This window comes from Onychostoma macrolepis, chromosome 11 (assembly GCF_012432095.1).
Source record: "Onychostoma macrolepis isolate SWU-2019 chromosome 11, ASM1243209v1, whole genome shotgun sequence".
NCBI lineage: Eukaryota > Metazoa > Chordata > Actinopteri > Cypriniformes > Cyprinidae > Onychostoma > Onychostoma macrolepis.
Window position 1 is genome coordinate 16436496 of NC_081165.1, and position 143411 is coordinate 16579906.

A 143411-nucleotide genomic window follows, 5' to 3' on the forward strand; every position below is an offset into this window, starting at 1 on the left:
GAATAGAAAGATCCAAATATCGGCATTTATCTAAAATAAAAAGCTTTTATGACATTATACACTATACCATTCAAAAGCTTGGAGTCAGTATCTTTTTTTTTTTTTTTTTTTGGTAAAGAAATGATAGAAATTAATACTTTTATTTAGCAAGGATGCTTTAAATTGATCAAAAGTGATAAAGACATTTATAATGTCACAATTTCTATTTCAGATACATGCTGTTCTTCTGAACTTTCTATTCATCAAAGAAACCTGAAAAAATTCTACTCAGCTGTTTTCAACATAATAATAATAATAATAAATGTTTTTTGAGCAGCAAATCAGAATATTAGAATGATTTCCAAAGGATCATGTGACTGGAGTAATAATGCAAAAAAAATTCATCACAGGAATAAATGACATTTTAAAATATATTCAAATAGAAAAGTTATTTTAAATAGTAAAAATGTTTCTAAATTTTACTGTTTTTTTTCTTTCTTTTCTGTACTTTGGATCAAATAAATGCAGTCTTGGTGAGCAGAAGAGACTTCTTTAAAAAAAAACAAAAAAAACCCATTAAAAATCTTACTGTTCTAAAATGTTTGACCGGTTGTGTATGTATGTATATGTGTATGTGTGTGTGTGTGTGTGTGTGTGTGTATATATATATATATATAATATGGGATTATGCGTGTTTTTTAAAATCAGGATTAAACTGCAACACTTGGTCGTATAGGTACGTATAGGTATTCCCTGCTCTGTCTCTGTATCCAACAAGTGACTTAAGAAATTTTGTCTTGAAGACCCTTGCTGTACAATAACCACTGATGACACAAAACTAAATGAGCTGACATACCGAGATGTTTTAAAGCTGTTGGACTAGCTATGAGGTCATAAGCGTGGGTACCAGAACTGATTAAATAAGTGGGTCACACAGAGTGGAATATTCCAACTGCAAAAGATACTTGGAAAAAAAGTTGAAAATGTTGCAGACTTTAGTGCCAGAACTTTATGAATGGGCATATCTATGCCTCCATTAGCCAATAAGCTTTTCCCATCAGGTCTTTAAACTCTGTGTGACCCCCATTCACATGAGCGGTTGTGAAGTGTTTCACACTGTAGTGTGATCAAATCCTTGTGACGTGAATAAACATCTATAATCGCAACCTTTCAGTTCGGCATAAACAGAGAAGCCCAGCACCAGATGCAACAAATTTAGGGTTGAGGCTCGCAAATGCAAACATCTGGTCTTTTACCATACATATGAAACCAGCCATTTTCTATGTAAGCAACCCCAATGACCATAAGGAAACACTTGGTCCGTAACTTAAGAGTAGAGTCAGTGTCCCCAAATAACAACGGTTTGACCCACGAGTTAATTTAAAAAGCTAGTATTTAGTGGATCGTACATTTTCACTTATCAAAAAAGCCCATAGCATCATATTTATATTTTCAACGCAATGATGATACTTCACTGTCTGTCTCCAGATCTAATAATACACACATTCTGCATACCATTTTCAATATAATCATACATGAAATTAAAACTTGTAATCCCATTCTGCCCCCGCAAAAAATTGGAGAAAAAAAAAAAAAAAAAAAAACCTTGTGCAAGGATTGCGTTCAGCTGGCGCTGGGAGTTTCCCCAAATACAATTACTCTGTTTACATGCAGTAGTATAAAGACGGAAATTGCTTTTGAAAGTGTTTTCCAAGGACACGGTTTTGTACTCATGTGCACAAAATTATTTAGATGAAACTGAGCACCACTCCAAGCATCGCCAAGTAAGATAGGCCGTTTTAAGACAAACTTTAGCAAATGCTCTCTTAATCCAGCTGAACACAGAGGCTTCTATGACAGCCCTCATTGTCAGAAGCCACAAAGGCTGAGCTCCCTCCTTAACTCTGAAGTGCAGGAGTGCTTTGAGCGCAAGGCAAATAAACAAATGTGTCCTATAATCTTCCATAATATTTGACATTCCCTCCACCACCTACTGTATACCAACTATAGGCCTTAAAAGAGAACGAATATGAATCGTCACAGTACCACACACCGATGGTGGTCAACTGTCTTTAATTATCCATCATTTTGGTGATGCCGATTCACATGCACTTTTTTAAATTGGCCCCGCTCTCCACTAAGTTGGTTTATTATTTAGCGGACAGACGCTCAACTCTCTCAGGCCAGACGGTTAATAAGAGGAGATTGGCTTTCTGCTGAGTGTGTAACAGATATCTAAATCATTAGGGCTCTCTTTCTGCCATGTGCCACCCCTTGGTTCTCTGCCCTCTGAACCCTGAAGGTCAAACGGCTGCGAGCTCTGTGACCCCCAGCATTTCCTTCGAATATTAACAGGCTTGTTATGTCGTCAAACGGGCCTGATATAGACCATGGCCTCATTTGAAAAAGCCCAATCAGTGCAAACAGCTCCAGAGTTCAGCGCTCTGGCCTCAGAACGGCAGAGGCTTTCACGTGTCTCGTTGAGAGGCATAATGATAACACAGAGAGGAAGTGTGGGGCATTTTAGGGAGAAATTATGTGGTCACATGCCCGCCGGCTGTAATGCCTCAGTTAAATTCGGTGAAGTTGCACTTTCAGGCTATGGGAGAATGAATCGAGTTCGTTTATGTTACAGAAATGAATGTGGCACGGTCGTATTAAAGCTTTTCCAAGCTGATGTGAGGCAGACCACTACAACTGACAGGGATTATTCTTTGCTCAATTTTGGTCAGTTTAAAGTGGAGTGTTTAAAAGGGAGCATTTCAGCCTGCTTACCACAAGTATGCAGCATATCTAAATAATTATCAGAGCTCTGACAGGCAGATGAGTTTTGAAGTTCTTACAAGAAGACAGGCATCTGTTTTTAGAGGAATTTGATTCTGACTTTTATCTATCAGTGGTATTTTACTGCGATGCTGGATGACAACAACAAAAGCCTCAAAAGTTATTCATTTGAAATAGAAATGTTGCTAATCCGAACAACCAAGGTCTGTGTGTGTTGCATATCTGACTTTGCAGCTAATAGTGAACCCTTGCCCAGGTCAGATCTCAATTAACACCATAAGGGTGTATGGCAAAAATCACTCGTGTCACATTCTCCACCTTTAAGCATGCCGCACATGCAAGGTGCTCATTCTCCAAACTCTCTTGCCTGACCTTTGGCTTTCTGAAGTGTAAATAATTGTTGAGTTTCGTCTTTAAACAAAATTGGAGAGTTAGCGGAAACAGCAGCTGGTTTAGCCTCTTGTGTCTAGCTCGGGTGCTTTCACAACGTCACACGAAGCTGACATTAGACCTCTTATTCTTTACGGATTTGACATATATTCAATAGAGGCAATATCCTCCAGAGAGACTTCAAATGTATTTGAACTGCTTGATTAGACAGATTTAAGAGAGCATTTTACTTATCATATTTAAATGTTTGTGCAAAAATAAATTAATGGGGGAAAAAAATTAATTAACAGATATTGAAGGTGCTTTTAAAGGTCTGATTCTGTGGTGAGAATAACATGTCACCAGCCATAATTATATGTTTAAATAAACACTTGATAAATTAAGCTGATATTGGGATATGACATCTAAATTTGAATAAAATCAAAATAAAATTGTATATGAATTATAATTTGATCTGTGATCATGTTTATGGCTGAATAAGAAGGTTATCTCGTTTAAAATGATATCTCATCTAATAACAACAATAGCCATGTTTTATTTTGCATTTGTTTCCAGCTGCATTTGATTTTTTGAAATAATGTGTGCCCTATATATACTATTCTGAATTAAAATATTAAAAATAAAACGGTATAGCTGAGGTGATGGAGGACGGAATAAATTAACAAAGAAATTTGATTTGAACAGTTGATGCACAACTGTTTCTATTAGTGTTGCAATCGAATCTTGTAATGAGGTAGATTGTAGGCTAACAACAGCATTCGACTATTTGTAATAAGACAAATATAGAATTATTACAAGTTTTGACAATCTGAAACATAAAACGTAAGAAAACACGGAAACACAACAATTTGTCTTGATTTAATACATCACCTTGAGGGGAAATCCCTTTTTAATAGGCTACTTAACTATGATGACGTCAGCATTATGTATGTATTTATTTATTTCAGTAGCCTAAACTATTCGGCTCTGGTAAACTGGATACAAATCCATTCTGTTTTGCAGTGTAAATATCATTTCAACGCTTACCCCGCATCCTCAGTGACAGGCTGCACTTGACTCGGCTCATCCCGCCCACACGCGCTCTATCTGCCGCTTTAATCAGGAAAACATCCGCGGGCGTTTGTGCAGCGGAAATGGACCGTGACTGCTGATGGCTGGAAGATGGATAAGGGCGCATCGTCTCCAATTGATGCTATCGCGCTCAGCGTGAAGGGCTGAGCCGCTAATTACCGTCTGCGGTGGTCAAAAACTGGATGGCAACAATACCTGTAGGAACACCGCGGAACATCTGCCCTCTAGTGCCCAGTAAATAAGCTGCTGTTACGGCAATTCTGTGGCGGCCAATGCGCTCCCACAAACACTGCGCTCTGAACATTATGGGGACCCGGGGGCTAGTTGTCACTTTTTACTCCAGTAAATATTTCCCAAGGTAGGTTTATTTTTTATATACATTCTTTAGAGTCTTGACTACAAAAAGCTATTGAGCATTTCCACCATCTAAAAAAAAAGATGATTTCTGCTTTAGCAGGACACTTGCACTATTGAACTTTTCAGTAAAACTTTATCAAACAATTTATGAAACAGCTAAAATGTAAAAGGCAACACACACACAAAAAAAGAAAAAGTTTTGGTCAACAGAAGTATAAAATCATACCTTATAAAGTTATGCCTAACTTATAAAGACGTTTACATTTATGAAATTCTGAAAAATAGTTTAAACGTTTTGTTAAAATCTGCATTAAATATATAGTTGATAGTTGATTAAATATAGTATTTAATCAACTATATATCCTGAATGTGTTAAAATGTTGTTGTTTTTAATTGTTTCTAATGTGTTGCTTAAATTGTCTAATTCAATACTCAAAAAGAAAAAAAAAGTAAATATTTTGGGGAAAAATGCTTTATTTAATAAAACCCAAACAGAATGCAGAATTAGGAGTTCTGAAAGAGAGTCTGGGTATGCAGTAATTCACAGTAATTACACTCCACCATTTCATTTGTTAAATCCGTGGAAATGCCATCTGTTTTGCCAAGCGTGGATGAAGCACAATTTTGGGGTCTATGAATAAATAAACACTTCTCCACCAGGCAATAATAATTCATGCATTTTTGTCTTTGAGCAGGGCGTAGATGACACAAGGAATTCATATGCAATGCATTCCCCCTGAATTAAAACTATAAATAGATGGCAGCAATCACACAAAATAAATGAACTGTCAAAGCAAAACTATTTACAAGCAGAGCAGAATCCCTGCAATTAAAAGCAAATTTGTTGCATGTTTGAGTAAGTGGTAGCAGATAGGACACAGAAGCAGTCGGCCGTGACAGGCAGATTCGGAGTGGACTTTCAGCTCTTTTCACATGGTCATGGCTCTTAGGAACATCGGCAGAGAACAAAACAGCCACTCCACTTGAATTCTTTACCATTTTACACCAGTAAGTGAGTTGACAGACATCTGCAGAGGCCATTACGCCCGACAATTATGATGTCAGGGACCATTTGCTATGCTGTTATATAGACGAGTCACTTTCAAAATATACTATTTTGTAGCCCACTGTAATCACTAAATCATTGTGTCTTATATAAATACCCACATTGTTTAACTGTATTGCATTGTTTATGGAAATGCTATGACACTGGAAATATCAAATGTCTCATAATGAAGGAAATGTAAATCGTTTCAAAATGAAATATCTTAGGCTAGGATTATAGTTTTGTTAATGGACATTTACCTTTATCGTATTCAATTTTCCATAAGGCCTATTTGAGTTTACTACAAAAAAAAGTATTTAGTATTTTTGTCTACAAACATCTAAATATTCCTAAATTTACTTGAGAATCAAAATGACGTACGATATGAAGTCTTGTTTCCTGAAAAATGTGTCAAAATTTGTTTATGCTTAAAACAACAACAACAAAACATCTTTATAATAGGTTTTCTTAACCCGTTAGATATTTATTCTCATTTTAAGGATAAACTCATTTCATTTTGATACTTTTTTCCCTTTTTAGAAAAAAGACGACTTTTTACTTCTCAAGAAAATATATCTTGATTTAAAAATGATTGATATGGCAGAAAGGGAAATCATTTTTGCAGTGTTTTTATTGTCTTCTGTTGAAACGTCTTTATGAGTTTATATAAATTCGGAAACCGAAAAAGCAGTCAATGAACAAGTGAAACTTACTTAAAATGAAGCAACAGGTATCTGCCTATCTCTCCATTTCTCACCCGACCTCTTTTGCTCTCTTCCTTTGGGTGACCCAGTGGGACAATAAGGCAATGACAGATAAGGAATGATTTGCTAGAAGCAAAACCTTTAAAATAAACAAACCATTAGACTGTGTTCTGAGGGGAACTAGTGCGGCAAGCCGCCTGAGTGATTCTAATTCAGGTGAATTACAGACAGATTTCCCTGGCAACTCGCAGCTGTGATAATAGCGACCAGTCTAGAGCCTGCACAGTGTCCAGACTAGTATCCAGAACCACGGTACGCTCACACAGCCCAGTGTTCTGGCTCATAACACAACACCTCGCAGAGCACACAAGCTTTAGTGTGCGTGTATACATGTTTGTGTGTGCGAGTGGGTGGGGTGTCAGGAAGACAAAGAGGGAAAACTTAGTGCCATGTTTTTCTACCTGGAAAGCATGTTTATGTTCTGTTTCTTTGGTTTCAAAGTGTGTGTTCCAGACTGTAGAGGAAACCAGAATCATTCAAATTAAAGCGCTTTGAATGAATAGTGTTTTTCCTGAATCTGGCACAAACCATTTAAGTTCTAGCTTTTGCCGTGACAGTAGGCCTGCTGGTCTTTTTGAAAGCCCAATGATGTGTCAAACTATTTGAGTTTAAGTTGTGCATTTATGACAAAACACTGATATCTCTGATAAGGTCTAGCCCACTCATTCATATGAAAAATCATCTGGCTCAGGTTTCAGCAAAGTTTCTCTTTTTGTGGCATTTAAACCATGTCTGTTAGCTTTGTGGCTATTAATATTACAAAGTTGACAAAACAGGGTCAACTGTAGAATACTTTAGCAGATATAAAAAAAAAGAAAAGAAAAAAGACCAATCTTGCACTCAGGGTCTTTTACAATTTTTTTTTTTATACAAATCTTTTTTACAGTCCTTTTACCAGCAAATCATGAGCTTTGTCTGTATGTGAATATGTACTGTTTTGAAGAAAAACTTCTCAGCTGTTAATAAAGTAGCTATGTTTTAAAAAATATGCATGTATATGGTATGATATTAGTATTGTCATGTGACCTATGAAGTCAGCCATATCACTAATGTCCACCATTTACGAAAATTTGAATTTCAAGATTGCTGGAAGCAGTACTTTTCGCCTACTGCTTATCTTTTTGTCAATTTACAGTTATAGAATGATACAGATACATTATATTATTAATATTATTATCAAACAATTAATCGCGATTAATCACATCCAAAATAAAAGTTTTTGTTTACATTTTATATATATATATATGTGTGTGTGTGTGTGTGTGTGTTCTGTGTATATTATGTAGCCTATATATAAAGATACACACATACAGCATATAATTTGAAAATATATACATGTATTTACGTGTATATATTTATATTCATATAAATTATATCATATATAAACGTAACATAACTTTCTTAAATATGTACATGCATGTGTGTGCATTTACATATACATAATAAATATACACAGTACACACACACATATTACGTAAACAAAAACTTTTGTTTTGGATGCGATTAATCGCGATTAATCATTTGACAGCACTCTTATTATTATATTAAACATATTTAAACATTTTTTTCCCCCACTTACACGCCACCAACTCGGATATTCGACCGGAGCTCAAAGAAAAGAAAGATTTTAACTTGCGTTCAACACAGGCCACATGAAAATGTCAACAGCATTAGTTATTTAACAGTAAAGAAGTTAAGTTCCTCATCAAATCGCTACAGCAACTAATAGTAACGTAAAATGCGTAATTGCAGCGCCACTAGTGGCACCAAACGAAACTGCGCTCCGTTGTGCGCGAACAACAACTCTGGCTCAGCGAAAGTTGGGAAGAACTGTAAAAATGTTGTTTCCAAACAGTCTGAGCAGAGCAATGACACGGTCTCGAGCGCTTGATTGCACTCGGTGATCCGCTTCAGCCGCAGGTTTCTTCTCAGCGGGATGTCATTACGCTAAAGCTCTCACACGCGGAGCCCCACACACGGACGCACGTGCGCCGGGCTGAGGGGGGTGGATGACTGGCCACACCGAGCTCTGCTTCTGATCAAGAGCTGGCCGGCTGGGCGAGTGTGTAAGGAAATACTCTGGTGGGACCATCAGAGCGCATTAGACTGACCGAGAGCAGCCTGGGGAAAACGCAGCTGCCTGGAGAACACACTGCAGCAGTATTTCATCAACCTTAAATGTTCGCCTTTAATCCCACCGCGAGCCTCACCGAGAACGAGCGGCAAGTAGCATTTGCGTTTACAGATTTTCTGTTAATTGCTGTCTAGGACGACTGCAGTCAAATTCACTTACACGGGACAGTTGTCACTGGCTAATAACATCAGTCCCATTTTTATACTGGAAACACGCATGAAAAAAAAAAAACCGAGTCAGGCCATTTTGGCTTCTAACATCTCATTACTTAACTTAAATTGCCAAACCTAACAATCTGACATCCTCTGGTAAGATTGAGTTTGTGTGTATGCGGAATGCTGATGTACCTCACAAACTAAGCCTTGACTGTTTGTAAACAGTCTGTCCTTTCTCAAAAGTGCCTATGATAATTGCTCTAGGAAGTGCAATTGCAGCAGAACTACCCAATTTGGCATTGAGCTTCTAGCTGTATGCTTGAGTGACCCTAATTGCTGTGGGACTGTGCATTTATTATTTCTTTATCTGTAGTCACACCCTCCCCCAATGCCGCCAACAACTGCAGGCAAACACTAAATCACATGTTATGGTTGTTTTTTGACATGATTAACCTGTAGACATGTACAGGTTGAACCATTTTTGCAAGATGCTGTTTGGGTGTGTTTCTAAAAAAAAAAAAGATCAAAATTAAATAGTGCAGGACGTTTCATATTGGCAAATGTCAGTTTTTAGCATTGCTAATAATTTTGTTAGCTTCTGTTAGACTTAAAACACAATAATACAATATTGTATACAATAATAATTATCGATATATTTCAAATCAAATATTCTCTTCAAAACTTTGCTTAAATTTGGTTCACTCAGACTGAATAAGCTTTAATAACCAAAATTCAAATTGAAATACATCTGTTATATTTGTTTAAATCATGATAAAGTAACAATGACTAATTCAGATTACTAAATTCTGTTCAATCATAAAGATATTTGAAATGTAAGTTTATTAATGCGAGTATTAAATAACTTATTAAATTAACTTAAATGATTAACTTTTGCACTATTTCTGAGGGCCATCTTTACCTTCTTCTTCAAAACATTTATATACTTTTAGTTACTCAAATATACTTAAAGTTTGATGTAGAAACAATTTTTACTCAGCAATTGCTAGTAATCTTTACAAATAATAGAAAAGAAAAGTAACACAATTAATTAAACCTATGGTTTTTTTTTAAGGAGAAAGACTAGTATTTTCTTGTAAAATCTTTTTTATTTACAACTTCGAATAACCATTTTACAAAGTGTATAGAGAGGGAAGGAGATTATGTAACAGAAATCTGATCAGTTATCCTGTTTTGATATAATGTCAAAATTAAGAAAAGCATGGTGCCTCGATAGATAGATAGATAGATAGATAGATAGATAGATAAAGGCAATGCAAGTTTATTTATATAGCACATTTCATAAACAATGGTAATTCAAAGTGCTTTACATAAAAATAATCATAAAAAAAAAAAAACCAGTAACATTAAGTGGAATTGGGGAGATGTCTTAAACAGCTACTATTTGATTCGATCTGTAACATGTGCTGGAACATACAATCTAAACAAACTTTCTTTTGTCTTCACATCACATTTGAGCCGTCCCAGAACGTGTTCTCCCTCATTAGCCTTGCCAGAATGGTTTATGTGCACAAACACTGCTTGATGAAAACTCAGTTTCATTTCATTCATGGCTCGTCACAGATTAATTCCCATCAGTGCTTTTCATCTGTAATTCCACTCGATGTGACACGCTAATAGCGTGATTTGTCTGTGAGGTGTTAGTGATGTCCGCCTTAATAGACACGACCCACTCAAACTCAAGGATAGAATAACACGTCTCTCAACAAAGATGTTTTTTGTGTGCACTTCCACCTTTCCATTGACAGCTGCTGTCACCAGTGTGTTATAAAGAACTCCATATGCTTGTGTACTGCCTGTGATGTATTCTTTAACACATTTGAGCACATGAGCAGTCACCTCCACTGTCCCCAGGGAAAGGCAGAGAACGCATTTGTTGGGTGTGATAAATTGAATCTAAAAGTTGGCAGCATGCACTGCTGCAGTCACATCTATTCATGGAATAGATGAAGATCCTTTGTATCCTCAGATTAGCGTGATTATGATAATTACACTAACCGTAATGTGTTAATGTTTTATTGTAGTAATATTTTAACAGGCACAGTGAATGTGTTCTATAGCATAAATATTTTGCTGTCAGTCATCTTGCTCGTAAACAATCAGATGCCGTTTTAATGTTCAGACACTATTTAATTCAGAATGTCTGGAAACAAGATAAAGAGATTTAGTTCACCCACAAAAGATAATGCTGTTATGCCTTGTGCCTTCCCCGCATTCATATCTAGAGAATGGGTTTGTTTTGTTTGTGTCTCCAAAATCAGAAAGGTGTCTCGTTTGGTTGCTACACATGTGAAAACTGATTCTTTTAAAATTTATCTCTGGTACTAACATTAAACTATTGTACTCTTCAAAAGACTTGGTATAGTGCATAAGTATCTTTTTTTGACAGTGCACATTTTATATAGGCTACACAATATTTTGTGATTAAGTTTTTGTCAAATCTAAGAATCCAACCGGCGTCCTTTAATTTTTATTCTAGGTTATTTATTTATTTATTTATTGGCGGTGGTGGTGGCTTTCAGCATTTCAGCAACTCTCTGCATTTTTCATCTTTCATTATATATAGGAAGACCTAATAGATTTGGATCTAGGGTGTTAGCTTAGGCTGTCTTGTCGACCACCCCTTGGGAGAGTTGGAGAGTCTGTTTTTTGGGTGTGATAAATTGGTCACATGCTTGAACCTAAAGGTTGGCAAATTAACAGTTAATTAGTGTTTGATAAATAGCAGATCTGCTCTAGCCCCATTCAGCTGCTGCAGGCCTTCTCTCGACCCAATCTCTCTAAGGCAAGTGTTTATGTGCTGGTAACAAGTGTCGATGCAGACTGTTATGTCTGCATTTTGTCACATGAGGGGATTGCTCTCAGATGTGCTCCTTCCCCCCAGCGTACACCCACACACGCATGTAATACACATCTATGCTCAGGTTTCTGCACACGGCACCTTTTTCTTAAAACCTCAGCCTACTCTGACCCTTCAGGAAGAGCTTCGCTTTGCTCTTTGCAGGCAAATTGATCACATTTGTTGGCACTGATACATGGAACTCATCCTTTACGTTCCTTAAGGAAATGTTTTAACTAGAACATGTACTGAAGATAGTTTCTTGTAATTTTAAGCCATAACAGGATACAGTAACTATTTATTGTAGCCTATAGACTTTCTATACATATAGCACATTATGTATCCATGATGAAGCAAAATCTATTAAATGTACATTTAGCTAAATTCAATCCTCTACCTCCTCCCAAAATTACAGTTTCAGTGACAATACATGGAAAATTAAATGTGCATATTTATAAAAAAAAAAAAAAAAAAAAAATCTGTTGTGAGCAGTAAATATGTTGTTCTGTCATTTTAAGTTTTAGTGTAATCAATGTATTTACTACAAATTAAATTATGCATCATTTTAAGCAGTCATCTCTACTTCAGAAATTACAGATGGGGTTTTATATTGTTTTGGGGCCTTGATTTAGTACCAGTATAACATTATTTCACTAACTGTCCTGTTTTTATAAATGTGGTGGCCTACTTTAGACCATAAGAAATGTATATTCAGTGTATAATCTAAATTCAAAAGGCACTTAGAGCAATCCAGAGTCTATTTGCCAGAACTGTCAATATTAAAGTGTGGACGAGGGTAGATTTTAATCAATTAATTGCATTTTACTTTAAATATATTTTTTTGATTTATTGAAAGATACATATAGTCTGATGACACTAGGCTCACCTTTAATGATCTGATATCACATGACTAGTGTTTGAGGATGTTTTGTATGGATTAACAATATGTACACAAAATGTGAATTTATATTATAGACTTTCACCTGTTTTCAGTTTTATTTTAGAGCATTTTTCTGTTTCTGCCTATGCATTTTGAGTGTAACATTGGCCTAATTTGTTATCAAGTTATACGTTATATGACACAGTATGTGACTGCAATTATTTCAAAGAATTTTGGCTACATTTCTAAATTGTCTGGGCGTGTAAATAAAACAATAGACTTAATATTCCTGTTAACAGAACCTGATTATTATACTCTTGTGTGTGCATGCAATTTTCTCTTGTGTAAACTTTGTTCCAAATGTAATTGTCACTGGCTCATCAAGACCTCTTATATAAATGGACGTTCTTAGTGTTGGTGGTGTCCATCTCTGCAGATGACATGTAAATGAAACTGTACCAGGAGAGGAAGGGTAGTTTGTAAAAACACACTCTGTGACCCCTTAGAGAGTCATTCATGTTTCAACAGTGGAGCGTGGGGCCAGGAGACGGGAGGAAACAGGAGCATGTATGGACATTAATTACTCTATGTGCGGTACTGCTGAAGTAATAATGTGTTGCAGTTTCTAGACTGACAGCCAGAACTCCCTGGCACTTCATCAAGCAACCTGACACTGAATATACAGTCCATTTGATTGGAAAGAGCTGCAGATGCCCTCCTTTAAGGACTAATGAAGTCAGATATAAGCATGTAAATTCATTAACCGCAATTTGTGGTTGTCACGGTCCTGTGCTCTCAAACCAGTTCAAACTTTAGTCTAAACCTAGGACTGTGAGGAGAGGTTAAAGATGAGATACCAGCAATGTGAGAAAATGAACAAGAATATGAAAACTGTCATAAAGGAAAATTGAAACACAAACTTCTCACGCTTGGAATCCGAGTTGGACTTTCCAGCTCCACATGTCCAAATATTGTACTCCTTTTCCATTCAAGAGAAACATAACTTGGTTAATATTATGTGTGCATATATATATATATATATATGCATATATGCACACATATGTATGTATGTGTTGGGAAGGTTATATGTATAGGTATGTGATAGGTTACAGATTACAAGGTACCCTATTTAAAATGTAATACGTAGTGTAACTGTTTCAATGATTTTATTAACTGATTTTGATTTTCAACTGTTAATCATTTTGAAACATTTAAATCAGGCAGGGTGAACAATAGTACTCAACACTGATTACTATCAGACTTTCAAAATCCTTCATTACTTGAATTAAGATTATAATAATTTAATTTCAAAGCACAGCCACTACAAGACTTTAGCACCGCCTTTTACTTTGAGATCATTCAGAGGTTAAATACAGATTTAATATCATAACAAGAAATAGTTTAATAGCTTTGATTCTGTTTTTGAAATAAAATCTTTGCATACACTGTAAACGATTTTTGTAATTTGAACAGTATTTTACTGTAATATGTACAGTAAGATACTGTAAAACGTGTATACAGTATTTTACTGTAAACTGCAAAGGATTATGGGAAATATACGGTCACTACTATAAATTCTAGTAGTGTTAAATAGCCTATAAATTCATAATACCGATCACACCATCTGTCAAAATGAGATTGTTTCTGTATAGCAACAAATATCGGTTTGAGCAGATTTTCTAGGACACACATACGGATTTAGAACGATTATATGAACAGATTGGTTAGCATTTAGCACGGTCTGTGGCAAACTTAGTGTCAGGGCAACAAAATTCAATAAACAAGAAGTTAATATTAAGTCATTTAAATCATAGAGAAAATATTTTCTTTTTGCTCTATTCCGTGAAAACTGTTCTAAACGAAACCATGTTGTGCATCTCTGCACTCAGCAGTGCTTCATTACTGAATGAATTTACCTTTTTTGAACACCTTGAATCAGCGATTTCTTCCTTCCTGAATGAATGAATCGGCTGTTTTGAACGAATTGATTGAATAAATGATGACTCAGTCATTAAGGTAGTGGTTTGCTGCCACCTACTGCTAATTTTAGTATCATTTTTAAAAGTATCATTCTATTTTTTTTTTTTTTTTTTTTTGTCATTTCATATTTCTGTTCTAAATTTTATATTTAAAACATTCATTTCATAATATTATTTATGAAAATTGTAAGTGCAAATTATAATTAATTATACTTGTCTCTTAAAGAAAAGAAAAAAAAAGCCACTTAGCCAATGAAACTTTTCAGCATAGCCTATTTTATTTGAAGTGTATCCTGTGTATCTCTGGGCTAAACCCCAGACATCCACTCACTCTAGCACTGCCACTGGAATCAAACCCATTAGTTTCGTATTCTAGCACTTTGCTCTACTGATTGAGAATACATTGTAAAAAAAAATGTAGCTTTAATAATTTGAATGTGATGGATTATCAACTAATTATGTGCCTTCCTTGTAGGCGCATTCAGATGTAGTATGTAACATTTTTATTAACGTCAAAGTGCATACAGCACCAAGTTTGACAGTTGAGGCAAATTCTGTAAACACTGCTTTGAAAAAAAATGCTTTTTTATTTTTCTTGTGCTTGCAGATACACACAATCAAACTTTGTGGCACCAAATGCACTGAAAGCCACAGATCAGATGGAGTTCTGGAAAGAGGGTGCAAAGAAAAAATATCAGCCTGAATCGGAGTGCTTTTCAACTTTGACTGGCAAAATTACTGAAATTTAACACAACAACACAAACTCATTTTTACTGTATCTTATTTTATTTACTTTATTTTTATTTTTTGTAAGGCCTGTTGTGCTTTTCAGTATGTGTATGTTTTGGCCAGGGACTGTAGTGATGTCCTTTTCTCAGCTTGTGCATCCTAGAGGTCAAGATTTGTAATTTTTACTTTTAAAAAGAAAATGTTCAACAATTAAAGAATATTATCAGAACTAATTCTCATGAGTTATTGTGATTTTTATGGGGTTGAGGGTAAAAATCATGGATTACAGTGCTGTAAGTAAATTGGATTGTTTTTTACAGGTACAAAATGTTTAAACTAAATGAAAATAAACTCTACAGTACTGATACTGTAAATGACAATATGGTAATAATACTGTAAATGAAAATGCAGTAGTCATACTGTAACCATTTTTACAGTAACTTACTGGCATCCAGCTGCCAGTAAGTTACTGTAAAATTTACAGCAATCTCTTTACAGTGTAGCTATGACAGAAAACACTGGCATCTAACAATGCCTTGGATAAAAAAAAATATATTAAAAATAAAGCATATACATAAACAAATAAAACAGTTATTGAATAAGTATGTGTCCTCTCTCTGTTCTAAACTCCTGAAACATTGGTGTCTCATATTTTAGAACAGTCAATGGGAAAGAAATCAATCAAATCTGTTTGTGGGTGTGTGTGAAAATATTCAGATGTAACCTCCCTTATAATCGTTAACATTTTCATAAGTAACTATAATTTAATTACAAACTTTTTCTCAGTAACTTTAACTGATTACAGATTATAACTGTTGAATGAATATTGTTTATTATTGTAATTATTTATTTATTTTTTTCCACAGAGGTATTTCCCAAACCAACCAGACAGCTGTCGGATAATCTAGCTTTATGGTTTTCAGCGAAGTATAATGCCTTATCAAGAAAGTGAGCGACATCGGGACTCCCACACATTGGACTTGGAGAGCCAAAATGACTTTAGACATCCGTAAGGATATGATGTGAAGCTATAAAGAAAAAGTAATAATGTAGTACATATGTAGTCAGACAAACAATCCCTGACAAGTGAATACTTCATTTAATTCCCTGCTACATCCAGCAATCAGTCAGAATCAAAGCAGCTGCTTTGGCTCAGAGTACCAGCGTTGTTCTAATCAACACCATTTACCATGATCTTGGCAGCTCTGCTGAAGGCAGAGACAGCACATGGTGCAACCGAGAAGTTGCGCGGGCCGCGAGTCTTAGACACAGTCATTAGCAATAATGCTTATTATGTTAGTGTTCATGGTTGGTCGCCAGCTATGATAAAAGTTTTATGTATCCTTGAATTAACCAAAGAGCCAAGCTGAGATGCATATTAAAAGAAGCAATTTCACACAAGCAGTGTGCTGTGGTACTGAATATTCAGTACAACAACATGATTAGGCATGAAATATTTACATTAACATTGAGTCACTTGCATTTAAACAAAATTCAGCAAATTAGTTTTAATTTTTTTTCTTAAAATGAAAAATGGTTCCAAAGGAAGCCGAAGCCAAAGCATCAAGCATTGCAGGCCCTTTTTCTGGTTAGTAATAAAAGATATTAAGATTTGTTTTAATAGGCTACAACTATATTTGATCTAACTGAACGTAAAGAGTTTTTCCACAGGATTTGAACTTCTTAATGCTTAAAACAATAAAAATCTGGCAAAAAGATGAATTAAGATGAATTAAAAAAATATTTTTATTTTTACAGTGTGATCTGTTTTTTTTTATTTGTTTTTATTTTTATTTCCTATTCCTTACATGCAGCTGAAAGCAATGAGAGATAACAACAAAATCACACTGCACCGCTCACATAGTCTGGTCTGGACGCAATCGAAGTGATACAAACAGTAAAGCATCCTGGGGCTGTTGTACTAACTAAACATATCAGATTAGAGGACTGAAACGAACACGTGTATAATTCTTATATATTCTTAAAGCCATTCTGAGTGTTTTGGCCTGTACAATACGTTTATATCAGGGCAGGAAAACCCCTCGTTTAATAACTGGCTTAATCTTCTTTTGGCCTTGATCGTTCTCCCAAAAATCTTCTTTTAACAATGCAATTGAGGAAGCGGAGGCACACCAAAAGTGGTTAAATGTGGTTAAATGTGGTCTGGCTTGCCAGTGCACGGGCTGTGATGGACTTCCTCTGCAAAGTATTTCATTTTGGATACAGTCCCTTTCTAAACACAGCGCACCTGGGACAACAGCTTTGGTTCCAGACCCAGTGTTAATCAGCAGCAATGCATGCCTGCCAGCGGCTCGTATATACAATTAATACTGTGCCCTGACTTTTAACAGCCGATACTGCGGCTCTTATGAAAACAGAATACCGCAGAGTGCCACGACTCCAGCGTTTAGCCGAGGCAGAATGACAACATTTTTACGGAAATCTTCCTGATTGCTGAAAGGATCTCAAAGAATTTGCAGCGAAAGTGGCAAAGAAAAATATTTAAGCGGCCCTAATGCATTCTTTCATGAGCTGCGGTGTGTCCATTGCCTCGGCAATAAGACAAAACATACCCTGCGGAATCCGACGGTTGTCTATTTGGGAAGACAAGTCATTTCACATGAAGGTATCCATGACTAGGCCGCCTTAGTGTTTGACATTCCAGTATTGATTCCACTCTGAGGGTGTGGAGGGGATTTCCGCCGTAATCTCCAGTGAAAGAGGTAGGTTGGAACGTCTTATCTAACACCTATTTAGTCTGCCATTTACAACGACACAAGTTGACACATGGTAAATATTCCTTTCTTTTTTTCTTCAAGCATCACTTGAAATCGCTAGATCCACAGCTCAGAGGGCAAATCCACCTCATTTGTATTTTGAAACAGATATTGGCAACAATCTGATAACCCTCTAGACGATTATGACTGTATAGCTCTTCAGGGGCTTTTACATAAACAGGATAATGCAAAATGCTAGTGACTAATAGCCTATCAGAGACATGCACTCCGGCAGCATTCGAGAGAGGTCAGCCGTAGTCATTAAGTTAATGTTCGTCCACAGTTTGGGCTAAACACAGCACCTTTTATGGAATTATCATAATTAGTCTAACCATTAGCCTTAATGGGGAGTAATGGCCAGTTAGATGTTATTTGGTAAAACAACATGCCAGAGGCCGAAGGTGTTTTATTACGTCTCTATATTAAGCGCGTTCTGGAAGGTAGAAAATGTTTCCAGATCGAGGGTGAAGCTGGCTCTGTGCTAATTCAGTTTCCACATCAAGCAAAGGAAGGACCACCCACTAAGAAAGTCCGACTTGGCAAGTCTGTATGCTGTGACTCAGTTGAAGTTTCTGTGAATGTGATTGGACTTTTATGAGAAGTGCAACCTCGCTTGATAATGAAGCCTTTTCCTTTTTGTTGGCATCACGAGCACTCTGATCCCGTTGATTAATTCAGCACGATCCATAGTAGCTCTGATAAAACCTTGTATGAAACCACAACAAAAACCTTTCCACTGAAAATCAGTGTCAACTGTTTATCAAAATAGCATGATGTATTGCCTGGGAAAACCATAACCTCTGGCATTGCTGCGTACTACAATCGTTTCTTTTTTCTTTTTTTCTTTTTTCTTTTTTTAATGTGGGTTGTTTTATTCTGTGTTGTTCATTCCTTCGCTGCCCCTCTAATTGCATGTTTGCATTTCATTCCCTTTGGGTTACCCCATAGAAAAGCTTTTGAACGACGAGGAGAACATGGCATCAGAAGGTAACTCTCATTCCAGCGGATGGGATCGAGCTTGTTAATCAAATGCTTTCCAGATCACACTTGAACTGGAGTAATTACTCTTTCCAAAGGAACCTCTGCACACAAAGGCTTTAGTAAACATGTCCAATAACTACTTTAATTGGCGCACAGGTCAGCTAACAACCAGCTATTTGGTGTTCGAGGTAAAAAAAAAAAAGTGTGAAATATGAATGAAACATCACTGGGTTTTCTGTCTTAAGAGATTTATGATACATTTATCAACTCGTTTTATGCCACAGTTGGTGTTTAAGCTTGGTCATGGGCCATTTGCTCCACACAAGCACCATCTTTCTTTATTTGACTGCACGGTGTCAGCCCTTGGAAGACATTTCCACAGCAAGAGTGCAGTTTCAAAAGCCCTGTCCTCCCCTTAGATAAACTTACTCTGGAGATGATGTATAAGGATCTAATTGCATTTCAGCTACATATTTCCTACCAAAATGACTTTATTGTACAATGTTATTGAGGTTAGGGGGTCACAGATCCATTTCTTAACACAAGAGAACGTAGACAGTTGGCAGAATGTTTCTTTGTTCGTAAATTTCCTTAAAAAGTATGAGCTAGGAGAAATAGTAGTTTAATGGTTAAACATAATTTACGATAGTATTATTAAAATGCAAAAATGATATTGGTATTATTAAAAAATCTTTTATTTTTATCATTATTTTTTTATCTTTTAAAAAACAGATTAAAAGTTACGTGGAAAATGCAACTACTATATCAGATTAACATGCCGTGGTCTGGAACACGTTTAACTGACAAAACAAAATCAAATCAAGGCTTACTGACACACAACACTGATAACATTAGATCAAAAGAAAATAACCAATTATGCCTAGACAGCGACATATTATCTGCTGTGCCGAAAGTACGACAACAACATAATTAGTTTTTTTCTTAGTTCGCTTTTCCTTAACATCTAACATGTTCTGACTTATTTATCTTTTCAAACACGTGAGAAAACTTGAGCTGAGGAGCATGCAGATGTTTAAAGTCAGACATGAAGTCTTTTGTGATTGTCAGAATGCTTAATTTACCGTGACTGAAGTTTCTCCAACCTTTCCATAGCATTTTTAGACCATTTAAGGTCAAGATCTTTTTTTTTTTTCGTAGTATCTTTCTTTGGTAAGATAAGCTACTTCGTTTTTCAAAAGGTGAGGTGCGATGTTTTTATTCTACCTTTTTAACCGCCTCATTAGTCACATTATATACTTTCTAAATAATTACCTCACTCTACAACTTTTTGAAGCTTGTATTTTATCTTTAGCTCAGAGTTTAGACAAGAGCGTGTCAGTGGTGATGGTGATTAAGCATTGTGTCACCTTCATGGTGTTGAGAAAATGTGTTTGAAAAAGGCTTTGTGTAAAATAGTTGCTTTCTGATCAACGAGTTCTGCTCTGTTTCCTGATAAAGCTTTGAAACGCACTTGCGGCCTATCCTTTGTCCCTGCAGGTGCGTGCCATGCGCTGGAAGCACACTCATGAGCTAATTCGAGGCAAAGTAAAGCTCTCATCTGGGATTGGTAAGAGTCTCTCCAAGCACCCCAAAGACTTCCAGCTCATTCTTGATTGCACATGGCAGCCTCTGACCTGCACCGAAGGCACCCGCTGCCATGGAAGATTGATGATTATCGATGCAGAAACCCTTTGCTAATTCGGCGTACAAGGTTAGTATGCTTTCTTCAATGAGCCAGGCAGATAGCTGGCTAACTGTTTTAACCTCATCTGTGAGTAGCGATGCCATCAGTGATTTTCTTGAATAGAGAGAAATACTAGAGGACAAGGAGAGGTTACGGCCTCCGAAGTCACCAAAGGACAAAGAGTCAAGCAAAATTACATTCTCATTGATTCAGATATTTTCCCCATGTGAATAAAGCAAATATACCTCAATAACATTCCCATCAAGTCAGGAAAAAACCCCAGCTTTAGCATACTTTCTAGATGAAATAAATCACCTGTTATGAAATCTGTTCCATGTTATGGAATGAAATAAACAATGACAATGAATTTAGATTAACAATGCTGTGGAAAATTACTGCACAGAGAATGACGGAGGAAATTTGGTCTGCGATATATTTGGCTTTGAATTTTAGTACATAACTTATCGTGGTACCTGCGAGTCCTCATCTCAACACCTTTTTAGAGCTGTTTTCTTGTTCTTTAGGGTGGATAAAGCAAGTGTGAGTGACATTGTACTTGCTGTTGTGGTTATATCCCTCTACAGCAATGCTTAACACGATTTTTTGTATTATTTTCTTTCAACACCCATCAGAGATTATTTCCATTCCCATAGCATCACTAAGCATTATAATTCATTTTATTTATTACCGTGATTCACTTTTGATTAAAACAGGCGAAAAACAGGCTCACCGAGTAGCTTTTAAAAGACACATGAGCTTCTCTAATTACAAGTTTTGACAGTTCAGAGGACAGTCTTTGAGAAACATTCTCTGAGAGAGATCAATGGCAAATTTATCAATAAATTAAATCCAGATGGGATGTTTAACAAGAGTCATTTGCAGTCTTGGTGTGGAGGAAATTAATTAGCATCGAGGCTCAACTAGAATGAAATATCACCCACAGGTCATACGACTCAAATTGACGAAGCTTACGCTGATATTTAGTTTTATTTCCTGACAAAGATCATGAGATTAATCCTGATTATTTCAACCTAGCCCTAGTATTTATGTCATCATTTCTATTTTATATTTTTTTTAAGGTTTGAAATGAATTATTTAGACAGAAAACTATTAAAAACAAACTAGCTCACAAGTGCACTTTACAGTAAAGTTCAATTACTTAACATTAGATATTATGGGTCATAACAGTACTTTTACAGAATGTTAATTTATGCATATACTAATCATTTTTAGCATTCCAAGTGTAAATTGACATGTATTATGAAGAAACATGAAGCAACAACAGTTTTTATATTCACCTAGAATAAGAAATGCATAAAGAATCACTGCCTGTTGTCATGATACTTAATGTGTTATGTGTTACCAATTGAAATGTTTTATTTTTGGCTTAATTGAGCTGTATTCATTCACACCGACCCTCAGGTTTATTTACAGCATGAATTTTCTGTGCTGTTAAATATTTTAAAATGATTCTGGAGTACAGTCATTTTTGCCAGGAGCTCTTGGCAAAACATTCCCTCTCCAAACATCTTACAGCTGCCAGACACAGTGCAGGTTTAAAGTGTAAATTAGTTTCTATGACATTCCGCTAATGCAATTCCTGTAATGTAACTCTTATGAATGTGTAGTCTTCATTGACTAGGCCAGATCCAGCCATACCGAAATGACTGTGTTAGATGAGCGAGCAGCCCTCATTCCGCCGCATTCAGGAATCTGTATTGCAGAGCAGATGTTTAAATCCACTTCTTCTGTCATTTAAAGTGCTCCTGCGGCTTCATTTATTGCAGAGCACTTGTAAACTTTCACATAAAAACCCTCAGTGAATTTCTGTTGAGGACGTTAAGTGTAGTTTGCTATTTATCACTGCTCGGGATGCAGCCAGGCAGATGTGCAGTATAGGCAACGCTGGCAAATCTTTCAAAGAGACGATTTCATTGCTTACAGGTTCTTTTTGGAATACTCGATTCTGATTCTGATTCTGATCAGCGGCCTGATATTTCCTTATGGAATGCAACAGTTCCCACCCATTTTTTCAGTGGCCTTAGTCCCGGAAGTATTTATCATGTTCCTTTTCTTCTTTAGCGAGTTATAAGTCATAAACCAAACCAATCAGCTACAAAGTGAATTACAACATAAATTTTGATTTACAGCAAAACAAAATTTTTAATTGGGCAAAAACACAAAAGTACAAGACTGTGTACTTTATACAGCTTTATTGAGGGAGTGTACTGCATTCCCATGAAGCATTATGAATGATATAATATAAATATACTGATTTAAAGATGTTGACTTTATTTATACAACCACTGTAGTTTGTTTATTGCAATATGCATTTATATACGATTTTTTTATGTAGTTGGAAGACTAGCACCATTATGCCATTAACAGTGCTTCAAACGAGTGGGTGGGTGTTAATTAAGGTGACATTTTGTTTTAATTTGCTTGTTTTGATTCTTTGATTGCTGGATTTCCTTGCAGAATCAGAGGGAATGTAGTTTTTCACCATATACCATTGATTAACAACCTTGTAGTTCACTATAGGTCATTTTTAATGTTATCATTAAAAAAAATCATCAAAAAAACATCTTCGATACAGATGCAGCTTTTATTAGTTATTAATTGTAGTGAAAATCGCCTCAGAAGATTACAGTATAAAAATTACTGTAATGTTGTAGTGTTGGTCTTATTAGTAGAAGGATTGTTTTGTATCTTAAAACAGTTCTTTTTCTTAGTGAAGACAGTATACAGGTAAAAATCCAAAAATATCAGTATTTTAATGTTCACACATTTATATATTTGGTGAGTTTCCTCCACTCCAAGTCTGGGTTTTAGGCTTTAGTAAACTAGAATGATTTCGCGAGTCTAACATACTGTTTCTACGGTGACTGTTGCAGATGAAACAAGCACATCTTTGGTTATGCCTCTGCATTTGCAATCAAATTTGAAATTGGATTGATTTCTCTCAAAGTAAAGATTAATATGTAATAGAGATGGAAACGTGCTCTATATTTGATTCCTAAGTTACACTACAAGCCATAATGAGGAACAGGCAGCATTGGAGCAGGAGTCCTTATTCATGCTTTGGAAAGCGGATGCTCTGGTTTCTCATTGGCAAAAGCCTGTGAAGGCAACATTCTGGCAAAGGCAAGGCTGTTGTGAATCGAAACACGCTTTTGGAACGTTGCGTGGACACTGTAATATTATTGCATCGAGAACTTAATGATTCATGTCAAACGGATTAGCCCTTAAAATCTCAGTTAAACAAAGCCCTGGCACGCTGTGCATTTCAACATTTATCACTCACACGTGAGAGTAATTTTTCACGGTCGATGTCCCAAACAGGCTCTAAACAGCAGATCGTGTTTGTATATTCCAGCAAAATATCGAGCGACCTTGGCTTTCACTTGGCCGGCGGTCACGTTCGGTTAGGTACAGGAAAAAACCTGGAAATGTACTGTAAGTCCAAGCATATTTTGACACTTGAGACACTTACTGGAGCCATTACAAGCCGAGCTGTATAGCAAAGTTTAGTGCCTCATACTTCTTTAATGAAAGAGGTGTAATAACTTTTGCAGGCCGTTTTTTGTTACACACCATACTGGAAACGAATTATATGCTCTCCCACATTTTATGCGACGCTATGCAAATACCTTGTGTACTTGCTGCCTGGGTAACAAATTGCCATATCATGTGTTACAATTACTTCTTCAGCCCAGCAAGCCAATACATCTTTCCAATGAAATGATTTGAAAGCTATGAATTATGGCCATATTTCAGTCTAAAAGAAACAAACCACTAATTGCGATGTGGCCTCTCGGTAATTTTCAAGAAAGAGCCCAGAAAGCACTCCAGCATCGGAGGGGGGGAAATCGCTTACTTCTGCTCCTGCTTTATTTTGGTTTCGAATAACAGACACTACTAATTTGGTGTAGGCTCGACCTTTGGCCCCTTGCCTCTCCCCTCAAGGGAATGCTCCAATCAGCCCACAGCCTCTCCGTTTTTCCCGCCGATCCATCCTTCGCTACCAAACGGACTGGAGACCGCCTTTCCGAAATGTTTCTGCTAATTCCCATTTCCTCTATAATCACAAGCTTTCATGTGAGTGGCTCTGCGAGACGGTGCGTGGGGGAGGTGGTGATTACTCCAGGGTCCCGAGCATTAACCTCACCAGGTGTCACTGGATGGGCTGTTTACTTCTGTGATTAATGAATGAACTAAAAGTCTTCTTACCCCCCCAGCGTCATGCTCCTTTTTAAACAAGGAGCGTGCCACTGAATCAATTGGGAGAGCTCGGACAAGCCTGTGCCGTATCAGGCTACAGAGGTAGACCTGTCGAACCGCTGCACTCTTTCTATTAGTTTGGCAGCTCGTTGGGAGGTGGCGAGGTAGAGGTGCAGTAAAGGTGAACCAGCAAGCGCGCTGTGATAATGTTTTCTTTTGGGCCGGAGACGACACAATAGTGACTTTGCGACTGACGCAACGAGAACGAAAGCTCATTTCCAGCGTTAAAGAAATTTAAACTAGCATCCATCACAGCGCTTGTTGAAATGAAAAGAGTCACAGTCCAACACACAGGAGTTACAGCTGGACTTTTATTAGGCCTAAATTTTGCCGTATTTTTTGAGATATTCGTAAAAATTGGCCCGTGACACAAAAGGTAGACGAAGCCAATCACACAGTTGGATCTGTCGAATATCCTAATTGCACGTGGCATATTGAAAAACTGACTTAAATGGTTTTAAATTTGATGTAATAGAGTGAATTTGAGTAAGCTGGTAATGTTGGATTTACAGTGTGCAAAAAGTGACATACAGAGCCCACAATTAAATGAGCATGACTGTAATGACCTCCCTAGACACCGCAGTTCAAATAATGTTTGTAACCTCGACAAGGACACGTCATTTTCTGTTGGCCTAATGACTGTTTTTACTGCCAAATGGACACAGAGTAAAAAAATAAGCTGGGCACAGTGAATGACCTAATAATTGGAAAATATGTCCTCAGTACCATTTTTCCCAAAGGAAAGTATCCCTTTTTTTAATGCAATGTACAGTTTGTTCTGTGGATTTTTTTGGTCACCAAAAAAAAAAAAAGAATTCAATTATATACCTATATGTACATTACCAGTCAAAAAATTGGACACACTTGACAGAAATTATGTTTCAGGCTGAATATGCACTCTGCCATTCAAACGTTTGGGGTTGGAAAGAGTTATTTTTATTCATACGTTCTTTCTTTTCATTTTTTTTTTAGCAAAGGTGCATTAAATTTAATTAATTAAATTGATCAAAAGTGACAGTAGAACCGTAAAAAAATCTAATAATTTCATTTTTTTTCAGATAGTTCAAATAAATTGTTCTTTTGACCTTTTCTAATGATCAAAAAAATCCCAAAATAAATGTATAGCCTAAAAATAAGTTTAAAAATAAGTTTGTTTTTTGAGCAGCAATTCAGCATATTAGAAAGATTACTGAAGGATCATGTGACACAGAAGAGTAAAGTAATGACTGCTAAAAATTCAGCATTGCCATCACAGGAATAACTTACATTTTCAAATGTAATCAAATGGAAAATAGGTATTTTGAATTGTAGTAATATTTTCACAAAATTGGCATAAGAGACTTTCAAACACATATGGGTAAATAAACTGACCTAGAAAGTGAAGAAAAAACATCCAATAAGTGTCTAGGAATAAAGATTGAGGTTGTCCAGGGTGGCGTCTTTAAAGCTGCTAGAAAGTTTTTTTGTTTTTTTTAGTTGTTTTAGTTGTTGGTACATACTTACCATACTTTCATTTGTGATATTTAATAATTTTGTTGACTTTATTCTAAAATGTGGGAAATAGTAATGATAAAAATGGTAGGTGTAGATGTGTCTAGTAGGTGTTTCTACTTCTGACTGTAAGTGTAAAATGTAATAATGTTTCAGACAGAAGATTTCCATCTGTCTAGCCTTCTAAACACACACAAACTAGCTAAATACTTGTCATGTAGTTAAATGTGGGTATTTCATTACCAATAGTGTGCAAGACAAACAGTAGAGCGCTGAAGTACAATAAGGCATTTATTTTAATCGGAATGATGTACCGTGGTGCATTAAAAGCTTAACTCTTCACCATTTCCTGCACGCACAGTTGTGAAATTATTAGTCTTGCACTCTGCCTGAAAGCACTAAAGACATTTTTGCCATCAGCATTCGTCGGCGGTGTTAATCCGTGTCCTCTGGAGAAGGCCGAGGGGGTGTGTGAAAGCAGGCTGTGTCATCCCTTCATCTCTGACAGAGTGCCTGGAAGGAAAGGTGAGGAAAGGTTGTGTACACAGGTGATTACTTAATCACTGTATCCTCTGTGAGAGAGGGCCAACAAAAGGTCACGTCACTCAAGCAACAAAACTCAATGTACCCTCGTAACCACTCTGCTCAAACAACACTATGCCAGAGACCTCACCTAATGAAGGAGTGGTTACATTTGTTTTGATAGCTTGGCTCATCTCAACTGAGAACACTCCTAAAACATGCCCGTGGTTTGAATATTGCACGAATATAGACTGCGATAGTTGGCATGGTTTGACTGGAGAGTCCCTTTCGATTTGGCTTACTACTTTCATGTTTTTTGCACTTGGTACGTTCCTCTTAGATGGACTTTTGCATGTGACTGATGACCTTCAAAAGTTGCTCTCCATGGCTCTGCAGTCCACCCTCTCTATGAGCCCCTACGAATGACTGTGCGACTAAACAAACATGAAGTGGCTCTTCAGAGCCTTAAGGACTTAAGAGATTCTTAGATTTGACAGACAGAGTGAGAATACAGTGAAATGTTTTTGGACTACATTTGAAGCTGTGTGTTTAATTTTTTTTGCTTTGTTTATGTTGCAGTAGTCGATGTGGTAATCGTTTTAGGCTGTTGACTTGCATAGCCACGTGAATACAGCATTGTGCTAAAGCTAATATTTTTTTAGTTGCCAATGCAATTTTTTTTTTAGTATTCGGCTGGTCATGTGATCTCAACATGGCTGCCCACATGACGCAGATCTCTACATTGTGACTGTGCGACTAATACATGAAGTGGCTCTGCAGAACCATAAGGACTTAAGAGATATTTAGCTTTGACAGGTCCATGCAATGTTATTAGTCCTATTTGAAACAATGCAACATACGTTTTATTATTTTTAAGGGATGCTTTGTTTATGTTGCAGTAGTCAATGTGGTAATAGTTTTAGGTTTCTAACATGCAGCAACATGAATGCAGCATTGTGCTAAAGCTACCGTTTTCAGTTACCCATGCAATTATTTTAATAAATCAACAGTAATAAATGTATTAAAATACATTTAGGACGCATCCGAAATGGGATACTTCTCTACTATATAAAACACTATGTGAATTCATAGTATTCATAAAACAGTAGGCAAAAAGTGTACATCTGACACTTATTTACATTCATACTACATAGAACATATTTTTTAATGGTCAGTAAGTAATTACTTGTATAAAAGATGTACCAATTAACTCTATAGTATAAGGGTGCACCTTAGAAACAGAAAGCACTCTGTAATATTTATTCCATTTCCTGGTTGACCTTAATCTGACACAAGCAGGTTATGACTTAGGTTGTGTAAAAGGAAACTAATCATCAAATTTAGAAACTTGAGGGATTTGGAATGACATTGGCATTTGCCTAACAGCTATCAAAAGCAAGAACAGCTATTAGTGCAGTTTCTAAAATTACTCTCACACGACACTCTTATTTGCCAAGAGGCGTTTAGCCCCATCACTGTGTAATGGAACACATCATTTAGGAAAGTACTGTCATTTGCCGCATGATATCCTGTCAAGTATATGCTTCAATTTAGAAAAGCTCCTGTCCTTTTGGGCAGGAAGCAGATTGTTGCATAATGCCCTTTCCAGATGTCTTGTACTATTGCAACATCCCTGCAATTAAAGTCATCATACAGTTCACAATGCACACATCGCCAGCTTCGGCGAGTAACTAAAAGCAATGCTGAAAGCGTCTTTTTTTCTTTTTTTTTTCAGCAGTGTGAGAGTAGCTCAGTTCTTTTTAAATAGCATAGATTTTCTAGCTACTCTTTCCAATGACTGGTGGTGTAGCATAAATGCTACATTGCTGTTTTTGTTATTGTATTGCATGCACGGATTTGCAACCAGAGCAAACTGAGGTAATAATCAAAAAGACGCTCTCCCAAAATGTTTACTTAAATAGCTCTCTGAATGAACCAATAAATTAAACTTCCCAAACCTATACATGAGAGATTAAGTCAAGATTGGAAAGATTTAAATGTACAAGTTATTTATCAAGTCCTTTTTTTGTAGAAAAATATTTAGTTAAATTACTGTTTATCACAGTGTTTTTAGTTTTTTTTTTCTAATGGTGTAAACCTCACTGTGCCATATTGTTTTGTGCCTGTAATTATTGCTTTGATTTTGTTTTGATTGCAAAAACAATGCATAATCATTAGAGTTTTATGTTTAAAAAATAGTCATCCCTCAAAATATACCTTTTCGATCAGCTAGCTTAAGTGCAATGTTATTCTAATATTATTTATATACGATTATAGTATTTATTAAGATTCTGAACTAGCTTTTATTTTTATATTTTCAGTTTTCATTTAAATTTTACTTTAAGTATAAATTTAGTTTTTTGCTGTTGTCATTTTTTTTTTTAAGTTATTTTTATTTTAGTAGTAGTTTTAGTAGTACACAGACTTTTTTTTTTCATTTTAGCTTTATTTTATTTACCAAAAATATTTTAGTTAACAATAATAATGCTGTTTGACGGTAGTTAAATTACATGATTTCATTAGCTCGTAGTTTGACAAGCTACAGTTTTCCCCCAACATCACCACCACCCCAAAAAGCATTGAAAGTTATAGAAAAGATGGTACCATTACCAAAGTGTTTTCTGTATATCTTCGTTGTTTTTGTGTGCAATGAATTCTGTATTTGTCGATGCAAACCGCTTTTCCAGAACTACAAGTCAAAGCATAGGTCTATCACTCACACATACTCTGGAGCTTATTCAATTACATCACTGTTCACCACAAGCCATTTAGACACTCGTTGACAAACTGGCTTGCATCACCTTTTATTTTGGAGCTCTTAATGGATTATGCTATAACTGTGCCAGTCAGTTTTTCAACAGTCTTTATGAGATGGCTTTTGCTAGTCTCTTTTTCTTCCTTGCTGATGTTAACTCGTTCGCTCGCAGCAGCTGTTTTGAGGATCATCTGTCAAAACAAAAGGGAGCGTTTTGTCAGGGAGATGGAGGGAGGATAGACTGTGTTGTGACTGCCACAGGTGGGGAACCTGACAAGAGGAATAATGAAAAGTCCCAATCTGCATCCCAGGGCCTGTCACTCTGGAATGCCACAAAGAAATTTTCTCAAACAGGAAAGGATAAGATGGAACATGCTTTAGTGCCTCGGTTTACGGGTGAATCGTGGCTGGATGACTGATCTGATGTTAATGAAAGACAAACAAAGCATTTGTTTGTGGCGTAATTGAAACAGTCAGGCTACAAGATGAGAGAATAATAGTGACAGTTGGGAATTGCCGTAATGTGTCAGGTGTTAACAGGTACAGGGAATAAAGAAAGAATGGAAAAAAAATAAATAAATAAATAGGAATGCACTTGAGAGAATTTAATTAGGCTGTTAAAGTCAGGGCAGGAGTTGAGGAAGAGGGCATATGGGTTTTAGAGGCCGAGAGAAAGGAAAGCATCAGACACTGATGCCTTTGAATGGCAACTCTAATATCATTTGCCACTTCAGTTCATGCTGTTCATAATGTTAATCAGCGCTTGCAGTGTGCTACAAAAAGATGACTGAGGCGTAAAGTATGTCTTTTCACACTTGTAGATTATTTACAATAGCTTAAAATTTAGGGCATGATGTAAGTGTGAAAATATGTTGTTTGAAGAGCAAATAGTAAGTTTTTGACATGACGTGGCTAATTTATTTTAGTTATCCAATAAAACTGGTATTATTCAATTCACTTCACATTTATTTGTATAGCACTTTTCAAAGGAGCTGTAACGAAATATAATGTTTACAATTAAGAGTAATTTGTTATTAGAGGTGTCCATATGGAATAAATATACAGTTCTAAGATGTACACAGAAAATGCACCTGGAACACACAAAAAATGTTGTTGTTGTTATTATTATTATTATTATTATTCATGGCCCTGCAAAGCAACTTCATCAGCAAGCAACCCATACTATAATATTTATATAGTATAGCCTAAAACATACTCTTTCCTATTTATTTATTTGTTTAAAAAAAAGTATATTTACATTAATACTGGGTATCTTGAAATACAAATTTAGGACGTGATCTAAGTGTGAGGATATGGAAATACATAGCAGACCTATAGTGAAAAATAAATATACTAAAATTAGAAATACCTACACTGTAAAAAATGACCGTGATTTTAACAGTAAAAAACTGTGAAAATGCTACAGTAAAAACCTGTTAAATGGATTACGGTAAGTTCCTCTAATATATACGGTGAAAAACTGTAGTAGACATTCCAGACAATTTTACGATGAAATACCGTTTTTGGAAATTAAAAAAAAAAAAGTAAAATTTACAGGGAAAACCCGTAAATTGATGTTCCCAGAATTCCCTGCGTTGCATTTCAAATTGAATGATTCTTCTTAGTTTTTTCTTATCGGTTATGTTTATTAGGGTTGTTTGTTACATCTAATGTTGTTAAATTAATGTTTATTGCATATTTCAGTGTGCACCTTCTATATATGTTATTATTTACTTTGGTTTGTCATGTGACTTTCTCATCACCACCTGCATTTGGTGGTTATCAGTGTATTTCAAAGGTACAAAACAGATTTCAGTACTTCTATAGGTTGGTATATTAACATTTTATCAGTTAATGAAATTATGGTATTTAATTGTAAATTTAAGTAAAAACCGTAAAACCTGAAATGTTGCTACCGTATTTTTTACAGTGGAATTCCGGCAACCACAGCTGCCGGTTTTATACCGTAAATTTTATGGAATTTCTTTACACTTTACATTATTTCATGCTAGGTGTACTACAAATACATTTACATATTTATGTGCTTAATAAAAATACCCTGCAATTGTACTTTTTCTATACTAAACTGGTATACATAATGTCTGCTAAATTGGAACAACTCATTTTGTGCTTAATGCACTTTAATTGTGTGGAAGTAATGCAGAAGACCAACTAAAGATATACTGAAGTATATTTGATTGTGCTTAAGTAGAACTATTGCAAGTATACTTTAGGTGCACTTTAAATATCTTGCATTTAAAGACATTATTCAATAGATCATTGAATAATATCCAACGGTCATATATCAACAGTGATATTAAAACACTTTTAAGGCTTAATATTAAGAAATGTGGATTGTGCACAAGTGATACTCCAAATAAAGTTTAATTATGATTTTTATATCAGTAGGTCTTGAGCAATATGCCAGTAAATAGGCTATGTTATAGGTTTAAACTATAGTTAGTATGAAATAAATGTATTTCTATATATAATATTTTTTTACTATATAAGGAAGCAGCAGTCTCAGTCATGGTGCAGCTCATTTAGTTTAAATATCCAATAAAAATTATATACACTGGAAATACATATTAATATATCAGGTAATAATCAGGCAATCCATCTCATGAACACTTAACAATAAACATGAAACACACAACACTATATACATTTATTTATTTAACACACATACTTATTACATTTCAAATTTGCACCTACCATACCTGTACATACTAAATTGTCTATTTTGTATATTGTGTTTGTGCTATTTTGCACATTGTCTATTTTGTATATTTGTATATTATTATTTTTATTATCTGTGTCTTGTCTTGTCACTGTCATTCTGTCGCACTGTGGAGCTTCTGTCACCAAAACAAATTCCTCGTATGTGCAAACATACCTGGCAATAAAGCTAATTCTGTTTCTGATTCTGATGTGTGTGTGTGTATATTAGTTTCAGTTTCAAATTGATTCCAGGAATACATGGCCTCTCGGCCCATAGTTCCACAAAATCATAATGACATAGCAGATAATCTTTTCTTCATTCCATGATATATATATATACAATGCCAAACTCCATGCATACCCCAAATCACAAACACTTGACACATCAATACAAACATCACCAACAACAACAAGATCTCAGAAGTATTTTTTACGCAAATCCTCATACAAGGAGCAATCATACAAAAAATGCTTCTCATATTCTATCACAGAAATATTTTATGTTAACTTGCACCAATGGCAGAGAGAATCTGTAGTTATTGTATTACTTTTTTATAGCAAGATGATGAACATCTAAAAAGGAACAATAATCGTACCAGTTGCATGTATCAAAGACGACTTGCATTGTGATTATATATTTAACTTATTATTTTCCAAAACTGATGTATACCATGCCTCGTGTGCTTTTTCTTTCAGTCGTTGGTTAAGAATAGCTGTAAATGTTCTTATATCACCTACACTTTGAGCCTCCCAGGCACTAGAAAAACCATAAAAGTACAGCAGAACTCTAATACAAGTAACCCATGTTTTTCTACATATACTTCATCTAATTGAAAAAGCATATAACATTTTCTTGGATAACGATAATTAGACATAGACACTAGTTTTATCCAATACATGATACATCTTTTCATATAAGAAGTGGACAATACAAATCTACCCAAATTACCCAAGACAGCGACATTGCTCACACTTGTACTGATACACATGAGTTTTTTACAAAAAGATACCTGAACATTTTCAATACACTCCAATGTATATCCATAATAAAGTATAGGTGCAACCATGCGATCAAACAAATACAGGGATTGATTGCAGTTGATTTTAGGTTTACGAACAAACCTTAGCAAGGAAAGCATTGCTTTCTTGCCTTGGCTTGCTAAAAGTTGTCGGGTTTTCCACCGTGACAATTTTGCTGTTAACCACATACCCAAATATTTGTAACAATTAACCACTTCAATCTGTTCACCAACAAAATACCATTTTTCATCCTTATTATTCCATCATTTTTATATTAATGCATAAATAAAAATATGCATTTGACAGTATACTCTAAAATAATCTATTATATATCTATTAGAACATGGAGAAAAATAAAGAGGATATGTGTTAAACTGTAAACTTAACAAAGAGCTATAGTTCTATGAACAACATTCTCGAAAATATTTTGTACGTCTTCAAGATTACCCTTGATGTACAACTTATGTGGAAAGAAGATTTGTACTGCAGGGACAGTCTACTGTAGAAACAACTTCAGGTCATGTGCCTTACACAAAGGCAAATGATGGTAGCTCATGACTTAACCCTTTTGTGGTTTAAAATTGTGAATACAAATAAGTCATGACTGGTTTCTCATGCTCTGCTTGTTTTTAAAAGGCCTGAGTCACTGATTACTCAGAGGTCAATGAGTAAAGAATGAACTTGTGAATGTTGTCTTCTGAATGCTATCTGTTAAACCATTAGTAAGACTAGACAGTAATTAAAGATGATCTATGCCAGATATTCAAGTGTGGTTTGCTACTTGGCTATTTAAATATAGCGAAATAAAAATAAACACATTTGAATCCACGTATAATGGCTAAAAGATGACTGACGGGGTTTTCCAAATTCTCAGTGATTTTTGTAATGCTGTATCACAGTCAACATCACTTTAATACGTTATGCCTGATTAAACAATGTGTCATTTTCCCCTGTTTTCTTTAGCGCGAGTAGTAAGACTACATGTGTTTGAAATCTTTTTTCATTTTGACTTTGATAAATTTTGACAAATGTGTTACTGAAAGGTACGAAGTTTGACAAATGACACCATAAAAATCCAACTAAAGTACATGATGCAGAACAAAACTTGAATGGCCCTTTAATAGTTTGAGGTGTGATGTTTCACCCAATTTGAATAAACATTAACTCTGAGAACATCCAAAGAAAAATGAGGGCATTTCTCTCCATAAAACAACATCGCTTTGTATTTCAGTGAGATTTTGTAATGACTCTTGTAATGATTCTCTTTGTTTTGTTGACCTGAGACACAATGCCCACGACTTCCCCTCCGCTGTGGGCGCAAAGCCTAAGATATCATCCAAAATGTTCACGCTTCTCTCAACTGAACGTCATAAGTGTATTTTGAGCAGTGTAAGGGACATATTTCATTCCTGTTTTAAAGTCTGAACACTAAACCCAAAACACACTCTCCCATTTTTCCATGCACGCACTAACAGCCCCAAAAGTGACTCCGTAATGAGATGTTGTTTGACATGCATGCAACATTTGTGCAAGCCATTTGGCATGCTGCAGAAAAAGAGCCAGAGTGGGTGAAAGAAAAGAGAGAGGAAAAGAGAAAGGCTGTCATGTGAACTCTGTCTCAAACCAAGCCCATCGCTACACTGCCTGTAATAATAGAGAGGAAATTGAGCATTAAATACAAATCAACGGTTATTAATTTCAGCGTGACAGAAGAAGGGCGCAGAGGTTGAGCCTTTCAGCACTCCAGCGCATGCAATTGCTGTTACTTCACCTCTGTACCTCTGAAAGGAGGGGCTGCGTCAGTGCGGTGTGGGGGACATTGAGGAGGAGGCAAAGTCCCCTCTCTGTGTTTGGGTTTCGTTTAGATTCATGCTCTGGTTCCATTTGATGTAAAGATGATTTATGGTTAAAAGACTGATCAACAGGCAACATACTATTTTATATATATATATATATATATATATATATATATATATATATATATATATATATATATATATATATATATATATATATATATATATAAAATAGTATGTTACACTAAATTACACTTTAACTAAATTACACTTTAAATTGATCAAAAGTGACAGTATAAACATGTTTCATTTTCTATTTTAAATAAATACTATTCTTTTTAACATTCTACTCATCAAATAATCCTTAAAAACATCACAGCTTTAAAGTTTCCACAAAAATATTAAGCAGCACAACTGTTAATAAAAACAATAACAAAAAAATCTTTCAGCATATTAGAACGATATTTTCTTATTTTAAATTGTAGTAAGATTTCACAATATTACTGTTTTTACTGTATTTTTGATCCTATAAATGCAGCCTTGGCAGATAAATGCAGACACTTTCTCATTTCATATGATTTTACGTGCACTTATATCACAATATTTATGTATTTATGTATTTTTGTTTTTTATATTTAAACACATTTATGTTTATTTTTTATGTGTAATGTAATATTTCTTTTATTGGTTTATTTTGGTACTGATGATTAGGCTCAGCTTTTTAAAGGAACTGCCTTCTTAGGGGACAAAAAAAAAAAAAAAACTCAGCCATGTTGTAGGGGGGAGTTGACTTATACACAAAAGTTCTTTTAAGTCAATGATCAATGAGTCTCTAGCTGCAACTGCACATTATCAAGCACTAGGTCCTCAGTATCATGCCACGCTTGGAGAATTTACAGAGAATGATGGGACTGATCAGACAGTGTTGGGAGGCCTTGACCTTTGTCTCCTTCTATAAACCATGGAGGAAGTTGCGCTTGATCCCAGTGTTTTCCAGCACCTGCAAAATGTCAACCTGTTTAGATTTGAAGCAGAGACACTGATAGCACCATCTGGACCTTCACTCATGATATTCAGCCACAGTCCGTGTTCACGGCCAGCACACTTCGAAAATGGATCAGCCAAGACCTCATTTGTTACTTTTTGACTAGCACAAGGTGAAAGACCCACTCAAAAAAGAAGAAAAAGAAAAGAATCAAAGACAGCTAAATTGATTCAAACCTCATCCACCATGTAGTAAAAAGATACTCGCCTGCTGTAAATATAATTTTGGGGACTTTTTTTCCACTTGTCAAAACAAAGATCTGCAATTGCTATCAGGCTTAATCTTCAGTTGATTGTCTTAAACACATTAACATTCTTGACTCCTACTCTCATCTGGGAAAACGCCTCTCAGTAAAAGTGTTTTTTTTTTTTTTTTTGGTCAATTGCATTTCACTATTTCATTTCTAATTCTATGCTCTAAATTTGTTCCTACACTATTAAAAATTAAGGTTCTAAAATGGGCTTTTCGTAGTGATGCCATGGAAGAACCTTTTTGAAAAATCTTTCAGTGAAAGAACCATTTTTCTTAGTGTGAAGGACATTTTAATAATCTGAAGAACCTTTTGTGCAATGGAAATGTTCCATGGATGTTAAAGGCTCTTTGTGGAAAAGCCAATAAAGAACTTTTAGAGCATATAACTGCATGAAGTTAACACCTTTTTGTGGAACATATCACAACCCTTCTGAAAGCACACACATCTGCGGTAGGTCCTCTATGTCTCTTAATGAAATGGTGACAAATTTCTCTGACTTTCCATCGTCTTGGTTTCAGTGCAATATGTCATTAACAGTTTCCATAACTTTGACCCCTGTGAGAAAATACTATGTTAAACAATTCAGCAATTATACTTTTTTAACAGTCATAACTTATGTGCATCTATTTGAAAGCGCTTTTTTCCATCTGTCCTGTCAGCTTCGGTGAATGGCGTTACACCTTTCCACTGGCAGACTGTGACAGAAGCAAATGAAAAAAGGGTGTGAAAAAGCAAGTCAATGGACCCGACTTCACTCTTGAAATTTGGTATGACTGAAACCGCCAAGGGCAAGGTTAGGGGAGAGGCAACCATCTGGCACGCCTGCGTTTGACTGGCACATAGTTAAACAATGATGCAGTTTGACAAATTTGAAGTAGAGCTTATGAAAAGATAACATAAACACAAGAGTCACCCAGAGTAGTGCATCCACCTGTGTGCATCGCAGAGAAGTGTGAGGTAAAGGTTGCAGCTAATGAAGGAATCACTGGCTCGCTCTTGGATTAAGGTCTTTGTAATGTAAATCACTGTCAGATAAAGGGCCCGTGTTTACTCTTAGTGTTAATATTTTGATCAGCATGTTTAAGGGACCCGGCTCCTTAATGCACACTCAGTGGGATGCCTTGGCGCAGACTGCCCTGTCGTCGACCGCGTTAACATGTCATAAATCTCTTGCCAGCTCCAGTGCGGCTCTCTGTGCTGAATCGCAAGACGTGTTCCTCTTAGATTTTCTTGGCAAATCCCGTGTTATTTCGTTTAGATTTTTTTGGCACATTAATACCCAATTAGCCATCACTGAATGAGTCTTAAAAGGATGAATGTAAGAGTATGGACTGGGTGGGCTTTAAAAAATCGCCTTTGCTGTCTCTACAACTTTTTTCCATTTTTGACTTACACTTGAAAGCTTGTTTGGTATTTTCGTTGGAATCGTTCTCATTCATCCTTCCTGCAAAACACGCCGTGCACTGTAAAGTTTCACGGAAAACGTAGGAGTTTAAAATTGAGGTTTCAATAACCGAAAGCGGCTTTTTTTGGCAAATATTCTGTCATTCCCTGATTGGGGTCATTTAAGCCACCCTTAACGGCCGACTAAACCACGTACCTGATGCAAAACAGCTGTTTATGGGTGTAAACTGTGTCTTACTGGCTGTATTTGTCCATTGCAGCGTCATATAAACAGCCTTGATCATTCTAACCGACAGATTGATTGGCTCAGCCGCTTGGCGTTGCTACATTCTGCTTGGTGGAGTAATATTCATCAGTCATGTGTGTGTGTGTGTGTGTGTGTGTGTGTGTGAGAGAGAGAGAGAGAGAGAGAGAGAGAAGGGTTTCGTTAGCCATTAGCATTTTCAATCTGGAATATTTGGCTGCATTGATAATTCCATAAACATTAATACACCTTTGCAAATGACATAAATGAATTTGAATGTTATTTAATTTCACAGAATTAGTCAGCTGTTGGCTTGGCTAACATTAGCAGGATCTCACAGCTGTCTGAATGTGACTCAATAAGAAGGATTGACCACATTATGCTTAGCATATACTGTAAATCTGCTATTACTTTTTGTTAATCAGGCGGTAATAATAAAAATGACTTTTTATTTAAATCACATTAAAGACTAACATTCTTTCTGATGCTTGTAAAATCCAGTTTGGTCAATGATGCAATGTGCTCTTTATATTGTATTTCTGTATAGGCCTATTATTATATTATTTATAATAGAATATTTCTTTCCACATCTACTACAATGAAATGACCTACATTTTATCCACTGATTGCTGTACATATATTACGGAAAAAAAGACTGATTACAGTGTTAAAGATTTTTAATTTTGAACTTAAACTATCCATCATCTTAAAAAAAAAGAGAACAGAGTATGACCAGCAAAAAAAAAAAAAAAAACTTAATACTTTAATTCAGCAAAAAAAAAAAAAAGTGACAGTATATATGAACATATATTATTCAAATGCATCTCTATTCATCAAATAATCCATGAAAAAAATGTATCATAGTTTCCACAAAAATATTAAGCAGCACAGCTGTTTTTAATATTGACAATGGAGAATGTTTCTTGAGCAGCAAATCAGCGTATATTAGAATGATTTTTGAAATCATGTGACGCTGAAGTAATGGCTTCTTAAATCACACAAATACATTTTAAAATACATCAAAACAGAAAGCAGTTATTTTAAATTGTAATAATATTTCACAACATTCATATTTTTACTGTATTTTTAGCAAATAAATGCAGCTTTGGTAAGCATAAGAGACTTTGTTATCCATTTTATTTAATATAAAGTGCAGTCATTTTTTAATTTATCTTTGGGCTTTTGCAACACTATCTCTTCTCATAGGACTTTACTCATGCTATTTGATCTCATATTATGTAATGTTATTTTTTTAAATTGAGACTACAGTTCTCAATTTTGTCAATGATGCAATGTCCCCATTGTATTCTGTACAAATGCAGCCCATGTGGTTGCTAAAAAAATGATTTTCTTTCTTATGTCTACAACAATGGACTTGTAACCCACATTTTTATCCACTGATTGTTGTGTACACATACTGCAGAGAAAGAAAGAAGTGATTACAGTGTTAAAGGCTTTCTATTCCCAACTTAAACTATCCGTCATCTTACCGCATAAACAGTGACAAAGAACAACTGAGTGTGACCGGCTCGCTACTATTTTCCAGACCATTACGATTACGTAGCATTCACTAAATGAAAATGACCGGAAGTCCCGAAGTCATTCAAAGACGTGCGATAACATCTCTGACAAGAAACTGCAGAATGGGGAGAAACAATATTGCATTATTTCAGCCTCTTAATGAATGGCGCTCTGTCGACCGCAACCACAGAGTTACATACTGACCCACAGCGTGTTCTGATCCAGCTGCCCATCGTCCCTGACTGCTTTATTTAGAATGCTAAAAACTAAAATAACACTTTGCTCAATGACCATTTCTTACTGCAAAATGTTTATGTGGTTTGAGGAGCCAGGAACAGAGCAAGCTAAGTAATATATTATGAGATCCAGACCTTTAAAGGCAGGAAAAGACATAAATCATATCTAATATACTCAGGCTATAAATTGATGAAAGTGAAAAGAAGTGTGGCGCAGACCACTCTCTGCTGCGTGCTGAGCAGCCTGGTTTGGAGGCTCTTATGTGGAACTGTATTGTTTTGAGTGTTTGTACAGAGTCCGTCTGTCATTATATGGTTGTGATTGATTGATTTGAAAGCCCTTAATATAGCCTGTAGCAGTTACACTCCACTTAGTCTCAGCTTCAGACCGCATTCCCATGGATGTCCAGTCCAGTCCGTTCACTAACCATATGATGCATACTGCATACAAAAAGTGTTGAGTGAACTTACCAGTTCCTTTCTGTTTGGCTGGGTTCATGCAACTTCCGGAAAGAAGGGCACATTGGTTTTTTTTAATATGCCTGACTGGAAACAAAATGGTTGTATCAAACCATTAGCTTCATGACTATTTTTTCCAGACATATTAAAAAGCTGTATTTTTGAGGAAAAGCTTTTGTTTCATCTTCTTTTTTTTTTTTTTTTTTGTCAGTTTAATAAAATAGAGAGATAGTCATTGACTTATTTTTTATATTATGAGTCTACAATTGTTAAATGAATATAGGCTAAGAAATCTTGTATTCTGCTATTGTACCTGTTTTAAAATTGTTTTCCACTTTACATCATTGAACATTTGGATTTTTTTAGTTTTTTTTTTTTTTTTGTAAGTTTTATAAATTGTAGAATGATATCTAATATCAGCCAATAAATCAGCGACTCACAAATGATACATTATGAAAATTAAGATTCATTTTTTCAAAATTAAAAGCAAAATTTAAACTTGTATAGCTAATAATGATAAAATATAAGATGCAGGGAGGACCAGACTTTGTGTGTCAAGTCAAAAGTCTGGCTATGTGTCTACACTGTAAAAAACAAAAAAACATTATTCATGTCTGTTGATGTCCAAAAAGATTTTGTATGATAAATATTTGTATATAATAGAGCAGTGGTGTGATTGCCCAGCTCTGTAATGCCCAGCTTGCAATTGCAAAGGCAACATCCATTGTTAGTCATCACAGATCAGTTTCCAAATAAGAAATGAGAAAATATATTCAAATGTTTTTAAAAATACTGTGTATGTATATTCTGGTTAGTCTTAGATCAAAGATGGAAGTCATTTTAGCTGATATAATCAAATTTCCATCATAATCAGTCGAATAAACAGTTTTTGAAAGTGAAAAGTTGTGAAACAGCCTCTTTTTCTCCATTTGGTTAGCACTTTTGTAGTATTTACAAAGTCAAAATCTTTCTGTATTTGTATATTGATTTAGAATACATGACACATTATTTGAAAATGGTGTAAGATGCTTCTGAAGCCATGACTGTAAAACAACAGCATTATAGGATCCCCACAAAAGAACCCTGGGTCAGATCCTTCTGCTATATAGCGTGTGCACGTCTTGAACTTGTTACAGAAAATCTAGACAAGTGGGTCCAGAGAAAAGCATATACTCACTGCTTGTCATGTCTTCTCAAAAGTCTTTAAAAGGTGGGATTGACTTTCAAGTTAGATTTTGAGAGGAAAGATTTTTTGTGCAATAATTGCTATATAATGAGCGCTTCGGTCACCTCCTGCCACATTGTGGCCGTGTTTTTTTATTTACTCGTCTGGTCAGAGCCAATAGCTCCGTTAAAGAGATGGAAAAAATAAGTCTTTCCAGCTCCTGCTGGAATTTGATTTCTTCCAACAGCTGTCTTGCTTTATACTACCATGAAGTCAGGGAATCGCCCATCTCAGATCAATCACAGAGGGCTGACATTTCCTGCAAACTGTGCTCATAGGATAAATGGACGGGTTGGGGATGGGAGGATGGGGGGTCACGGCTAAAAAAGGAACATCAAATTGGCAGCCGGACAGCTGGAATGATGTCCTTGTTTATGTGCTCTAATGCCTTCTCCCATTAGTCTGATGTCTTTGAGAAGTCATTTGCTGCACTTTAGGAAAGTCTCAGCACTTACATGGAGAAATATTACTTTTGATAGGGTTTCATTAAGACTGGGAAATGAAGTACTTTTTCCTTAATGAATTTTAGATCTCCCTCTTTTTTCGTTTTCCAGAATGATTCCTCCTCACTCATGCTATGTCAGAACATATTTTCTGTTGACTTGCAGCAGGGAAACTTCTGCGGTGGACGGAATAGGTCAGTGCTGCATAATATGTGACTCGCACAATAACTGATCGAAAGTGGACGAGGCGAAGACAACACGTGTTTTGGTACTGTTTGTACAATGACGCAATAAAGCCTGCTTTTGAGCATTAGGTTGAGTAGCGTGCACATTTCGGTCATTAGGAATTACAAACTATGGCTGTTAAGCTTTGAGACACATATAAATTGTGTTTATTTTAAAGCTGGGCTCCGAGAGAGTGCCCTCTTGCTGGCGTGGTCATGCAAGAACACAGAAACAGTGGAGACCTTATTCACACCTCGCTCGCTGAGCTCGGCAAGTGAGATCTGAACAGCGCTGTCCAGGAGCTCAGAGCGTTCAACCCAATGAATAGGTCATAATGTGCATGTATAGTAATGAGGCATAGAGACCCTTAAACCGTATACACTCTATATTTGAATTTTCCTCACTCGTAAAAATGTCATCACCTCGCCATTCTTCAGAAATGGTGTTTTAGTATGTGCTTTGATAAATGTGCCATAGCAATAGTTATTTATTTAGACATTTTGCAAATGTTTCACAATGAATTTTCAAAGAGTAGGACTTTTGTAATTTAGCATGCAGCCAGTGGGCATGGTGCATTTTGCCATGGAAACAACCAAAAGTTGGAAACACCATAAGTGTCCTTAGCAAACTAGTAAAGCGTGGCTCTAGCAATGCCAAGGTCATAGGATCGATTCCCAGAGAATGCGTGAACTCATTAAATGTAGTAGTTAAAAGAACAGTTTCCTCAAAATACAACTTTTTAATTTTTTTTTTTTATTGTAAGTCCATTATGTGCAACTTAAACAGATCTATGGGAATTAAATCTTTCAACCTCCAGAAGTAAATTAAAGCAAAACATCTACACCACTCTCCGGCAATGCTGCAATCCCGCTTATTTCAAGTTTGTCTTTTTTTTTAAATTCAGCTAAGTGACATACCGTTCCTCTATTGGTCACATGACACAAATTTGGTAGGTTAGAGTTTACCTCACTTGAACTTTGGAATGCATTGAAATTCACATCAGCTTGTGTTTCTTGTTTCTGGAATTGGCTTTCATATGCATGTAAGACAAAGGAACAAAAAGCGTGATGTGACCGTCTTTAAATATGCAGATACAAACGTTGTGCGAGAACCTGGGAGGTTTGATGTTAGTTTGCATTTGAGGTTCATGGCGCCATATTGGAAATGTGTTCACTTAACATTGTTTTTGTTTGATTTAAAATTGAATAAAGGCTTAAATTTTGACATGTTCATCTTACAAAGTGAGAATTTTGCCTTGAAGAGTTGTATTATGCCATAGGGGTTTTTGGATTTTCATTTCATGTAGTTTTATTAAGAAAGTTCAGTAATTCAGCACAGCACAAATTGAGATATTTTTGATGAAATCCAAGAGCTCTCTGACCCTGCAGACAGCAAAACAACTGAAATGTTCCCAGCTCCAGAAATGTAGCAAGGACATTGGTAAAATAATCCATGTGACATTCAACTGTAAATTTACAAAGCTGCCTGCCAGACTACTTTTTGTGCACTTTATTCAACAATTCTCTTCATCATCCCGTCTGCGGTGGCATGCTGCCATTGTGGACAGTATCATGACGCACACGCTTGTTCTCCTCTAAATGTAAACAACGCAAACATTGTTGAATAAAATTTTATTTTGTTTTCTTTGTGCGCAAAAAAAAGCATTCTCGTAGCTTTGTAAAATTACGGTTTGAACCACTGATGTCACATGGATTATTTTAACGATGTCCTTGTTACGTTTTTGGACCTGGGAACATCTCAGTTGTGTCTTACGGGGTTTGGAACGACATGAGGGTGAGTAATTAATGACAGAATTTTGATTTTTGGGTGAACTATCCCTTTAATTAGCATGATAGTAAATATATAGAGCCAACTTACCTCTGTCCTGCGATTAGTTTTTCTGACATCCCTCCTCCACCCCAACTCCTCACTCTTAACTATCCTTATCCCAGCTTGAGGATAGGGGTGTTCTCTGGGTTCAGGCTATATACTATTTGCTCAATCTGAACATTTGTAATCAGAAAATGCTATTTGGATGTAGTTTTTTTTTTTTTTTTTGGGACCCATTGACTTTCATTATTTGGACAATTCATTATTTGTGTGTGTGTTTCAAAGAAGAAACAAAGTAATATCAGTTTGGAATGCCCAGTTTGACTAAATTATGTTTGGTTTAAATAAATGAAAAGATAGTTCAAAGTGTGAAAACACACATTTGATGTAATCACTTAAAATTTGAACAGAGTGACATTAAAGCATGCTGTCAAACATAGTCCAGTGAAAAGAGAGGGGAGGCACGGTGACCGTAGAGGTACTCCATGCTGAATCGAGTTTCAGAGTAATTGGGATCATACGCAGCATGTGCAGTTTTGGCACATAAGTTAGATTAATCAGAGGAGCTTTAATCGTGAAGAATTCTCCTGTGTGTGGCTGGGCAGACGCTCAACTTGTGGGCCCCTAAGTTGAGTTCTGTTTAAGTGCGCACCTTTTGACTCCACAAACACCCATCTCAGAATCTGGGGGTCTTTCACCCCGCACCCACCAATCCCAGCTCGCTTTTTGCATCAGCGCACGAACATGCCACCACAACAGGGTCCACTTAATGATTAAATTGCATCTCACGTGGAAGTTCCAAATCACCAGATTCCTCGTAGCTGACTCTTCCTGCTGATTGTAATTTATGTCGGAAGTCATTGCCGTCCAACTCTCGGCCTTCACGAGGTCCAGACAGGAAAGAGAAGACATGTGGAGCGTTTAGCCGTGTGCTGAACGTCTGGAGTTGGCATCACACAGTCTGTAAACACACAAGCTTTCACAACACATGATTACAGATAATGAAAGTTGCCATGGTCATCACTGCTGGCCTTTCATGCTGTTGCTAGAAGTGCGTGTGCACCTGTTCTTAATCTGCATAATGATTGCAGCAAGACCTGATTATGACATGGGTGAATACTGACGAATGGATAAACTGTTTAACTGAGACATAGGGAGTTGTGGGCCTGCCGATATGCATGCACAGTCAGTCGTTTAAAACAAAAACACTAGTGAAGATAATGCACACAGATGTAGAGTTTGGGATTTTGTGTTTTTAAGCATTTTTAAGCAGATCACACAACGGATATGTTTTCAGCTTTGCGCGATCATTTTAAAATCTTGATCTTGATTGAAGAGACCTGGAGTTTATCAAGTCCAGGCTGAAAGTCTGTTTCTGGGATGAGGTTTTGTTCACTTGAGTGCATTAGGCATTCCTGCCCATGACTTCATCCGCAATGGATTCCCTTCAATCCAGACGACAATGCGTGCATTTATTTTCCACAAGCTCTTGAGCTAAATACTTCTGAGCGAAATTTCAGCACCTGCATTGTAAACCCATCTCTTTTGTTCAGACGAAATCCACGCTAATGACACTGGAAAGACTGCAAATAACATTAAATGTCCCATTAGGACAGAAGAGTTGTATGGGATTGTGCAGGGTTTATTTCCTACAACTTGTACTGTTGTCTTTGTGCACTTAACAGTATTATGTGTCTTGTGGAACAGAAACTTAAACTGTGGTTATGTCTCCTAAAGACCCCGCACCACCGAGTGATCGGTACTCGTGTTTTCATGACATTTTATTCTCTTTAACTGCTACAAATGTGTAAATAAAGCAGTATACATCTGTCTGTATCAGTAGACCATGGCGTCCTCTGAATCATTTCACTAATGATTCTGTCACCAGCATTTGTTTCCTTGTAATCCAGTTAAACTAGTGTCATAAACACCAAAAGGAAATAGTTGTTGGTTATTATATGGTGTGGAAAGACCTGGCAGGTACCCTTAATACAGCAAAGAGGATATTCAGGGGATAGACTGTTCAGTTCAGGGCAGCATGTTTGTTATAAAGCTAATTTGTCATGTGATGATGTTTGGTGACATTTGTTATATATATGTAATTTTGTATTTGGGTTCAGGTAAGGAAGGAAAAGTCACTTTAGGTTTCAGTGTATTTGTAGTTACTCTGGTTTAAAAAAAAAAAATGTTTTATCGTAAGTCCATTATGTGCAACTTTCAGATCTTTCTCTTTTAATTATTTTAATCACAGTTCAATGAGAAAAATGGTACCCTAACAAAGGTGATTTCAAATGAGAGCCTTCCACTCTTCCTCATCACCATCCTCTTCTTTCTCCAAAGGCAGGTCTGTAATGTAGCCATGTATATCTTGGTGACTGCCATTATTAAACTAATATTATAGCAAGTATTTTATTTTACAGAACTGTATGCGTACATTATAGTTTTATAAATGTTGTATGTTTCTTTATGATGTTATACAAATATCAATAGAGCTATATACTACGTTTTTGTTTTATGAATAATTTTGAGATTATTTTTATTTATTTATTTTTTCACCAAAAATATATAAATACAAATAAAATAACAAAGTAAATAAAATTAAATTACATTTTTTTTTTTAAATGATTGAAACCGTGTCATAGTCTACTTTTTAAAATGTATTATTATTTTTTTTTAGGCTCAATAAGGTTTAATAACTTTCATCGTTTCGACAACATAACATTCATTATTTTCATGTTGGTTGACTCGCTGGAGGCAAAATCTTTGGCCTTAATTCAACACATTTGGATCTGACAGCTACAGTCACGAATTGTTTTATACGTGCTGTTGTGGCGAAATCCATCTAAAAAAAAAACTAAAAAAAAAACAACACGTGCGACGTCACGTAAGACTACAGTAAAACCTATTGTAATACACTAAAAAAACCTAATGCTTATTATGGCCTCATTTAGGCTGTTTAATTGGAAAGTACACTTTTAAAAACCTCAATTATAAAACTGGATTCTCAATAATAAGCTATCTCGTATCTCTCTTAAAAGATAACGTGACCACGTTATCTGTAAATGGCCTGTAACATACTTTATGTCGTTTTTTCCATAGATATGGCCTTCACATAAAAGAGTTATTTCACTTTGCACTTAAATATAGTTAAACATGTATGTAATTAGATTTATTGGTGAAATTCCAGGCACAACAAGTGCAAGTGTGTGTGAGCTTGATAATGGCAGGTGAGTCATAGATAAGCTCAAAGATCCCTAAAATAATTTCTTTTTTTCAGTGTTTAAGAAAATATCTGTGTTGTGGAGACTGTTAAGTTTTGTCAATATAAATAGCCTGTATGTCATTTGAATATAGGCTACGGAGTTTTCGGAAAAGGTGGATGGAGACTGTGGGCTGGTTTGCGGCTGCTTTATTCAGAAAAAAAAAGAAAAGAAAAAAAAAAAAAGACCGGGGCCTTGCCACGCGGCTAAATACAGCCTAATTAATGTTTTTACTGTTATTGTACGCAACCACATATGGGCTATTGATGAGTGCCGTTGTTTTATGTGTGTTCTTGAATGATGATCCTGTCCTGGCACTATAACTCCAGCCTCCAGAATTTATACAGAACCAAGAGAGCCTATATTAGGATCAAATTTACCAAGACAATTGAGCACTGCAGCGCATCGTTATTCCTTCATTAATGTATGATTTTGATTAATGGCCTTGTCTGGAGTTCTCATTGGTAAAACGAAACCAAGAACATGTGAAATTAATTGTACCAAATCACTAAGGTACTATCCTCTATATTCCAGGCAGGGTATGATTTCCAACCAGACTAAACTATCAGGCCTATAAAAGAGACTTGGTATTAAAAATGTCTCGTAATTATTTCCTTCACTGTTCGATGATTGTCTGGTGAGTTCTTTGACAGCTATCAGTTATTTGTGTTCTTATTTTTGTATTAAATTAAAAACGGACTTAATGAAAATCCCACAAATGTCCCAGCTCAATATTTTGTGTAGCTACAGCCAAATATATTATGAAACTGATAAACTGGATTAAAGAAAAAAAGATATGACTTGTTCGTGATTCCGTTAAAATGAAATTATATTAAAATACGTGTCCGCTAGAAGAGCGACGTAAGTTTGTAGGATGGTACGTCAGGGTTTACATATTTTAGACTACATTCTCAGAAAAAAAAAACACAAAAGCTGTCACTGGGGCGGTACCTTTTCAAAAGGTACATGTTTGTACCTAAAGGGTCCATTTTGGTACCTTAAAGGTACATATTAGTACTTAAAGTGTACATATTTGAACCTAATAAATACAAAAGTGTAACTTTTGAAAAAAGTACCGCCTCAGTGACAGCTTTTGTACCTTTATTTCTGAGAGTAGACAGTAACAAGATCACTGAAAGCAACACTTAAACATATATTTGTGCTGTAGCCTATACCCATTGTTTATGATAGATAATTCAATGTATCCGGATTATGTTGTTATGGCTATTGAAGGATGATGCTGATGGGTGATATCAATAATTTTGTCCAGAAGGTGCAAAATACGCGTTTAACTGAAGTGCATTATTACTTTATAGCTACAGTAACTTTAGGCCATATCATCAACAAACATTTTACATCTTGTAAATGCTATAAGCCTCACCGGTATTTAAAAATGTTGTTCGTATGAAAATATATGAGTCAAAGATTAGGCTAATAGAACGATTTGAATGTACAACTTCATTATATGCATTAACAGCCTTATGTAAGTCTAATATACTATTCGTTCATTTTCTTTAGGCTATTTATAAAATGTTACTGTTTATTTCAAAATCTAGTATTTTCTTGCATCATGAGGCAAGGGTCCTGGGCGTTAAATATGTTAGGCGACTTAAAGAAAATCCAAATTCCAAAGTTATCAGCAGAAAAAGATCATTTTAGCATTTTGCAAATATTGTGGTGCAAATTGAACGGGCCTACATATTCATCAAACTGCAAATCGCTTACTTCAGACACTTCTTCTTGGCACCATAACCAGTGTCTTTGATTAAAAGGATCTTTCTGTGAAAATAAATAGCCTCACTTCGAAAATATTGTGTTACCACATATTTACTTTTACTGCGTAAACACGCCAAAATAAGTTTAATGCGCGGTGTGATGGCGCTCAGTTAGGCCATAAACAATTCCGCATAAAATTACACAGCTCGCATTCGATGAGCCTCGAGAGATATGCAGCATGAATCTGACACAATATGAAACGAAAACCAGCAACGAGGGATTTTACATTATTTATGGTTGTTGTTATTATTATTAGCCTATTATTATTATTATTATTATTATTATTATTATTATTAGCCTATTTTGGTTGACTTTGCTGCTGTCATTTGTGTCTTGTGATGCCATGTTTTAGAAAAAAAGGTCACATTGCCACAACATAAAACTGTCTTCGAAAAATTTACATTTTAATTTTTTTAGAATATTTTTGAAATACCAATGGAAAGCGTAAAAAAGCACAATATATGCCGATAAAATGTCCATGATACCACAGCCGTCAATGCTGAGAAAAAGACCATTCACTACAAACCACCGTTCTGGTCCCTGGAAAAAGTTCACTATGACTTTTCAAGGCCCGCAAAAGTTGGCGTAATCAAACAAACAGACAAAACATAGGTAGTATAAAATCAGGCCAAGTGGTTAGGTCTGTAAGTGCCAACATAAATGCATCGGTGCACATTGATCCAAAGAGGCCGATTATAGGCCCGTTCGCGTCCAGGAGACAAACATATTCGCACGGATGTTGTCGTTTACTCCTCTTGGTTTGCATCAGAAAGTGAAGAAGCACCGCCGTCGGATAAGTGGTCGGCTTCTCGTGTCCTCTCCTGCTCCGACAGCTGCTCGCTGGTGGGGATGGAGTTCTTTTTTGGACGGCCCTTGGGTTTGGTCGGAGACTCTAGTCCTCCTCCTTGCAACACCTTCGAAGCAGCAACGATACACATCAGTTTAGATTTTCACAGGTATGACAGTTGAATCACAATTTCTATGCCAATTACAACTTACGATTTTTTTCCATTTCATTCTTCTGTTTTGATACCACGTTTTGACTTGAAGCTGACTCAGGCCTAGAGACTCTGCTAGGTCTATTCTGTAAAAAGAGAAAGATGTCGACTGAGCCATTTCTTAGACAACATTGCATGTAAGCTGTTGTTCCATAATTACGTTCATAAGAAAATAATACAGTTAGGGAAAAAGTCAAACATTTACATTGTTTTAAATAGGCTACGTAAAATGACTGAAATTAAAAAGCGTGTTTACCTGTCAGGAGTTGAGAGATACTTCTGTTTCTCAAATCGTTTTTCCAAGCCCATCAGCTGTAGTTCGGTAAACACAGTTCTACTCCTTCTTCCTTTCTTAGTCTTGCTCACTGCATCAGCGCCAGGGTCGAGTTTTCCCCGAAGATGGAGGTCCAGCGGGAGATGATGGGATGAAGGGCCCACCTGCAGACCCGCAGCGCCGGACAGAAGCGCAGAGCCCAACGGCGCCCCGAGCGAGCAGGAGAGAGGAGACACTGGAAACTTCAGGATACTGGTCTGGTCTGCTTTCAGGACTGGAAGTAAAACAATTGTATGTGTGTGCGTTAGTCATGATAATTTGGTCGGAACTACAACTTGCTGATATGGCATTTTCATGTCAGTTAAAAAAAGAGTTTGGATGGATCCATAATGGTTCATTATATAGGCTTATAAAATAATATAACAATTTTCCTGTTCAGTCTAGCTATTAGCTACAATTGAATTATATGCTTTTGAATCCAGAAGGAGTTTTATGTAAGATACAAAAAATCTTGAATAACAAAACAGACTAAAGATTATTTAAATTACATGTTTTGAATAATTTTTTGCTTACATCTTTCCATCCTTAACGGGTGGTGTGGTGTCATTTAAAAATGAACAGTCTTATTTTTCATACTGGAATATTTCAACGTCAACTGAAAGCTGCATTATTTTTCCTCAGTGTAAAAATGTTTTCATTAGGCTACATCTTTATTTCCGAACGTTTAACTTGTCACAAAAATGTCAGTCTTTTCGGCTTGATTTTCGCAGTTTCATCTGAATTTCCTTCACCTTAAATTCAAAGTTAATGTAACAATGCAGTTTGTTACTTTTGCACCACTATTATTTTATTTTACAGTTTAAGGCGGCAAATAAAACACTTTTTTTATTTTCCTGATATTTTTTTTTAATGCACGGGCTGTTAAGAACTCTCTTTCTCAGAGTATAAATAGAATATAAAAAAAGCATGAAATGCATGCAGTAGGGCCTGAACTGAACGTGCATTTGCAATTTTTACAAGCTTGCTCGGTCCAATGCATTGCATAGGCTATAATTCGATCTGAGATATCTGATTTGTTTTGTATTGGCCCGCGGAGACAATGTGGAATCTTTTCCGTGTGAGTATAGGCAAATCGAGAGGTTGTGCAATTTGAATGTCCCTGTATTAAGAGAAGGTTAAGATTAAGGGATTGCCCATGCCGGATCTCAAAATATCGTCTGACTGAAAGGTCACGGCACTTACCTAAGTGGTTGTGGTATGGTCTGGCGGACAAAAGGGCATGTACTCCAAATTTTAGAAGGTCTCCAGTGGGACTCGATACCTTGTGATCCGGATGGTCTGTAAGAATCTCTTCAATCATGAAACTCCTGTACCTGTGAGACCTTTGGTCTGGATAGCCATCCGGGGGGTAGAAGTGCGCCCCAATCTCCAAAGGATGTTGCATTATTATAGTTTAAATGTAGCAGATGTTCTCCGAACCTCCTGGAAGCCTGTAGAAACCTTGAGGTCACATTGAGGATTCAGATGTCCTTGTGAAGCACCGAGGCATAAACGTCCATTCAGATTTTTAGATGCGATCATTAAAAAAAAACATCCTCAAGGTTGTGGAGAACTTTCGAAATATGTAATGAAGTCTCTGACTGATGCTCGATCTTAAAACACGAGTGAAATTGCTTTCTTTTCTGTTGGCGAGTTCCGAAATGTGTGGTCCCGTCCACGCAGCTGGAGTGAGAAGTCTGATCCGCCCAGTAAGGGCAGCCTGTTTCTGTTCTTACCGCACCAACTGAGCTCTGAATCAGGAACATAGACATCTGAGTTTAAGGAGGTCTAGCACAACGCCACACCTCCTCCTGAGCATGCTTGGGCACCCTCTGTAAATAAAGGGAAAACACATAGTCAAAACATTTAACTTGTACAAACGTCTTCGATCATTTGAATAAGTTTAGTTTTAAAACTGCATCAGAGATGCTGTATGGGCGGATATATTGAATTATTCTAAAATACATTTTTAAAAAGCCATTCGTACAAAAATGATTTGAATAGATAGGCTACACTTCTTCTTTAGGCTAACGATGTTTCCATTTCTGAACCAAAAATGTTTTGTAGGTCTTGGTCAACGTGGTTTTTTTTTTTTTGCATTTGATTTCTGCAAGATTTTATAATAGTCTCGAACTTCATTTGTTACTGACCCATTATGTTTAACCGACATTCTTGTCTACAGTCTATCAGCTTATCAAAGAAATATGTTCTATAATTAAATTACATTGGAGACATTTGATTAAATTTAAACTTGCAAAAAATTCACGAAACTCTTGCCATAATAAATCTGAATAAGTCCGAAAAAAAGATGGATGCTTATCAAAGAATAGCACATCACCTTCATCAATTAATAATTTTCTTTTAAAATGTAAACTTAAGAGACTGGGGCCTTTATAAGACGTCCGCAAAAATGTCCTCCAAGAATTGGAGGAGCGTGAAAATATCGTAAATATTTGCGCTGATGCAATATAGGCTATAGGCTACATATAAAATATGTAGGCTAGTTCAAACAGTTTTAGTTTTAAATGGCCTTTTAAATGCATAATACTTGGCACAAAGTTTTCCCATTTTACTTGTGATGTTGTAATAGAAAAATAGAAAACGTTTCTTCACGTGTTTTTTGCCATGTTATAATTCGACGATAAAACAGTGGTGAATCGTTAATAGGTTATTCACCATCGTCAGGAAATTGTTTAGAATTTTAGTTCATAATGTTTTTCTTGAAAATACAGTGAATCCATTTAACGTGGCAATTCAAGTGTTGTAATCAAAATACTGTTTGTAATCTTTCATAATAGCTATAAGGTGCTATTTTTACGCAAGGTCATCAGATCAAAATGCTTACATTTTTTAGTTTTGTTTATTTTATGTATCCATAGCATTCCGATTCATATTGAAAAGTTCATAAATAGGCTAATGCAAAAAATTGTAAAGTGAGACACTTCTGGTCAGAAGTAAAGTCTCTCCTTTAGACATGATTAGCCTATCCTTTACGCCAGAATTGTGCAGCAGCATGCACGCATATTTTCTTTTTCTTTCTATTATCGTCTTTCTTTATCACACTCGATTTCTTTTTCTCTCTTCATGCGAAATTATGTTGTTTCACTTTCATGAAGTGCGTATCTGGATTTTCACTATTATAGGCTAATTATATTGTTACTTTTAGTTGTGTACTATTATATCTTAAATACTGAATTTACATATTTGCAATCACAGAGATAAAGATATTGAAATGGACAGCTCTGTAAAGAAATTTTCTTAAAAAGAAAGAAAGAAAGAAAGAAAGAAAGAAGTCATTATACACATCCAACCCCTTATCCTTCTTCACCTAATAAAATAGTATAGGCAAGGTGGCCTCTGGAGGGAGCGCTTCTGTATTTCAACCACTAGGCGACATCATGTGAATGCTGCATTGCAAAGCATCAGTATATATCAATAAGCAGATGTAATTATCGATTTCTTTTCTCTTTTTTTTATATGCAGTCTTTTACTAGCTGCATGTGTGCATTGCTGTCACTGTTCAGGAAAAAAAAAAGTTTTAAACTGCATTATTAAACAGTGGGGTTATAGCCATTAACCGTGCAGTATTGTGGGAAGTGGGACCACTTCAGCAAAAGGCTTAGTGTGTTAATCTACTGTGCTTAATCATGTGCACCACCAAGCTTCATACAAGACACCCTTGGTCTAGAGCATCATAAACATCCATTATTATATGCTTACAGTGGAGTTCACAACACTGAAAATCTGGGATTCCAAATTTAATTTTCCTTGGGGGAAAAAACTGAACATTCTAGAAAATGTTTAAAACAGGCAACCAATTCGTAAACAAATTTGTGGGATTAACTTTAATTAGATTAGACGCCATATTGAATTTAACGCGGTTTTTACAAAGGCGCATTTTTTTGCAATATTTTTGTCTACTGAAATTTTGTCTATTAAAAGTTTTTATTCGGGAAGACGCTTTGACATCTGAACACTCAGTATGTTGTTGAAAAACAGTACAGTCCACTGAATTCTCTGTAGCTACATCTATCACTCACAGCCTCGTTTTCATTCCTGTCAAAATTTAAATGTGGCCCTGCCCTGACTAAGGTCTATTGACCACGTGAACTCCTTTTACTAAAGGTCAGATGTTCTTGCTTCCATTGAAGCATAAAATGCTATTTGGATAATTGACAAATTATGTGGGATAATATGCTCATTAAATTTTACACAGATGTGGAGTTTACACAGCTCAAGACACCGCTCTGACATTAAAGCACATGATAGCAAATACTAAAACATTTTGAAACTCATGTAATTTTCCATTTCAACATTGTCCTTCAATTTTTATTATCGCATAAAATTGTTATTGAAGCATAAAATGCTATTTGGATAATTGACAAATTATGTGGGATAATATGCTCATAAAATTTTACACAGATGTGGAGTTTACACAGCTCAAGACACCGCTCTGACATTAAAGCATATGATAGCAAATACTAAAACATTTTGAAACTCATGTAATTTTCCATTTCAACATTGTCCTTCAATTGTTATTATCGCAATTTATAATAAAAATATAAAATTAGAACAAATAGAAGCATTTTCATGTGGGCACTATTTTATGAGAGTCGTCTTTATTATACATAAGCTAATGGCAATTCGTGACTACCTTATGAAATATGATTTCATGTTTACCCTTTATTTTAAAGTGTCCTTGTTACAGTGTAATTATACATTTAAGTACTGAGTAATATTTCTTCACTACATGTAGGATTTCTTACTATGTGGTTAGAGGTATATATGGTATATACAAGTAATTATGCATTATTTATTGTTATTATAATAGTAAGTAGGGTACATGCAACATTTGTAACTAGGACACCTTAAAATAAAGTGTTACCGATTTCATTATTTATAATGGCAGTGATATGTATTTATAAGTACTTCAGTTCATTAGTTTACGTAGATCAAGTACACTATTAAGATGAGTCAATAACACTTAGCATGAAACTCGGCCAGGGTCCAAATGTGCTGCTCCTCAAGTGTTTAGCCCCATTTCCTCATGCGCTCACCGCTCTTCATCCGTGCTTTTTAGCTCTCATTTGATCACATGACCACGGATCGGCCAATGACAAGCCTTATCTGTTTCTTCCAACCTGTTACAATGTAACATCCCCTTGAACAGCGAAACTGATACAAATGCAAGCGACAACTGTCTGTTGTTGATCCATGCTTTTGCATTTCGCCATGACCCCAATGGAAACAATGGTCTTTAGCTAACAAAAACCGGATACAGGGACCAAGGTATGTAACAGTCGGACACACGAGCCCTAATGTTAGCCTTTGCTTTTAGCACAGTAGCATTAACGGTTAGCTAGCTGAGAGATGCACCGCAAGAGATTAACCATACAGTCTATTAGTTAATTTAGTGATCTGCTCTTTAAACTCTTTTATTGTGTATTTGCGTCTCGCTTTTGTTTTGAAACGATGCGCACAAGGGCAAACACTGTATCTACAGAGCAACAAAGCTGTTGAAAACAAGCTGAATTGTCCTTCTCGTGAGCTGTAATGTATGTTACTGCCAATAAATTAACGTTAGACATTCATTTCTGGGATCAAAGCATAAAGTTAACACAGATGAAGTACTGAAAATATGATCTTATGGTAAGTCTTTTGAAAGCATGCTGTTAACGCTTAATAACATTGTTATTAAGAGTCAGTGCCCTCTTAATAACAATGTTTTATTTGTATGTGTAGGATGCCTTTATCCTCCAGTGTGCAGAATATTATACTGTGTGTGTATGTGTATGTGTGTGTGTGTAAACATTATTGTCTCATGTGACACATTTTCTTGTTGTGTCTGTCCAGGCTCACTTGGTGTTTAAGTGAATAAAAAAAAAAAATATATATATATATATATATATATATATAACTACAACAACATCTTTAAGCTACATGATATTAGAAATGCAATAAAAGAATGAATGAGAAAGAAGTGGACAAAATTTTACATCCAGGTCAAGCAAGTAAAGGGACGGATCAGGATTGTAACATTGATATTTTTTATGTTTATTTTCTTTTAATTAGAAAAAAGAAAAAGTTATTCATTTTTAAAATAACCAAAACAAATATGCGTTGTCATACACATCAAACAACAATTGTGATAATAATAGTGATAATAATATCTGAATTTATTTCAATGTACTTCACTCCGTAATCAGGGAAGCAGTACATTACAAAACCAAATTTCTCCTCTTGACCTTGGGCTGGAATTCATGATGCAGTTTAGTCTGGATGTCTTATACTGACGTAAATAAACTCCAAGCCAAATGTTTCCCATGATAGATATCTTCATAGATCAGTAGCTACAGAAACATCACGTGTACTTGGTGGTTTCTAAGGAAGAGGGCATGTGAAGGGTCAGACACTGAGCCAGCATCAACAGCAAGATTTCTCTAAATGCTTCAGTGAGTGCTATGATTGGCTGAGGTAACAGTGTATCTGAAAGGCCAAGTAAGCCTAACTAAACACATTCACTAAGACATTTAAGCTGTCATTTACAGTATGCTGAGAGGTTGTGGCTTAACAAGAGACATGCTGAATAAACTAAAGCCTTTAAATCTAAATGATAATTTCATGCTTTATTACATAAACAGTTGTCATTTTATCAACACAGTCATCAGAATAGTAGTTAGTGGTAATGGAAACCAGTCAGTAGTCTGGTTAATAATGAATGCAAAATAATCAATGTGCAAATTTAGCTATAACACTAATCTGATATAAAGTCCTTTTTATAACTCTGTTGGTTTTGAAAATGCTTTGAAAAATCAGTTCAAAGTTTAGATGAAAGTGATCGCCGCCCTTTGATTAAATCCAGTGGGAAGCATTCAAGGATTCACCCAAGCTCAGACTCTGACAGCTTTTGTAAGGGTGACAGCTGGAATATTGTTTGCAAACATGTTCATAATGTTAATTTATTCAAATACTTTACAATGATTTTAAACACCTGAACTGCAGGACTAAAATAGGAATGGATTAAGGAACTAAAATGACCTTAAAATACAAGACTCAAGCACCTAAGTTGCGATCAGGATTAGGAAAAATCCATTCCTAATCAGATGAATAGCACACACTGATTGACTAGTGTCAGGTTGAGTTTTTGGATGGCTCGAGGGGGATTCACTTTGTCTCTGTTGGATCAGTGTGTAAAGAGAAGTGTACGTTACAATGCAAATGAGTCTCATAATGCCACTCTGCTGTCATGTGTCTTCTCACTTTACAATGTGAATTAATCATGGTGTATCAAATGACTGCTAACATCATCCAGAATGTGCCAAAGATCGCAAATAGTCATTACTGAAACTGTTCTGATCCACTTTCGATTATTGTTAAAGATAAATAAATGACTTCACAATCTGAATGTATGGAACCGTTTTGAAATCTGTGTATTTTTATAGAGATATAACGGTTGCGAAAATTTTTGTTGGGCTATAAAAAATATTTGAAGTTGTAAATAATGTTATGTTTTGTAAGAAAATACTATTTCAGTCATTCAACTTCCAAGTTTCATCTTTATTTCAGTGTGATACTTGCTTTTTCTCTGTAATTATTTGTGAAATTTACTAGTGAAAAAATGAGTGAAAATAGTTTCTACACCAGATTTAGAGAGCTCTAGGAGGAATTTTCAATTGAGGTTTATAGAATTTTATTGCCAGTTAAACACAGTATATGAATAAGTACTCAGAACAGGCTGTAGGTCTGTGCCGAGTTCATTGGATGTAACTTCTCTTATTGCTTTCGTACTACATTTAGAAAATCCCAATTTTGTACAGTAGTATTTTACCTTAAGTCAAGTCAAGTCAAGTCACCTTTATTTATATAGCGCTTTTACAATACAGATTGTGTCAAAGCACTTAACAGTATCAAATTGGAGGATAGAGTGTCAGTAATGTATAATGATAAGATTAAACACTTAATTTTCAGTTAAAGGCATTTCATTATTGAATTCAGAGATGTCAAAATATTGACAAGTAGTAATGTGAAAATCCAGAAGTAATAGTTCTGTTTTAGAGCAGATCGTTACAGTCATTGCCACTCCAACCTGTGATTAAAGTAATGGCTATTACAGTCACAATGGTAATGTGAGTAGACAACTGTTGACACTTGATATGCAGTGGAGTGTAGGGTTAACCGACACATTGAAGTTTCCATTGCTTCTCTGCACATACTAGTACAGAGTAGGTTACAAAAAAATCTGTCACTTTAAAAATCCATCTTTTCCTAAGACTGGAAATCTCTCGTTCATTTTTAAGGTTAATTCCTGTAAAAATCCTGATGATTTGAGTTCCTTTCTGCATCGAAAACAAAATCATAAGGGTTTATTTGTTATTGTTCAACATAAGGATTTATCTGTTGTATCCTCTTTTAAATGTGTAAAGTTCTTTATTTATACGTTCTTAATCTAGAACTTGCTCATTATATTTGGCCCTTGCTGTGACACTAGATTCAACATGTGACGCTGCACCACACTTTGTACATTTTCCTCCCAGGAGGGAAAACTCCCTGGCAACCAGACTTACAACTTCCTCTTTTATGTTTACCCTGCCATTGTTTTGTGTCTGAGTCTTTGACACCATGTTTTCTCCCTTCTTTCAGTGTCGGCCATGGCAGCAGGTGTCAGTTTGTTGAGTGACCTGCCCTACTCCACCGGCAGTTCAGCTGACAGCAGAGAGTCCAGCACTGACATGGAGCCAGGTAATAAACTGCTATTTCTGTACCTATGGCTGGGGAATATTTTAAATGGTTAATGCACAGTTTTGAAAATAATTAAGGTGAAATTCTGATATGCAAGGACCGAATGCAGAGAAATAGTTAACAACAGGTTTGTTTATTATGTAAAATCACTGGAGCCCAAGTTATTAGTTATACAAGTAAAATTTGATTTATTTATAGTGTCATTTCTGAATCCCAATTCAGATTTTTTACTGGTTTACTCCGAAACAAACCAAAAAGAATTAAAGATCATGAGGAAAATATTTGCATTGTAATTAACTACAATAACATTTTAGATTTGAAAGATTTTTTTAAAATTCTATTTATTCTATTTTGATATTTTAAAGATGAAAAATAAGAACACTAGAGCTTGTTTAGCCTATTATATCACTATTACATTATAATAGTAATATACTATTATATTATTGTAAAGACATTTATAATGTAATAAAAATGTAATAAGAAATGTTTCTTGAGCACCAAATCAGCATTAGAATGATTTCTGAAGGATCATGTGACACTAAAAAATTCAGCTTTGCCATCACATTTATTTATTTATTTTTGCAGACTTTTGTCTTTGCATTAAGAGTAATAATGGGTAATAATATGGCTACATTAACTAAAATCTTTTGTAATCTTTTTTCCAATCTATTTTAAACGACTCATTCCGTATCAATTAGCCCCACTAAGTAGTACAGAGATAATGCATCTCCTTTTAATTTCCTCTGAATTCAAGTAGGTTAGGTGAGATAGGACACTCTAATGGCCATGATAACAAAAATTTCCTAAGTCTCTTCAGATGTTAAGTTGACTGACGTATGAGGAAACCACTTTTCTTTTGAGTGGTATTCAGTTTTTGTGCTCCGAGTTACATAAAATCTTTGTATTCAGCGCAGCAGATGGAATTAGTTGAAAAGGTGTAATTCAAGTCTTATTATGTTGAAATGCATGCAGGGTTATGCAACCAGAGCTGTCTTTTTCATTTCCATAAAACACATCATCCTGTTTCTCTTCCACCTGCGACAACACACACAAGCTTCTGCACAGCCTCCCACTGACTTTGGACTTGGTCACCATGGAGACCCCCTTCAAGTGCGACTGAAGAACCAGTTGGATTGTATCGGTCTCTCATGCCTCTTTTGTGCAGCATGGTGATTATGTAGCGATGATTCACTGCTTTGGGGTCAGCGTTTGGTTTGTTCAGGCTGTGCTAAATGCAGCATCATCGGTACTTTAGACGGGAGACGGGCTTGCTCTTCCCTGGTAGACGAGATCTTCATGGGTTTTCAAAAGACGCGTCGGCACTCGGCTTCAGAGATCTTGCTGAAGATCCTGAGGAGGAGGCGCAGCTCAGCCATGGAAGTCTTGACTTCTTCTTCGCAAAGGGTCATCGTGGCGCTTAGCATGTCCGAGGCACAGACTAACATCACAGACTGTGGATGTAATGTGTCATGTTTAAGTTGGAGCTATTTAGTCTGAGGACTGAATTCTGAATCCTCATTTTTCTTCATCTGTCTCTACAGTGAATGTCAGAGTACCCACTGCAAAGTACACCAAGGTGGGTGAGACTTTGAGGCATGTCATCCCAGGACATATGCAGTGCTCCATGGCATGTGGTGGTCGAGCGTGCAAATACGAAAACCCCTCTCGCTGGAGCGACAAAGAACAAGCCATTAAAGGACTGTACTCCTCCTGGTAAGCTGTCTTCTTGCTCTCTTGAACATGTCAAATATTTAGCAGAGTCAACATTGTTTCATTGTACTAGTCCTAAACAATTCAAAACTCAGATATATTGTTAATTGAGAGCAAAGAAAATTTTAGACTATTAATTTAATTCTCAAAAAAAATGCTTGTCTTTGATTGTCTGTTCATCACATTTTATTTTAACTGTAGTTTTCATGAAAGTAGCCTTTAATACTGATTTGGCTAACAAATAACATTATTTTTCATCCATTCTCCAAACTTGTCCATCCATGGTCAGTCCATTTTTCATTTTTTATTTTACCATACATATAGCCTGCGATACTGATATGGCAAACAATTTTTTTTTTTCTTTCTTAAAAATTTATTTTATTTTATTTAATATAATTTTATTATTTTTAATTGAATTGAATTTTGTATTTTATTTTATTTTATTTCCATGAACATTGCTTTTGATACTGATGCAGCAATAAATAAATACAATTACTCACTTGCAATTTAACCATTTGTTTTCCTTTTTGTTCTTATTTTGTAATATTTGTATTAATGTTATTGAGTGAGATATCAAATTCATATTCTGTTTACAGGATAACTGATAACCTGTTAGCCATGGCAAGACCTTCAACTGAAATCATTGAAAAATTCAACATCATCGAACAGTTTCATGCGTATGTTGTACTCAGTAGCAAGCTACAAATAACTGATTCCCAAGATGCACCATGGACGGCTTTGCTGATGCTTAATCTTGCTTCCTTCTAGGTGTGGCTTAAAGACAATAATCAACTTGCAGCGTCCAGCGGAACATGCCAGCTGCGGCAGCACTCTGGAGTCAGAGAGCGGTTTCACCTATCGCCCAGAGGTTTTCATGGAGGCAGGGAGTGAGTAGATCACACATGCACACAAACATACACCTCTTCCTCTCTCAGTAGTCAGGGGAATCAGGCTGGAATAAATCCTTACTAAATCTTTACCGTTATTGCATTAAATTGTCAGTGTGTTAGACAAGCTAAAGAACCTTTTATACAATATTTGCTTTCTATACTTGAAGTGGTTGACCTTGCAGGAGTTGTTCAGCTTCCATTCAGGTTTGAGGCTTAGGGGGATTGGCAGCCCTTAACAAGATCTCCTGAGAGTGGTGCTGTGCTTATAGACAGCCCCTTCTGGGAAACTATGTAAAGCACAATTTCCAAAGAGCGCAGCATGTCAAAACATGCACGAAACGTCTTTGAAATTAAGAAAGCCTCAGCACTGATGAAAGATCCTCTGTGTGTTATATAATTCATATTCCAGAAAGAACAGAGTATGGTTTCACATAAAAAATAGACAACATATAGAAGTGTTTCTTCAGTTATTGGCCCTGTGGACTTTGGTGTATTTCCACCACATCACAAATTATGTTTTGTGTTTAGCATTCTGGGATTAAAATGATAATGGTGGAAATTACATCATTATATCTCCTTAAATATTTGACAGAATTACAGCGTGATTGGAAATGGTACAAAATAAAAATATTGTTTACAAGTTATAACATAGTTGTCTTTTTGAAAAAAAGCAAGTGCACTAAAAAAATCTAAATTGTCCAGTGTAGTAATAAGTAGCGCAAATATATAATTTATATAATTTTCACACAAATGTCGAAATGGATAATTTCACTCTTTGATCATCATTGTTTTAATATTATGTAATAAGACATGTTTGTCATTAATATTAATCATTTAAGATTGAAAATCTGGGTTTTGGATAAGCGTAAGACAATAAATCCAAAAATAAAGCAATTTGAGGCCAAAAAAGAAATTGGTTTGCAACCTTTGGGACATAACCGTGCTAAAAGGAAATAGCTAACAAAAAATATATGTTGTTTGAACTGAATTTTCTGAATTGCACTTTTTAGTGGCTTCTTTGTTTCATCTTAAGAGACATACATTTTACTTTTTCCAGTTTATTTTTACAATTTTGGCTGGAAGGACTATGGCGTGGCATCCTTGACTACTATCCTTGACATGGTGAAGGTGATGTCCTTTGCCATGCAAGAGGGAAAAATGGCTGTCCACTGCCATGCTGGACTTGGCAGAACAGGTCAGTATCTTGATCCTTTTGGAAAAAAAAAGTATGCTAATTTAACTGCAATAGATTTGCTTCAATCCTTATACATTATACAATCCTTATACAAATTATTAACTACCCTTAATGCACATTTGTCTTCTCTTAGGTGTCTTAATAGCATGCTTCTTAGTATTCACGTCCCGGATGAGTGCAGATCAGGCTATTTTATTTGTTAGAGCTAAACGTCCAAATTCCATCCAGACTCGTGGCCAACTGTTGTGTGTGCGAGAGTTCGCCCAGTTCCTTGTGCCACTGCGGAGTGTATTTTCGTGTGCCGAGCCCAAAGCTCACACGGTCACGTTGTCGCAGTACCTGACCCGTCAGCGGCACCTGCTGCATGGCTATGAAGCACGTCTCATGAAGAACGTGCCAAAGATCGTGCACCTGGTCTGCAGGCTCCTACTGGACATAGCAGAGAACCGGCAAACGGTGGAAGAGGAGGTGTTGGACATCCCGGACCTCACAGAGGAAGTGGAGAAGACTGTCTCGCTGCAAGCCCTTCAGCAGTTAGGGAAGGAGATGAGGGGGAAAGGGATTCCCATATCCTCACCTCGCTCTCCCGACCAACCCAGCTTGCTTCTTAAAGAAAGCCAGTGTGATCCACCTCATGACCGGCCACTCTGTAGCGACCAGGAATTTGATGTGCCCTGGAGATGGCCGACGGTAGACAATACCTACAAGTCTCAGCTCATCTTGAGGAAATGTTTTAGCTATAGCGACTCAGCCTTGCACAAACTGGACTCCAGGGTGCAGGTACTACAAAGTCCCCAGAATGCTCTTGGCAGCAAATCTGGGTTAAACTTTACAGAGGTTTATGTGTCGCAGAGCAGATTAGCTACACAAACCCCTGACCTTCTGCCATCCCAGTTGACATCCAAAATCATCAACAGTCCCAAACATGGCTCTTTAACTGGTTCCTGTAGCTCCCTGGTACAATCCAAAAAAATTGAAGGCCAAGCATCCTGCTCTCCTGTCTCCGTAAAACGGGTACCTCTGAAGGAGGCGAAGCGCAGCATGTCCTATGGATTTTTAGGGAGGACCAGTGACAGCATGTTTTCAACGCGTCAAGGTGGCAAAAGTCACCCCAGCCCTAATGAAAACACAACCTCTGATGTCACACAACAATTGACAGATGTTCCTACTCTGACGCTTCAAAGTGAGCTCCCACCTGAGACTCGTCGACTGTTTGTGGCCAAAGCTCTGACGATGGACATCGATGGAGAAGACCTCAGGAGCACTGTCTCAATGTGGCAGGTAGGAGCAATACTACAAGATTTTTGGACGAATTGGGTCACATAATTTCAATTTCACATAATTTCAATTTCATATCCTGTTCTTCTATTACACAACCTCAGATATTCACTTTCAGTTGTTTCTGCATTGTCTATTGCCTCTCAGACAGAGCTGAACTCCCGTGAAGGTGCATGGGAGAGGTTGTGCACCGAGAGAGATCCTGTGGTGCTCTCCACGCTCATGTGGTCTTGGCTAGAACAACTCAAGGATCCAATCATCACAAAAGAGGATGTGGAGACTTTGGCTGGAAACAGATTCAGTCCCCAACATGCTCTGAATTCACTGGACAAGGTATCAAACCACATGAGAAAATATCTTTATAGCAGTGGTTCTCCACCTTTTTGAATCAAAGGCCTCCCTCTTTGTCCAAGACAATATTCGAAAGCCCTCCTATGTAAGATCATTTGTACATCCGTTGTACTTCTTTTTGCATTTTAATTCAAATTGGCATGAAATGTAAACTGTCTTATCACACAGCTCAATATATGAAGTTGAATATATATATATATATATAAAACGACATGTACTGTATAGCAAATCTCAACTGCCTGATTTTGTTGTTGCAAATTGTACATATTATGGTCCAACTCTATATTTAAAGTTGGTATGCCCAACTTTATCTGTAACTTTATTCTTTCTCCATACAGTATACATGCATAGTATATACTATATATACTCTTTAGCAAATCTCAACTATTTGATTGCTTGTATCAACGCAAAACATAAACTGTATTATCACCTAGTTCTCATCTGCTAAATGGGACTATATGGCATAAAGATATTAAGATATTTTCAACATTAACATCATGATTTTCTAAAGCTACTTTGAAACAATGCGTATGGTGAAAAAAAGAAATCAAAATTCACTCTATTTTCTAAATGCATGTTATAAATCTTATTGTGAACAATATAATTTGTGTATATGTTTTTTTTAATATCCAAAATTCCATAACTGGACCTTCTGATGAAAGTGTCAGACCTCTTTCTGGAGACATTCATATGCCTCCACTTTTGAATCTCAAAATCCATTTTCGATAATCTTTTTCACTCAGATGTATGATACAATACTGAAAAAAGGATCTGTCGCTAGGTCCATATCATCATGACTTTAAGATTGTTAATATAATTAAATGTAATTAATATCAAGACTTATTGGGGCTCTTCTGGAAGTTTGCAGACGCCGCCTAGTGGGCCCAAGCCCCCTGGTTGAGAACCACTACTTTGGAGTATATTTTATTGCAAATGTGACTTTTTTCACCATTTAAATGTATAATGTGTGCACTAAAACATCTGTGTGTTTTTTTATGTTGTTTAGGGACAAAAACAAACCCTTCTGTGTATTCTTGACTCTGTTGCTCATTTGCTTAAAATACCAGAACAGGTTGAGAATGCCTTTTTTGAACGCACAATCAAAGCATTCACTTGGGTAAGTCATGGCCACAAAAATTTTCACAACAGACTACTGGTGAAAAGTCAAGATGTTTTTTTTCCTTCTCCTAGTAAGGTTTTGTGGTACTTTTTAGATTATTTATCCTACTTATGTGATTCTAATCTTTGTCTAATCCAGATATCCTCAGATTCAGAGAATGAACAGCTAATCTGTAAGACTCTGAAAGACGTCATGATCCCTGTCCTCAATGATTTGAGAACAAAAGCAATGGAGGAGCTTGAGCTGACCTGCCACTGTTCCCATGTGCCCTGATCAAGATGATGGGAAACTGATATCTGGAGTCTACTGTAATTGTGTAGTTAAAAAAGAAGCAAACACGCAAACTTAACAGATTTACTGTTTTATTTTTTTTTATTTTTTTATTTTATTTTTCTGTTTGACTACTCATTCATTGCATTTTATTGTCTTTTACTTGTGAGAAACAATAATTACTGCCATACATGTATGTGCCACAAGGTTTTGTTAGGCTATTTTTCTAATTTGTTTTTCTTAATAGTTTATTTTTGATACACAATATTTATTAGCTAACCGAGGAAACTATTTATTAATAAGTATGTCATGTATTTATTTTTATGCTTTTGTTTGGCTGTAACTAACTGAGGATTCTCATGAAAATATGTTTTGTCATATAATACTGTTTGAACAGAGAGATATTGGTGGGTGTACTTCATTATTTACTAAACCAAATAATATCACTGTGCAACATCTCATTTTATGATACAATCTTTAAAGCTTTTACTGAATGAAGCAAATTGACAGATTTGCTAATTCTTGCCTTTGCAATTTGTATTTAAGGTTTCAAAAAGGTTTGTATTTAAGGTACAATAGAGGACAACTGAATGCTTTCATACATAATGCAATGCAGTTTACATTAGGAATAGCATGGCGTCAGCATAATTTGAGAATATATTGATACATTTCCTGCTAAAATGGAGCAAAATAATACCCTGTAGACAGGCTTTTGCAGAATGCTTTTTGCCTTTTATTGGCATTATGTATAACTAAGCTGCTTCTTTAACTTAAAAAGAACAAATATGAAGGAATATGTACAAATATGTCTGTCATGTGGTATTTTAGTACTAGATAACACTGTGTTGAAACTGACCTCATTTGTTAACTAAAATGTTATCATTGTCTTTTTAAGTAAGTATCATGTAGCCAGCAGAATATGTTTATTCGTTCATGTTTATAGAAGAACTTTAAAATGTTTTCTTGTCAGATTCCTAAAGACAGAGCACTGCATATTTTTTATTTATTACATTTTCATTCAGGCCTATAAAATAAACATTCTGAATGTTACCTCTGGCACACTGTCTTATTAACATCCTAATTCAACTTTGCCTTCATTAAGCAAGTTTCTTTATTAAACTAATAAATCCTGTTTATTTACGTGTGTGGATCATAATTTCATGAAAGAAAACATCAATTCGACGGAGGTCATCTGATTCAGCAAGTGCTGCAAATAATAATTCTGATCATTCTGTTTCCTAAGTTTTGCCCTGCAACCAACCCCAGTTTTTGAACAAGGCAAGATAACACAAAGTTTTAAAAGTACTTAGCATTTTTGAAAAGCAGAACAGTCTTTATAAGACTGTCTTGTCTTGTGTGTCTGGATCTTTTCATTCGGCCTGTTCTGGAGCTGCCTTGCAGCCATAATTATTACCAGAAGTGCATCAAACAAACTGAAGTTGCGTAAAAGGGCGCCCTTTTCCCTGCCTCATGTCCTGCTAGGTCAGAAAGTATTTTTCCATGCATAAACCCACAAGAGTGTGATAAATGGTGTTTTATATTCTAATTGAAAGGTATGCCAGACATGAAGATGAATTTAGGTATGTGCTATTTTGTATCATTTTAGAACACTTTATTTTCAGAATGCTGCTGTGTCTATGAAGAATTCATCTCTGGTTTATTTCGTTTTAGGCTGGCCCTCTCTTTATGGTTTTACAGAAAGTAAAAACAGTTGTACAACTTGTCTTCGAGATGATTTAGGCTATGTAGTATCTGTGAGGTGAATATCAAGTATTTTTTATTTTTACTGGTGATTCATAGATCAAGACGTGCCAGGTGGAAAACAGAGGTAAATATGTACTACTTTAAGATCCTCTTACAGAGAATAGAAATAAATGTATTCATGTAACATGCACCCTGGCAATCTGATTAAGTTTCACGCACAGATCATTTAATAACAGTAAGCTACTGGCTGAAAAGTCTTGGTCTTATAAGTTGTGGATCTTTCTCTCAAAAAAATCCATGAGTAGTTGATTTTATTTTACTGCGTCTCCTTCAATATATATATATATTTTTTGACTGGTTATATACATTAATACATGGCAGACTGTAGCACATGACTGCTCAGCGAAATTCAGTCTCTGATGATTGATTAAATCAGTGAGGTCTAGATATTAGTGTTTGAAAAAAAACAGTGCTATACTTTCATCATAAGCAGCTTTTAACTTCTAGCAAGACTTTTTATAGCCAATTCAACAGCCCCATCTGGTGGTTGGTAAATACAGCAACTTCACTTGTAAAATTGTTAATGAATAAATGGGTTATTAGATATAGTATCTTCCTTTAGCAAAACTACTTTTTTTCAGTCTAAACAGTTGTAGTAGAAAACGTTATCAGATTTCTAATAACTATTGATCAAAATAATGTATAGGCTATTTTAATATAGTTTATTACGTATACATTTCTAATTATAGTAAACATCACATTTTACTATATTATGTATTAAACAATTAGTAATGAGTAACAGAAAACGTAAATAGCTACCTGGATCATGTGGACCTGTTCTCTTCCTCAAGATGTAATTTTGTGCTACATTTTCTCACAATTTCCATAGGCTACTATTGTTGCCGTTGAGGCTAAATGCACAATCAATCAGTCAGTCAATATGAAATATTCCATAAATATCCATATAGGCTATTCTACACTGTATGAAAAAAGTCTCTTTCCTATCCCAAGAACACATAGGCCTACTAAGATACATCTTCTGTACAAAGCACTAATTGTTTTGTCGATTAAAATAAATTTAATGATAATTTATATAATGATTTCTTCAAATAATTACATATAGATGATAGATTATTTATTTAGTTAGTTAGTTATTACATACAGTATCTCACAAAAGTGAGTACTCCCCTCACATTTTTGTAAATATTTTATTATATCTTTTCATGTGACAACACTGAAGAAATGACACTTTGCTACAATGTAAAGTAGTGAGTGTACAGCTTGTATAACATTGTAAATTTTCTGTCCCCTCAAAATAACTCAACACACAGCCATTAATGTCTAAACCGCTGGCCACAAAAGTGAGTACACCCCTAAGTGAAAATGTCCAAATTGGGCCCAAAGTGTCAATATTTTGTGTGGCCACCATTATCTTCCAGCACTGCCTTAACCCTCTTGGGCATGGAGTTCACCAGAGCTTCACAGGTTGCCACTGGAGTCCTCTTCCACTCCTCCATGACGACATCACGGAGCTGGTGGATGTTAGAGACCTTGCGCTCCTCTGCCTTCTGTTTGAAGATGCACCACAGATGCTCAATAGGGTTTAGGTCTGGAGACATGCTTGGCCAGTCCATCACCTTTACCCTCAGCTTCTTTAGCAAGGCAGTGGTTGTCTTGGAGGTGTGTTTGGGGTCGTTATCATGTTTAAATAGAAAGGAGGGGATCATGCTCTGCTTCAGTATGTCACAGTACATGTTGGCATTCATGGTTCCCTCAATAAACTGTAGCTCCCCAGTGCCAGCAGCACTCATGCAGCCCCAGACCATGACACTCCCACCACCATGCTTGACTGTAGGCAAGACACACTTGTCTTTGTACTCCTCACCTGGTTTATCTTGGTCTCATCAGACCACAGGACATGGTTCCAGTAATCCATGTCCTTAGTCTGTTTGTCTTCAGCAAACTGTTTGCAGGCTTTCTTGTACATCATCTTTAGAAGAGGCTTCCTTCTGGGACGACAGCCATGCAGACCAATTTGATGCAGTGTGCGGCGTATGGTCTGAGCACTGACAGGCTGACCCCCCCCCTTCAACCTCTGCAGCAATGCTGACAGTACTCATACATCTATTTCCCAAACACAATCTCTGGATATGACGCTGAGCACGTGCACTCAACTTCTTTGGTCGACCATGGCGAGGCCTGTTCTGAGTAGAACCTGTCCTGTTAAACCGCTGTATGGTTTTGTCCACCGTGCTGCAGCTCAGTTTCAGGGTCTTGGCAATCTTCTTATAGCCTACGCTATCTTTATGTAGAGCAACAATTCTTTTTTTCAGATCCTCAGAGAGTTCTTTGCCATGAGGTGCCATGTTGCACTTCCCGTGACCAGTATGAGAGAGTGAGAGCGATAACACAAAATTTAACACACCTGCTCCCCATTCACACCTGAGACCTTGTAACACTAACGAGTCACATGACACCAGGGAGAGAAAATGGCTAATTGGGCCCAATTTAGACATTTTCACTTAGGGGTGTACTCACTTTTGTGGCCAGCGGTTTAGACATTAATGGCTGTGTGTTGAGTTATTTTGAGGGGACAGCAAATTTACACTGTTATACAAGCTGTACACTCACTACTTTACATTGTAGCAAAGTGTCATTTCTGGAGTGTTGTCACTTGTCACATGAAAAGATATAATAAAATATTTACAAAAATGTGAGGGGTATACTCACTTCTGTGAGATACTGTGCATATGTTATTTTATGTAATGTAATGTAATCAGGGTGTGAATTAAACAGTGACCATCGATGGGGTTGAGAAATCAAGTGATTATTTAAAAAAAATCGAATCACATAATGTGCCGATTAATTAGCCTAATCAAATAAATCCCAAATTAATTACGGTATATTCATTAATTAACATACACATCTTGTGCCGATTAAAGATAAAGTTATTATTAAAGTCAATAGTTAATTTTGTGTTATTGTGTTCATTTACAAAAAAAAAAAACACTGAATAGACATTACAAAAAAGTAGCTGAAATATAAGTAGCTTTAGAAAGAAATATTTTAATTCAACATGCAAAAATACAAATAAATAGTAAAATATGAAATTATTTAAAAAAATAAACTATAGCCTACTCTAAATATAAAATTAAACGCGCCAGTAGGTGGCAGCGAATCCCTGTCTTAAGTGAGCCATTCAATCGATTTGAATCGTTCAAATGGCTGATTCATTCAGAAACGAAGCAAGCGCCTTTATGAATAGTTCACTGAATCATTGATTCACTCGATTCATTTAAAAATGTGGATTCATTAATGAAACACCGTTAGTGTTGATCAAAGACGCACAACAGTTCTGCTAGGGATTTATTTTCACTAGTGAAATTACTGACAATGTGTCTGACACGTGCAACTGTCACGTGCATCTGACTGACAGAACCAAGCGCTTGTATTTCAGCCAGCGGTGCTGTTAATGTTATGGTTATTTTAGCAAATAGTTTGCTCCATAAATTCAGTTCTACAGCATTATATTGAAGAGGGTAAACTTTATCACACGACTGAATCTACACATGCATTTTAGGTGTTCTTGCTCCGTCCAAGCAATAAATGCGCGTCTTTGAATGAGCGCTGAAGCGTATTCTTCAACCGCTCAGGTAATGTCAATACGACCCATTTCAGGAGCTGCCAAAATTATATTTTAAAATCAGTTAGGGCTATAGAAATGCATATTAATATTTACAAGTAAATCTCCATATTATGCGCAGGCTAGTCTTCTTTCTATCTGAACCCTGAATGTAACGTTATTTAATGTACTAACTCCCTCACATACCGAAGCTGAGAGGGAGGTCCTCATCCTCATCCTCATCCGGGTCCTGGAGTCAGCACAGAAGCTGACCGCGGGTGTTCATCGCTATTAGCTATTAGCTGACTAGCCTTCGGCTTCCATTGAGGACACAGTGAAGGTATGATAGAGCGTTTGTGTTTCAAAACAGTCCCTTCTTATTGCCAAGGATACCGATTCGGTTTTATAGTGCATTTCTGTATTTTTCCTTACGTCCGATAAACTTTACAAGAAGTTTCCATTGCTTACTGCATTATTTAAGAGCGATATGTAAACTAGCTTGCTGGCTAGTCTGTGAGGGACACTTATCCTAGCATGCTATCTGAATAGAGCCAAAATATATCGCATGCTGTCCACTGAAGATTTTAATAGTGAAGTGTATATAAAAAAAATGCTGTGCAGTCTCTACTTGTTCCGAGGAACGTTATATTTGGGCGATAAATCTATTAGCAGGCTAGCCACTGGAGACCGCCATTTTTTTTTTTTTTATGAATCAAGAGAGGGAAATTTGAGCAACATACAAAGAGTTTGAGAGGACACACTAAGGGACTAAAGACTGTCTTCAGTTTTTCTCTGTGTAAAATAACGTTTTGGAATCTTAATACATGTGGATGAGGAATGTTACTTTACGCTGTGAGCTAGAATTCAGAATATCTCCAAGATATCTGGAGTTGCTTAGTACTACACCAGCCAGGATGTGTCCGTTATTTACAGACTTGGGTCCAAGTCTGAGGTGCGATTTCTTTGGTAAGTCAGTTTGACTCACAGCAGTGACATTTCAGCTGCAAATGCAAACTGCATTCAACTATATATAGAGATGTGTAATTGTGTCTGCTGCTATTATTAAGTGCAATTAACTGATGGTCAGATGCAGTTGAGGAACTAGTATCACATTCACATGTCAAAGATGAATATTCGGCATGATTTGAAAACTTGCAGAACTGCCAGAATGTAAGTTAGGCTTGTGTGTTGCCAAATGCCAAGTGGACAAATTTAATGGTTTCACTACCAGATCTTTGGAATGGATCTTTAACCATGGTCTTTCTACATTACCAGTGTTCTTGTTTAACAAGATCTTGTTTCCTGAATTTATTTTCTCTCTTTACAATAACCAGCTCAGTTGTCAGTGTTTTCTGCACTTAGGGGGTGTGTACTGCACCGCAGCTGAATCTGCAGCCCATGGCACAATATATACTATATTATATGGACAATAATATTCAAACTTCGTATTGTATTATTCTTGCTGACAGCATGCAAAAATGTTTGTACAGTGCAATATGCGGTCCAGTTTGCGAACAAATCACTCAACTGGGTAACAAACCAGTATTAAAAGATTGGTGGTCGGTTTTTAAAAAAATATTTTTTAACTATATTTATAACTGCACATATGTACTATGGCCCAACACTCAAGTTTGTATTTTGATTGCATGTATATCATAACACATTTTATGAACTTCGATACATTGCTTCATGAAAAATGATTAGAATGCATTTGGTAAAAACAAACTTAACAAGAATGAAAGGTATAGTTCACCCAAGTTATAGGAGATGTGGTTAAGTTTGTTTCATTGTCGGAACACAATTGGATAAAGGTATCATTACATTACTTGATTACCAATGGATCATCTGTAGTGAATGGGTGCCGTCTGAATGAGAGTTCAAACAGCTGCTAAAACATCACAATAATCCACAAGTAATCCATATGACTCCAGTCCATCAATTAATGTCTTGTGAAGCAGGAAGATGCATTTTTGTAAGAAACGAATCCATCAAGTCATTTTAACTTTAAACTCTCGCTTCTGGCTGAAAATATCAGGCCATAATGCATAATAACACTTCATCCAGTGAAAAGGTGTTTTTTTTTCTATTCAACATCCTGTTGTCCTCTCACATCAAAACGCACCAACATATTTGTTTTGGACTGTTTTCATTTATTAACCGTGATTGCATATGCATATTTTCAACCTTTTCATTGGAGAATGCAATATTATAGATAGAGAGAATTCATATTTTAGCCAAGAGCAATGGTTTGAAGTTAAAGCTGTCTTGATGGGCTTACTACAAACACGCAGTTTGTGGATTACTTGCATTACTGGTGGATTATTTTGATGTTTTTATCAGCTGTTTGGACTCGTTCTGCTGGTACCCATTCACTGCAGAGGATCCATTGGTAAGCAAGTAATGTAATGCTACATTTCTCCAAATTTTTTCTAATGAAGAAACAAACTCATCTACATAGCCTGAGGGTGAGTAAATTTTAAGCAAATTAAAATTTTTGGGGGAACTATTCCTTTAAGTTTCGAAATACGAAATTACATTTAGAATGATATGCATCTACAAGCTACCAACAAGATGGCTGAAAACAAGGCTTTAAGTGCTTTGGTTTTCGCCTCCCTGCCTGCTGTTACTGACGACATCTATCCCAGAGCCAAACTGGGCCCAAGTCCGAATGTGGCGGCATTTAATCTTTACTGAGATGTTAGTACGTAGCCAAGTCACACACAATGTCAACATGGCTTCCTGGTGCCTGAGAGGGTGCCAGTAACTTGGCCAGCCCCTCCATTTTGCTGCATTACCCGTGCTGTCTGATTCAGTTCGAGGGAGCGTTTTGTAGTCCCATAGCTGCCTGGTTAGAGTCTTTTTTTCCGTAATCTGTTCTTTCACTAACTTCTAATGATGTGCGACGAGAGCAGCGACTGTTTTGCTTTTTGAACAGTCGGTTTGTTTTTTATTTATAAACTTAATTCAATAACCTTTTTCTTGTCCACAGACTGACTGTGCATTTGGAAGTATGGTAGATGCCGAGGCGAGAATCCTAACATGGCGGACAGAAAGGACTTCGGAAAACCTCAGTTTGGTCACTTCTGTCACTATCCTGTTACATTACTTCATTTCCAGGTGGAAAGAAGGCGACATGTGCACCGTGGGATGAGGTAGTAGGTTGTATAGTTTTAGGGTCACACCCACACTGGGAGATAACTATACAGCCTACTGTCTTTCTCAAAGTGAAAACGGAGCTACGGGGTTTCATCCTACATTTCCTGATGTTTAATATCACTGATAGCATTGTCACGGTATGTGCTGGCAAGCTGAAATGTTTTTGATTGTTAAAAGAGATGGCAGTGCTTGTGCAGTGTGAGGTAGTAGATTGTATAGTTGTAGGGTAGTGATTTTATCCTGTGTAGAAGATAACTATACAATCTATTGCCTTCCCTGAGGGGCAGAAATACACACCAAATGAATTTATCTTAATAATAATGTTTTTTTTTTTTTTTTTTTTTAAATCAAGCTTTAATTTTTCTTTAAGTTTTTCACAAATATAATAAAAGTGTTTGCAAATATATCAGTGGTTTTCTTTGATTTAATATTTTTGATTAGTATTAAGGGCTTCCAGGTTTAATGCCTATTGATTAATAGAAACATTGTATGGTGCTCAAGTGAAAAGAGGTCGTTCTTGTCACCTCATCATCATGCATTCATCCTGGAGATGGCGCTCTTGTATTGCCTATATATTGAACACATGGCTGAACTTGACAGGATAACAGCTGCATGTCCCCTGTATGTATGAATGATCAGCCACCAGTTTAGTATAAGAGGGTGTCTTTTATTTTGCATTAAGCATATGCTGGATTTCTCATGCTTTGGTTGCTTATTATTTCACGATACTTTTATATTCCTATAGTGTCAACTTATCAAACTTTGCATGCATGAAGGATCTGTAGGCAATTGCTGTGTGGGTCTTTTTGGGATGGATTGTTGCTTAGCAACTAGAAGTTAAATTTGCAATATTTAAATCGTCAGCCTCACTACCTTGTTTGAGATATACTTGCATTTCATCTGAAACTTTGAAAAAATGTCAGTAGTTGACAATTTAGGTGAAATGTTTAAAAACTTGAACTCCTCCAGTAATGGGTCTGAAGTTTAATATTTGTACATGGATTCTAAAAGGTTGCACAATTTAAATATTATACTTACTGATTTCACATGATTGATTTTTATTAAATAATCAGTCTTAAAACCTAAACCTGTCAGTGCTACACCGAGCTTATAAATCTAGTCTGGACAAAAATATCAACTGGTACATGTTGTAAAAATTGTACAAACAAATAACCATGCACTTTGAATTGAGTTGTCAGGGTCATTTCAATAAACAGGAATCATTTTCATTTCTGTCAGACAAAAGAATTAATAGAAATATTTAATATTAATATTATTAAGTAATAAATTATAAGTTAATAAATTGTGTTGGGCCATCTCAGGCTAAACTTTTTTTTATATATATATAAGTTGAGATACAACTATACCTTTAGTAGTAGAGATGACTGGGTTCATTTAACCACTAACCTGATATCTATACAAATATAGTTTGCATGATTATCAAAAATCATGTTAAAATAGATGACATTTTCAGATTGTGTCTGGCAAACCCAAAAAAGTGACAATTCAATAATAATAAAAAAAGACTCCCTAAAGAATTCATGAAGTCTTTGAATGATTCTTCTAATTTAAGGGCTTGTTCTTTATTTTAAAGAAAAATTATGAAGGTAGCATGATTTGTTGATGTGGAAAGGTAATATTATGAGCTACCGTTAAAGTCATTGCTTACACAAATTCTAATAAGGGTCACTTTTCTTGGAATGACCGTTCAGTTATGAACATTTCATCTATCGTTCTATTTGATCTATTCATATTAATAAACCTTACAGAGTTTAAAAGTCAGTGTTTCATTTTTCTGTTTTAATATTTGCTATCCTGGAGTACACATTGTTCTGACATCTTTGTTTTGGAAGGTGGATAGATGAACATCTCTCACTTCGCAATTAAGGACTTGAGGTGGGTGAGGGGGAAATCTAAAGTCGAACAAGTTTTCTTTTCTCATGGGAGGAGCAAACGGGTGCAGGAAAATAGATAAAAGCTCTGTTTAAGAAGCTGGAGTTACTGCGATATGATCTTCGCCAAGGAGCGCACAGAGATCTTTCTTAGGTTTATTATGGTATTATAGCTATAGGGTATAGATACATATCGTAGTGACACGTCTGTCGCTTATTACTCGGCTGTCGTATCTCAAATCAGATTTTTACCTCCCTACACACCGTAGGCTACTTCTTATGCATGTGTGTTGTTTGGTTGAACGCGTGCTCGCGGTGTGTTTTGAAGTCATTAGTCGCGTTATCAACCTGCTACTCGGCTTCAGGAGCGCACAGACGTATAAAGGAATATCGAAAAGTTGAATTTCCTCCAGAACACACCTTGATAGATTTAACAGATAAAGGATCTGCTGGAGAGTGTGCTGTGAATGTAAAAGCGGGCAGTTGTAGTCTGTTCTAGTAAATCGAGACGCGTAAAAGTGATTGAGAAGTTGTACATATGCAGAATAACATTCATCTCCACACGTCCCGAAGGATATCAGCTCAGGTGTTCACGTCAAGTTTTCACGGAGTTTCGCATCCCTCCAAGGACTTGCTTTGCTTGTGATAAAGCCTCGCGTCCACCGGTTAGGCTACCCATCAGGAGACTGCTATCATTTCACAGTCTATTAACAAAGTACAGGCTGAACATGAGCAGGAAAACACGCCGCTGGATTTTTCACATTTTCCTCTGTTTGGGGATTATATATCTGAAGATTGGGTAAGTAGGGTAAAATGGAATGTGTTTATATTGTAAAGTATGTACTACTGCATTTAGCTGTAAATATAGGCTAGGTCTATATTAATTAGCCTTTAATTATTGCGTGAACAGTTTGACACTTTATATCAATTTTTATGTAAAGGTATTACTTTAGTTATACCATTATGACACTGATCAAATTCGGTAAAATACTGTGAATATATATCAAACAATAGCCTAAGTGAAATGCACTGATCCACAAGAGCAATGGTTATTTTTATGGAAATGTGATCATTTATTCAGCTATTAAAAATGCAGTTCATTCAGAAATTATATTTGAATTATGAACATGTTTTCAGCTTTTTAATTCTGGATTTTTTTCGAGGTGCTTAAATGTGGGAAAAATATTTATATTACATATTTGGAAAAGCAAAATCAGTTTGGCCTAACCACAAAACAGAGAGGACCCCTTTAGACGTCATCACTGTGTCAGGAGTGTTTGTTTATTTATTTATTTCCAGTTTATGTAACACAATATTTGTTCAAAAATAGTTGTGTGGACTTGTTTTCAAGGTCTAAAGAAAGTAATTTAGTTCTTCTTAATTGATTGTTGAAATAGAGTTTTGTAGAAAAAAACAACGTGACTACAAATGACATTTCTAAGAACTTGCACAAGATTAGAAAAAAAAAAAAGATTACTCCTTTTTATCATCTTGTACATCCTTCATTGTCATTGACCCATATTTTCCTGTCTTTGTGGCATGAGATGATCTATTTTGTTTCATATTTTTCTGTTGTTTATTGGTGACAAGTCCCTAAGAACAATGTTTAAATATGCTATGAGTTACAATACATAAATAATAAGACATCTAAATAATAGTTTGTCTCCCATAGTGCTTTAGTGCTCAGTTTTGCTACCATCCATGTTTACTGTGAATTATTTTGTAGTCATGGCCCATTCCACTCAAACTGCATTTAAGTATTCAATATTTTCCTGCATAAACATTCCATTTCGTTTTAAACTTTACAGGGGCTTTTCCTCCGTGGTTGCGTTGGGAGCAAGTGTTATCTGTAACAAAATTCCTGGTTTGGCCCCTCGTCAAAGGACTATCTGTCAAAGCCGGCCTGACGCTATCATTGTCATTGGAGAAGGAGCGCAAATGGGAATCAATGAGTGTCAGTTTCAATTCAAAAATGGAAGGTGGAACTGCTCGGCCCTCGGGGAAAGAACTGTCTTTGGAAAAGAGTTGAAAGTGGGTATGTTACCAAATTATTACATTTATACTGTTACAGTATTCAGAAATGAATTGCTACTATTTTTAAACAAGCGGTCTCGTATTTTAGACAGAGTTCTAGCAAAAAAAGAAAAGTGCAAAGAATGTTATTGACTAAATTACTTTCTTTCAAGCCCTAGAGAGTTTCTAAGCCCAAATAAAGCTATTTTTACTAAACTTGTGAATGAGGAGACCTTTAGATTTCTGTTTTTTGCTGAGAGACTGTCTGACAGTCTTTGTGGTATTTAACACTGAAATCGAAGGTCACTCTTAAACACCTGCTAGAACACTCCTACTTAATACTTCTTTCATGCAAATATAAGATTTTCTTCACAAACTTTGCATAGACTTATGTGTTTTGGAATCACACTGTATCGTGTCCTGTTTCTGACATCTAATTTCAAATGATTTGTCATTGGATGTCAGGTGAATGTTTAGATTCTCACACGCCATAGTAACAATGTTAGGTAGGTTTCAGCTGCATGCATGCATGGAGCAAGTGCCAACACGGCTGGATTTATAGCCCTCTCGACAGTCCACCCTCTCAAAAGAATTCTTTTTCTAGTCGAACTGTCTTATCTGTAGATTTTAATGATTTGGCAGTCAGGGTTTTCACTTTACCACGGGTATAAGTTACAGTGGTTGAATAGTAGACCAAAAGAAAGTACAGTATTGTGAAGAAATGTAACAATATGTCACCTTAGAGAGACAAAGCATAAGTAATTAAGTGAGTTTTTCACTTGGGGTAATGTTATCCATTTTCCTAAGGCAAACTTAAGCCTGTTAAGGAGTCCTTCAGTGCTATTGAGCCTGCGACACATTGATGAATGATGGTGTGAAGGACTTTGCTTTAGTTTCAGACCCTGCTAGCAAATAGGAGGTGGCATTATTGCTTGGTTTTTCCTGCGGCTGCAGGGAATTTCGATGCTCAAATATCCAAACTGTGCCGGAAATAAAGTCCAATATAATATTATCTGAAATTTCTTCTCTTTCCTTTATCCGCACACTCTTAGGATCCAGTCAGTGTTGTGATGGTGTGGTTGAGGCCCAGGGGAGAAGCTTAGATCTGTAGAGACTTGTATCTATCGCTGAAGGTGAAGCTGTATTTTATCCCTCTGCATCAAAGACAAGCGCCTCCTGAAAAAAAAGCACAGGTTTCCGTCTCTTTCCATCTCATTCTGGAGCTGCACACACTCAGCCGTTTACACTTGAATGGCAGCCTGGATCTGTTGTGGGTGCTGATTATATTATTTAATGCTGTCTGCTTGGACAGCTGCTATGGGTCTTGTGTTGTGTGCCCTCTCATCTAAGCGCCTCAGAGATGACGCTGACCTAGAGTGACAGACCGTGGTCTCCATTTCTGAAGCGGCCCAACTGCTTTATTTACCCAGACTCTTTTTGTCTATGGTCGGTATAGGGAGGATTAAATAAAGTGGACAACCGTTCAAACGGGATTGGTTTCAGTGGGTGTATGACCAGTCATGCTCATAGTAGCAGAAGTTAGAAGATGAAAAGAGGTAGTTAATCCTGTGGGGAGGGGCTTGCTTACTCAAAAAAAAAAAAAAGGTTGTTGAGTAATGTGCAGTAATTTTCAGGGCCTGGTACCAAGGTCCACATTTGGCACACACGGCAATAGATTCCACTTATAGGTGCACTTTTGCACATTTTGCCGTCTCCACTACCCATGGACGTGTTCACCTTTTTATCGTATATGTGAATGAAGTTCTGATTGAAATATAGCTTGCTGGAAATCAGCAGTTGGACAGATATGTGAAAGGCGTACCATCTTTGTGCTTGTGTTACTTTATGTTGCTTGAGCGCAACCCTCCTAAATCTTCTCTGACTTAACCACCCTCTGGTATGCTCAAAAATAGTTTTCCTCCAAGAGCATTAATGCCTCAAGTCCAGGCAAGTACATTGTATGAGGTTTATAAATTAACCTCTTGCATTTACAGTTTTGGCAAGAGACATCTCGCACAGAATCATGCAATGCCACTGATTCAGATTTCTCTTGAAAATTAATGACACCCATGTCATAACACACATGTTTTATGGAAGTCTTATCTGCTGTGTTTGTGCTCAGAATATCTTGATTTATGTAAACATAGCTCGAGTGATATACAAAGACAAGGAGCATTCTGCACTAGTATTGATGAGAAGTTTAAGATTTTGCGTCAATACAATCTTCATTTTCCTTTCTTCAGGATACATCCCTACTCCTTTGGCGTCAAGCCCAAACAACTCATAAAAATCTCCACATAATTGATGCCCCAAACTGGCCTTTGTTAAATTGCATGGGCAGAGTTCCAAGATGTTTATCATCAGCAGGTCAACACATACCAATGTTAGTTTCAGGAAACCACGGAAGACTGTTGCTGCTGCTCTTGATTGCTTAAAGGTGAAAATTCCTGAATTGCTGAGCCGTTCTGTTAACAGTCTGACACATATATGAGTGTTTTTCACTTCTTGTCATGAAATGATCAAAATATAGAAAATATATTAATTGTAATAACTCATGACATGAGGCCTATAGAGGTTAACTTTTTAAAGTGTTTCTTTGGTTCAGGTGTGTAAATGATTCTTAGGACAGTCAATACATGATGACTCATTAATCCAGAAAAGGATATGTAGATTTCCGGGAATGTTAACATAACTGAGCAACAATGAATGCATCATATTTTTTAAGGGATTTTCTATGCAGCACTAGGTCTCTGTTTATATTTGGCAAATACTTTTATCCAAAGCAACTTATATAGTGTGAAAATTGGAAGCTTGGAACTCTTGGAAAGTTTTTTGTTGCTTGATGTCACCTTACAAAAAAGTCCCTGAAATAACTCTTTGCAGGACTTCAGACCTATCTTTGTCCTTATAAATGAAATACACCATTAACCTGGAAGTGCCCTGTTTAACAGTGGCAATCAATTATAGCAGTGCTTTGGCCAGGGAGGCACTGCATGCCTGAGGAGTTCATCTCCACAGGGTGGATCCCTCGTTCTGACGGAAGCTGGGACAGTGGCCAGACTAGAGTCTAAACACATACCCTCTATCTCAACCATTCTATTGTCTCTGAAATAAACCCTTGTCCTTTGTGCTTATTAAAGAGATGGACCGTTCCTTCCTTTGCTCATCTGTGTGCAAACAGTTATTTGTCTTTCTGTTTCCTCTCTATGACAACTGAAGGACATTTATTTGTGTTTTGAGTAATCACAGGTATGTGATCCGTGTTTGTTTTGCCTATGTCGGGTCCTAGATCATTTTTATATCATGTTTTTCTCAGTAAGCCCCCACACCATCTACCGGAGACTGCATGTACTGTTAATCAGTGTGAAGTGTGCGTGATAAATGAACTACACTTGACTCAACTAACACATTTCATTATTGCTATGAGTGTCAAGGTATGTCAGGTATGTAGGGTGGTTTAATATTGCCTCTGCTGGATCTTGTTGTCAGCAGTACTGACGGAGAATGTTCTTTTGAATCCAGGAAGTAAGGAAGCAGCCTTCACCTACGCTATTATCGCTGCCGGGGTCGCCCATGCCATCACAGCGGCCTGCACTCAGGGTACGCTGAGCGGCTGTGGTTGTGACAAGGAGAAGCAGGGCTTCTACAATCAAGAGGAGGGCTGGAAGTGGGGAGGATGTTCAGCTGATATTCGCTATGGTCTGAGCTTCTCAAAGGTGTTTATAGATGCACGGGAGATCAGGCAGAATGCCAGGACACTCATGAACCTCCATAACAATGAAGTGGGACGCAAGGTATGTGGCACAGTTTGCATGTTTTTTAAGGAGTTCCATGTCATGCATAAAAACATCATTAGCCCAGGGTTGTCCAATCCTGCTCCTGGAGGGCAACTTTCCTGCAGGGTTTAGCTCCATCATATCTGCCTAGAAGGTTTTTAGTGATCCTGAAGACATTGGTTAGCTGGTCCAGGTGTTTTTGATTGGGGATAGAGCTAAACTTTGCTGGAACATGGCCCTCCAGGAGCAGGATTGGCAGGTGTTTCTTGTAAGTCCTACAGCAGGGGTTCTCAAATATGGCACTTGAGGTCCATTTTCCTGTAGAGTTTAGCTACAACCCTAATCAAACACACCTGAACATGCTAATCAAGGTCTTCAGGAGCACTAGTTACAGGCAAGGTAGGTCTGATCAAGGATGGGGCTAAACTTTTGCAGGAAAGTGGACCTCAAGGGCCAAGGCTGAGAAGGAATTTGTTCTGCTTTGGAGTGGGTAGTAGATTAACAAGGTGTAGCAATGCAATGCATTTGGTTTTGGCATGCACTTGACCAGCTATCTGTGATTATGGCAAAACTCATTTTTCACAACTGTGAAATAATTTAAAAGCAACAGTGATTCACTAGTGCACTTGGGATCAGTTGGTAAGACAATAAAGATACTACTGGATTTTATAGTCAGAGAAGACGAAAAGATTTCTTGTGTATTTGTAAAAATAACATTAAAATGCATGCCCAGAATGCCCAAGCAATTCGACTGACCTTCATAAGCTTTTTGTCATTCAGTGCCAATCTGGAGAGTGTGATGTTTCAGCACTCTGGACAGAGCTTTTTTGGGGGGTTTTAAAACCCTTGGCCTGACCAGTAGCCTTTTGTAACTTTTTTCATAAAACTCTTCTGGTATCTGGTGCCTCACATGCACCAATCCTCTCTTTATAGCAAGTAAAATCAGTCCTGTGAATTGACAATTCACAAATTCATGCAATTTTGCACTTTTCATTGAGCAGTTCTCAATCTTCTTCTTCTTCTTTGTGTCCTACGATCTTATATTACATCTTTCCAGTGTGTAGCACAACTGATGGCATGGTAGCTGGGCTCTGATAGGTCACGATCTGAGCATTGCGGTGCTAGGCTGCGCTGCACTGCAGGTTTTGCTCGCTACCGCACTTGCACTTCTCAAGGAAACTAAGGTTATGGGATCAACATGCCACACCCATGATTGTGATTGGTTAATGGGAAAATGCAAGGGGTGTGGCCTCACTTAAGACACAAGGATCTTTCCATTGTAAACTTTTCCTGAGACTTACTGTTTATCAGGAATCAGCAGCATGAACATACTAAGCCCGATATGCATCCTAGATTGCAGACAACTGCCAAAAAGACTCCTGAAAGTCTGAGAGGGAGAAAAAAATCATTAAAACGCAAGGTAAAGCCTCTCCCACCCACAGGAAAAGTGAAAAAGAGTGAAAGGAATAGAAAGAGAGGGAGAGAAAAGACACATTAACCAACCACACCAAAGATTACGCCGCCCTGAACAGGCAATCCACTGATGCCAATCAGACCACTCGGATATCTTCCATATCTAAACAGGCACTCTGCTTCACTGAGTTCTGCTTACATTTGCTCATTTATTCATCTATTCTGAGCTAACCTATGTTTTTTCTGTGCATTTCTAAGCCTACAGCTAAGGTATGTGGAATGCATTAATGTTTAGCATTAGTTTGCATGCAAATTAACTACAGGACAAGAAATGATACAGCATCCCTCAGTTACACTGTTGCTCAAAATGTTTTGTTTTTACCTGTGAGGTTTGACGTGTGTAGGTATAACAAGGGGAGGCACACACACAGGCACCTGAAACCTGACTCCTGAGCTTTATCTGTGTACACTACACACAGGCTGATTGTTGTAGGAACTCTGCGATCATCGTTCAGTCAGTGTTTATGTCATATCCTGTGCAGATTCCGCTCTATTGCTTATACAAGACAAGAGACTCCTACAGACAACCTCTGATAGTTTGCCCCATGCAACAATTTGTGCCGTGTGTTGTGTACACAGATGAAACGGTTTTCTACAAGTAGTCAGAGAGCCTGTGAACACAAGCTGTGTTTTGCAGGCCTGCTCTCTACGCAGCAAGAGGAATGAAGTAGTCTATCACTGCAAGTTTAACAATCCTTGCATTCTTCAAATCGGAATGTTAAAAAAAACCCAAAAAAAAAAAACCTTTGTCTCAACCTGTTAAACCATTCCCAGAAAAGTGTCTTAAAATACCCAACTGTATGCCACCAAGGGTGATTTCACTAATCCCCACTGTATTGTTAGTCTATCCAGATCTTGGTTTGCTGGAATATGCCTTGTATTAGATGATGTGAATATATGCAAAATGTTTAAACATGGTTTATGGCCAAAACTACCACATACCTTTTCATAAACAAGATCTTTTCCTTCCTCATACATTCTCCGCTTAGCATCAGTAATTCTATCTTTTGTAACGGATGATTGCACACTTCAAATTTGTCACCAGTTGGACTAACTAAATCAACAATGAGTCATCAAACAGTCTACTTTCATAATTACCTTAGGCTAAGATTCCTAAAAGAAACCTAGGTGCCTAAATAATCCCAAAGGTATTGACTTGTTGATTTTTCCTCCCACTTCAGGTCTTGGAGAAGAACATGCGTTTAGAGTGTAAATGTCACGGTGTATCAGGATCCTGCACCACCAAGACTTGCTGGACCACTCTCCCAAAGTTCCGTCAGTTGGGTTACATCCTCAAGGAGAAGTATAACCATGCCGTACATGTGGAACCAGTCCGAGCCAGTCGAAACAAGAGACCTACCTTTCTGAAGGTTAAAAAGCCTTACTCGTACCGGAAGCCTATGGACACGGACTTGGTGTACATCGAGAAGTCGCCCAACTATTGCGAGGCAGATCCCGTGACCGGTAGCATGGGAACCCAGGGCAGGATCTGCAACAAGACTGCACAGCAGGCCAATGGCTGCGACCTCATGTGCTGCGGCCGAGGATATAACACACACCAGTACTCACGCGTGTGGCAGTGCAACTGCAAGTTTCTTTGGTGTTGCTACGTCAAGTGCAACACCTGTAGTGAACGGACAGAAGTGTACACGTGCAAGTGAAATATTTATTGCTGGGGAATTGATACACACCTGTGACTAGTGCGGTAGAGGGTCTACAAGTGTCGCAACCAGATGACCACTGCTATGGGTTCCAGGTATTGAGAGGAAAGAGCCATTTGCACTGGAAATCGTGGGTCTGGTGGAGTCTAGACGGAGTAATTGTGTGCAATGCATGCAGCTTTGCTCCAGAGTTCTGCTGAGGGCTTCGGTGTTGGTACCAGTAGACACCTTTCTGTTCCAGTACTGAGCAACAGAGCGAAGTAGCCTGCAAAGGCTTGATCTGTAGACCGTGAGAAAGATGTGGGGTGTGATTATTGAGGGTGTTCTGCTCCGTAGACAGCACAGAAGGTATTTCTGAGGAACTTTTTTGGCCTGTGTGTTTGATATAACAAATCTTACAACATAAAAAACTGTACATGGACACAACAGTGATATTTAACTTTTTATTTAGAGAAAATGGCTAATGTTAATTTATTTAATAAGAAAACTACTGATTTTTCTCATCGTGTTTACTAGCTTAGATTTAGCTCTTCTCCTGTTTAATATTGTGTGTTTTGGATAGAAATAAAATGACCAACTTTTACACTGTACATCATGTGCTTTAGCTTAGGGATGAACCAACGAAAATGCACAATACAAAAACAAGTGCACTGCACTCAAGGTGTAATTACAAGAATCTACTGTCTTTAATGTATCATTGTAAGGCTTTTTGTTTCCATTTTCCCATCTCCTTAAGTGTCAACCCTTGCACATATATTCCTATGTACAATTACACACTGGAATTGGGCATCATATTTAAAGGCTCATTCCTTCCAAAGTGAATAACTCTTGTTTTTAACATGGGTCCACAAGAACATTGGTCTTTAAATTGGAACAGTCCAATTAAAATAAGCGTATTTAAATGGGATCTAAATTCTACCCACTTAAACTTTGAGACCTCATTTGACACAAAGCTTTATGCTAATGAGGCCACAAGCTTCCCTCGCTTTTGGCTAATATTTGCTCTGTTGGCAGCAAAAGAGAATCAGTAATTAATTCACTTTTCGAATGGAACAGCCTCAATACAGATGCCCCATCTGCTACTGATGTGGAATGTTGAGATCAGATAACCAGTTCTATTAATGTTATATATTATAGGTAATATAACACTTTTTGCTGCTAGTTTTGTTCTGTTCTGCAACTGTAGATAGTACTAGTAGTATTGTGTGTGTTGTGACCAAATGTGGTTGTCCAGACAGATTGTCCCTGTGTTGACATATATTTTGTAAGAGATTATTTTTATATTGTATTTATTTTGTGTAAAGGAAAAACCCACTACCGATGTCCTTTAGATGGACAGAAATTAGAGAGATAAGCTAGAAACAGTGTGATTGTGTCATGGTACCAGCTTGAGCAGTTTATTATAATCTACATCTCAATGAAGTATCACTCATGGTGATGTAGTTGCCAAGTACGTAATAATGAAAAGATTGCATTTTACAAGACGATCATACTGGCGTTTCGAACACGAAAACTTTCAAACGTAGCATTTTCATGACAAAGGTCCTGGATGTGGGATCAGTAAGGGAAACTTTAGTTAAATAATCCTGGGACAAAACTCTCTGGTACTGAGAAAAATTCATGACTGAGGGTTTTTACCAAAGAACATCTGAGTTTGAATTTGAGTTTGGCTCTTTGTCAAGAGCTTAAGAGCAGGATGGCCTTGATGTAATAATTATTTTACAAAAATCTGTGATTTCAACAGATGTTTTGCCAAATTGATTGTACTACATTATTGTGTCATCATAAATGATAAAAAAAGATGTTATGCATTATGTTTCCAACAGTGTTAATAAATATTTCCTTGGCTTCTAGCATTCTTTTATTTTTTAAGGGGGAAGCAACAGTTTCCAAGGCATACTTTTTATTTATTTTACAGGGTTAATTCTAGTTAGTCAAATTATAACGACCTAATCTAAATGCATTTCCCATACCATCTCTCAGCTTTACATCTTACATCCAAACAGAGTCATCACTAGCTTGACAGTCCCTCAAATTAGTAAAGCAGTAGCAAGTGGAAAAATATACATTGCGCTTAACTTATGGTCGACTACTGGTTCTGACATTTTTTACTACATGGATGACCTCAGGCAAGGGAGGAAGCTAACGAAAGTACTTGCATGTTAATGGTAGGGCTGGTGTAGAGCTTTAATTGATGAGCAGCAGCGAGGAGGGTGTCACAGCAATGGGCCGATAGAAGGGGGGGAAGAGGGGTGATGGATTACTCTGACATCTGCTTCATTCACTTCCCAGCGCCGTCACCACAACAACGCCTCTGTGGCCCCCAAAAATGCTGTCCAGTCTCCCTGAGAAGCAGGCCTGCCCATTAGCGAAATGTTAACTATGCAAAATCCAGCTAACTTTTGGATGCTATTTATTTTGTCCCCCTAAAGGCGATAGGGATGGCAAAAAGAGAGGCTTTGCCATTGTGAAGGATGATGTCAAGAGGAATTTCAATCCAAAAGTTAGAAAAGATCTTAGCATCACCCCTTGAATAATCGCCACAAAACGCTCCTTTGAGAATCGGATGAAAACTCATCAATAGGCAGCAGCGTGAAAAGGCAGCTGGCCAAACAGCCTTGGTTAAAGTAACATCGACACCCAGTCACCATGAGCTGAATCACAATATTGTGTGGTTTTGAAAAACCTTTTGGATGTTACTCTCTTTGGCTCAGGCTCCTGCTTCTTTTCCACATTCTGAATGGCATGACGTCGGAGAGCTTAACACTTGTAGATGGAGGAGACAAGAAATGTTAGAAGAACAATTAAGGGGAGACAAATTCCACATCTAGTTGCCTCCGTTCGTTACGCCTTCGCTTTCCCTTCACAATGAAGCCATTTAATTAACAGAAACTCTCTGTGAAAACTTTCGTCTCAGAGTTGAGTTTTCTTGTCGACGCGCCAACGTGTCGCCCCCCATTATGTTATCATGCCTGCTTAATTTCAGATGTGCAGGGATCAAAATATCAACTTTTACGCAATGCGTTCATGCTGCAGTTGAGCATGTAAACCACCTGTCAGGGTGCATTGCAAGAAACTGTAAGCCAGGTGTTCGGCATGATGGCAGATGTACCTTACCTCAATCTGACTGCACTTGGGTTTAATATCATGCTGTCTGCCAGCAACTGGTAATGCCAAGAGGCTATCATTGAAAGGCTAATTAAGATTCCCGCAATGTTTTCCTATAAACTGTGCTGTTTCGCTGCCAAACCATTCATCGTTTAACGTCAGCGCCTGTCTAGCAGGGTGATGGTTGTGAACTGAGACTTCCCCAGCTAACATGCGCTTTTATGGGCCACTTTGGGCGCACCTGTGCACACCTGGAATTCAACAGAAGCCTTTGATTTATAGCTGCCTGTTCGTCTACTTGAAGCTACTGCTAGAGCGATGCAGGGAACGGGCCACAGAAGACTGGTAATGTCCTCAAGAAATTTCCTGGCCTTTTTGCCATCTCATCTTTAACCCTATAAAGCTTCCTGTATTTAATATGAAAACTTATAAGGCCTGTTAATTACCAACATTATCAAAACTTTGCTAAGAAACCTGTTGTATACAATCTGCTACATGCCTTCTGCATCTGATTAACAGTTTATAGTTGTTAGCAGTAAAAACTCTTGTAGTATAACAATGAAAATAATGCTAAATTCTAATGGAATACATTTCTTTTTGCTTTGAAATCTCTACTGATTTCTTTAAAAAGTATATAAGAATACATTTTATATTGTTTATATTGCAACTTAGATTTACTTGATTATCCGTGCATCATGTTTTAGAAAAATCATGTTAAAATATATAAAATATGACACATCAGCAGAATACTTTTGAAGAATATTTATTTTATTTCTCAATCATTGTATTCCACTGCATTATATGTTTTGCCCCACGATAAAAACTACAGCGCTTTAATCGGAAAACTAAGCATTTAAATATCATCTTACTAAGAAATATTATTGGGAGGTACAACTGATAATTTGGAGTGACAACTGATATTTATGTGTATTTATCTAAGCATTCTGCAATACCATTATAAAAAATCTCAAAGATTTAAAATTCAAAATATTAGAATATCATCTTACTTTCTGACCATAAATATAAGCAACTGCACCAAATTGCATATTTCTCCATTTGGGCTTCTAAATAAGAGAGTTGTTTTCTTCCTCCTTAAGTATTAGCTCCATATTTTCCTATGTTAAGCTATCAAAGCCTGATGTATCAAGAATGATCCTCAAAAAACACTTTTTTTGTCAAAAGGTTTAATAAACCGTTGAGGTGAGATTAGTTTAAGGTAAGCGATGACTTCATTTTGGTTAAGATGAGCTGCTAATTCAGTGTAGGTTACTAAGTAGCTGTGTGTCATTCTTTTATTGGGCCTAAATAAATGCCTGCCCTCTTTTCACAAGATGGAACGAGTCTGGAAACTGCCATTACTCCCCTTACCCTATTAAAATACATAAGTCATGCATAGAGTAATAACTTTTCTTTAAAATGATGTTACAGCACAAGCATAAATGCAGCACAGGTGTTATTATTGAGAATAAACTTTCAAAGAACTGGTGAGTCCAACTCTACTCTTTAGATATCAAACATAAATCAGGGCACAGAGCAACACTCTAAATGTTCCACAGGCACACTTATAATTTGCCAGTGGCATCCATTCATTTATGTTTGTGTGAGTGCCAGTGGAGCAACCCTGTATATGGCGCAGCACAAAAACTTGCATGAAATTACTGATGGAATAGTTCATCCCAAAAATAAAAATCTGAAGACTCTGCTAGTCTTTCTAATCGAGGCAATTACAATGAATGAACACTAAAGCTCTGCAAAGCAAAATATACAAAAGCGCCATCAAAGTATCATAAAGGTGGTCCATAAAACGTACAAATGTGATAATAAAAATGCTTCAAGTTATTGCGTGATGCTTGTCAGAATTTGTTAATTTCTATTTACTACTTGATCAGCTATAGTTAATGTCTTACAGATAGCCTTCTGGTACATAATGCTTGACCGTACAACTAATCCTACAGTGACTCTAATCCTGTTGATGTGGTTATTACAGATACGACACTGTGCATTAGGATTCTTTGAATCATTTCTTTGTGCACAGCACAAAATTGAGTATAGGAAACGATCTATGGTTGCTCAACAGGTGCACAACCATACATTTCTATAGTAATTAGGGAGGAAAAAACAGTATTAGGGTGTCATATAGCCTTTCATTTCAAGGAGAACTTGACAAAAGGACATATAGAAAAGTCTACTCAAATTATGTCTCGTATCGGAGCCTGAGGGACAAAGGCAACTCATGGTATTTTCACAAAGGATTAGTGGTCTTGCTGTTGACTTCCTTTGTGAAGAGAATTGCAAACATATATGTGTAGAATCAAGATTGCTCCTCAAATATAATACAACTTTTATTTTACATATGTGTGCCAGAGTATCACAGTCCTTTGTATGACTTTTTTTTACATGTCACATGAGACAAAGATGGTTACAATCTATATATCTCACCTCTATGGAACCACAACATGAGATGTTTGGTATAATAACAGAAGATTAAAGTTGAGCCTGTGATCATGGATAAGAGAGAAAAAAGTATTATGCAACAGGACTCGGTTGTATATGCAAATTAGAGCAGGATCTGTCATTAAGAAATTGTTTTCATGAGTTCAAAGTGGTGAAGAACTATTATTTAGTTTTCTTTTTCTTCCATAAATCAATAGCTCACAAAAAAAAGAAAGAGTTTTTAGGGCCTGAGCAGCGGTGGTGCAAGGACCCTATTGGAATTGCTCTGTTTGCACCAGAAGAAGCGAAAATTTGATATCTGATATGGGTTTCAGAAGAGGGTGTGGCAAAATGGCTCAATAGCGCCACCTATAAAATTTCAACGAAATGCCCCTCGAGCTATGTTTCACATACATGTACAAAATTCAGTAGACACGTGTAACACACCGATACCTACTAAAAAGTGCCCCCAGTACGAAGTCCGAAACCCAACAGGAAGTCTGTTATTTTGAATTTTCTCTGCAAGTTTTGTGCCGTTTTTGCCATTTTCAGGGGTTGTATTTAAACAAACTCCTCCTAGAGATTTAAACAGATCAACGCCAAATTTGGTGAGTGCAATCTAAAGCCCTTTGTGACTTTAAATTATGAAGATCTTGAGTTTGCGTTGAAGGGCATGTCCGTGGCGGCCTGACAAACATTGATGTTTTGCCATGAAATAGGAAACTGTTATAATTCAGGCAGATAAGAGTCCTGTCCTGAACACATGCCTGTGCACATATTTAGTTATAGTCATAGCGCCACCTGCTGGCAACAGGAAGTGACATGTTTTACGCTGTAACAAACTCCTCCTAGAGATTTAGTGACATCAACATTATAATCAGTCAGTTTAACCCAAAGGCCTTTGAGATGTTAAATTGCGAAGATCTTAAGTTTTCGTTAAAGGACGTATCCGAGAAGGCACGACAAAGTTTGATGTTTCGCCATGGAAAAAGATGATGTTGTAACTCAGCCATACAATGTCCACTCCAAACTTCACACGTTCGATAAGAGTCCTGGCCTGAACACATCTAAAGGCCAATATTCCATAATAATCATAGCACCACCTGCTGGCAATAGGAAATTACTTCTTTTGCACTAACTTTAACTTCAGTGTCCAATCTGCACCAAACTTCACATGTTTGATGAAAGACAGCCTGAAGACATCTACATGCCAATATTCAGTTATAGGCACAGCGCCACCAGCTGGCAGCAGGACGTTTGGCACATATAAATGACTTTGACATATTCCTCCTATATTTACCACTTTAAATGTCTTCCTAAAGCCACCAGGTGGCGGTGAGTCCAGGTGTGAGGGCCATTTCAACGTTGCTTGCAGCTTTAATATTTTTATAATTTGCTCACCCTCACGTTGTTCCAAACCTAAGGTGAATTTCCTGTACAACAATATAACTTGCTGTTTATGTACAATAATACAATGCATCAATAGAGAGACTAGCAAGTCACAAACTTTTCGCAAAAACGTAGGAACTTGCTTGTGCATCCATTGTTTAAATGTTGATTAGAACTGTTGACTTCACACAAGTGGTGGAGTGATAACAACTGCCAAGTAACAGGTTTGAGATCAAATTTATGTCAGATTATTGATGTAAATAATGAACATGGTGAATGAGAACTACTTTTTGCTATTTTTATTTTCCGTTGTTTTGCTTATTTTCCTGTTGTCTGATCTGTTTAAGTCCAAGTCATACTAACAAGAAACTACAGTTTGCTTCTAACCACAGGTTGAGAGCTGTAGTTCCAACTTTCTGACACTGTTTGCAAATGATTGTTGGAACTATAGTTCTGGAAAACATCGAATCTTTGAACTATATTGGTAATGAATAAACTTGCGACAAACCATGCTTTTGGAAAACACACCTGTGTATGACTTGATTTTTTTATTCCTAACTATTCCGTTTAACATAGGAAACATTTCATTTAGTGAATCAGATGTGTACTAAAATTGAAGAGAAATTGTGTCAAGGAATTGCCTCACCCAAACCTGTAAATACGGTTAACAATATTCCAGCATTGAAATTACTAGTCCTCAATACATAATAATCTCTTTATTTTATGTGTGTGTGTGAGCGTGTGTGTTGGTGTATGCTTATTTGGAGGTTTGGGTGGTGGAGGGGATTTGGACTTTCACTTGACACATTCCAATGGTTGTGAGTTGTGTTGAGTTTTGAATGAGGCGTACGACACAGGAGGTCCCGCGAGGCTTTACAAAGAAGCTGATCGCTCATGTTGCTATAGGAAATACCATCAAACTGCTCTTAATTACAGATCTCCCTCCCTGCTGGCCACTCCTCGTCATGTGTGGCATGTGTCTAAAATTACACTCCATGTATAATGTCTTCCCAGACCTGTGCCAGCTTGTAACTCAACCCAATTTGTGGAATATAGAGCAACAATATTGGTGGGAAATTTAAAGCGCAAAGCCCAGGTGGAGGTAGGTGTTTGCACATTAAAAGGCTGAAGTGCGCGTCTTCGCTTCATCCCTTTAGATGTGTAAAGAATGTGTTAATGACTCCATTCAAAGACGACCTGAGCACTGGAGGCCAAACGACTAAGGTTGTGAATACATCAGCACGGGAGCAGTTCCAACTTAATGCGGTGAAAACTGTAATTTTCAGAGAAAGGAACAGAAATAATAGCAGGATTATGGCGGTAAAGCAGCCATGTCCGTGGCCTTAAGCACAGGGATAAGTGTACATTTGCTCTTTCCGTGCCTCAAGTTCTAAACAGAGGAGGATGTTGGTTGCTTTTATTGGGGTTTGTGTGAATCACTTTCATCTACATGTTTGTATGATCTAAATGTGTTTGATTGCTGCTTGTGGTTTATGAAATGAATAGATAAATGGGCGGTTGTGATGTTTCCTTTCTTAATATTTGGAAATGAGATTTGAGATCAGATTCAGGTAGATTATCATCAAAGTCATACTATAGTTTTGCCATAAACCCTAATAAGTCTAAATAAGCATTACAATAATATTGATAGTGCCAGAATAAGAATGTGGGGGGAAAAATAAGTGTAAAATATACAAACCATATTGCAAGGCGAAGCATGAAGGTGTCAGCTTTGTGTTGCTGGTCAAATTAGAATTATTAATTGACTCTTTTTCATCACCTCTACAAGAGCACAGTAAGTGAAAGGAATGTAGTCGATCATCTCTGATGGTCTCCTTGAAAGAAGAAATAAAAACATTAGGACTGTAGTGACAGCGCAAACCATTGCAAACCTGTATTTTGAACCATTTGATGACAGATGAACTCTGCATCACTTATAACAATTGAGTCAGCCGTAAAAGGTATTCAATGACAAATGCAAGAGAGAAACCACTTCATTATTCACATCAATAGCTATACTACGGTACTTCAGGTGTTTTATGCTTGTAGGGTTACTGTACATTGGTTTAAAAAAATAGTCATTCCAAAGTAAAATTTCTTGGCTTATTCCAAGATTTAGCTTTTTCCAATGAGTAATCAGATGTAGTGCATCTCCAATAAAAGCATTATGACAAAATATACAGCTAAAGATGATCATTTTATAGCATACTTTGAGATGAGAAGCCCCAAAGCAAAAAGCTTAATTATTCCTCTTAACAAATTCAAGCAATAATTGCTATTTAAGAATCACCTACAATTCACCCTAGTTCAAGGCCAAGTGTTTGATTTTAACGCCAAAGGCACCAGTCTAACCTAAGTCCTGCATGATAAGTACGGCAAGCCAAGACTTTCTAGGCCCAGAGGGCTTCAAGGGACTTTTGCTGCCCTCTTTTTGGTACACCCCCCCACCCCCCTGCACCACCACACCCCAGAGATTTAAGAGTGCTCAGGAAACATGAGCAATGTTTTCCTCTGAGTTATGTGACCTACCTGGCTCTGGGGCTTACCTGTTCGATATGTCTGAACTCCGACTAGTCATATTTCATAGTACAGTAATGACTCTGGTTATACTAGACTTTGGTGACTGAAGGGTCTCAATATTGTGCGTTCCACAACCGAATAACCTAAGTTATACAATTTATGGATGGCAATTCAATAATGATGTTTTCCAAAAGAACGTCTCTACCTTTAATCCCTTAAGATGCTTATGATTGCAGTGTTTGCTCACTAAGACAAAGAAAACCTCGGAGCGAGGCTTATTGAGAACTTAACGCATCATCAACTCTGGCTTGAAATGTGTCTCATCATGCATGTCTACTGAGAAACAAGAACAAGTACACATGACAAATTCCATCGTTGCATAATACTTCTGTGACTCTTCAAACTGTTTGGATGTTCTTTCCATTAGCGGAAGATTTCTTTTCCCCATTTTTTCCAAGTAAGCTGCCATTTTATGTAGGACACTTGGATCATTTATTGATTGTCAAATACGGATTCTGGATCAGTGATAAAAACCACTGTCTTCCATCTACCAGTTCAATACGAGGTCACCTTTATGACACTGAGAAGCGAGGTGAATAGCATAATGACTCTGACTACGTGGCTTAGTAATTTCAACTGGCAACACCAGCTGAGTACTGTTTCAATGAACTCACAGATCTGTCAAGCTCCTTCCAGAAAACAAGTTTGAACAAGCAACAAGATGCAGATTCTTCAGGGAAAAGAGTTTGGCTCAACTGCATGATTTCAAGGAGTGGCAACCTTTTGCGTTCATACTATCGCAGCCATAGACAAGAGTACAGACAGAGTATATGTATGTAATGTATATCACAAGGTCTCCAGCATCGTTTGGTGGATATCAGATAAATGAGAGGCTCTTTCAAGAAACAACAATACTGACAAGCTGAATTTTTGGCATAGGTGTCACACTTGGCAATGACCTTTCAACTTGTCTGTTTGATGTTCTGACAACTTTGGCACAGCAACAAAGACAGTGTAAGGGATCGGACCCAGTTTTGAAGTGCTATAATACAATTGCTCAGGTTGCACAAGCAAAGTAATTGTGTAGAATAGAGATACTCTGACACAACAGGCAGATTTTAGCCCAATATCAAGTAGCTGATCTTAACCTTTTTGCTGTGCATTATATGTTTCTTATATTTGTGAGTATTAACTGAATGTAAATACAATTGTGTTACAAAAAAAAAAAAACAAAAGTAACTAACCTTTTAATCCTCTTCATGGATTTCTTAGAAATATATTTTGTGTACCATGTGAAGTCATCATGATGGTCCTGGCCTGGTATATCTGTGCACCTGGCAATGGAGCAAGTTTAAGCAAACAGATGTGGGAAGCAAGTTCATATTTCTGAGGCAAAGGAAAATAAAACTGTTTCCCTCTACCCCTATTCCAAGTGGCGCATTCCCCTTTCCCAGGGTTGCCTCATGTTGCTTGTTGCTGTCCCCCACTATCATTGTTTGGACAGCTTGGTCAGCTTCTTCAAGAATGGAAAGTTGATATTTAGATTGAAACCTTCTTTTGACCATTTGCTGGAACAGTTAAATCTCTACTTAGAGAAGGCCTTCAAATATTAAACATCTATAGAATAAAGTGTTTAGAATATAACTTTAAAATAAATATATAAACTGTTTTTGTAGATGCTGCATTTAACTGTTACCACTTACAGGACTGTTTGTGCATTGCTGCCCTACTTTTAATGAATTAAATGCAAGTGATGGATGCCTTTGGTTGCAGTGTCACCTCTTACTGCTTTTCATCCTCTCGCACCATAAGTGCTGCATTTTTGATGCTACATCAAATTTGAAACATTTAAAAATGTATCCTGAGATTCCTGTATTCTGCTCCATTCCACTGATTATGAACACAAGAATGTGTTCCACGTGATTGGCCCATAATGCTACGATTTTCCTTGTCAGTTCTGCATGCTCAGGTTTGTCGAGTAACAGAGCTTCATGAAGCTCCACTGGCTGCCTCCACAGTTCAGCGCTGGGTCAGAGGAGACTGTGTACATGTCCTTCTCTCTTCAGAAAAACACAGCTGGCCAGCCTGTACTGATGTCAGATGGAGACACAAGGAGAGAGATGTTAATTAATTAACTCTTCCTGCACTGGCTGACTAATGTGGAATTAAATGGTGGGAGAAGATGACGTTCTACTCACCATTTCTAGTGAAGAGAATCAAGTGGAACCTAATGCAGTTGTTTAAAAAATGTATTTTAAGTTTAAAATATGTTAGTTTGTCTTATTACATCGACTGTTGTGCTATAAAGAACAGTAGAATCCGATAAACAGTGCTAGATAGAAACTGATTACATGTAATCTGGATTACGTAATCAGATTCCAAAAATTATGTTTTTGTAATTAGATTACATTTTAAAAAGATCATAATCAGATTACAGTTACTTTTAATAGATTACATATTCACACAATGGCAGTGAATTATTCATAATTTGATTCACACTAATTCTTTTTTCCTCTCTTAAATTTTAATTTCTACATTTCTACTGCTTTTATAGACCATATGTAGCACCACCCCCTTTTAGCACTGTGCTCGATGTCTTTTGTCTTTCGTTCTGTATTTCCACAGTGTGAAGGTAAGGTTGTATGAATTTATGAATTAACCACTTGTTTTAAAATCTTCCCAGTCTACTGACATTTATTATGACATCTGCATTTAACATTAAAATGCACTTGATAATTTTTGTTAACTCTACAATAAGTAAATCCACTTCACCAGCAAATTAAAGGGATACTCCACACCAAAATGAAAATTTTGTCATTAATCACTTACCCCCATGTCGTTCCAAACCCGTAAAAGCTTCATTCATCTTCAGAAAACACAATTTAATATATTTTAGATGAAAACCGGGAGGCTTGTAACTGTCCCATTGACTGCATAGTAAATTGCACTGTCGAGGTCCATAAAAGTATGAAAAACGTAGTCAAAACAGTCCATCTGCCATCAGACGTGCAATTGGAATTTTATGATGCGACGAGAACACTTTTTGTGCACAAAAACAACGATTTTTTCTGCTCCTCCGTGACACTTCCCGCAGAGCACAACACAAGCAAGCCTCAGATGACGCAGCGTGTAACGTGTTAATGCTTCGTTTGTTAAAAAACGCATTATTTTTCACGTAGTTTACCTTTATTCCATACGACGGCGTTTTAGTGCCTCCTTAAAAAAAAAATAAAAATCTAAGATTACGAGATTAAAGTCGTAATATTTCGAGAATAAAGTCGAAACTACGAGAATAAACTCGAAATGTTACGAGAATAAAGTCGAAACACTACGAGAATAAAGTCGAAATATATCGAGAATAAAGTCGAAACACTACGAGAATAAAGTCGAAATATTACGAGAATAAAGTCGAAACACTACGAGAATAAAGTCGAAACATTACGAGAATAAAGTCGAAATGTTTCGAGATTAAAGTCGAAATGTTTTGAGAATAAAGATTATATAGTTATAATATTTTGGGATAGGCTATTCTAGCCTTTTGCTCATGCAAATGGAACGGATTGGGAGCACCGGGAGATATTCCAAATCTCAGTTTTCAAAATCTGTCAGTTTTATAGCGAAATACAAACAATATGTAGGCTATATTGCAATAATGTGTTTGTTAAGCGGCATGTGAGTCAATCATCTTTCCGATTACAATAATGAACGAAGAGACATTTTCATTATAAATTAGGCTAAACTTTTTTTTTTATGCCTTATGATGTTCCTTCAATTTATATCTTGCTATAAACTTGAAATAAAGAGCAAAAACACATTTATAATTTGTATTTCGTTATAAAACTGGCAGAATTTGAAAACTGAGCTGTGTGTAAAAGCAACAAAGCACAAAATTGTTGCGATTACTGGTTGACTGGCGCGCTACAAATAATGAATGGAAGACGTTAAATATTATGTCCTCATTTACAGTATACCATGAATAAAACAGTTTGTCACTTAACGTTTACAGCAGAAAAGACAACAATATAACGTATGTTAACAAATTTGAGTCCACTTCAACCTTTAGAACGTTTTATTGCTGTTTAATTAAACAGGTTATGTGAGGAATGAAAGTTTGGGACGTTTTTGCGGAGTAGGTGGTGGAATTTTCACAATAATGTAATGAATTTATTCACATAAATACAGCGATCTGTCACGCCACATTAAAGATCTTGAAAATCACATTATTGTAAGACACATAATTTGTGTTTCATTATAAAACTGATTTTGAAAGCTGAGACTTTTAAAAGCACTAAAAGCACAAAGCTTAAGCTATTGCTATTGTGTGGCTGGCACACTACAAATAATGAATGCAATGGAAGACATGAAATATTATTTCCAAGAATACTGTCCCCGCGAGTATGACACATGGTATGATTTCTGCTAATAATCCCACATATATTTGTAGTGTATTAAAAAAGGGTTAAATAAGAGAGCTACAGCGCCCCCAAAGGAATGTCGATTGAGTGTGTGAGCTGATGTTAAGATAAAGAGTTGTTCCTGTTCAGTCTCTTAATAAATATCATATTTTTGATATTAAGCTGTTTCCGCGAGTCCTTAAAATTGACATCCCAGAAAGATGATGCGTCCGCTCGGACGCAACAATATTCAAATCAATTCCGGAGGTCTGGCAACTTCTCCCAGTGCTCTCAATGCGGGCCATTTGCATGCGCAATATAGGCTATACTCTCAAGATATTATAACTTTAATTTCTACGATTTAAATGACCGAAACATTTCGACTTTATTCTCGAAACATTTCGACTTTATTCTCGTAACATTTCGACTTTATTCTCGAAGTATTTCAACTTTATTCTCGTAATATTTCAACTTTATTCTCGTAGTATTTCGACTTTATTCTCGAAATATTTCGACTTTATTCTCGTAATATTTCGACTTTATTCTCGTAATATTTCGACTTTATTCTCGTAATATTCCGACTTTATTCTCGTAGTTTAGACTTTATTCTCGAAATATTCCAACTTTAATCTCGTAATCTTAGATTTTTTTTATTTTTTAACGAGGCACTAAAACGCCGTCGTAATTCCACACGGCTCTGTCCCTTCTCCTCTAAACGCGCTGATCATTTCCTGCTTTTATGAAGCCCCTCCCTCAAAAATACACGATTGGTTAGCTGGCTCAGTGTGTTATAGCACTTCTGAACGTCCCGCCCCTCACCTCGGCGGCATGTGCTCCGGTTGTATTGTAAACAATGGCTTCATCTATATTGCTTATCAGTTTGAACCCGATTGAGACGCAGAGGGTATTAGTGAAGAGGATCACGCAGAACCTGTGCTTTTAATGGGTTTTAATGGTAGGCCTAAGTTTTTTGTTTGTTGTTGTCTCATACTTTTAGATACGCTGTTATTTGCAAATGCTATGCTTCTGTTAGCTTTTAATATACGGTTTTATGATTAAAGCTTTAATACAGTACGCCAACCGCACACAGCTACAGTATGTGAAAATAAGTGTATTCACTGAGCTGATGATCTGATTGAGAGAGATGCAGAGCAGGCGTGTGCAGAGCAGGGTGACATGAGCAACAGTATTAAGAACCGCTGCTAGAACATTGGTTTTGAAATTTGTGAATCCATTAGAATCGTTAGAAGACAGAATCGCGATTCATAGATTTTTATGTGCACCTGTAGTTTTTTCTTCCTCTTCTCTAAAGCAGCGCAGCATGGCCTCGTCCCCTTTGCTGCATGTTCCCTGGGGCGGGGTTTATGTAAGATTCTGGGTTCTTGACATAACGGACCCGGGAAGTAACTCGTTGTAGTCCCATACCAGTCGTTTTTGTAGGCATTAAACTGCCAGAATTTTAAAAGACAATATCTCCGTTTGCATTGAACTTTCAGCTTCGTACCTTTGCAGATATTGTTTATTCTCAAACAGCAACATTACACACCAACTAACATTAAAAAGTTAAATTGCAATCAACCACCCCTTTAAAGATGGCTGTGCACTTGTTTCTTTGACGCATAAGGCCTATACATTTGGAAAGCTTTTCATCATCCCAATTTGGGGAAACCCTGTTTCCCCATGTTTAATACTTCATGATGTTGATAACAAAGAAGTTAATCTAAAAATAATCAAAAACTAGTCAGAATACATTACCTTATATGTGTAATCCAACAGATTACTTTACAAACTATAATTTCCATCAACAGTTTGTAATCAGTAATGGACTACAATTTGTAAGTAATCTACCCAGTACTGCCAATAAACATATTGAGTGAGGAAAATGGTATTCACCAGTTTGTCCCTCAGTGAGCATCTCTGTTCAGATCTCATCCTGGCAAGAGAAATCAGGAGCAACCAGTACAGACCTGTTCCACAGAAATATACCTTCATCTTATGTCATGTAAGTGTAACACTGTGCTGGAATGTCTGCTGGGGTCCTGGGGGCCACTCTCCCATTCAGCAAACAATCACTGCCAGCTAATAAAGGAGGTATTTGTGTGATATGTCAGCGGTTTGTGTGAGGCTTAGATGGAATGAGATGGTGTGGGGAGATAGCATTCACGGCCTCTCCAGGAGGGGAAACATATACTATTATTACCAGAAGCCATTGTCACAGCGAGCTCTTTGAAATAAAATGTGGCATGGCACTGTCAGCCGATACTTGTGCGATCAAACCCCACAATAATTTGCAGCTCCTCAGGAACATTGATCTCCAGTTACTGGAGGAACGGCTACATAACTGTTAGCTATTCACAGTCACCCTGTTTGTATTGTGTTGCCAACTTAGCAATTTTGCTGCTAGATTTAGCAACTTAAAAAATTTAAAAGCACCTAGCAACAAATTTAGCTGTTTTTAAAATGTATTTGGCAACTTTCGAAAAGTGACTCAAACAATAGAAATGCAAACATTTTCCTTGTAAATTACACAAAAAGAGGAAACAATTGACCTATCGGTAAGCCCCTCGCCTCGAACGCAGACTAGCCAATGGCAGTCGAGTATCAGCTGCACGGGGAGTGGAACTCGGACATCTTTAGGTTTCAGCGCCATAGAGAAACATTGGAAGATCCGAAGCTTGCATCGGTTTTATGGGGTTTATGCTTCAAAAATGGAAAAACGATGTGCCTGGGGTACTTGTAACACTGATTCCAGGTATCCTGAGAGGATGGGCAATATCATTTATTTTATTACATTTCCTGAATCCAAACAAAACAGAGCAAAATGTCCCTAAGTATTCACCCCAATACAAATGAAGACAAAAACGTTCACACGTTTTCTGGTTGTCATACACTCATTAAGTTACAGTTTTCATCTGCTCAAGCAGAACGTTAATGTTATCTTGTGCTTTAGCAAGGTATCTCTGGCTAAAACTAGCTAACATTAAAGTTACTGAGTCCATGCTAATGTACAACCTAAATTGTTCTCGTGTCTTGTACAGTGTAGGTCAAAAACAAATAAACGAAGGTCTACATTTCAGTGCCTCTCCATGTTAAACTGGTTAAATGTAGATTAATTTAATCGTACCCTGCGATACATGAACAGTGTTGATCCTGCATGTTGTCATCCGTGATTGTGATGACCGACCGTAATATGAGACTTCTCGCTTACATTGTGATCTGTAAACCCTCGCTTCGAATTACCCACCGTATTTATTTTTAAATATTTTATAAATCCCTCCATGGAATATTTAATTCCCATTTGGTGGCCTTCTGTGTCCAAAATTGTGCAAAAACATCATGGGACAAGGTTTTCACACTGCAGCTGTCATTGAAAAAGAGTGAGCAACTCCGTTTGTTTGTTCGAGGGAGCAACAGTAACTAAGGGGGGCGGGGCTTACCGATAGGTCAAATTGAACAGCTAGCCTGCCAAGCAGCACATCAGCTTGGAGAGAAGTGCCAACTCATCATATGTGAATTAAGTTGCTATAGTTGCAATTGTTCATTAATTAATTATTAATGCTACCGATTGTGTTATTAGCTTATACCTGTAACTGTTGATAAGTATATAAATTAACCACAATACACTGCTTAAAACTACAACTGTTAAAAATGTGTAGTTTAGTTAATAAGAAAATAAAATAGTTCAAAAATGTGTAGCCTAAATGTTTATTTTATTTATTTTTTTGTATTTTATATGTTTATTTTTTTTAGATTATGTTTTGTAATTTTATCATGAACAACTTTGATAATAATAATAATAATTCCCTTGGTGCAAGGTTAGATAATAATAACTGAGATTATTTACAAAAGTTTATCTATAAAGAGATTGTTTATAAAAGTACAGTAATAACTTGTTTAATTTAAGGGTCAGAAAGAGGGTAGAAAATGGTCATGTACTGTAAGTGGACTTAAGGAGAGAACCCCCACACACACCCAGAAAATGCAACAAAAGTGCAGAATATGTCCTGAAGACATTCAGATTGAAGCAATTAAAAGAATAAATATCAGAGAGGACATGAATAGGATTTATAAATCCTATTGCACTTTCTGTTATTTTATGAACATGACTTCAGTGACACAAATATTTATGAGAAGAAATCATTTCCTCTGTATGTCTGTCACTAAGATTTTGGGCTAGTCTACACATGATTAAAAAAACAGTATTTGTAAATCTTCAAAACATGGACACACATAAGCTGTTTTACTTTCACTTCCCTGTGGTGTATCCTGAAGCTACAGACTTATTAAAGCCATTTATCATCCCAACCAGCCGGAGATGGTAAGGGTGCTGATGGCTTTGCCCTAAAATATGATGTAGTTTTGAACATCATTTTTACTCCGCAAGCCACCAGCACTGACTTTTGTTGTGATTATTGGCTGATGAATTATGTTTTGCTGTGTTGTTTGCTGTGACAACCGGTTATGGTATACGTTTGTTCTTATCACAAACATCTTGGCAAATCAGTATAAAAGATAAAAACTGGTTTAGCAAATGCATTACCTATATTTCAATTAAAACCTTACAAACATGCAAAGTACAAAGAAATTTTCTAAATTTCTAAATGTTCAAGGGATTACATGACTAGACTGATATGGGGTAGCTGTTTCTGGTACAAAATTGACCCTTCACAGGGAGCTTGATTGACAGGCGATCTGACCAATCATAACGCCAAATCCACCATTTTGTCGACAAACAAATCAGAGAGGAGAGTAGATTAACTTCAGTGGACTTAAACTTGAAAAATTGCATGTACTGACGTCTTTCCACGGTTGAAATAAAATACCTTCTGATGTTCATTGATGTTTACTTTGTGCTTTCAAGCTGCAGTCTGTAAGGTTTGCCTCTTTGTCGCTTTTTCTGTTTAAAACATGCAATTGCAGTTATTTGCGGATTTATTATCTTTATGTGGGTTATACTTCGGCATGGCTCCTCCGCGCAGATGAATGGTTTGAGCGCTGTCAGTCACTGCACCGGTGTGGATATTCACTATACTTCAGAATCACAGATTCTAAGTCTTGGAAGTATGACCCAAATAAGTATTTTCTAGTGCTGTCAATCGATTAAAAAATTTAATCGCGTTAATCACAGTCGTGGACTGTGATTAATCATGATTAATCACAAATTTAAAATGCTAGGATTTACCTGTAAATATGTTGAAAAAGAAATGCATGACAAACTAGTTTAAGGAAACAGAACCTTTCACACTTCCGCCAGGTATGAGACATAATCCTTATTATTCTTTTATCATTATTCTTTTGTTTTTATTCAGACATTATCAGCCTTTATACTGGCAATAAAACATTTACCAAGCCACATCGCTTCAATCCCAGTATACATTTACCCAACTATTACCAAAAGTATTTCTAAATAAATACAACAAAACATTTCTTGCGACCTTACATGAAGTATTATGACAAAATGCATTATGAAGAAGAATTGGACCTGTTCTGCAGCTGCATTAGAGCTAATATTAGCATCGTGCTTCATAAGACAATTTATGAGATTAATAGTACACTTTTACTCAGAACTCACTTCAAACCACCATCGAGTGTTTGTAATAACTTCCTTTTGCGATCACATGTGGAATTTGGTCGTTTACTGTTGTTAAAATATGCTATTTATAGCCTTTTATATCGCTGCACAAATTAGCATTTCAGATGTACACATTCATCTAAAAAAATCACATACAGATATATCCTATCGTAATCGTGTGTTTATTATCTTATATAATTTCTTATATTTATTTCTGCTGTGTAAAAGCCTTAACATGTATGCTCTGCTGAAACTCACGTTGTTTGTGATGTTACAACCACCTCTCCGTTCTTAAGTTACCAGGGACACATTCCAAATATAATACACATTAGTAAAAGGATCTATTTTAATTTTTATTTGTCTATATACACTTTGGGCGGTCGCGGTACATTACAAAAGTAGCCCACAAAACCGCAAACCACGGCTCTGTAATTTTTCCCGCGACTGTATTTTCAAAATCGCCCACTTGTGCCGCTGCCCTGGCAACACTGGTGCTGTGCCCTCATTACACAATGATAGATAACCTTCCATGCTGCGATGACGGGAAGAAGTTGGGGTCAAACCTTATCAAGCGATTAATTTGCGGTAAAAAAATATTAACGCGTTAAAATTTTTTGATTAATCGCAATGCATTAACCTGTTAACGTTGACACCCCTAGTATTTTCACAAGAAAATGTCATCTAAACAGGTAAGTAACAGGTCTGCCACTTTTGTTCTGACCAACTGAGAAAAAAGCATTACAATAAATGGTGCTACCAGTGGTGATTAATTCTAACGATCGCTTAGCTCATATCACATCAAAGCATGCAAATTATTATTATTGCTATACTTTATTCTCAAATTGTTAATGTTAACAACTTCAGGATTGTGTGACTGTGTATTTATTGTTATTAACTTTTGACAATGGGTGAATCTTCAGTTGTCACTGGTGATTGTAGTTTGAACCTTTCTGGATAACAATCCAGACATGCGAAGGGTCAACTGAATCCAGACACCTTAATATTCACAATAGATCTGTACAAACACAACAAAAAGTAAATGTTACTGCCAGCTTTAAGGGGTTAGTTCACCCAAAAATGAAAATTAGTCCATGTTTCAATCGGAGTTATATTCAAAATTGTCCTGGCTCTTTCAAGCTCTATAATGACATGGGCGGGTGGTAGTGTTCAACAGTGCAAATGTAGTCAAATAAAGTGCACGCATTCATATTAAAATGTGCATCGCACAGCTCCAGGGGGTGAATAAAGGCCTCCTGTAACGAATCGATGCATTTTTGTAAAAAAAAAATCCATATTTAAAACGATATAAACAGTTTTGTGTAACTTCTGCTCTCTGTCGTTCGCGCGTTCACGAGAGACTGCCTTTCCGGTGGATGACGTAGGACGTAGGCGCGGCGCATGAGGGTGTGAGTCTCGCAAAAACCAACGTTTGTTTATAGGAGCAAAGGAAGCAAAGTTTCCTTATACTGTGTCTACACCGGACACGACAGATGTTGTTTTTGGGATTTTGAGTCACGGATCGGATCATTTTTCGGATCAGCAAAGAAAAGAATTAATAAAATAAAAAAGTTTGCTTTTCATTTATTACTAAAGTGAGCTTTTAACTACTTCTATATACCACAGCATAAACTACTAGCTTAACTATTAAAGTCAGTAATATAACAAGAATAAATTGTACAAATTACAAGCATCTAGCCAACAACATAAAATTATAGGCTATATAAAGACAGTAACGGTAGTATTCAAGTGCAGAAATGTAATAATTAAATGTAAAACAACATAATTCTTACAGCATAAGTTAAATACAGATTAATCTTTGTTAAAGCTGTGGTGGTGTTTGATTAGCAGACAAGACAGAAGTAGGTATTTCTAGGCTGCTGTCTCTTTAAGACTAAATGCACGGACCTAATACTGACACACATTCGATTTCTTTCTCAGCTCTGTATATGTTAACTTAAGACATGGCCATAACCTACTGTGTTTACCAGAATAGTTTCCAAAACGGGTATTTTCACATAACTTAGTGTGTATGTATCCATCTGTTGAGGTGTTATCTGAAACGCGGTGTCTGAATCGCGCCGCTCTCTCTCTCTCTCTGCGCGCTTCTGCTGTGTGCGGCAGCGGCTGAGCGCAGAAAACGGCGCGCAAGTCCCGATTCGACGACTTCATCTGAATAGTCTGAAATTGCTTGAATGTGTGATTTGGCAAGACAAAACAGGTGCAGATGATAACTTTCAGTCCATACTGGTTGAATTTAACAGTTAATCCGCGAATCACATGCTTGCTGAACCGTCGGGACTGGTCCGTACGGATCACGTATAATCTACATCCGTTGCACCCCTAGCCGCAACAGTTAAAGTCTGTCTACACTGGACGCAACAAAGTGACCGTTGTCAATATTTATGTCAATACGTCATAGATAGAACGCGGCAGCAATTTACTGTCGGAGATTTGTCGTGTCGTGTCGTGTTTTGTTGCGTCGCGCCGAGCATCGAGAGACCAATCTACTTCGAGTGTAAACTAAACGAGCCAATGCACATTAGCATGCCGAGAGGTTCTATCGTTCTGCTCTGCCTTTCGTCTGAGAGAGTATTCTGACGAGTCAATGAGCTCTCTGGGGAAGAGGCTTCTTCAGCACTCGTGTTGGTGTGACGGCGCTGCAGAAGTGGTTCCCCTGTGTGCTTCAGCACTTCTGAAAGAGCTAATATCCCTAAAAGAGCAAGACACTTGTTTCTGAATGCAGTCGTTACATGACAGTCACGATCGTTGCATCACGTGTTTGGGCGTTGAGCACGCTGAGGCAGCCTTCGTGGATGAGTCATGCTGTCACTGAAACGGCATGGCCATCACGGCATTGCAGCTGAGACCCCGGTACATCAAAAAAAGTGGAGTCCCCTTTCCTGTTCCCCAATCTAGTCTCTCTTCTGTTCCGCAGAAGAGGGCTACTTCGGTGAATAGACAGGGTAGCCTGAGGCTTACAGTGGGGGCAAACCCGCCGAGTGAATCTCCGTGGGCCCCCCACTTCTCTACACTTCTCTACTTTTCTACTACACGGCCACCATGTCCCGAGCCGTCGAGGTTAGATGATTGGTATCATGGGGCGGCCCAGGCTGGTTCTTGAGTGCTGACAAGCAATCCTCCTGTCTTACAGGCAGAAATCGCAGTCCTGCTGGTGAAGGATGTGATAGAGCCGGTCCCTCCAGCTGATATGAGGTCGGGGTTTTACATCCCATACTTCATTGTACCCAGGAAACGTAGTAGGTTACGACCAATCTTGGACCTGTTCAAAATGTTGATGCAGAAACGCATTTTCAAATGCATCCATTCCCGAGATTCGTTTGCAGCGATCGACCTGAAGGACGTGTACTTTCATGTCTCGATTCTCCCTCGGCACAGGTCATTTCTCTGCTTCGCGTTCGAGGGGCGGGCATATCAGTACAAAGTCCTTCCCTTTCGGGCTGTCCCTGTCGCCCCACATCTTTATGAAAGGTTGCGGAGGCGGCCCTTGTTCCCATGAGAGAACACGGTGTTCGCATTCTCAACTATCTCAACAACTGGCTTATTCTGGCTCAGTCGCGGGATCAGTTGTAAGAGCACAGGGACATGGTGTTCAGTCAACTCAGCCAGTTGGGACTTCGGGCCAACTGGGAAAAGAGCAAACTCTCTCCAGTGCAGAGGATCTCTTTTCTTGGTATGGAGTTTGATTCGGTCAACCTGACAGCACAAATTCAGAGGCTCCTGGGGCATATGGCAGCTGCAGTAACGCAGCTAGGACTGCTTCATATGAGGCTGCTTCAGCATTGGCTTCACGGCAGAGTCCTGAGATGGGCATGGCAACACGGCACGCACCGAGTGATGATCACTCCGGCCTGTCGCCAAACTTTCAGCCTGTGGACGGACCCTGCATTTCTACAGGCAGGAGTTCCCCTAGTACAGGTGTCCAGACAGTACAGGTGTCCATCAAAGACCAGGATGGTCTACGCTCCCGTCATATCCCGTCAGAATCTGAGGTCGCTTCATGACATTTACATTCCGGGCCTGCTCTATCGTGCAGCCGACAAGCTTTCATGGAAGCATGAACTTCCAGGAGAATGGAGACTCCATCCCCGGGTGATCCAGCTGTTATGGAGACACTTCAGAGCCGCACAGGTAGACCTGTTTGCCTCTCCAGACACGTCCCATTTCCAGCTGTTCTATTCCCTGACCAGGGCAACCCTCGGCACGGATGCGCTGGCACACAGCTGGCCCAGGGGCCTATGCAAGTATGCATTTCCCCCAGTGTGCCTGCTTGCACAGACACTGTGCAAAGTCAGGGAGGACGAGGAGCAGGTCCTGCTAGTTGCACCTTACTGGCCCAACCGGACCTGGTTCATGGAACTGATGCTCTTCGCAACAGCCCCTGCCTGGCGCATTCCTCTGAGGAAAGATCTACTTTCTCAGAGACGGGGCACGCTTTGGCACCCTCATCCAGATCTGTGGAACCTCTACGTGTGGTCCCTAGACGGGACGCGGTGGTCCTAGGTGATCTACCCCAGGCGGTGGTGGACACCATCACTTCGGCAAGAGCACCCTCTACGAGGCGTGTCTATACCTTGAAGTGGAATCTGTTCATTGAATGGTGCTCTTCTCACAGGGAAGACCCCCGGAGATGCCTGATCAGAGCGGTGCTTTCCTTCCTCCAGGAGGCGTTGGAGCAAAGGCTGTCTCCCTCCACCCTAAAAGTGTATGTTGCTGCAATTGCCGCACATCACGATCCTGTAGACGGTGAGTCTTTGGGGAAGCATGACCTGATCATCAGGTTCCTGAGGGGCGCGAGGAGACTAAATCCTTCTCACCCGAACCCCGTACCCTCTTGTAATCTCCCTCTGGTACTTACGGCATTGCAGAGGGCCCCTTTTGAGACGTTTCAGTCTGCAGAGCTGAGAACTCTGTCAATAAAGACAGTGCTCTTAACTGCACTGGCTTTCATCAAGAGGGTAGGGGACCTGCATGCATTTTTGGTCAATGAAGCATGCCTGGAATTCGGGCCAGCCGACTCTCACGTTATCCAAAGCAGAGGTTGGCCCATTGGATAGCGGATACCATCATCTTGGCGTATCAAACCTAAGGCGTGCCCTGCCCCCTCGGGTTAAGAGCACACCCGACAAGGATTGTTGCTTCCTCCTGGGCATTGGCACAAGCGCCTCTCTGACATATATGTAGAGCTGCGGGCTGGGTGACACCCAACACGTTTGCTAGGTTTTATAGCCTTCGTGTAGAGCCAGTGTTTTCTCGTGTACTCACCTCAAGTAGCCACTAAAGCCAGAGGAACTGCTCAGTGTCTCGCTTGCTGCGCCATTCCCCTCTACGGACTGGATACGTGCGCTTATTCTGCTCTTCAGTTCAGTTCCCCACAAGGCGAATCCTGTGGAGTTCCTCCGTCACCCTCGGCAGACAGATGTGGCGGAACATCCGGCACCAGGCCTAACACTCGTAAAGTGGCCAGTTGGTTAACCCCTGTGCTAGGTGCCATATGTTGTGATCCCCATGGTGATCCCATGTGTGTATTCTTCCATGGTGCGGTTCCCCTTTTGGGGAGCCTGTGTCTTTCCCTTGGCAGATTCCACTCTGCCATCCCTGCCGGTGTTGACTCCTCAGAGCCACTTCAGAGACATTCCATATGTTGTACTGCCCTTGACGCCAGTCCATATGTGTAATCTCCACATGATGTGGATGTGGATTCCGCAGCGTCCCTGGAAAGGGCACGCTTTCCCAGTGTTATCCAATAGTCTTACTGTGTGGGTAAAGAGGAACAATAGTATAGACTCTCTCCGCGCAAGCCCTGTCCTATCTTCTGCCCCAGTAGTGAGGGGAATCAGGTGGCTTACTAGGGGCACTGGAAGGGGCAACAGCCATGGCGTTTTGATAGGGATTCCAATTCGTCGGTCACCGATGTGACTCAGAGTGACCGACTGAAAGGGAATGTCTCGATTACATATGTAACCCTCGTTCCCTGAAGGAGGGAACGGAGACGTCACGTTCCGTCGCCACGGCCGCTGTACCACCGCTGAGTGGCTGGGACCTCGGCTCGGCTCCTCAGCGAAAACCTGAATATGCGCTGCACCTGCTGCCTACTTATGCTCATGCTGTGATGAGCAGCAGCTGGATGCAATTATCGCATACCAATGTGCACTGGCTCGTTTCTCTCGAAGCGAGATCCCAATTCGTCGGCCACCGACGTGATGTCTCCGTACATATGAGGGCTACATATGTAACCGAGACATTCTCTCTCCGTCGCGTTTCCGCATTCATCACGTATCTCCGGTGCTTACGCAACACATACATCCTACATCATCCACCGGAACGCTTCCGCCTTCGACAGTTAGCAGAAGTGAGAAAAAAGGTGTTTATATAGTTTTAAATATGGATATTTTTCTTACAAAAATGCATCGGTTCAATACAGATGGTCTTTATTCACCCCCCAGAGACATGTGATGCGTGTTTTAATATGGATGCGCAATTGCGCATGCTTTATTTGACATGTCATTATAAAACTTGATCATTATAAAACTTTAAAGAGCCAGGACAATTTTCCTATTGGATTCATCTGAAAGGACTCCTATTGGATTAATCTGAAAGAAGAAAGTCATATACACCTAGGATCCCTCGAGTGTGAGTAAAACATGGAATAATTTTCAATTTTGGGTGAACTAACCCTTTAATACTAGCAAATGGAAAGTACCAGAATTCAGAAGGAAATAAAGAAAGTACATGTGATATAGTACACTGCACCCTTTTTATAACAGAGAAGATACTGTCTCCAAGACCACAATGTGTGTTCCAAAAGGGACATGGTATTATTTGTCTGACCAATTCAACTACTGAACGTTCACATCTGCAGCTCAACAAAGTGTAAATGAACTCATGATCTCATCACTCTGCTGATACAATTATGCCTTTTGGCAGTTGCATCAACATATTTCCAAATTAAGCAATGCTTTCCTTGGTGACTATTATACAGCTACCCTTTATTGTTTGTATGTATGTCTATGGAACAATTTGTGACTATGTATATGGATGCAATTTAAAATTTCACGTTTATGAACAAATTTCCTGAATTATTTAATAATTGCAAAATAATTGGTCTATAGTCCTATGGGATGACTGATCCAATCCAAAACACTGACAAAATCAATTTGAAGCTTTGCTTAAATTTGTCACTAGCCAGTTTGAGCTCATCATCTTCCCAAAAGCAACATTATAGTAGTCCAACCAAGTCCTAACACCGTCAAGGTGCTGAACAACAAAGCAGTGTCTGTTGAATGTCTATCCATGTGTTTCTGTTGGGTTAGGCCCCTTTAAATGCATGTAAAGGAGGCAATAATTTTCAGACGGCCAGTCTTGCTAAGCGTGATAAAGCTGCCTGTCACATTTTTGTCCCTAACTACAACAGCTCCCATTCAGGCCTGCGTCAAGCATCTCCAGGAGTGCCACACAGTCACCTCTTTCCGGCCTTCTCTGCATTCAAATGTGATCAAATCAAAAGGTGACTTTCCCTCACAGCTGGGCGGAAAAGCAGATTAGGTCAAAGTGACAGAGTTCCCCCTGAATCCTGACACTGAGACGGGTGAGAGGAGGCGTGTGAGAGTGAGAGTGTGTGTCCATCGGTCTATGTGGGTGTGGGAGAGAGAGTGAGTCAGAGAGACAAAAAGAAAGACAGAGAGAGAGAAAAGAAACATGTTTGCAGCCAAACAGCAAAGGCTTGCTGCATTTGTCAGACTCCCATCGTTCCCAAAGGCAGGAGGCCAATGATGGTGACCTGCTGTCTAAAGGCTCGTCGTCAGTCCAGAATCTATAATGAAGTTGATCCTATTTATCCAATCCTACTCACTTACCCTTGTTCCTTTTCACAGTTCGCATGATGGCTTAAATGTTTTAAATATCATTTGCACTTTGTGAATAAACTAATTGTAAGGACTGGCTCTAAAACTATCTCCAGGCTTGTTTTTGTGAAAATACCCGGATCTTGGTTTAAACAAGGCACTTGAAGGTAATTGGCTGATGGCATGTTCCACCATTCATGGTGTTTTTATAAGGCAAAAAAGGATATGTTTTCTTAAACTGCTATATGGTCTTGAAGTAAAGCTCTTGTGGTGTACTTGGTGAACCTCTTCCCAAATCTTCCATTGGTCTAATCTGACCTGGATAAAAGAAAGCAAGCCACAGCGAATCTTAAGGCAGATACATGTAGAAATGGGAGAAAATAATTATTTGAATCAATATTAGTTTAAACTTAAACCACTGTACTTTCTTTGAAAATGATTTGCTAGTTCTGCCAATGATTTGATTGTGGGGAAGTCAGTCAGGCATTATCTGTGATGTGGAGAGCGGAGGAACATTTCAAGTGTAACAGATCAATATTAGTGCACCCAGCTTTCTGCGTCGGCTAGAAAATTACACTGTCACTTCTAAATGTCTTAATGTTCTAATGATCTGCTTTCCGATGTCCCCAACATCCAAGGTCCAGGGACAAGAGTGCCATCTGCAGGCTGTGTCTCCCCAGACACCATAAGGCTTTTTCTGAAACTCAATGCGCATCCGTGAGAATCTGTTAAATTCATTAAATCTGAATAGTCATAAATAAATTAGGTATTAACTTTTTGATGTGTGAATCTCAAATGATTTGAACGGTTATAAATAAATTATGAATTAACTTTTGATGTGTTAAAAAACAGAATTTTAAATTGCTGCTGTTTTCAACAGGTGGAAGCATGCTGTCAGACAGGCAATCAAGACATGAACTGAAAGACATGTTGGGACATCAAAAGATATCAGCTAAAGTTTAATACGCACCATATAGGAAGATCTTTGGAGGCGTAAACATGATAATTAATGTACATGGCATGCCTCCGTCAATGGTGCTGACAGATATAGTGTCCTTCAGAGGCTATGCGCCCTTAATTATTATTTGGCACGCACCTTACAGAACAAAATAAAAGGTCATGTAATGTTGGTGTTCGTACTATTCCTGAATTAAGGCACTCTTAAATGTCAGTTTTTTTTGTTTGTTTTTTTGTAAACTGATTGTTGTGGTCTTTTTGCAGCATTTAGCATACAACTAATGTCACTTTTTAAAACTGATATAAAAAGCACTAGCATATACAAAGGCATAAATCACAGAATAATCTTCTAAAATGAAACATCTAAAAGCACATGTAACATGTTACATTGCATCCCTTCCATAATGAACAAGTCTGTAAATCTGCAATGTGTTTCCTTTCCACAGGGAGTACACGTGGAACATGACCGACCGATTCAACTACTGGACTTTCACATCTGTAACTCAGAAGTGTGCATTAACTAATGATCTCATGACTCTGCTGATACAATTACAGGTCTTGGCAGACACCCAGACATACTTCCAAATTTATTATGCTTTCTCTTGTTACTATTGTACCGCTTCCCAGTCACTTCCTACAGACTGACAGAATAAATGTGATGGCTTGTTTGAATTTGCCATTGGTCACATCGAGTTAATCTGCTTAGAAAAAGCAAAAATAAAATAGACCATGAAACCATCTGACACATATTTTCAGTGTCATGTCCATTCTCAGTCAAAGATTTACAGTTTTCCCCATTAACTTTTTTGTTTCATCTGAATTCGTACAAATGATTTTTGCATTTAATAAACAGTAATTTACAGTAATTTTCAAATTTATTTTAAATAATACACTACAGGTTGAAAAGTTTTGGGTCTTTAAGTTTTTTTTTTTCCCCCAAAGCTTTATTTGATCAAAATAGTATAAACAGTAGTATTGTGAAATATTATTACAATTAAAAACAATTGTTTTCTATTTTAATTTAATTTAATTCTATTTAAATTTATTAAAAATATATATATATTTCCCTGTAATGGCAAAGTTGCATTTTCAGCAGCCATTACTCCAGTCTTCAGTGTCAAATGATCCTTCAGAAATTATTCTAATATGCCGATTTGGTGCTTATTTTTAATCATTTTGAAAACAGTTCATTAGTAAACTATAAGTAAATTAGTTTGTAAACAGTTAGCAAACAGGTAATGCTTAATATTTTTGTGGAAGTCATGATGCATTATTCAGGATTTTTGATGAATAAAAAGTTTCTTACTGACCCTAAACTTTTGAATGATAGTGTATATCTAGTAAAGCAGCCTGTGACATCGTCACAGTTTGAGTTTACAACATAACACAAAGACTTTGAAGTCTTTGAAGTGTTAAACTTGGTGATGTGTGGTTGTTGTTTACTGAATCCAAATCAAAGCTTTCCGCCTGGTACAGTGTCCAACGTTCACCTGTCACAGCTGTGTATACACCTGTCATCACTCCACTGTCACCTGGCTGCTCTGTACACACACACACACAGCCGATTGCTGCAACACGACTGTGCTCCTCAGAGGAGCAATTATATCCCTTTGGAGTGCATGAAAGGTTATTTAACACTTACATAAACATTATATTATGAGCGTTAAGGGTACAGTTCAACAGCAGCATAAATGACCATATACAAGTTTTTGGATGTTTTTAAATGTCTTTTAAATTTAAAGTTTAATTTTTTTACGTTCCCAAATAAAAGACCTGGGACTATAATAAAATGTCCTTTTTATTTTCCCTATCAATTTTGTTAATTCCAATGAATAAAAAAAGTACTTTAACATCTGAAAATCTCTAGGATAATTCTTCGGATTTTAAGACTTCAAAATACTTCTGAAGTTTACAAGGAAAAGCTCTCTCACCTGAGGGCAATTCTTTATCAGGTATACAGCAGACATTTGTGAGCAGACTACAGTTATATTGGTCTGATGGCTGACATATGTTTGTGCTGACAGTGAAAATATTTCTGCCTTGTGGACATGTATGTGACTTGAGCTTGCTCTTCAGTTAGTTTTGACATTTTGTGTTATAACTAGATGTGGAAAGCCTAAATCCCAAGAAGTATGAATTACAGGCCTGAAACTAGACATCAATAAAATCTATTCTTTACATCCTGTGCAGTAATTAGTCACCCAGATCTATGGCCGAAGATAACATCAAGGAGGTGCATGGATGTTGATAGTGTTGTAAAGAGTGAGAGGAAGATTCCTCAGACAATGGAATGTTTGCTAACAGACAAGGATATCTTAATTAAGCATGGCAGTCAACATGAAGCACTACAGGAGCAGCATTCAGCTATAGGCCGAAGCCATAGTCCTAAACGCTGAAAGACTAATGGTGCTAGCTTGAACTTCCCAGCAGGTACGGTTTGTCCATCAACAGCAGAGGTAAAAGCCTGAAAACTGGATACCTGGGAGCTACACTCAATCTACTACTGCAGCAAGACATTAAAGATCTGGGTGTCTGGGTTCAGTGGGGATAATAGCGGTGACAAAGCATCAAGTGTGAATTATCCATGTGACTAGATGATTCACACTTTCAGTCTGGCTGAATTTTTTACGAGGTACCTAAGGCTGTTGCAAACCTGCTGGAACATGGAGTTTTAATATGTCATTATACAATATCAAACGTTTTTTTTTTGTCATTATATTAAGGCTGATTAATCACCCAACTAAATTTCTCCGTAGACGTGTGATCTCTTTAAACATCAAAGGTCTCAATCAAAACATATTTACGTACTACCAAAAAAAGACGTGTGAAGTCATGGAATGAACAATTATCTCTAGATGCGCCCTTCGAAAAAAGGCATGGGGGAAAATGGGAGGTTAGGTGTTGTTGTGATGTTAGCTTAACACACCTTGAAGCAAAATATTTAGCCTCTCCATTTTCCACCAGGATTTTGTTGGCTGCGTATAAATAGTCACGTAATTTTATTTTCCACCCTCATCACAGATAAGTCAAGCGTTTTCACTGACACAAGTCGCACATTTCAGGCCATTTATCAGATTTAAGAGTGCTGTGAACAGTGAAGTACCACCCATGAATATTAGAAAATACACGCCCGTATTGCACGCAGTCCTCCAATATCAAAGGTTGTGATCAAAGATCATTCTTGACAGTATATCTGGCTAACAGCCTTTCCACTCATGAAGTATAGAATGGTTTCTGGTGAAGAAAAACCCCACCAGGGTTCCTTTGATTTCCATATCTGCCCAGGCCACATCATGCTCTGTTTTCTCATATGGAATTTCTCATAGGAATTTGGGGAAATTCAAAGGGAATTTGAAGAGACAAGTGAGTCCGGCAAACAGGTAGCTCGACCACAAATATTGAGCTGAGGGGAGAAATTTCAAGCTTGTGGTTTTTTCAGTGGAAACTGCAGGTAATCTCAGTGTGAGGCTAATTATGCCTTCACAAGCGTGATGGGGCCAGACAACAGGAAAATTACTGAGCAGTCTAAACCCATCATGGGTGAGCGCTACGCTGGCTCAGTAGCTCATCACACAGCTGTTAGGAGCAGGACGGCACTCATTTCCTGCAGGTAGTGATGAAAGAACTATCACTCTCTGAAGCCTCTGATCATGGAGGATAAGAGCACCATAAAAGAAGCAGGTGAAATTATGCAAAATAGATACAGGACCAAAAACGTCGCCTAATGACAAGGTTTCAGTCAGAGGTCTATGGACATGTTTAAAACATTACTTGAATGAAAATTTACTAATGACCTAACAGGCATAATATATAATAATAATGTTAATGTTTCAGTTAAAGCGGTAACACTTTAGTACAGAGATCATTTCTCACTGTTAACTTGTTTCTTATTAGCATGCCTATTATTAATATATTGGCTGTTTATTAGTAGGCCTACTTATAAAGCACACATTCTACATGACCATATTCTACATCCCTAATGCTACCCAATACCTAAATTAACAACTACTTTACTAACTATTAATAAGAAGCAAATTAGGAGTTTATTGAGCTTATTTAATATTTAAAGCTATCAAGTTCCTTCCAACAGTGCTTGATTTCCCACTGAATATCAGAACCAACCCACATATGGACTTAAACACATTGCAGTTGTAGTTTAATGCTGTCTAACAAGACTCAGATAGTAAATGTTTTTGAATGTGTGAGGGCGGCAGGTATTTGAGTGTAATGAGAGGGGGGAATGACAGTGTTTGACAGGCCTGCTTAATATCTATATTCAGGAAGTTCAACACCTGGTTTATGTCATTCATTTTCAGCACGCTGTCCACATTGGCTCTGTGTTTGTGTGCATATGTGTGCATATTATTATGATGTGTGCAATTACCATGTCTTCATCTCACAGGTTCTTGTGACTAATCTCACATCGACATGCCATTACACCATCAACTTTCCATCTTTTCAGAGAGATTCTAATTGATTTAATTTCCTTAATTATAGATCATAACTTCTTACCTAATGACAGAGCAGTCTGCGTCTCTTTGAACCGAGATCACTATCACCTGACGGATGGATAATGTCTATATGCCCTGGCCTTAGGGATGCACTGCTAGACCACGTTCATTCATTCACTCTTATCAGATGGTCATCTACCCATTTACATCCTGGATTTAGTAATTACTCTTAGTGCAAAATCAGTGTGCATCTACAGGTATGTAATTACATGCTGGGGAAAAGCAGCATAAACAATAATTTTAAGCCATTTTTAGACAGGCATGTTGGCTTTGTCAGCATCACATCTTAAACAGAACTAACTGATTAATTGAATGCTCGTCATTCTTAGTCTCTAGCGCCTTGTTCAGACAGGCAGTTTTTTTTTTTTTTTTTTATCAAATCCAACTTTTCGTTAAAAACACCTGAAAAGAAACACAAGGCAAAACCACATCCATATATGGCATAAAACATAATCAAACTTAGATTTTTTTGTAAACATTTAAGTATAAATTTCATTTCAGAAGTGACAAATTTACTAAGTGCACAATATTGTCTAGATACACTCTTTCACATACTTTACACATCATTTTTACATATTACAAACTACGTTACATTCACTATGTAGTGTGGTCAATGAGTGAACGAGTTAGCTGTTTTGGACACAGGCTAAATTTCTAGATTTCTGTTTTCTCTTGGCACCATACTGTCACTTGAATCATTACCAGAGCAACCAGCGATGATACACCTGATATCGACTACACTGTCTGAACAGAAGGATCAGATTTCATCACTTGCAAATTGACAAAGACAGTCAAATATGGAAACCAAACCGGATGTGTGAACAAAGATGTATAAAAGAGCAGTGTCCTCATCATTGCACATGATTACAGAAACATTTCTGGGGGAAAAAAACAGCCAAATGTTTCCATCTCTCACACACCAAAGGGATTTTCCTTTCTCCAGCACTGTACAGCCAACACCAAGTACTAATACTCCCACTAGCTATGATACTGATCTTCAGCTCACCCAGATTAAGACCAGCCCCTTCCGTACAACAATGTTGCCTTTATCTTTTCCATAGTGCCTGGGATATCTGAGTGTCTGTCAACAGATTCCCTTCCCCAGCCCCAACTGCAGTCAGACAGGCCTACAGGTCACTCGCTTTCTCAGGTGAGTCTCACCTGCTACTGAACTTTCCATTACCTCTCCCTCTCCTTTTCTCCCTGTCTTCACAAAGCAAACAGTGAATTCTACCTCTCCACCCTCAGGCGGTCATACTTCCACTGCCTAATATGTTTTTACATGAAGCTTTTAATCAAGGTGGGAGATTGTTCTGCCCACGTGCTATATAAAGAGACTTGTCTCTGGAGCGGCGGTGCTATTGGATGGGTAAATCACGATACGGAATGGATTCATCAGTTTCATGCCAGTAGACTGGAATTTAAGAAAAAAAGTCCCCTCAATCTTTAGACCAGAAATATGTACATGCAGTTTTGGTAGTATGTCAAAAACTTCAACCAATCACGTTTATAGCTATGAAACTATTTCACTTGATGGCTGCCATTTCTCAGACATGCTCTGACTCAGGCTTTGGATTTGCCTTGGGGTGATGAACCGTGACTTCTGCCTCTCTCAATCAGCTTTAATGTGGATTAATCAATGGAAAACCCCCTGTGAACAAGGACAACACATTATTATCCAAATATTCTGACCTCTTTTTCTCTTTATCGCCCTTTCTACCGCTATTTTATTATGTTTACAGAATAATCTCATGATAAACTAACATTCAGGTACTACGTTTGGCCTACTAAATATGGATGTGCAAAACTGCACATTTTTAATAACATAACTGCATACTTTCAAAAATGTGCACATATTGGATTTTACATTTAAACCTGTAATTTTACAATTTTGATTTCTATGTGGGTTTTACAGTACAAACTGTGCTAGATTAAAGTGTGTTAAAACGTGCTAGAACAAAGCACCACTTTTAAAAAAAGTAAAAATGTATAATTAAATAAACGAACAGAAGCATTGTCTATTGTCTATGACACACTCATGTCATTCCAAATATATACATTTGTTTGGTAACACTTTACTTAAAGCCTTTATGTACTGTATAATGAATTATAATAATAATGCATTATTATTCTTGCGTATAATGCATTATCATTATTCATAATGCACATTGTCATACATAGTGTGTAACAATGAATTGATAAGTTGTATAATGTGTTAACTGCGGCTTTATTAGGTTTCTTTATAAGGTGCATTACGAGGCATAATTAATGCATTAAAACTTCTTTTATAATACATTCTACATAAAGTCTTTAAGTAAAGTGTTGCCTTTTCTTTCTGTGGAACACACACACACATACATACACACATACGCACACACACACACACACACACACAAATATTTAGAATTATGGTGGTAACCAAACAGTTTCACTTCCTATTTACTTTCACTGTCTATACAAGGTAAGTCAACGGGAACCAAAACTGTTTGGCTACCAACATTCTTCAAAAATATCTTATTTTACATTCTACACAAGAAAGAAAGTCATACAGGTTTTAAGTAACATGAGTGTGAGTAAATGATAACAGTATTTTCATTGTTGGTGAACTACCTCTTTAACAAAACAACAGCAGTTATTTAAGCAGGCAGGTGAAATACCAGTTTGAGAACATGGCCTAAGCAATTGAGTAAACAGGTCAGTATGTACCACAAACTGGTTCCATACATTACATCAAGCTATATTTCTTTTATTCACTCTGCCAAAGCAAGGCGCATCAAAGGATATTTGCAATCATTGTGAACACACATCAGCCACATCAAATTAGTCTTCAGTCAGACATTTCCAAATGATGATCACACAAAGCGTCATTACCTGGAAGCCAACCTGATGTGAAGCATGAAAAGGCTAATAGTTTTTGATATCTGAACACCTTCACATTCTCTGCCTCTGCACAAGATGAAAGAATGCACCTGAGCACACTTTATTGGTCAGAGGATCGGAATGAAGCCTGGAGATGAGCTAATGTGAAAACAAATTATTTCACCTCAAAGCAATTCCTAACCCTTAACTCTAAATATGGGCATTCCTAGTTGATATCTCACTCCTGAAGACCATACTGATCCAAAGGAATATCAAGCTACCTCTATATGATCAAATAACACTTTGTGCTTATTAATGAGGTATGAATTGCAAACATGGGCGAAGAGAACGCGTCGCAGCTCATGTTAACGGATGAAGTAAGGCATGTTATTTAGAGCGAACATTTGGAGGCTGCTTTTTACCACTGGACACTGGTGGAATTCCTCAGGTGCATTGTGCAGAAGTCTCCAGTACAAACACTGTGTGTGTGCGTGTGACCCACACATGCATACACACACAGTGCATGGTGTAAAGTGGTCATGCATCCCGACAGATCTGTCACCAGCTGCTTAGAGTGTTGCTCAGTCGATGATGGCTACCACCACTGCGCTTTTTGTTCCGCCCTGCAGCCACACAGACAGGCCTGATTTCTTACAGTTACTCTCTGCACTGAAAACTCTTTGTTTACACCTGCAAACACATACCGCAGTCTCATCATTACCATCAACAGATGTATCAATGGCATGCTGTAGGCATGTAGTAGTGGTCTTAATGCTCAATAAATTGCTTTAACATTAATCACCTGGGCTGCAATACTCTGCAGTGTTGATTTAACAGAGCAATATTCTACATTTTTCCTGGATGGGGCACATGGCGTAAATCACCCAGCAGAAGAAACAGCTTCCTCCTGTAATTGGCCGCAAGTTGTGCCTATCCGACAGGACGTGTTGCAGCACAGGCTGTAACCCGAGGAAGATTCCATCTTAAAGGAGAAAACTGCCTTTTACAATAACAAATGCTTGGAATCAGCTCAGTATATAAGTTACATTGTTTGGGAATTTAAACTCACAAAATAACCTTTCTGTTTTAAGTTCATGCGATCTTTTTTGTCACTGTTTTAATTCATACCGTTGTCTCTTACTTCATTGTTCCAATCTTTAAATGCATTTTTTAAACCTTTTAGAATGTACATTATTTTATAAAAATAATATAAACATAAAAAAAATCTAAAATATATTAAATAAATTCATTATTATTATTAATAGTAGTAGTAATAATACAAACATAAAATATACAGTATACATATGTAAAATATATAATAGTATATATTTTACTATACTTTAGATTTTTTCTATAAATATTTTTATTTCTACATTTTTTATATTTCTACTTTATTAAATATGCATTTAAATGAAATAATATCAAATCTTTTTATTTCAGTAAATTCATATTTCATAAACAATTACGAAGGATGTGTGGAACATTTTTAATCACATTCTTTACTATTGTAACATGGATAATATGTGCCCATCAATTGAGTTTAATGCATTCTCGTATTATGATAATGATCATTTTACTGTCTGATGAATTTGTGTGTGAAACTTCAATTCAAATATAATTTGCACTTTGAAGTGTCACAGTAAAACATTAGTCTGACACCTGTAATCATAACTCTATGTATCCACTGGAATGACCGACACATTTTTCAGACCACTACAAACACATGAAACACTCCTGTGTTTGCCCGGGGTCTGACAGTGGGCTTTGATTGAGATTTGGGGGTAATGTAGCAGCCAGTCTGAGCCTCTGAGAACCGTGACACTAAAACAGGCGCAGACTGTGCGCCACACAGAGAGACAGCAGCAGCATCCGTCATCACCACCATTACCCTTTGTTGTAGCCAGTCAGGTGCTGAAAGTCTGGGTTAAAGAGCATTCACCAGAGGTAGTTCTCTTCCCTTCTCCGATTTCCTTAATCCCCAAATTAATTCCCTTTTATAGAGGCTCTGTAAAGTGAAGGATATTTTTGTATCAATTACAAAGCAGTCTGTTTTACTTAAACAATCTCAGAGCACTGACCTTGAGATGGGAGCAACTTCTAGACAAAGTCAGCCTGCAGGGAAATGGATTTCGTGAAAGATTCAATGTGAGTTTCTTTATTCCAAAACATGCAAAATACTCTTAGCTTCTACAGGGGTCTAAGGAATCATGAACAGATTAGCGTTGGGCAGTATGACGGCTTATACTTTTTAATGGTAAAATGTGGCAACCATCAAGAGTTTGATATACAGTTTTGCTATCAAATGGCAGGCACTCTATATAGTCGCAGCTATCGGTGAACAGGACAACTTTACAATATTTACACTACTGTTCAAAAGTTCGGGTCGGTAAGATGATTTGGAAAGAAGTCTCTTATGTTCAACAAGACTGCATTTATTTGATCAGAAATACAGTAAAACAGTCACGTTGAGCAATATTGGTACAATTTAAAATAACTGCTTTCTATATTTTAAAATGTATCATTTATATTGTGATGGCAAAGCTGAATTTTTAGCAGCCATTATTCCGGTCTTTACTGTCAGATGCTTCATTTTCCAGGATTCTTTGATGAATAGCATGTTCAAAACAACAGCTTTTATTTGAAATAGAACAATGCATACATCTTTACCGTCACTTTTGATCAATTTTACTATAGTATTATATTCTTTCAAAATATCAATAGCTATGTTTCCATGCAAAGATTCGAATTAAATTTTTGTGCAAAACTGGAATATTGCATAAAACATTTTCGAATAAAGCACCATCCATCCAACAAGTCAAAGAGAACAAAATCGTCACTTCCTGATAAACTGACACTACATAGGCCTATCACTAAGTAGGAGCAGACACTAAATATAATAATCTACATATATGATAAATTACTTGCGCCTCAGAGCGAGCAGATGAAACACAATAAAGGCTGTCATCGCTTTCGGAGGTGGATGCTGCTGTTTGGGAATGCAGTCGTGTAAGACAGTTATACAGAAACAGGCCTACATTGATGACAGACTTTCAGAAGGACCAAAACAACATTTCAGATGCTGTGCAACGAGATTGGTCTGTGGGTTAGTCAAGTTATCCCGTCCCATCGTGCAAAGTGGAATTTATTCGGTAAATGTGTTTCCATCGTAGTTTATGCACATTTTTTTTAATCGGATAAAAAAGTTTATCCTACATAAATTTATGCGAATTTATTCGCATCTTGGCGTTTCAATCCAGCGTTTTTCACGCGATATTCCAAAATATGCATAAAAATAGGTGGATGGAAACACAGCTAATGACCCAACTTTTGAACACTACTGTAAAGAACAGTGATGTTCCGACTTGCTAACAAACAAATTCTTTTAATCTGAATTGCACATGCAGATCTTTCAACTAAAGGAACTAAAGAAGATTTTGTTTAAGAGTAAAATTGTGAGGAAAAAAGCTGAAGCCATTTGAAAGAACCATCTGAACAATTCACTTAAATGAATCAGATTTCCCAACACTGGTGCAGGATATTCACAATGATGACAAACACAAAATGTTATCGCACATCATTGAAAAACATTTGAAATACATTTCTTCTTTGTAAACAGACACAGTTTGCTGAACATAAAGGCTTAAGTTGTCTGCAAGCACATAAACCACAAACATGCAAAAGGCCACCCACAAATATGTCTTTCATAACACAGTTCCCATCTTTGCTGATAAGCTCAGAGCCAAAGTAAATACGAACTCACTTTTCCACCTGCCCAAGAACTTGAGAGTAAATAGTGCAAGTGTGCGCAAAGCAGTTGGTCAACATTTTGTCTCTGATGTTCTGCTTGTAACTTAAATCTGGTTGTAACTAATAATGGAAAAGTCAAGTATGTAGTCATTTGATGGTGAACAAAACTGACGCTGTGAATACACCGAACTATATTTTCCAACCACATTCCAGAAGGACAATGATAATATTTATAGGGATACCGTTAAGATTGCATCCTAAATTTTTTGGTCTTTAAATCATGCTGAAGATAGATTTGTTACCTGTCCAGCAAGCTGAGGGAGGTCCATGACCTTTCATTCACTGAGAGTTTTATGATCTGTTAGGTTCAGCTCCCAGGAATGTTTTGATTTAGCACTTGTAATTTCATTATCAAAGGTCACATCAAAAAACTGAAGCTTTATTAGTTCTACCTAAAATCCCTTCATCATTCAAACCTCCCTAATTATACCTGCACTGACTAGCTCTCGGTTTCCCTCTGTGAAAGATGAGTCATCTCACACCAGACAAACAGTATCTTCCCCTGATGTGATGATGACTATTACATGAAATGGATTCTTGAGCTCCCGTGGCTTATTTAGTAAACAGAAGAGTGCAGATGCCTGTCACTCAGGTTAAAAGAGGGAAAAATCCTCAAGCTTCTTTTCAAGGGGAGCAGAGGCGGAGTGTCTTAGGGCCGTGTCGAAAGACATCTGATGGAACGGAAGCATTGGCAGGCTTTGTTGGCTGGTCAGGTGGCACCCCATCATTCCACTCTGCAATGACCCCTAACGCAATAACCTTGACTTAGACTTGGACTGCTAGGTTTTTTAGTCTGGTTTCGACGCACGAGAGACACTATATGCAAAAAGTATTTTGGTGCTTAAACTGTATGAATGTTAGTGCATTAGATTTGAAAAAATAATAATAATTAAAATAAAGAGGCATCAGTCAATATATGACTTTTCTCAGAACTAACATTTTTATGTTTTATGAACAAACTGGGTGATTTTAGTAGAAATATTAAGTCAAGTTCACAGAGATGTCTTAGCAGAGTAATCACAAATGCAGTTCATCACATTAACTAAGTGTGAAATGCCTAATGTCTGACAGCCAAAACGTTTTGGTTGAATAGTATATCTATAGTATATCAAATTTTTAAAAGTATATCTATTACTTACTACTTATTTTTTTTTGCGCTTGTAAAGCATGCCTGTGCTATCTATGTTGTTATCTAATGCAATGACATTCATACATTTTAAATGTGGCTTAAGTGTCAAGATACACTATTGGGCCATTTATAATCTGACAAACTGCACAAAGCTGTAGCTTTTTACATTGTAGATTTAAAATAACTTCTAGTAAATAAGAGAGATTATGCAACTACAATGAAACACTGGTGGAATTCCTTGTCAAAGTGTGAAGAACGTACTGAGAGAAACCTCTTTCCTCTGCACAAAGCACTGTTTTTGGAGAGGAGAAATTGGAGGATTGATGACCCCAGCTGAAAATCATCTCCCACATTTGGCTGGGGTTCAAAAGCACAAATAACCATGGAAACTGCTGGCTCAATGATCCGCATGTTGGTTTCGAACACACCGGCTGTGCAATACGTGGATGGTACAGTGCTTCACGCATAGTAAACAGACTGAGGAGTTACATCCTGGGAGGCAAGATGGACCCCAATCAAAACATTCAGCATTTCTTAGAAGAATACCGAAAGAATACCTCAGACAATATGTATAAATAACAGGCTAATATTGTCATAATAAAGTCAAATTGCCATAGTGTGTTTATTTTACAGCTTTTTAACAACAATAATAATATACACTAATATATAAGATAACAATATATTAATATGCACTACCAGTCAAAAGCTTGGTGTTTCTAACTTTTCTTTTTTTTTTTAACAAAATTAATACTTTTATTCAGTAAGGATCCATTAAACTTAATAAAACTGACATTAAAGACATTTATATTGTTTCAAAAGAATCCTGTTTCAAATAAATGCTTTTCTTTTGAGCTTTCTATTCATCCAAGAATCCTTAAAAAAGTAACATGATTTCCATATAAATATAAACAGTGTCATTATTTTCAATATTAATAATAACAAAATAATAATGATTCTCAAGCACCAAATCAGTATATTAGAATGATTTCTGAAAAATCATTTGACACTAAAGATGAAATCACAGAAATAAATGACATTTTAAATATTATTATTGCTTACTGCTTTAATAGTGCATTGAATTAAATTAAAAAGGCTATAATCTGACAATTTAGTGCAAAATAATGATAATAATGGTAAACACTGCGTAAACAATTAACACTAATGCGCAATATCTATGTCAAAACTACCTCAAACAAGTCCACTGAAGGCCTGTCCTACTGTCTGTCACCGTGGTAGTTTTTACACACACAATGCTGTCTTTCAGGCACAGCCAACTTAGTCATTTCGAGGTGGGCAGCAACTGAGTAGTCTAAGGTTTAAACTGCTACCATTAGTGGTTTCTGGGCCAGGCTTGTATTGGAGAGAGGGAGAGAAACCCAATCTGAACCATTAGCCTGAGTGAAAGCCTTTCAAAATACATTCCGATCCATGCACAATGAGCGCGTAACACTGCGATACATTCACATCTTTGAGGTTTCATTAAACAATTTGCATGCAATTGGCTGTGTTACTTGAGCTCACACAAGCTGAATGATCAACCTCAATGGTTTCTGTGCAGGGTGTAAATGCGTCTGAATGTGATGTTGAATAAACTCACGTAAGGATTTGACTGAATGATTGAATAACCACACTGTCTTTGAAGAGATACAGAGCTGAGCGGAGTAAGCCATGCACAAAAAGAGATATATGAAATTAGCCAAACAACAATCTCGGAGAAAACAGGAATTGTGTAACACAACCATTAACTTCCACTCGATATTTATCTCAACGATCAATTTTATGAACGTCTGACAGGTTCACTTTACAAAGAACATTTGTCTGCTCTGTAGTCGCAAACTTTCTTGTTGAATTAGTTTATGTAAGCAGGGAAATGGACTATGATGTTTTAAGACTGACAAGGCCATGAAACTTCAACTTGAAGTCTTTTAAATCTTTCATGGTCGCACTCATTTTCCTAATTATATAACATGTTTTTCCATATCCTCTTTGCAAATAATTGTGTGTTATGATCTCACAATTAATTGGTTAAGTAAACATTATGTGCTGTCTAATGGAAGGTGTGCAGAGTTTTTTAACATGGAAGGTGAAGTTTGTCTTGAGAGCACATAACATGCCTTGGGCAAGCATTTCGCAAAAACCTTTGCGGAACAATAAACAAGACGCCGGATCAGACAGAGTTGAAAACGTGAAACACAGATGAGTGTATCTGTGAGGTTTTGCTGATGGAAATTCCCCTAGCGGTTTGGTGAACTCTCGTTAACGTATCACCTGCAAATGAAGACACACTAATCAGGGTATTTAAAAAATAAAAACGTCTTAGGGGTTTTCACACAAAGATGAACAAAGACATTGCACCAAACCACTTTCATCAGTCATCATCATTAAGGAAAATTCAAGATGTTACAATCTTACAATCCTTGGCTTGAAAACAAAATCAAGGGTTAATTATAGGGTTAGTTTTTATCCCTAAAAAAAAAAAAAAATGTCATTCTGTACCCTCATGCTGTTCCAATCCTGTTCTTTTGGGAGATATTTTGAAAACTGACTCAGTGTGTTTCTGTCAATTATGTGTGGGAGTAATCTTTTATAATATTTTCTTTTATATTCTGCAGGAGAAAATCAGTCATACATGTTTAGATCAACATTGTGTCTGTTTGAAGTTTTTATTTTAACTTTAGATGATTAGTATCAGGATGAAACATGTTCTTCTGTGTCTTGCAAAATTCATGCTCCACTTTCTGGATGAGCTCCAGCTAATTTCTTTATACATAAATTAAACAAATAGACACACACAATATACAGTACATAAGATAAAGCCCTATAGAATGTAATGTATGTTATGCTTTCATGCGACTATGCATGTTAGGAATGCTTTTGACATTGCATGTCAAAACACAGAGCACAGTTTGGTAGCAAACCAAGATTTCATCTTTACACTTTTCGAGCTGGCATAAAAAAAGATCAAATTTGATGAAAATCCCGGATGTTCATTTTTATTTTATTTTATTTTTTTAATCCCACTTGCCTTCTCAATAGTTTGCGATCTCCACACCTCGTGTACACGTCACAACATGAACGTGTGCCTCGCTACTGTAATGCATCAGTGAAGTTTTGCCACCTTTTTCAAAAATGCCCAGGAGAGAATTTCTTGTTTTGGTATTGCTCACCTGACAAAAGCAACTCTTAAGGTGTGGTGGATGAATGAGCTTGCAGACTGACAGACTGCGTAAGCCAGAATTCTGTCGGCTCGCATTTTAATCCACAGGTTGCCTCTTCTCTAAACATCACAGAACAGCAATTTTTCTCCAGCCTCTGGGGAACAGCAAAGACAACAGGGGTTAATCAAGAGCTCATTGCTAATTAATACAATTCAGCACATTTCAACAAAGAAATTTCTCAACTAAACTAAAATGCCAGTTCTAATGCAGGCCACGTCTTGCCTTTCTTATGTAGTGACATTTTCACTCCTGACATTTGCCTCATAATATAGTGTGTGCTAACAAATGACATCAACACATTACATCAGTTCTATACAACTGAGTACAATGATAACTCAAAGACGCAAAACCAAACTGTCCCACACATCTGACAAAGAACACAGTCCCTGTGTCTCACAACATCTCAGGCCGTTAAGTGGAGATAAAAGAGTATGAATGAAAGTGTTTGTACTCAGGCAGTGCAGGCCATTGACTGGGCGAGATGAGAATCACCCTTCCCCTTATCAGAGCCCTCAAAGCGAACAGATCAGGCCGATAGGGAGGGTGCACAGCTCCACAATGCCAGAGATTGCACAAGACATAAGGGCAATTGCAAAGACCAAATGCAAGAGGCACAGTCTCATGTAGCCACATTCCCTGTGTTTTCTGAGGTGAGACAGCTGCGCAGCTGAAACAATGCAACTCCAGTCATTTAGGTGGTGTGATTCAGTCACGCTTAAACAATTAACAGAATTCCTCAGAGTAGGAAGACAGATAAAGTCCAATACCATCATTGAATTTGCCGTGTTTATATATATATATATATATATATATATATAGTGCCCCTAACATCCTAAAAATAGCCCATTGGCAGGTCAGTGCCTGGACATCATCCTGTGTGCTTTCAGCGGTACCACTCCTAACAGGTGGTGTATTTTCCATGGCCTGCTTTGGAACACCACTTCCTGGGAACAACCCAATTTACGGAAAATAACAAAACCACTGCTCTCAGGGGACGTCCTCCAACTTCCGACCTTTCCCAGAGATCTGAAAAGATGAGTCCAAGCATCACAGACAACTTTGCTCATGCATTTACAAGAAAAGGAGGAGTCAGTGTTTCTTCTACTTTTGACACTTTTATGTCCCTGATTTTTTTTTAAATTAAAACAAATATCATCTTATTTTCTTTACATTGTTCAACAGTGTGAGTATTTACTGTGTGACTAATTATTACTAATTATTAATTATTATGCCTAATTATGCAAAAGGTGTGAAAATGTTTTATTTCTTTATTTTTTATTTATGTATATTCATTGTTTTAAAATGATATTTAAAAAATAATAATTAAATTAATTACATTATACATTTATTTATATAGGCTAATTTTTACCATAGAATAATGGTGGAAATTTGATAAAACACGTATCCACTCTTGGGCGTTGTTAAAAAATAGACTAGTGAGGGGTAAATTTAAAGTGTGTTTTATTTTCTAAAAGACCACGATGTCAAAACTGCCCGTATTTAAAGAAACACACAGGCGCGAAATATTGGCGCACTTTTGTTAAACTCATGCGCAAAAAAAGGCTTTTTCCTTGTTTACTAGTGTTAAAAAAGGTTGGTGTAAACATTCACACTGACCTGGTATAAGATACTCTTTGAATGAACTATTTTTGTAAGATACATAAACAAATAAAAAAGTGAATAGGTTGAACAATCGTCAACCTTATAGTAACTGAAAGTGTCACTTCCGAACGATAAGTTAGTTTGATAGTAAGGTTCGCCTGTTTAAACCACTGACTACATGAGATTGCAGTGAACCGGTATTATATGCTGATCATAACTGATTATTTGAGTGGCCTCATCTGCTTGTATTTGAGGTGATACAGTGGTCTTGCGTCTCTCGAACTTCAAGTTCACACAGGGATGTATTTGGCTTTGGCCGCTTCTCTTGGTGCTCTTGGTATTGGCGGAGCTCCCTCTAGTGGCCAAGAGTACAGTAGCTCTGTCGAACATAGGCCTATGCATATAACAGGAGTCACAATGAATCCCTTTATCCAGGAATGAACTGTTTTACTATAGACTGCTTTTTATCCTGATTTTATTAAGATATTAAAGACAAATCGATTTCCTATAGGCCTACAGTATTTTTAATTATCCACCTTTTTATTTTATTTAATTTTTTTATTTTAGAGAACCAAAGCAAAGAGTAATTACTGGATAGTATGAAGTCACCTGGAACATTCCAATCACTGACAGCGTGACAGCCGTTTGCTATGGTTCTGCCTTCTCAAACGTTTCTACCCATCAGTCTAACAAACACATCTTATCGTGCAGATTGGGGGTTCATGACATATGAATATACACCCACCCATCAATCAATCTGACACTTTATGGTTGAAAAATTTTCATTATAGCATGGAGAACACAAACAAACACCGTTTGTCATCGAGTTCTGCCACGGCTGCGTTTGTCCATAAATCAATGCCCGATTCACATACAGATATGCTGATGCATGGATGCACTGCTTACATATACGATAATAAGCAATTGCATGTGTAGGGATCAGGGGTCACATGTTTGTTATTCATGAATCTGTGAGGGATGCTCATTGACAAAGGAAATCAATTTCAGAGCTGTCCGAGTGCAAATAAAGATTTCAAAACAAAGCTGATAAGACACTTCTCATCACTTCTTGACATTACAAATATAAAAAATTGTAAACTGCAGTATCATTCTTTTTGTTTCGTGCCACTAGTTGAAAGCACAAACCATCTATTATGGAATGAAGAGTGCTGGCACATTGTTTACAATAATATTTGTATGACAGATTCAAACGGATGAGTCTGTGATGATATAAATAAGCCCTTGAATTTATTTAGCTTGGACAGTGTCCAAAACAACCTTTATAATTCATGCTTCATACTTACAATTATTTCACTGAATATGGATCGAAAGAGCCGTGCTGAAGCTGTTTGCATCATTTCTGCAATATAAAAGCCCTTCTTAGTTACTCTTGGGCATTCTGCTTAGCACAAGCTCATTAATAAAACTGCATTAAGTGCACAGAGAATGCAATCAAGCCAAACGTATTAAAAGTAAAAGCTGAAGAGCTTTTGTTTGTCTTTTCCATACTGTCTACCTCAGATAAAGAAATTGGTTCCAATACCTGAGCATTTTTTTTTTATGTTGAGCCAGTAGCACAATGCCCTGTTATGAATTGCGCATAAGTAAATTGCAATTATTGAACTCAACAAAGGATATTTTTATTTGTCTAATGAAGTATCTAATGTTATATAAGTTAAATGATACTCATTTCCTAAAGTGGTAAAAGTACATTAGGCCTTGCATTAAAAAGAGATCTTTGAAACCAATTAAGTGCTCTCTATCATTATTATTCGGATGTATTCTGACGCTAATGAGGGAAGTTGTTCTAAAGCTAAAGTTGTTCTTTTTTTTTAATAGGACCATTTAGTGTAATATGGAGCAGTTTCTGCGTATTTCACTGCAATTTACTATTATTTCACCCCAACAATACAGACTAAATAAATTACATTTCTATGTGCTATAGTCATAAGCGGTGATGCATTTACTCAAGGATGCTTTCAGCTTTAAGATGTGAGTGAAAATCTATTTTTCTCACTTAATTAAAGATGGAATAGTTGAGAGAACGGGAATGGAATGTGGGTATAATGAAGATCCATGAAACATGGAAAAAGATAATCATTATTCACAAGAGTCTTTGTGCATACAAAAACATTAGATATGAGAGGAAAATTGTTGAGATGATTTGCTGTCGGAAAACTTTTTGAGATGCATTCCATAAAGCTCTTATCATTTATTAAATACTATGAAAGCAGTAATGTCCCTCTGTTATTGTTATTTTCCCCTCTGTCATGGTGCCTACTTCTGCCAAAAAAAAAGCAAAACATTTTGTTTAAATAATTGACCTGATGGTAAAATTCATTCAGAGGTCAGTTATTTTTATTATTTACTTATTTCATGCATGTTAACAAATAAAAAATATGAGGTCCTCCCCTCGTATCATTTTAGAACTACAGAGAGACAATTGTGATGTTATAATTTTTCCTTTATTTTAATTCTAAAAAGTTTTTAAATTATTCTAGAAAATAAATAAAAAGATAGAAAGGATAAGAGTGTACATGTGCATGGAAATCAAAGTAACCTATCCATCAGAAGATACAATATATTAAAAGATGAGATGATAAAAGACAAAAAAAAAAAAGCTATAATAAATGTTTGCCTTCACAGATCCAGAGATGATGAATCAAAGCCCACCCAATGCTTGATTAAATGACAAGCCTTCAGTTCACCAGCAGAATGTTAAACTATATTAGGCCACACCGAGGCCTCATCTCTGAACCATATTTCTGTGAACTGATGCACTGACCTGTGGGATCACGGTCAGGTGAGGAACTGCTGCAGACCACCAAGATGTCGCTAGATTTATTACCTAAAGCAGGGATGCAGCTAAATGGATTAATTTCAAGTCTTTTGTGGAATAACTTTTGAGGTTCAGACCTCCATGAAGACATTTATCCAAAACTATTCGAAGAACGATTTAGAATTTAAGCTTATGCATGCTTGGCTTTACAGTTAAAAGTTTCAATCATATTTTTTATAGATGCATCGTCTGTTCATTTACTCTAGAATGTGCATAAGCTGGACCTGCCTTAAACATTTTTCTTTTTTTTAATGATTTATGGTATCATTCTTGACAGTTTTTATTCCTGATGTGAAATATTCTGTAATGTGTCACCTGTCTTGCATGGATGCCTGTAAACATCTTTCTTGCTTTACTTTGACAGGTGAAGAGATGGGTTGCGAAGTATCTATGATGCATAAATGTGTGTTACTCATGACACCTCACACGCCAGCTGGATAGAACAGATAAGGAAAATCAGCCCATATAGGCATTACGATAACAATTCCACACTGCCCATGCCTCAATCCTGCTCCAATTTACAAATAATCTCAGATCGGTTGTACTTCCGCACTGGATAAATGAAACGCCTGAGATTTGATTCCAGAACTGCACCTGAGAAGATGACATTTGCACACACACACACACACACACACACATACAGCGACTCAAATGAAGGAGCTCCATTTATTGATGTTTCCTCATGAGCAAATTCCTCTCAAATTGCCCCTCCCTCTTCTGCAGCCCACACTCTCATGCCAACTACAACAGCGCAATATTGTACCCTTTTGGTTTACACAAGTAATATTAAACAAATTTTAATTAAGTTTTTTTTTTTTTTTTTTAATGTTTAGAAATACTATGAGATACTTGAGATATCATATCAATTATGTTAATTACAGGTATATTATTACATATTTTTATATTATATAACAATTAATAATACATCTTGTTTATTAAATTATGATTAGTAATAATAACAAATACAATTATTATTTTACAATTTTTTGCTAGCCATCTCTTACATCTAAGTATATAAAATGTGTATAAATGCTTTTAAGTTCTCTGATTTCATCTTTGGGATGTTCTACATATTGTCTTGATAGAGTCTCACCTTTATTTAATATGGCATGTTGCAAATGCTTTTGATTATAGATAAACTGTTTTCATTGTGTGGCTTTTCTATTCAGAATACCATCCTGTATCTTTAAAAAAAAAAAAACAGACGTGTAAATTAGGGGATTTTTTTTGTTTGTTTTTGCTCCACAATGGCCCTCTCCAAGAATAATATTTCACTACCTCCACTGAAATCGGTGTAATTATACCTATTACAAAGAGATAAAAATCAAATGGGAGCCCTGACTTACTGTTTGTATCTGACACAACATGACTTTACTGTAGCTGTATTTTAGATGAATTATTATGGATTATTGCAAAACACAAAGGTATGCTTGAAAGAAATATTGTGTAACAAATGAATGCTTTGTGAGGAAGATAAAACAGATTATCGCTGTTTAATTAAAACATAACAACAAACAAATGGATTATTCTCACGCATAGGGTTTACTGGTGTTGTTATGTTAAACATAGATAAAAACCATATAACAAAGCTCTCTAGATGGACAAAATAGCCAAAATGACTAGTCATTATACCAAAAGCTGACTCTATATCTTTGTTTTTATTACAATTTTTGATCCTAGAAGATATTGACACCCTGCAGTGGGTCAAAGGTTTGAACTCTGTGCTCTCTGATGTTTTTATACAGACATTGTGTTTTTTGCTCATGCTGGAATGGAAAATGTGAGCATATAGTATTTGATGGGCTGACACTAAAACAGGTTACGCAAGTGTGTTGTGCAAGTGAGCATTCCTTCACCAGCCACAGGATAGTAATTAAATGAACATACTGCCCTTTAAAGCAAATCCCTCTCTCTTTATGATCTGAGCATTATTATAATTCTGTCTCAGTGGATTTAGAAAAATCAACTTCCAAGATAAGTTTATATCTTGCTATTTTTAAACTTTCCTTCAAAACAAAGATAAAATGTGTTTAAATTATGGATGTATATAGGACACTGATGGATTCAGATATATCTAAAGAGTATAAACCTTGGTGTATTTTCTGGCCACGTCTCCCCTGGAAGCTTTTCTGAGTAGAACTAGCATTTACTTGCCCCATGTTGTACCCCCACCCCTGAGGTGCTGACCACTTGAGTTATCAAAAGACACCTACTGATAACCATCTACAGTATCTCACAGAAGTGAGTACACCCCTCACATTTTTGTAAATATTTTATTATATCTTTTCATGTGACAACACTGAAGAAATGACACTTTGCTACAATGTAAAGTAGTGAGTGTACAGCTTGTATAACAGTGTAAATTTGCTGTCCCCTCAAAATAACTCAACACACAGCCATTAATGTCTAAACCATTGGCCACAAAAGTGAGTACACCCCTAAGTGAAAATGTCCAAATTGGGCCCAATTAGCCATTTTCTCTCCCCTGGTGTCATGTGACTCGTTAGTGTTACAAGGTCTCAGGTGTGAATGGGGAGCAGGTGTGTTAAATTTGGTGTTATCGCTCTCACTCTCTCATACTGGTCACTGGAAGTTCAACATGGCACCTCATGGCAAAGAATTCTCTGAGGATCTGAAAAAAAGAATTGTTGCTCTACATAAAGATGGCGTAGGCTCTAAGAAGATTACTAAGACCCTGAAACTGAGCTGAAGCACGGTTGCCAAGACCACACAGCGGTTTAACAAGACAGGTTCCACTCAGAACAGGACTCACCATGGTCGACCAAAGAAGTTGAGTGCACGTGCTCAGCGTCATATCCAGAGATTGTGTTTGGGAAATAGACGTATGAGTGCTGCCAGCATTACTGCAGAGGTTGAAGGGGTGGGGGGGTCAGCCTGTCAGTGCTCAGACCATACGCTGCACACCGCATCAAATAGGTCTGCATGGCTGTTGTCCCAGAAGGAAGCCTCTTCTAAAGATGATGTACAAGAAAGCCTGCAAACAGTTTGCTGAAGACAAGCAGACTAAGGACATGGATTACTGGAACCATGTCCTGTGGTCTGATGAGACCAAGATAAACTTATTTGGTTCAGATGGTGTCAAGTGTGTGTGGTGGCAACCAGGTAAGGAGTACAAAGACAAGTGTGTCTTGCCTACAGTCAAGCATGGTGGTGGGAGTGTCATGGTCTGGGGCTGCATGAGTGCTGCTGGCACTGGGGAGCTACAGTTCATTGAGGGAACCATGAATGCCAACATGTACTGTGACATACTGAAGCAGAGCATGATCCCCTCCCTTCTATTTCAACATGATAACGACCCCAAACACACCTCCAAGACGACCACTGCCTTGCTAAAGAAGCTGAGGGTAAAGGTGATGGACTGGCCAAGTATGTCTCCAGACCTAAACCCTATTGAGCATCTGTGGGGCATCTTCAAACAGAAGGTGGAGGAGCGCAAGGTCTCTAACATCCACCAGCTCCGTGATGTCGTCATGGAGGAATGGAAGAGGACTCCAGTGGCAACCTGTGAAGCTCTGGTGAACTCTATGCCTAAGAGGGTTAAGGCAGTACTGGAAAATAATAGTGGTCACACAAAATATTGACACTTTGGGCCCAATTTGGACATTTTCACTTAGGGGTGTACTCACGTTTGTGGCCAGCGGTTTAGACATTAATGGCTGTGTGTTGAGTTATTTTGAGGGGACAGCAAATTTACAATGTTATACAAGCTGTACACTCACTACTTTACATTGTAGCAAAGTGTCATTTCTTCAGTGTTGTCACATGAAAAGATATAATAAAATATTTACAAAAATGTGAGGGGTGTACTCACTTCTGTGAGATACTGTATACTCTATGTTATGTAGAGTCACATGCTGAACACACTCTCACACATCCACAGTAATGCATGGATATGTACAACCACACACAAACACTCTGAAAGGTGTTGCATGTGTTTTTTTTTTTTTTTTGTTTTTTTTGTTTGTTTGTTTTAAAAAGCATAAAAATTCACATGCTAAATTCACATTCTTCAAAAAACAACGCTACAGCCAGTTATGCTATTTTGAAATGTGGGTTCAGTGTTGGGAAAATAAACTGGGTCAGAGATTGCAGATTCTACCCGATCTAAAAAGCCGCGGCATCCATCTGAATAGCATATTAAAACACAGATAAATCAACTCATCAACTTACAGTGGAGGATCCATTGTCAAATGCACTCATTCCTGTGTGCTGTCAATCTGGCAACCCAGTGTCAAGTCTGAGGAGGGGGGGCTGGAGAAACAACTCTCATCAATATTTTGAATTTGGACTGCAGTACCCATTTCAACCGCTAGGTTGTTATGTCAACATAACTTATTGCACCTTGAAGACACATCTGCAGATGTGAGCAGAACATAACAATAACATGACTGATCCACTCATAACCAATAACAGAATCTGTATTTTCCATTTATGGTAAAGACAGATTAAAAAAGAATCATAATGTTTAATAAACAAACAAAAAAGAAACAGAAACTGTGCAATTTAAGAATGATTTCCAATAGAGCAGGAATTCTGTCATTGTAGATTAATTTTCAGCCTTATAACAATTGCGTGACCGGTGGCATATTAAGTACGTTAATTAGGCTAGTCTGTGTTTGTACATTCAAGTTAGACCGTCTTTTTAAAAATTCATTTACATTTTAATTAGTAACAAAAGTGTAATATAAAATAGCGAAAGGAAAGTTATTGGTGGGAATTTTTGAGTGACTCTTTCGGCATGTTACATCAATCAGCCTGTAGGTGGCGATCAGTTACCATTTACTCGAACGATTCGTTCAATATCCTGATTTTTTCAGGAATTAAAAGTGTACCGAAGGACTCAGTGAATATTCATTCTGTCACGGATCAACCAGGCTCCTCCACCAATCACACACAGCGATCACAGTCACCTGAGTTTTAATCCAAACCACCTGCACCTCATCAACACTCATCAGATCGACACTACTTAAGCACACACCTCACACCAGTCACTGTCCGATCTCGACTTCACGAAGTGGACTCTCACCCAATGTCTGGATACTTACCTTTCGAATACTTACCTCCTCTCCCGGATCATCAGTGTTTCCCTGTGTCTCCTACGCCCATCTGTCTTCGTTTGTCATCCCAGCCAGCCATCGGTCAAAAGCCGAGGTGTGTGCACATCCCATCCTCCACGAGTTCCTGGCGATACAACCACCAACAACGATATCCTTTATCAGTCCTCAAAACCATTAACTACATCTCATTCATCCTGCAATACTTACCCGTCTGCTCATCTTAATAAACTTCTGTGTATACTCCATCCTCCTCTGTGTCTGGTCTGTTTCCAGTAACAGAAGATCGGACCTTTTACAGAGCGTACCAAGATGAGTTGGATGGACCCCTTCCAGGAGCTCGTGGACAACTTACGCCACGTCCTCACTGTTGTTCCTCCAACAGCACCGACCATCACATCCGTATCCACCATCACCACTTCATCTCCGCCGTTAACCGCCAGTCCCATGGCCCAACCAGCGCCGTTCTCTGGCGTGGTGGAGGAGTGCAACGGTTTTCTTCTACAATGCTCTCTCTACATCGAACACCAACCTCAATTTCCGTACACTCGCTGCAGCCAGTGGCTGGAATGAACGCTCATTGATTACCGCTTACCGCCAAGGATTAGAGCCCAGACTTCGCTTGCAAATGGCGAGTTACGATGACAGCTTTGGTTTGGAAAAGATGATCCAACAATCCATTCGATGTTCTTCCCGTATGCAAGCCTGCTTTGATGAACAAAGTTACCGGAACCGTTGCACTCCCTCACACCGTCACCCAGAGACCTATCCTCCTCCAGAACCAGAGACAGAGCCCATGCAGACAGATTCCATGAGATTGACACCCGCTGAGCGGCAGAGGCGACTATCCAAGGGACTGTGTGTCTACTGTGGCGGCGGAGGGCATGTGATTTCAACATGCCCCATTCGTCCACCTCGACTATTGGTGAGTTCCATCCAATCTGTCCCCCAAAACATGTCTCCATTCACTATTTCCGTGACGTTGATTACTCCATGCACTTCTCTTCCAGTCCTTGCCCTCCTCGACTCGGGATCAGCTGGGAACTTCATATCTCTGAGCCTCTGCCGCCAGCTCAAAATCCCTACAACAATCAACCCCAAAACTTACCAAATCCAATCCATAACGGGAAAGTCTCTTTCAGACTCTTTCAGAGTCATCATCACGTCAAACATCTAGCCGGTCCCATAACTCTCCGAGTGGGTCGTTTTCATGAGGAAACCATCAAGCTTCTGGTTCTGGAGGAATCCAACATTGATATCATTCTGGGTCGTCCGTGGTTCGCGATCCATGAACCCCAACTGGCCTGGCACATCGGAGATGTCCTGAAGTGGGGCAGCCAGTGCTTCCCTGACTGCTTTCCTCAACTCCCTCTACCTTCTCGACCCGTCAAGACCATTCTTCCGCTAAACGCCACCTCCATTGAAAGTCCTATCAACCAGCAGTCAATAGATGTCCCCGAAGATTACGCCCACTTCAGAGACGTCTTTTGCCCGAAGAAGGCCTCACAATTACCTCCTCACCGGCCATGGGACTGCGCGATAGATCTGCTTCCCGGTGAACCAGTGCCCAAAGGAAAAATCTATCCTCTATCAATCCCAGAGCAGAAGGCCATGGAGGAGTATATAGAAGAGGCTCTCCAACAGGGCTACATCCGACCGTCCACCTCCCCTGCTGCTTCCAGTTTCTTTTTTGTGGCCAAGAAAGACGGAGGCTTGCGGCCCTGTATCGATTACCGGTCACTCAACAACATCACAGTGAAGTTCCGATACCCACTTCCTCTCGTCCCTGCAGCTCTGGAACATCTCCGTGGTTCCACAATCTTCACTAAGCTAGACCTCCGCACAACCTCATCTGAATACGTGAGGGGGACGAATGGAAGACAGCCTTCGTGATTCCAACTGGATACTACGAATACTTGGTTATGCCGTATGGCCTAGTCAACGCCCCCTCCGTATTTCAGGACTTCATGCATAAGGTGCTCTGAGAGTTTCTCCTCCGTTTCGTCTTGGTATACATTGATGACATCCTCATCTACTCTCGGAGCCTGGCCGAACATCGCCACCACGTTGCGGAGGTCCTTCAACGCCTACGACAATTCCATCTCTTCCTCAAGGCTGAAAAATGCTCCTTTCATCAACCTTCCGTGCAATTTCTGGGTTACCATATTGACAGTAGTGGCATCCGGATGGACGAGGGGAAGGTGGAGGCCATCAAAACCTGGCCGAAACCCACCACCATCAAGGCACTCCAACGCTTTCTAGGATTCTCCAACTTCTACCGCCGATTCATAAAAAATTACAGCACTCTAACCGGCCCACTCACAAACCTCCTCCGCAATAAGCCCAAGTTTCTGTCCTGGTCCGGAGCGGCCCAAGAAGCCTTCGAGAGATTAAAAACGTCTTTCACCCAAGCTCCCATCCTTGTGCATCCAGATCCGGAAAAACCCTTCATAGTGGAAGTGGATGCTTCCACCACAGGAGTAGGGGCCATTCTCTCCCAGTAGCAGGGGAACCCTTCTAGACTCCATCCATGTGCCTTCTTCTCCCGTAAACTCAGCCCGGTGGAGCGAAACTATGACATCTGAGACCGGGAACTCCCAGCCATCAAGCTGGCCCTCAAGGAGTGGAGACACTGGCTTGAGGGAGCCAAACATCCATTTACCGTGCTTACTGACCATAAGAACCTGCAATATCTCAAGGAGGCTAAAAGACTCAATCCACGTCAAGCATGCTGGGCGCTATACTTCACTCGCTTCCAGTTTAAGGTAACTTACAACCCAGGTTCCAAAAACATCAAAGCCGATGCCCTGTCAAGACTGCATACACCAGAAGAAACAGAAGACAAACCCGATCCCATCATCCCAGAAAATATGTTCATCAATCTAGTCCAATGGAACACAGATTCTACTCCCTCTTCCAATGTCTCCACGGCCACTCTGCCGGGCTGCCCTCTGGAAGCACAGTATGTTCCTCGGCTCCAACGCACCCAACTCATCCATACAGCACACTCCTCATTGGGCACTGGTCACCCTGGGGCCAACGCTACCCTCTCGCTACTAAAAGACCGTTACTGGTGGGCGAAGATGGCCAGGGATGTGAGAAGGTTTGTCCAGGGTTGTGAAGAGTGCGCCATGTCCAAGAGTCCTCGCCACCTTCCTGCCGGCAAATTTCTCCCTATGCCCGTACCCAATCGACCATGGTCACACCTGGGAGTAGACTTTGTTACCGACTTACCAGCATCCGAGGGTAACACCTGCATCCTGGTCATCGTGGACAGATTCTCCAAGTCTTGTCGGTTGATCCCCCTAAAGAATCTACCCACAGTCATGGAAACGGTGGAACTCATGTTCAACCACGTGTTCAGATATTTTGGCATTCCGGAGGATATCGTATCCGACCATGGACCCCAATTAATCTCCAGAGTCTGGAAGAATTTCCTCAAACTCCTAGGTGTGACCGTCAGTCTCTCGTCTGGATACCACCCGCAGACCAACGGGCAGACGGAGAGAAAGATCCAAGAAATCGGACCTTTCCCACGAACCTTCTGCCACGGCCACCAGCACTCTTGGAACCAGTTTATTGGCTGGGCCGAGTACACCCAGAACTCCCTTCGTCAACAAACCACTGGACTCACTCCCTTCCAGTGTGTACTCGGTTTCCAGCCACATTTATTCCCCTGGAATGGGGAACCTTCGGATGTACCTGCGGTGGACCACTGGTTCCGAGAGAGCGAGAGGGTCTGGGACGAAGCACACCACCACCTTCGGCAAGCTTTGAGCAGGCGCAAGTTGACAGCAGACCTTCGACGCTCCGACTCACCCCCCTACCAGCCTGGTCAGAAGGTCTGGCTGTCCACACGAGACATCAGACTGCGCCTACCTTGTAAGAAGCTCGCTTCCAGATACGTTGGCCCCTTCGTCATCCAGAAGCAGATAAATCCGGTCACATTCCAACTCAAACTACCTCCACAATACAAGATTCACCCCACCTTTCACATTTCACTCCTCAAACCTTATCACCCTCCTGTCTCTCCATCCACAGAGCCTGGCCGCACCACTGAACCCCCTCTCCCACTGATTCTGGAGGACGGAGCAGTCTACGAGGTCAGAACCATCCTGGACTCCCGACGCTGTGGTGGTAAGCTGGAATACCTCGTTGATTGGGAGAGATATGGACCAGAGGAGAGATCATGGATTCCCAAAGACGACATCCTGGATCCAGCTCTGATGGAGGAATTCCACGCAAACTTCCCCAACCGTCCAGCACCTAGAACCAGAGGAAGACCACCACGGCGCCGGTTCCTTCGGCCCTCAGGAGTGGGCCGTGGAGAGGGGGGTAATGTCACGGATCATCCAGGCTCCTCCACCAATCACACACAGCGATCACAGTCACCTGAGTTTTAATCCAAACCACCTGCACCTCATCAACACTCATCAGATCGACACTACTTAAGCACACACCTCACACCAGTCACTGTCCGATCTCGTCTTCACGAAGTGGACTCTCACCCAATGTCTGGATACTTACCTTTCGAATGCTTACCTCCTCTCCCGGATCATCAGTGTTTCCCTGTGTCTCCTATGCCCGTCTGTCTTCGTTTGTCATCCCAGCCAGCCATCAGTCAAAAGCCGAGTTGTGTGCACATCCCATCATCCACGAGTTCCTGGCGATACAACCATCAACAACGATATCCTTTATCAGTCCTCAAAACCATTAACTACATCTCATTCATCCTGCAATACTTACCCGTCTGCTCATCTTAATAAACTTCTGTGTATACTCCATCCTCCTCTGTGTCTGGTCTCCTTCCCGTAACACATTCAACCTCATTGTTTATTATTTGATTATTTAAAAATATTGTGATTTTTTCATTCTTTCTATTTCCTAGTAATGTTATTCCAA

At 37.7% G+C, this 143411-nt stretch overlaps 3 protein-coding genes across 6 annotated transcripts; 2 read left to right on the forward strand and 1 right to left on the reverse strand.

The window, feature by feature from the left end:
* The first annotated feature begins 18427 nt into the window (after nt 1–18427).
* On the forward strand, nt 18428–66987 carry ptpdc1a (protein tyrosine phosphatase domain containing 1a). Of its 3 annotated transcripts, XM_058790869.1 has the most exons (13): nt 18428–18444; nt 18850–18888; nt 20380–20593; nt 26759–26863; nt 59025–59123; nt 60665–60836; nt 61430–61510; nt 61602–61720; nt 62781–62918; nt 63052–64199; nt 64344–64529; nt 65554–65664; nt 65806–66987. In XM_058790869.1, exons 5-13 carry the CDS (start codon nt 59033–59035, stop codon nt 65938–65940), a joined length of 2181 nt encoding a protein of 726 aa, XP_058646852.1. In that variant the 5' UTR covers nt 18428–18444; nt 18850–18888; nt 20380–20593; nt 26759–26863; nt 59025–59032; the 3' UTR covers nt 65941–66987. The 3 variants fall into 3 exon arrangements, with proteins under 3 accessions (XP_058646852.1, XP_058646850.1, XP_058646853.1); XM_058790867.1 differs by lacking the exons at nt 18428–18444; nt 18850–18888; nt 20380–20593; nt 26759–26863 and adding an exon at nt 55528–55673; XM_058790870.1 differs by lacking the exons at nt 18428–18444; nt 18850–18888; nt 20380–20593; nt 26759–26863 and adding an exon at nt 55842–56033.
* Nucleotides 49463–55401, reverse strand: barx1 (BARX homeobox 1). The gene is made up of 4 exons (XM_058790871.1): nt 51588–55401; nt 50328–50619; nt 50073–50157; nt 49463–49987 (listed from the first exon to the last, which is right to left on the reverse strand). The coding sequence occupies exons 1-4, from the start codon at nt 51787–51789 to the stop codon at nt 49820–49822; spliced, it is 747 nt and encodes a 248-aa protein (XP_058646854.1). The 5' UTR covers nt 51790–55401; the 3' UTR covers nt 49463–49819.
* Nucleotides 66988–75963: 8976 nt separating the features above from the next.
* Nucleotides 75964–87087, forward strand: wnt7aa (wingless-type MMTV integration site family, member 7Aa). 2 transcript variants are annotated; one of them, XM_058792099.1, is made up of 4 exons: nt 75964–77110; nt 78120–78346; nt 81847–82118; nt 84755–87087. In XM_058792099.1, exons 1-4 carry the CDS (start codon nt 77040–77042, stop codon nt 85232–85234), a joined length of 1050 nt encoding a protein of 349 aa, XP_058648082.1. In that variant the 5' UTR covers nt 75964–77039; the 3' UTR covers nt 85235–87087. The 2 variants fall into 2 exon arrangements, with proteins under 2 accessions (XP_058648082.1, XP_058648081.1); XM_058792098.1 differs by lacking the exon at nt 75964–77110 and having other exon boundaries at nt 77136–78346.
* The last annotated feature ends 56324 nt before the right edge of the window (nt 87088–143411 follow it).

Excerpts from the sequence above, each read along its gene's own strand:
- barx1 (XM_058790871.1), bottom strand. The coding sequence starts at position 51,789 with ATGCAACATCCTTTGGAGATTGGGGCGCACTTCTACCCCCCGGATGGC. Across the intron at positions 50,620-51,587 it reads ACCATACCACAACCACTTAG|TCCTGAAAGCAGACCAGACC; the intron begins GTAAGTGCCGTG and ends TTTTACTTCCAG. Across the intron at positions 49,988-50,072 it reads GAATGAAATGGAAAAAAATC|GTGTTGCAAGGAGGAGGACT; the intron begins GTAAGTTGTAAT and ends GCTGCTTCGAAG.
- ptpdc1a (XM_058790869.1), top strand. The coding sequence starts at position 59,033 with ATGGCAGCAGGTGTCAGTTTGTTGAGTGACCTGCCCTACTCCACCGGC. Across the intron at positions 64,530-65,553 it reads CTCTGAATTCACTGGACAAG|GGACAAAAACAAACCCTTCT; the intron begins GTATCAAACCAC and ends TATGTTGTTTAG. Across the intron at positions 65,665-65,805 it reads CAATCAAAGCATTCACTTGG|ATATCCTCAGATTCAGAGAA; the intron begins GTAAGTCATGGC and ends TGTCTAATCCAG.
- wnt7aa (XM_058792098.1), top strand. The coding sequence starts at position 78,013 with ATGTTTACTGTGAATTATTTTGTAGTCATGGCCCATTCCACTCAAACT. Across the intron at positions 78,347-81,846 it reads TGGAAAAGAGTTGAAAGTGG|GAAGTAAGGAAGCAGCCTTC; the intron begins GTATGTTACCAA and ends TTTTGAATCCAG. Across the intron at positions 82,119-84,754 it reads ACAATGAAGTGGGACGCAAG|GTCTTGGAGAAGAACATGCG; the intron begins GTATGTGGCACA and ends CTCCCACTTCAG.